Source organism: Sylvia atricapilla, chromosome 21, assembly GCF_009819655.1.
Source record: "Sylvia atricapilla isolate bSylAtr1 chromosome 21, bSylAtr1.pri, whole genome shotgun sequence".
Classification (NCBI taxonomy): Eukaryota; Metazoa; Chordata; class Aves; order Passeriformes; family Sylviidae; genus Sylvia; species Sylvia atricapilla.
Window position 1 is genome coordinate 7478699 of NC_089160.1, and position 144179 is coordinate 7622877.

The window sequence follows — 144179 nt, forward strand, 5'->3', positions numbered from 1 at the left end:
TATTTAGAAACACTCATGCTGAGAAAACAATAACCTTATTGCCTGCCAGGTTCAGCAAAGTTCACTTTTAACAACAGAGAGCTTGAAAGGCCAAAAGCACAATTTACTTATGAAAAAGCATGGAGTTCCTGGCTGCAGCAACAAAGAAAAGTGGTTTTAAAAAGTCAGGCAGTGCAAGCACAAAGCAGGCTCAGACCTGAAAGCTTCTCACCAGTGTTTGCTCAACTACACCAGCTGAAGGCAGCCCAAAACTGACATTACCTCAATGTTGTTGCTCTCCTGAGCAGATAGAGTCTATTTCCAGTAACACAGAATATTCAAGGAAATGCTGTTGTGTAAAACAAAACACACGTGACTGCATGCAGTCATCCTTGGGCTAGCCTTGGGCTAGCCAAGCTGGTTGATTCTGGGAATGCAAGTGAGATATTGCTTCATATCTCATACGTGGGGCTGGCTCATGGCTGGAAACACTCAGCCTTTTGCTATGCCTTGACTTCATGCTGTCCTGCGTGCAGGAGATGCACTGACTTGGCATGGCCTCTCCTGCCTTCCTCCAAAATTGTAGCATTTTTCACTGCTTTGCTAGGACTTGGAAGGACCATAGCCCAAAAATAGTGCTCTCTCTTCGGGATGTTTGTTCCTCCCACACTTTGGGATGTGTCTCTGGGACACTGCTGCTGTGCAGATGGCTGGCTTGGTGCCTGAGCTCTGCCAAACCAGAGGCTGAGGACAAATGGGCTGACCTGGGCCCTCCTGCTTTGCTGCTGGGGTAGATTCCTGTGTGAATGCAGGAGCAGAGCTCCTCAATAAGCATTTCAGTTGCTATCACTGCTGCCTCACCAGGAAGTGCAGTTCAAGGGGCAGGGTGTCCCCAGCAGGACAGGGGCAGGATGTCCCAGCAGGACAGGGGCAGGGTGTCCCAGCAGGGCAGGGTGTCCCAGCAGGGCAGGGGCAGGGTGTCCCAGCAGGGCAGGGTGTCCCAGCAGGGCAGGGGCAGGGTGTCCCCAGCAGGAGCAGGGGCAGGGTGTCCCCAGCAGGAGCAGGGTGTCCCAGCAGGGCAGGGCAGGGTGTCCCAGCAGGGCAGAGGGGTGCAGGGTCACTCTGTAGCAGAGGAGCAGTGCTGATGGAACCACGATGGCAGGGCAGGGCTGGCCCAGCTCTCACAGGGTGGCAGAGGAGCTCAGAATTCCAGGGTGAGCAGATGATGGCAGATTTCCCAGGACTGAACTCCTCCAGAGACAGGGAACTCTTCTAGCAGGAGCACCAACCCAGTTCTCTCTCCCCAAATGTCAAAAAACCAGAGTGCCAAACTGCCCCAAGCTCTGTCCTTTACCTGCCCCAAAACTCGAGTCATCTCTCCCTCTGAGCTTTGACCATCCCTTTGTTTTTTGTTAAATAGTGTTAAGTATCAACACTTAGTTTCCTTGGTAACTTATGGGGAAAAAAATCTTTAGATGAAAAAGGAACAGACCTAACGCCCAACACCAAGGTTTCTGCTTTCTTCTCATAAAAGGCCCTGCCTGGCTTTGTGTACCATGCTACCATCATGGCTATTCTATTCTCTCAAAGTGTCAGCTACCCACAGACCAGCAGGTTCATTTACCCTGAAGGGGAAAGGTCTAGCAAAAGAAATCCACAAGTCCTGGTCTGCTTGCATCACTGTGATGCAGAGTCAGTAATTCCTCCCTGCACTTTGTTAAATGCCATCACAGAGCAGCCTGGTGCAGGCCCCAGGCAGTTTACTCCTCAGTACACCTAGAGAAGGTACAAGAGAGAACAAATGCTCACTTCAGGGTTGTCCCACCCATGCAACAGCAATGTGAGGAGGAGAAGGGGGGAGAGGAATGATTTTGATAAGAGGATCATGAAGAAGAAGGACCCTGGGGAGAGAGAATTCCTGTTGTGAGGTCAGTCTGGGTCTGCAGTTAGAACTGACCCTGTTGTTGGAACCTGCAGTCACAGTCTGCACACCAATCCCTGCAGTCAGAGGCTGCACACCAATCCCCGCAGTCACAGTCTAGCCAGGTAAGAGCCTGCAGTCAGTGTCTGCACACCAATCCCTGCAGTCAGAGGCTGCACACCAATCCCCGCAGTCACAGTCTAGCCAGGTAAGAGCCTGCAGTCACAGTCTGTACACCAATCCCTGCAGTCACAGTCTGCACACCAATCCCCGCAGTCACAGTCTGCACACCAGTCCCTGCAGTCAGAGTTCAGCAGGCAATAACCAGCAGTCAGAGGCTGCAAGGGAAACCTACAGTAGGAGCTTGCTGCAGCCAGAGTCAGTGAATAGCTGGAGTCAGGATGGCTGAGCTGTAAAGAGGAATAAACCAGGACCCTTTTCATGCTGTGATAAAAAAAGAAATCTGTGTCTTAGCTCATTTCTACCCTCTGACAAGAGGGCCACTGAAACAGGGGAGGACTTAGCAGAAGGGGCCAGACCTTGCCATGGCTTTCACAGGCCATTGAGACTTGTGGATCTTCTCTGGAGACACTGTGGGACATGAACTGCTGATGCCTGTAGGGAAGGAGCCCCCAACACAGCTGAGGTCTCTGCTGGGCAATTGCACTTACCTGTTGCTTTGAGCAGTGTCGTTGTCTTTGGGAAGTGCAGGCTCCCAAAGGAAAGGCACTGAAATCTTCCTCTCCAAATGCCACAGAAGAGCTGTTCTAACTGTCAGTCAGGGAAAAGGGCCCAGATTAAAATCTTCAGTGTCTTTGATGAGCATCCATCACTGGCACCCATCTGTCCTTCTGCAGGAAGAGACACCAACATCAGCAGCACATACAGATGTAAAGCTGGTCTAAATTTAACAAGTGTAACCAGGCAGTGGTCTAACAGGCACTAGTTTACAGATTTTTCTTTTTTTTGTGTGTGTATCAGAAATTTAAATCACTGAAAATGCCCCAATTAAATCCTATTAAGGATATACATTGGATAATCTGGTTGTATTTTAGTTAAACATTAATTTATCCAATTTATACAATTTGACCACAGGAAAATTCAGAACAATGGATTTAACCTGCCCTGTGTGGTGCTGCATGATTCATTTTTCAAGTCACCTAAGTGCTGGTACCCACTGGAGTCACAAAGCAGCTACCATTGTCTCAGGAAGCTGCTGGGGAAATTGCATTTATCTGCTAGGAGATCCTTTGGGTTTTGGGGAAGCAGAACATAAGACAACATTAACGAGAGATGCAGCATGGGAGAAGGATTGCTCCAGAGTCTCGAATTTCCACAATAATTTGTCACCCATTGCCTGCTGTGAGCAGTCTGTGTAATTCTCTTGTTGTCACCACCCCAGAGCCACCAGAGTTATTTGGGCTTTGTCACCACTAGCCACTTCCCCACTCACCAGGCCCCTCCACAGCCCCTTGGAGCTGTGGCCCAGGAGGATTGTCTCCATTTCTGTGGTTGGGAAATGTGGAGTGAATCCCACCGGGCAGTGTGTTGGGACACGCTGTGCTGAGACACACTGTGCTGGGTCCTGAGACAAAGCATCCTCTTGGAGGGACCATGTGGGAGATCTGCCCAGAGCAGAAACCCTGCTGCTACCACACTCTCTCCACATGTACCCACACAGCCTCCTGCTGTCAGCAAAACCTGGGATTTAGGACAGTCCTAAGCAAAATTTTTCAGTGTGTAGCTCATGCACTTGACTGTTCATTAAAGGTGTTCTGGTGTGGCTCTTTAATCAGCAGATGTGCCTTGTTGCATTGATTGTCTGTCTTGTATAGATCTGAAATCCCCCACCTGAAGCCTCTCCATCTCCCTGTTGTTATGGGATTGCAGGATCCCTGCACAGCTGAGAGGGAATGGCACATCACATGGATGTTTTCTGACTGCCTCAGAGCACAGGTTTCAGTGTATGTAAAAGCAAACAAGAAGAAGACCTGAGAGTTACAGAAAAACGAGGGAGAGATAAAACAGATAATAACAACTTCAGAGGTAAAAATGAAAAAACAAAAAAAACCAAAAAAAACCCAGCTTTTTTTTATACATACACCCCCACAAACTACAATATCATTGGAACAGCGCCCATCTGGCAATCACAGCAGCAGGTATATTTGATCCCCAATCACAGGTTTCCTCCCCAGCTTTTCAGATTCTCCCTATTTTTGAGGGAAGAATGAAGTGTGGTGACATCTGTGGCTCTCTGGGATGTGTGTGTTCATGTGCACAGATGTGTGCACACGTCTGTCCATCTCTGTCTTTCTGTTTCACCTGCACAAGGCTTGGTGCTCTGGTGTGTGCCTTTTCCTAGGAAAAAGCCTCTGATGCCTTTCCCTGAAATGGAGACAAAGCCAAGTGCAGTTCTTGGCATGGAGCTATCCTAATGATACTGTGACACATGGAGGAAAGCCATCCAAGAGACATCTGCTCCTTTATCACATGACAGACTTTGCTTTTGGAATGCACAATTTGTCTGCCACAGTATCAGACACCCTTCAGTAGCTCAAAGTTAAGTGGTATTTCTGAAGGGCTGATTGCTGTTTGCTTTTCTTCCTTTCAAGAGATTTCTTCCTTGCCATTTATGTCTCTCCAGGGCCCTCGTGGCTCCAACACCTTGGATGCTGACTGGGAAGAGCTCCAGGCACCCTCCACACCAGTGATGCAACTCTCCACAGGGCTCTCCAGGAGAAAGGCTCTAGGGATTGACATGAGTGTCTCTGCAGAGAAAACAGCAAGAGCCACACTGTTCACAGTGCTTGCTCACACATCACCTAACATTTACATCTTTAAATTATCACTCAGATGAAATTATTGCAGACTCACAGTTGTTCAGACAATAAAGAGCCGTGCTGAGGTGGGATGCCTTGAGACTCCTCAGCGTTGGCTCTGAACCATGTCACCTCCCAAATGCCACAGCCTCTGGGTGGCTGCTTCTCTTCAGCATGCACAGGATGGGAGGAGCTGACCTTCTCCTCAAAGCACAGCCTGTGAGGCACACATGGGTCCCCAAAGGCACCAGGGCTGAGCCCACAGATGCCTCACCCCAGACCTGGCTGTGCAGGACAGCACGGAACAGATGAGCCAGCTCAGGTCTGTAAGCCAGGCTGCCCAGCCACAGGGGTTTGTGCCTCAACTCCACGGCCAGCCTTGCTTCTGACCTCAAGCAGGGAAGATTGCAAACCCCCACAGCTCAGGAATATGCCAGCTGTGACCTGGGCTGTCCCCAGGAGCAGATTCCCCAGTTCCAGTCAAAGAGGGATCTGTTTGCTGGGGCAGAGTGTGTGCTGTCCCATGGGCAGTCTGCACAGCTCCATTTGGTTTGGGAAGCAAAGCAGCCAGCACATCTCAGCCTCCAAGCATTTCCAAGGAATTATCTTCACTTCTTCAGACCAAATCAAAGCAAAACAGTACCACAGACACTATTTGTAAGACAAAACCATACCTGAGCTGGGATTGGAGGACTCACACAAAGCTTCCAGCCCCAGGCAGGGCTTCTGGAGGCACCACCAGTTAATGGTTACATCTCAGGAGGAGAAAGGAGCTGTGGGGACAATCTAGCTTTGGTTAAGTTTCAGACAACTAAATCAGTTCTTCAAATTCACATAGTTAAAAAGAAGTAAATTTTAACAGTTGTTCCTGGAGGGAACAATTTGAAGAGGGAGAACAGTCTATCACTGCTTTCACATGTAACAAGTTTTGGGGTTGGATGTGTTGGGACATGTGCTGACACTAATTCCTGTGATTAAGCAATTATTAGGCCATTCTTCTAGTATAAGTCCTCATCCTCATTTTTTGTTGGTTTGGTTTTTTGGTCAGGACATATTTTCACTGGGGACAGATGAAAGAAAGAGAGGGCGTGTTCACTTATTTATTTTCCAATAGACCATGGAGGAAAAAAAAAAAAAAAAAAGAAGAATGAGTAAACCAACAAACTTTCTTTAATAAATTAATAGCAGCATCACAAAACCCTGATGTGAATGACCCAAAGTTGGGTACGTGACGGTATTTAACCATTCAGAGAAATGTTCTCCCCTGCTGGCTGGGAGGAATGCAGGCTCTGTAAGGCAGTCAGTCCCCTTGGCTCTTCATCCAAACGAGATGGACATCAGAATGGGTCCAGCTGAGGTTGGCATATGTACAGTTCTGGCGCTGATTTTTTTTTCTTTTTTTTTTAAAAACACTTATAAAAATTCTGAAAATTCTCTGTTCAATTCTCATTATTTACATCCAAATATAGCAGGTTCCCTTTTTGCCCATACAACAGAACCGGCGAGGGTGAGACATGAAGACTCCTATGCAAAGACAATTCCTGTGTGAACACTTACACTGAGCTCGAGGAAAATGCTGTGGAAAATGAGCTATTCACATGACTTACACATGTGCTGGAAACTACTGTCATTCAATTTATTGCTAAATGCTTTCAAAGTCTGTGGTTGGTTCTTAAATACATACATATATATGTGTGTATATATATAAACACAAACTCACACGTGTTTATATACACACATATATACATGTTTGGAAGAGATGTGCTATAAATTCACCCAAAGGTGGGGGGAAAATAAATTAAAATGCACTGTGATTTTTCTGATTTTTCTGTACTGTTTGAGATAATAAAATTGGACTCAGGGTAAAGGGCAGTTGCTGAAGGGGCAAGTTTGTGTCCCTGGCCAGTGTTTTTCCTGCTGATTACCTGACCTTTTTGGAGAGGCAAGTGGATTCCCAAGCATGCAAACCCAGGCAGGGACATGGAGCAGCTCTGCTGCCTTCTGCAAGCAGTAAGCTGCACTCTGCACTGGGATGCCTCATCTGCCTGCAGGGAAGTGCTATGGATTTATCCCAGGAGGGCATGAGGGAGAAAAGATCACCAACCTCAGTGCATCAATCTGGGATCAACCCAGCAGCAGATACAACCCAAATGTTGTGTTTTGGTAGTGGCCTCAGCAAGGTTGTAGCTGCACACAGCAGTGCAACAGCACAACACCTCCTCAAGCACTGGCAGAATTTTCCAGTTCTTCTACAAGTTAATTTTAATGGAATGAAGACAGCAAGCTGAGAGTACAAGCAACTCATGTAAATAAATTGCGATTTATCCATGCCTAGTGTAAGCTTCTCTGTTCTGACAATTATCTTAGCCAGAGGCTGTCAGTGATGCTAAATGCATCCATATTAGATGGGCACTGCAGCATCTGTGTAGTAGTTAATGAAGATATAAAAACCTTATGGGTAATATCTGGCATTAGACAATACTCCACATAAGGAGATCTGCATGAGAGGCATCACCCCAGAGGCACAGCGCCAGGAAGACACAGTGCCTTGGAGGGTTTGTGTGCACAGGAATGCAGAGGAAAATTAATTCAAATTATACATGGTGTGTATTAAAAGCAGATTACTTAAAATGCATTCAATCCCAATGTGAATGCTTTCATTAAAGATGTAAGTGGTGTTAATATGATATACTCTAATTTACTTTGGGAGTAAAATGGAATAAATCAGATTTACAAGTTACTCCAGATTAATACTCCATGCAGACTCGCTCCAGGTCTGCTTCCCTGCTGTCTCTGGTCATCATTTGCTTTAGAACCATGTCACCAGAAAATTATTCCAATCACACCCCCTCCTGGGACAGGAGCAGGACCCTCGCTTATCCTGTCTCCAACACTCCCCAGGCAGGCACATCCTGCTCCCCACAGCTTCACCCTGGCCAGCACCACACACAGAGAACCTTCTGCTCTGCTCCCAAAGCAGAACTCCATCACCAGCACTGTGCTGGAAAATAAAAGCAAGTGCTAAACCAGCTAAAGAACAATTAGATGTGAGAAGAGGAGAGATGCAGGCTGTGCCATGTGCCAGAGTGCCCTTCCTCAGGTGGGCCAAAGCCCCTGATCCTCCAGCAATCTGTGAAGGCAGTGCTGGCCACACTGAGCGCAGCCTGCTCCATCTTGGCTGATGGTTGTCTGCAAAGGAGGGTTTTTAATTAATACTAGGCCTTCCATTTATTGAATGTTCAAAATAGATAACTGAGGATCGCTCTGTTTCTCCAAGTCTGAACGTGGCCCCAGCCAGGACTGCAAAACCACATTCCCTACTTTTCCCAGGGGAGCCAGAGCCTCCTGAGTAATGGGAAGAAAACAGCAGGATTGGAGAGGGAACAAAGGTCTAACAAAGGTCCTTTGAAGTGCAAGAATGACCCAGAAAGGCAGAAGCCGCTACACATAACAGGACATGTCTGGCCAGGTGCCTGCGTGGTCACTACGCTGCTGTGATGTCTCGCTGCCAGGTTTCTGTAAAGCCTTTACGCGGCACAAAGAGGGGTGAGGATTTAAAGTATATATTTACTGTCAACTTGAAAAAGAAAGTTATACTGACCAAGTGTAATAGCATGTATTTGATATATAAACTATTAACGTGCCATTCTGGACTCCAGCAAATTCCACCTGAGATAAATATTCAGCATTTTTGCTCATGCACTGGAAGAAGGATTCAAACATTCGTCCATGACATATGCAAAGTAACTAATAGTTCTGATCTAGTATTAACAGTAAATATAGAACCTTAAACTTCACTGCAGTATATTAATATATATTATTTTAAGTACTGGACTGGAAAGACAACTCTTTTTTTCTCTTAAAAAAAAAAAAAAAAGAAAGCTTTGTTCAGAATGCAATATTTACATTGTCCTTTGACCCACACTTACATTTTTACACCATGTATTTTGGCTACAGATACACCGTAGCAAATGTCCATGAGAGTCACTTTTACACACAGCTCACCCGTTCACTTACAACATTACAGCTGTTTATGGAGAGCTCTGAAGTCCCTGGCTGCATCTCCAGGCCCTCCTCAGCTTCGTCCAGTTCCATGCTGTTGAATTCATTGCCATTTCGGTAGCTGGTTAAAGTCAGGTCTTTCCCATACAAAGCTGTTGAGGCCACGTTCAGACACTGGTTCTGCCTCAGTGCTGATTTTTTGCCAGGCCTGTACTGGCAGCGGATGTAGTTGGAGAAAGCCCTGCGGTAGGTTTTGTTGAAGAGGGTGTACACCAGGGGATTCACCCCCGAGCACACATACCCCACCCAAACAAACACATCAAGGAGCTCACTCAGCAGGTCCTTGTCGCAGGCCTCCTTGCAAAGGACAGACATGACGTTGGTGATGAAGAAGGGGCACCACATGATGAGGAACAAAAAGAAGACGATGCCCAGGACCTTGGAGGCCCTTCTCTCGTTGTTGATGGACTGCATGGTCCCCTTACGGAACAGCACTGCCTCCTTGTTTACCGGGGAGTTCAAGTGGGATGCCCCCTCGTGATTGTGGAGCATGGAAATGTTCTCGGTGTTGTTTTCCTTCTTGAGGCAGTTCACGCTGCTCCTCCTCTGCTTGGGCACCTCCCCGCACATGAACACCGTGGCCTGTCTCTGCAGCACCTGGACAGTCAGGCAGTATGTGATCACCATGATGATGAGGGGGATGAAGAAAGCCATGAAGGAGCCAATGAGGACGAAGTTCTCGTCGTTGAGGACGCAGGTCCCATTGACAAACACCCGGGAGTCATCCTGCAAACCAATGACCGGAATAGGCATGGATATCCCTGGAAAAATGAAACCAAACAAGGAGAATGTTATCTGGACAATGGGGCTCCAGAGAGGCAGCAGAGAGGATTAAGGTTCTGCATGCATTCAGCCCACTGCCTAAAGCTGTTTGGAAGAGAAGTTACTGATTCCAGGTGAAAGGGAAATCATTCCACAACTCTTCTGGGACCACAGCTCCAGGGCATGACACTCTTCTGCAGCAACAGGGCAGCTTTGCTGTGGTCCACAGCTGACTCAGTGAATGCAGATTAAGTCCTAGTTTTCTAACATTAATTGGAATTTTTGGGTGTTGGAAGGGCAGTCACCACTCTGCTGTGTTTCAGATGACCACCCCATACTTGCCAGTTTGGGGTGAGGTTTGGAATCACTACCAATAAAGGTAGAAAGGAGAAAATTTCAAAGAGGAAAATTTTTGAAATATGAAAGCACTGAAACACGAAAGCTGTGAAGATTCAAAAGAAAGATTCTTACAATAATTAAAGTAATCCTGACAGAAAAATAGCCACTTTTGCCATGGCATCACAGACACGTGGAAGCAAAGTTCTGGATCTCAGGGCTGTTGTAGACAGTCTTAGTGCAAACAGAAAGTGGTCTCTGCAAGATGTCGCTCAAATATTTTTCACACAATACTGAGATCCACACTTCAACCCTTGATCTGTGAAGCTCAGTCCCACATCAGCACTGACCCAAAACATTCCAGAAGCAATGACATATTTTGGAATACCACAACCTGTACAGGAAAACACATGGTAGGCTGGATGTAGTAAGAGAATCATGGGTTCACCTGGTCCTGCCTTGTGTCTTCAGCAAGTTCCACAAGTTTAGGGCCATGGTACAAAATGGGACAGCTGTAAGCGTTATACCCTAGAAAATCCCAAACCAAGAATTTGCATCCAGATCTTGTAGTCAAAATAACCTTTGAGAGATTTATCTTCATGACAAATCTTACAAACCCTTGATCTCATGTCTAACTCCACACTACTCAGGGGCAGTCAGTTCCTCAGCCTGTTTTTCATCTGAACAAAGTGTTTCTTGCTCATTTAAATTTGCTCCCTAATAATTTCCTTTGACTTCCGTCAGTTCATCTACTGTAAAAAACAGTGAATAATCACTATCTGATCACCTTTTCCACCTTCTTAGTGATTTTATAGACCTGTTGTCATTTCTCCTGTCTGGCATCTCTTTTGGAGCTGAAGAATGTCATTCTATTCACTCTCTCTCCTCCTCTCGTACCAAACTCATTCTATGCATTTGATTATTTTTCTTTATTTCTTTTCAAGTTCTTTTCTGCCGTTTTGAAGAAAAAAAACCCAAACCCAGCCCTGCACATCCCAGCAGTTAGAGAGCAACAGAAGGAATTCTGTGCTCACCTCTGGGCACCTGCCTGTCATGGAGCACCACTCCTCAGATACATATGTGGTTGGCCATACCCTCCTTGAGCTCCTCCACCCAAAAAATAACCAACACTGAGGCCACTGTTGTGCCTGAACTGCTTTTTTGGAGTTGCTGTGAATACCACAGGTCATAAAACTAATTCTGTGAAACTCTAAATTTTTAAACAGGAAGAATTACATGCTAAAGAGATTAACCAGGACATTCTTCCCACTCCAGCTAAGAGTTTTTCAGGACTCTGGGGAATTCCTCTGCAGTTTGTCATTAACAGAAAATTGCCATTTGGCAGAAATCAAGTGACAGAATTTCTTCTGAAAGTTAACAACTATAAACGCCTTCCGTGACTGCAGAATGTGGGTTTTTAGCTCAAGTACTAATTCCAGGATTTGCTCATTTTTCCCTCTACAGGCCAATGCTCATCAGTTCACCTCTGGCAAGGCAGCTGCCTCCTGTCTGATATGTTATCTGTTACCTTGATTGTGCCAATTCCCTGTCAGTGCAATAACCTTCACCCCATAAATCCATCATTAAAGACATCATCCTAATGCTCCATCAAACCACAGGCATTTGGGAAATGGTGGAAATTAGACTGAGCACTCTTTACACGAAGAAGAAATCTGAATTAGGTCAATGGCATTACACTGGGGTTATATTTGCATGTATAATTTTATGCTTTAATGCCTTCTATAACACTTACCCTTTGAAATAAAAACTCCAGAATGAATGGAAGTTCATTCATGAAGTAGTCATCATTTAAGTTGGTGTTATTGCTTTAGCCAAGGGAAATGAGATGAGGTTTCAGGATATCTTCACACATAAACTGACATTTATGTGACACACATGAAGTACATTTGGGAAGAATAACCTGTTTCTGGGATATGATGGATATACAAATCAAGAGCACTGATGGCAGCCTTAAACTCTGCAGGAGCATGAGACAGCTTAGCATTAATGACAGGGAATGAGGGGGTAGCTGCTGTAATGGAAACCTGTCCCTCACCTCTCACACAGCAAAGTGAGATTTCAAACTGAGAACGCACAGAAGAAAGAGAGAACTACGTTTTTATTTGCACTTTCTTCCAGTCTGGGAAAATCCCATCATTAACAGCAGTAGGAAGAAAGATGCCCTCAGCTAATCTGGGAACATCCTTTGATTCAGCTGTCAACTGGATTCAGCCCTGCTCACTCCCCTCATCTCAAATGCCTTCCTTCACCTCACACCTCTCCTCTGAAACTCGTTCTTCAATATACAATTTATCACCAATCCACTGCACAATTGAGTCTGAAAGGAAACCAATTATGTACATACCTTGGGCCACAGGGACTGACTCAGAGTGAGGAGTGTGAAAGATCTCAGACACCTCAGAGGGGCTTCCTTCATGGGGATTACTGCAAATCACTGCTGCCACAATCTCAAAGGCACTGATACCTGCCTGCAGACACAGCTCACAGCCTGGCCCTTGCTTCAGCAGGACTGCCTTGATCACCCCTGAGCATTCCCAAGGCTCCTGGACGTGGATGAACACGGATGAATGTGGATTTCTGCCTGACTTGGGGTTCTGCTGTTTGAACAAGCACAGGGAAGGCAGCCAGCTCCACTTGACTCAAGCAGTGCACGACACTGACAATGCAGTTTTACCTGTCCATAATTTAAGAACTGAAGTCAGCTGGGCAGAGGATGCCAAAGTGCCCACAGCAGTGCAAGGAGGGCAAGTGTCAGATGAGGCAGGAGGCTCTGAAGCTGCCTGCTGTCCACAGCCTTTTGTCAGGGCAGCTCTCTGAGCACAGCATGTCCTGAGCTTCTCCTTGACACACTTTTCATCAACAAACACCAGGCTGACCTGCTGAGGGGAAATCTCCATCCTCAGAGGCATGTCCCAGCCATGTCAAATCACCTTTTCTAAGATGGCAGCAAGTTTCTCAGAAGAGGCAGTGCAGCTCCAAAAACCTGCAAGGCTGGAGTGTTGCATACCACAGTGCTCTTCAGAGCAAGCTTGGTCCTCTTGTTTGAAGTCTGAACAGTGCCTGGCACAGCTGGTTTTGCCCCAAAAAGAGACAACCAGCCACTACCAATCAGTGAGCCATGAACCAGGTTCCTGCTAGACTCAGCACTGGGAGCTCTGAACACCCTTCTGCCAGGAAGCAGCTTGAGCAGGACATCCCTTTACACCACAGCAGAGAATGGGATTTTTTTCCCCTCCTCTACTTTCCTTTAGCTTCTGTTTGACAGAGCAGCAGGAAGCCACAGAGAGAGGGATTCTCTGGATTAGAAATCCAGTGTTGTCCCAGCTGCTGACTGTCAGCTTTAAAGATGTGCTTAAGCCCGTAGAAATGTTCAGCAAATGAGGCTGAGATGGTGCTGTGGACACAGGGTAACAGATGCTCTTCACAGGTTCTAAATTAATAAAACAAAACCCAAATGACTACAAACACAGATTTATAAAATATTTACTCGAGAAAAAAGTTGGATAAAAAGTCCAAATTGACATTCACAGATACTTAGACTTAAATGAAAAACAATATATTTTTTGTGTTTAATACCTTGTTTTCTTCAGTGAAAGCCCAGGAGACTGACAGAGATTATGGAGATTACTGAATATCGGTGTCTTTGATGGTTATTTCCACTAAAAAAGGGAGCAATTTCCACTCTTCTACAAGAACACATTTTCTCCAAGGACAACTACCAGACTAAACAAAACAGAGACATATGGGTTCACTCTGGTTTTCCACTTGTGGGATTCTCAGGGCTGAATACAAAAGGGATGACATTTTGCTGCAGCTACATGAGCCTGGGAAGGCCAGGGACCACCTCTCCTGGTGTCAGCACTGAATTCAAAGTCTGCTGTGTCCATGGGAAGAGCTCTGCTGCTGCAGGTGGCTTTGGGCCTCACTGCCACTCTCCTGACATTTACAGACAAATGAAAAGAAGAAGGCAAAGAGAAAGCTGTGTGCCAAACAAGTCTGTGGTGCCACAAGTACACCACTGTAAAAACGGGAATGCTGCTCGAACACTACATGTTCAAATCCACAGCTTTAACCTCATATTTAAACAAACATCAGCAAAAAATAAACCTCATATTTAAACCAAAACAAATCTGTTTGGTTTCTCTACTGAAATGTCTCACAAAGTTCCTGCACATTTCTCTAATTCAGACAGTGAGGAGCATACTCAACAGCCAGCAGCCTCCTGCCTTGCAGTGTGCAAGAAAAGGCACTGGGTTCAGAAACAACAGCTCTTCAGAGGAAAATTGAAGAATGTTGGTCTCTGAAGTGCTCAAAATCACTAAAATTCCATCTTGTCCCCATATTTTAGCCGACTAACTGCAGAGCCTTTCATGTACTAATATTGCAACCATTCCCCTTCGGGGCTGGATTAAGTCTGGTTTTATCTGACCATTCCAATAAAACAACTGTGCCAGCCTTGTGTTGGTTTAAAGCCAAAGATAAAAGGGGGATGAACTTTGAAGGATCTCCCTGCCTGCAGCAAGCACAACTGCAAACAGATGAAAGCCATTAGTGACTGTGCCTTGACGAGCTGCTGACCTTTACCCAAACCTTGGGAGAGCGCTGAGCAACCGGAGCCTGGATGGAAAACCAGCAAAGAGCAGGAGAAGACAGAAGGAAGAAATTATTTCCCCACCTGCCCTTCTATTTTGGTAAATTGCTTCTGTTGCTTTGTCCAGTGTTTCCAAATGTGCGTTTGACCATCGCTGCTGACAGGGCTGGGCTTCCCCAGGCAACTCAACAGGGATGGATGGGCTGATGCTCAGGGGCACAGCCTCAAACACAAACATCTCCCTTGCCCATGGGGACAGATCTGGTGGGATGGTCTGAATGTCTAATTTCTGTCAGAATTCTTCACACACTGTCACCATCTGCTGCTGTCCCAGCAGAACCTTTCACTGACATCTAATGACAAGATCAAACCAATCCAAGCACCCTGAAATCACCTGAAATCCCAGGGTGGTTTCCTTGCTACAAATTCAGCTTGTTATCAGCCAATATGTCCTTCCTCACCTTGGTAACTCTTGGTACAGTGATAGGGAGGTCAACAGCCTTCCTGGGATCCATGGAACAAACACTCAATCAAAAAAATGTCTTTAGATAAAATAACTTTGTAGACAACTCAAACGGGTGGGGAACAGGCAGATGACACCTCTGTGTTTTGCTCTAGGTCATAAAGGAAGTATTTCTGTCTCACCCACGACCAGAAGGCAGGTCTGAAAAAGTTTTATGAGCAGAAGCCAGCTCCACTGATCCAGCAGAGACAACTTGCAGCCCAGCCTGCAATGCTGGTGCCACCTCTGCACTCTGGTGAGGCAAAGAGAAGTGATCAGATCACCACCACTGCTACAGGTCCATCAACTACAACCCCCATGTTCACAAGAGAAGAATTTTAGTCAAACATAACACTGCCAGACATTTAGGGTCAAATATAAAAAAGGAAAAAAAAATTAATACAGTGTATTTAAAATCTCCCAGATCTGGAGAGATATTAAGCTCCCTTAGGCTTTATTAGTATGCAACCATTTCTCTCAGCCATATATATTATTACTGTCCTTCTGCCAAGGCAGTGCTTGTAGTCAGGAGTCTGTTTGCTTTTCCAGCAGATGGAAGGTGCCTGTCTAACCTTTGCTTCACCAGTAACAGCTGCTTAACACTGCTTCCTTGTGTGCAAAGGATGAGCCACAGAGCCAGCCTGCTTCCAGTGGGAAAGGTTTGAGCAAAATCCCAGGAGCACATTTTGACCTTCCATGTGCTGCCTTCTTCATTAGCTGTGTTTCTGCCTGGTTTTTTTTTTTTTTTTTTTTTTTTTTTTTTTCCCCATGAAACATGTCCAAAGACTTGTGTGCTAACCTGAAGCCTGTAAAGAAATTCCCAGGGTTTTAGTCTTATAATGTCAGAGGAGCAGCTACAGCCAGCACAGAGCTGAGGGTGCCAGGAGCAAACCCATCTCAGCACACATGGAAATGCCTCCCTGAGCAAACTCCTGATCCCAGAGACACTGATGGGCAGAAATGCAAACCACAGCCCCAAAAGTGCTCTGAAGCTGTGACCTGAGGGAAGCTGTGAGAGCTACTCCAGGCACAACCCACCCTCAGCATATCCCCCTGCCCTAGGAGACCACAACTCCTTTTGTATCAGTGCTGCCACTCCAGGCACTTTCCTCAGACTGAGCATTAGCTCCAGTGAGAGAGGGGAAGGCTCAGCTGGTGCCTGGGGGCTCTTGAAGGACATCATTAGAACATCTTGCAAGCTTGAGGCTGCTCAGCCCCTGAGAGAGACAAACACTCAGGGCAGAAAAAAAAAGCTGTTGGATGGAAGTTCACTTAGTCTGACATGAGTGTTTACTGATCCACATTTATGCCTTTAATACTCTTGCGTATTTCTATAAATACCTCTCCTCAATGAAACAATGAAGCACTGTGAAAGTTAAAGGGGGATTTAAATTTCATTTTTAAACCTGAGTGGTTTACTGCATACACAAACCTCAGGTATCTACCTGAAATCGAAATGATAATATCATTGGTGAGTCAGAGAAAGAATGAAAATGGTTTCAAACATGCACACACACAGATTGTGGCATCTGCCTATGGCACTGACACACAGCAAAATTTAAAGCATGGCTTTATCTCGGTCACTTATGACTTAAATTGAATTTACACTGCTTCTGAGGATGTAAAACTGTGAGCTGGAAAATTGGTAGCATGTGTAATTTCAGCACTCTACAGCAAATGACAGAACCTTGAACACCCCAGGAAGCAGAGGAAAAGCCCTTCCAGGCATGTATTTGGGTCACTAGGAGCTTCAGAATAAAAATGTCTCAGTTATTTTCATATCAGAAGCAATGTGTGTGTGTGCCTCCACATCAATGAAGTGCTTTCATTCGGGTTTCCAAAGGGCTATTTTGTTTATTTTAATATTAGCCAGGTCACACTTTCTCCTGTGTGACCCAGGGGTTGACTATTCCTTATCCTGGTGCTGAGCCTGGGGCTGAAGCTGCTGAGAGGATCAAGGCCCCAAGTTACTGGGGAAAACTTTGAAACCACACCAAGTCTGAAATCCTGAAACAATGCCAAGATTCTGCCAGCAGACTCAAATTGATTTTCATTTCCAATTGTGAGGATATTTCTGTAGCTTCTGTTTTTATTTCCAGCCTCAGCACAGTCCTATATATCACAAAACTAATTTTTAGAAGGCCAGCCCTTCACAGCAGCCACTTGTTCTCTAACTGAAGACAAAATTCTTGCTCACGTTACGTTTGCTAAAGCACAGGATGACTCTCTGTGACGTACTTTAATCTGGAACAAGGAGAACTTTGGAAAAGACCTGTGCACAAAGAAATTGTCAAGAGACAGGAGGACTCTTAATGTTCCCCTACTTTAAAACCTAATCATAAGTTTAGTCTTGTGCAACTTGACAAATCTGTGGCTCAGTGAGCAAAGAACCTCTTTTATATTTTGCTGTCAGTGTTAACATTTCAGAAGAATGGAATGCAAAAGCTACTGAATTAAGATGAATTACATGGTTTTTACTTCTTATTTTGAATCCTGATTCAGGAACGGAATTCAGGATTCTTTGCATGGAATGCATTTAAAAGTCTCTTCATCTGAAGCAGGACTCAGGAAATGCAAACTGACCAGCCTGCACTCAAGTGTTGCTTTAAATTTGATACTTAATCACAAACAGAAATACCCAAATTCTTTCGTGATACTTAACACCAAAGTGAGGATGAATTCATTTAACCTATTTTATCCTCTTGAAATTAGCACAGGATTTCACCAGGCCTTCCCAAGTGACAGGTAAGGTAGTAAAGAGCCAGAAAAAAGTAACAATACACTCTAAGGAAGTTCTCTTTCATTCCATTCTCAGTTTATTGCCATGTCTGCCACGTTGCTAAATTCATTATTGAGGTACAAATAGTTATGCTAAAATGGGCTAGATACATATCAAAAGTACTTTTCTTTCTCCATTTAAATTTTCTCCATTTCTTTCTCCACCTGCTGCAGAAAGCCCAATTAGAAGGGTGAGCCCTATCATATGCACTGGGGAGGGTGGAAATCCAACAGAATTTCAGTGCCCTGTCTGGTGAGTGTTGATTCTGTCTGCATCTTCAAAAAAAGCGATGCAGGCAATGCCTCTCCTGGGCCAGCAGCAGCTGCACCAAAGAGAAGGAGCAGAACATAAGCAAAGCCCAGATGTGCTGCACAGCCTCCCAGCTGTGATCCCAACAGGAGGGCACACAGGTACAGCTGCACCCTGTGTCCCTTCCAGCCCAGGGCAGCCCCCAAAGCACTGTGCACTGCAGACATCCCACAGAGCAACTGCTCACAGCTTCTTCCTAAAGGCTTTGGGGTGCTGGGAGCAGCTGCTGCATCCACTGGGGGCTGACAAACCGTGTGCATTGTGGAAAAGTGCCCTTCCATCTCCTTTCCTGCCTGTGTCTTTTAAAGCTTCATTACTTCACCTGTTTCATATCCCATCGTAAATGCAGAGTGGTTAAACACCTCCTGGGGAAGCTGGGGTGAGGTGTTTGCCCTGTACAGCAGCAGAGTCACCTCAGCTCTTTAGGCTGGGGCACCTTTCTCCTGGGGCTACAGCAGAGGTCACAATGTGCCTATTTTCCATCATTGTGAGCGCAATCCTCACCAAACAGCTCCATGAGGAGACAGGCCTGTGTCTTCACACCTGTTTGGTCAGGCACCAGATTTTCTTACCAGTCTCCTGAATCAGAGAACCATGCATGAAGTGCTTTCTTTATCCTTTGGACCCAGAGTCCAAACCACAACTCAGTCCTCAGGGCACTAGTGCAGGCAGCCGCCCTCAGCACTGGCCAAAATTTCTAAGGATATATTTGCAACATCTAAAGCAGCAATCCGCAAGTCAGCTCCAAAAATGGCAGCAGAATAGTTTTATTGCCCAGGTTTTGCAATGTGGTTTACACATCTCAGCTGGGGGGTGCCTATTTGAATCAGCACAGAATTTGTGTTCCACATTGCACTGGAATGCAGAGGGAGAACTGAGCTGCCTGTGCAAATTGAGTCCACTTGAGCTTGTCCTCATGTGACTCTGATAAGCTGAATTCAGCAGCTTGCTTTCCCATGTCAAATAGAGAGCACAGAGAGTTTAAAATAATAGTAATAATATTTTTTTTTTTAAATCTTGAACGAATTGATTAAACCAAATCCAATTTCACTGTGGATTGTATTACCTAGGGGAAATGTAGCAGGCCTGTGGCACATGAAAACCTGTTTCTAATAGATATTCTTACTATATTCATGAGGAGAGAAAGTATATTTCTCCTAATTTATTCTTTTTTGTTTTTTTTCTCATAGACTTTTTTCAGGGCAAACATCTCCCAAATCAGTCCCTGTAGCACCCAGACATCCAGAATCATATTGCACTTCTAAAGCAGGCAAAAACTCAAGAGAAATTCCAGTACCTGGAACATGCTTTTCCTTGCAGTACAGCACTGAAAGCAAAAACCACTTTATGAAACAGAAATTAAATGTTAAATCTCTGTAAGACTGCATTTTAATCAAGCACAAAAAGCAATAAAGCAGATGGAAGTGGTCATACAATTCTGCCCCTGCCTCAAATGTCTCATTTTTAAAGCACATTTAAAGACTTCTACCAAAAAAAAAAAATTCTTCCCACAATTCTCAGTATTACAGAGTCATCTTGCTATCGTTTTATTTTCTCTTCTCTATTTTACTGCTGCTTTATTTATTGTGCTTTATCAAAGCAATACAAACGTGTCTTGTGTTACGCCTACCCCTCATTTACTAACACTTCAAACCTACTAGCTCAGTCCCAGCAGCAATCCAGCTGTGGCAGGGAGAGGTACAGGCTATAAAACCTGAGCAGGAGCAGTGAACACCTGGCTGAAATCCTGCCTTCACCTCTGTGCTGCTCCACTGAAATCGTTACCAGGACCTGAGAAGGTTTAACTGCAGCAGTGCAGTTTGTCCTGGCTGGGCTCTGCTAATGCTCTTTCCTGCTTTGCTTGCAGCAGTTTTACAGCACCACCTGTCCCTGTTATTGCTGTGAGCAGCACATTAAGAGGGACACAGCAGCAGTGCTCTGGTGTGGAGTGGGGTGGTGCTCTGCCAGCTGCAAGGAAATTCCATTTCCAGTTATTCCGCTCAGGCATGCAGGCCAGGTAAATTAATTTGAGTATCCTCTTAAAAAAAAAAATCCTAAATGAAAATTGGAACAAGGCTATCATTCATTCAGACACAGTCAAGACTGTAAGGCACGTTGCTTACCTATGGATATGGTCCAAACTGCAGCAATTTTCATAATGGCCTTGGTGCGGGAATTGAAGCGGCTGTGCTCAATGGGATTGCGAATTGCTACGTACCGATCAAGAGAGATGGCACAGAGATGCATAATAGATGCAGTTGAAAAGAGCACATCTAGGGAAATCCATATAGGGCACAACTGTTTAGGCAAAGGCCAAGCATAATCTGAAACACAGAGAGAAAAGAAATGAAAGGAAAAAAAGGAAAGGAAATGGTTCGGGAAGCTAGGCCGTCATTTCTGAGAAACCGCTGGGGTATTGTAGCTCTGTGACACCAGTAAGGGGCACATGCCTGAGGAGTGGACAAGAAACCTCTCGTGGGACTTCTCTGTGGGCAGTTCCTAGCTCTAGACACTCCATAAAGCCATAGCCAGTTCTCACACATCAGGTTTCTGTGAGCAGGAACTAATGGGTAGTGCCTGCAAGTGACCATTTTAGCACTATTCCCCACTCTTAACCTTTCTTCCATATCTGCACAAAATCAAATATTACATTCCTTTATAACTTGCTCATCACATTGTTTGCATGGATTGCAATGCACCTTGTGGCGTTAACTTTACTCAGATCCTTTCTAAAACTCCCTTGACTGTCTCAGTTTGTCTGCTGAGGAGAAAGGTAGCAGAGAGGTTTTGTGCACAGTCTAACACATATGACACCACTTCACCTCTTCTCCCCAGGCAGTGTGCCTTGATATCAAAGGAATATTTGCCTCTTTACAGAGCTACTGGGACCAAGTGGCTGAAATTCAAAAACTGTTTTGAAGGTAGACAGAGTGGGCTGTTATTCTTTACAGAAACTGTGTTAGCAAACAGAACAGACTCGATAGCCACATCTGACAGCAGCTGGCACACAGCTCATTTGATTGCCTCCACTTATTAAACTCTTTACTCAGTGCTGAAGTACAGCTTGAGAACAAAAGTGACTCAGAAAGATCCTCAAGGGCCGCTGATATTTAAATCAAAGCTCAGGGAAAATTGATTTGTGAATGATACCCCCACATCAGTGTCTAGAATGGATTGTGTGAGATCAATAACACATCCTGCCAAGCTCTGGGCTTCTTATCAAAACAAATCAAGAGTATCTATAGCAGCTGAAAACATGAGAGACTTCCTAATAGTTGAATAATGAGATATTCTTGTGCCTTCATTCAGAACATGGATATCTAAAGCTATTCTGAAGTTTACCCCAAGGATCAGAATCATCACTCTGCAGAATCAATGTTATATTAAGAATAGTGCAGCTCCATCCTCCTGATCTCAAATGGAAAGGATGAAACATCAGTCTCAGAAATCACAGTTTGGAACAAATTACCCAGCCAAGAGAGACCCGATATGTTGTGCAGAAACCTGAGATTAACAGAACCAGAGTAAATTAGTATGAAATGTCCCAGAGAAGCCCAGGAACCTCTCACAAAGAGCACAGTGGAACAAGATAGATACATTAGTTCATTTTACCAGTGAGAAGTAAGCAGATGTATTCACCAAACCCACAGAGCCAGACCTCAGCTCTGGGGAGCTAAGCCACTCATTTTAGAGGGTTTGCACCACATCTATTAAATGGGCTGTGAGTGGACTGAAATCCAGAGCAGCAAGCATTTAAGAGGTCTCTGTCAAAGGGAACTGAGTAAAGCACTTCATGGCTGGTGCATCTTTACTTTAAAAGGCACCTCTGCTGTACAAATGAATAGAGCTTGATTAAATATGACTCAGCCCCTTTACAACACTACGATCAAATCCTCTGCCTCCTGCTCACCTTCACACTGCAATAGCTGAGGACATCACTGCCATCAGCCTGCAACTGCGCTCAGAGCTGCAGCTCAGCACACCTTGGATTTGCTGGGTGTTAAACCAGGCCTCAGTGAATGCTCTGGGGGAGAACAAGTCAAAAATCCCACAAGTGGTAGCTGTGCTCCTTCGACAGCCTTTCACTGCCAACCCACACCAAAACACATCCATCACATTTTAATCCCCCACTACTCCTCCTCTGATTTGCCAGAGCCAGCTTTGAGCTGCAGCCTGAGCTCAGCCATGAGCACAAAGACCCTGAGTGGGAGCTGGGGGAGGAAGAGGTCCCTGGGAGGGGACCAAGAATGAAACAGTGCCCAATATCTGCATAAGCAAAAAAACCCCCCACCTAATTCTTTGTAAAAAAAACACTGATTTTTGCACCTTGAATTAATCTGAGCCCTGAAAATCATACATTTAGTGCACTGGCAGGTAGAGCAGATAGGAGAGTGCTGAAAGGAATTAGATGAATGAAGCAGATCAGAACAAAAGTTGGTATTTCTTTACCCAGCATGTATCCAAACCCCAGATTTCTATTTTGTCTCCAGATATTTTGTGGATGATAGAAGTTTACACTGGCCAAATTCCCAGAGAAGAGCATATAGCGGACTATTGCAGTGATATCACTTTGAGATCAGTGTTAGCTTCTGGCTCTGGTCAGAATAAAACCAGCATGTAAAAAAACTCCTTGAAGGAAGGAAATTTCTGTAGAAAATTGCTTCATGCTCTAGGACTGAATGGCATCTCATTTGTGCAGCGTGATCCTGACTGTGCAGCAGCCTCTGCAGAGGGGAACAGAGACATCCATGGCTACCCTCCATGTGGTGATTTTTAGGGAATTACTTCGTGTTTTATAGAAATATACGGTATAAAATCATTTTGAATCCAAGAAATAAAAGTTGATTGGAAACTGATTCGGCCTCTGCCGGGAACAGGGGAAGCAGCACATTTGCAATAGAAAGAAGGGTGTCTCCACCAGGAGATGGGTCTCCTCTGAAGATGGGATTGCCAAGGCCCAGTGACCAACACCTGATGGGAATGTTATCTCCATTGGCCTGGGTGTGCATCCCAGTGCAGAGTTCTGTAAATGCAATCAGACGTCCAGCTCCACCCGGAAAGTTATTCATCAGACCAGGAGACGGGAAGAAAAGAAATATGAATATGGAACAAGGACTGAATGGACAAAAGGATAAGGCAGCCCTCTTTCTGGCCAAAAAGCTGTGTCTAAGCCGCCCTGCAGAAGGGGCTTTGTGACTGGGGAGGACATAGAACCATAGAGGAGGATCTGAGGGTCACCCAGCACCGACCCCGGGCTCCGTGCTGACCTTTGCTGGGGGCTTTTTCAAATCTCTATTTCCCAATATTTCTTAATAAATTGGCTTATTGATAAAATTGGGTGATCATTTATTACACCCCACACCAGGCAGATGCCCAGGAATCCAGAATAAGCTAGGCAGCCTCCAGGCTCCCTGAGTGTGGGAGCCTGTCCAGCCTGAGCCGTGGTGCTGCAGTGGGCACACGCTGGTGCCTGACATTTGCTGGACCAGAGAGATGTTTCTACAGCAACCACCTTTCCAGCATTATTGAATGATGAACAAACAGCCTCTCTTCCTCCTTCCTCCAAGGCATCCAAGCACTTCCAGTGGCTGATTCCCCCTGGAAAAACTTCTGCTATTGCAGTGAACCAGGAGAGGAGGAGAGGAGAGGAGAGGAGAGGAGAGGAGAGGAGAGGAGAGGAGAGGAGAGGAGAGGAGAGGAGAGGAGAGGAGAGGAGAGGAGAGGAGAGGAGAGGAGAGGAGAGGAGAGGAGAGGAGAGGAGAGGAGAGGAGAGGAGAGGAGAGGAGAGGAGAGGAGAGGAGAGGAGAGGAGAGGAGAGGAGAGGAGAGAGGAGAGGAGAGGAGAGGAGAGGAGAGGAGAGGAGAGGAGAGGAGAGGAGAGGAGAGGAGAGGAGAGGAGAGGAGAGGAGAGGAGAGGAGAGGAGAGGAGAGGAGAGGAGAGGAATCCCCTGCCAGCCCCAGGAACCACAGACACCAACAGATCTGTGCCGTGCTGCCCATAAATACTGCCCAGCATGTTTTTGAAGATAAAGATGAGATGAATGTTAGCCTTATGCCAAACTTTGTTAGTCTTTCCTGCCCCAGGGCACTCCATCACAATTCTAGCTGCACAGCCAGTTGTATGAGTAGACATTTTACTTTCTCAGGAAGTTTCCTAAAAATGATCTGCAATAACAAAATGTCACTCTGGAAACTTGTAGAATGGCAGCTTGTAACACATCACTGTAGCTCAATAAGAAGGGCATAATATATATTCTATCTCAAAATGTAATTATTTTTAAGTAAGCATGGTGCGTGCCTTTGAAAAACACCTACACAGCCTACAAAGGCAGTAATTTGCAAAAAAAAGAAAAACAGCTTTATTCTAATTCTGTTTTGAATAAATGTACAAAACCTAGGAAATGTGCCCTGTGACTGTGCCAAGATGCAAACAAGGATTAAAAAAAAAAATCTGTTAACCATGTTATACCTTTAAAACAATGTTATCCTCAGAAACACCCTAATTACAGAGGGTAACATTTCTCTAATTTGTTCTTTTTTCTCTTATTTAATTTACAAAGAATAGCAATTACCCTGTATTTAGAAAAACAGATGACTGAGTGAAATTAATTCTTGGACCCCAGCACCTCTAAGATGTAGTAATTGCATTTCCAATGGAAAAAAAATCATCACAGTCCAAATTTGGCTCCCAGAATGAAACAGTGCCCAATATCAGCATAAGCAAAAAAACCCACCCCTAATTCTTTATAAAAAAACCACTGATTTTTGTACCTTGAATTAATCTGAGCCCTGAAAATCATACATTTAGTGCACTGGCAGGTAGACCAGATAGGAGAGTGCTGAAAGGAATTAGATGAATGAAGCAGATCAGAACAAAAGTTGGTATTTCTTTACCCAGCATGTATCCAAACCCCAGATTTCTATTTTGTCTCCAGATATTTTGTGGATGATAGAAGTTTACACTGGCCAAATTCCCAGAGAAGAGCATATAGCAGACTATTGCAGTGATATCACTTTGAGATCAGTGTTAGCTTCTGGCTCTGGTCAGAATAAAACCAGCATGTAAAAAAACTCCTTGCAGGAAGGAAATTTCTGTAGAAAATTGCTTCATGCTCTAGGACTGAATGGCATCTTGTGGCATCTGTGGTTGAAATGGCCCCTCACAGGATACATGGGACAAACACTCAGATTAAAGCAGGAGTCATGGTCTCCAGGTGGGATTTGGTCTCCTGCCCCAGGATGGAAAAGCAAACCACAATTCCTGTGTGTCACTGAGCAGCTGAGATGAGCACAAACTGTTGGCAGAAAAAGAAAGAAACTCAAAGGCATTTTGGCAAAGTCACAGACCATCTCTGTGTGTAGTTAATTTGCTGTCAGATAAGAGTTCCTTACTTTTTGTGTGTGTGTTTTCCATCAAGAGGGGTGGCAGCTATGAAACTGAGTCACTTTTGTCAGAGGGTTTATGCACATGAGTAAAAAAGTGTTGTTTAGCACTGTTATGGGCACTGCACTGTTCAGTGCATGAGGGTCAGAATTATCAGCTACTGTAGAAGGAGGTGACTGAATAATCCAAAACACAGCAAATAGAAGCAAAATTAGTTATGTCAAATGGTAAAACTCCTACTTCACGTTGTAGGAGAGTGGTTGTACAAAAAAAAATTAAATTGTTTCTTTCTTGTACATATTCAGTACTCTATAATGCAATCTGCTCAAAATATCTCCTGGGAAAATGTGGTGTAACACCTAGGAAAATCTGGAATAACAGCAACAAAATTCCTGCTTACACCACAGTAAAGTGAAGATCTATGTAAAGTTCATGTCTGTATCTTCAAGAGGTTTTCATGAGAAACTCACAGCAATCTGCATCAATCATTTCTTTTCCAGCCATGAACAGGAATTTGGAAAAGGTTTCAGCACACATTTGTTGTGTTTAGCCAGTGCCTTGTATCTATTGGGATGAATAAAGGATAAAAACCATCCTTCAAAATGACAGAGGAAGAAAACCAGTATATGTTGTCTTATTATGACATTTTACATATATATAGATATATGCACACTATATATATATTTTTTATATAAAAGAAACAGAGCTAACAGGTGCAAAATAAGAACTAAATATGTTTATGTGGGCTCAAAAGCTGCTTCTAACATTGTTCATTGGGTTGGCTAAAAACTAAAATGCATGTAAAATTTCTCATTTTAGTCTTCTGACATTTACTGTATTTACAATTCACTTTTAACTACTTCAATGAATTGAATGGAAAAAGGTAGGAGTTTGAATAAATTTCCAATTTCTATATCCCAGTACAAAGCACAATTTCCCAGCAGTTCAAATGGCAGCACCATGTGTGCCTGAAGCCCCTTTTGACCCCCCTGTAGCTGCCCCAGACCTGTTTCAGGCCATGCACTGACCAGTGCTCTGGCTCTTGGAAAGGTCAGTGGCCAGGATCCAGGAGATGTCCCAGATAATTCCCTGGGAATCCCAAAATCAGCAGGGTGCTCATGCAGTAACAGTGCTCACTTGGGTTTCCTTGTGGTGACCAAGAGCAGCAGCAGACAGTGCAAACAGCAGCCCAGAGCACACCCCAGAACTGTCCTTTCCTCACGGGTTTTGCAGTTTTTTTGAACATTCTTCCACACGTTCCAGGGAAAACCCACTGTTGTGGTTTGTAGAATAAAGCCTTACACTTTTCCCACTGCTTTTTACCCCCACTGCACCATTGATGCAACTGAAGAATTTTGTACAATCCACACTTCCCAGTGTTCACTCTGAACTTCCATAGCTGCCACAGACTTGACAAAAATAGAAAGCAATTACATACAGTTTTAACATTATAGCACTGCACTATTCCCAAGGGAACGAAAGAATTTAAATGATTCTCTTCTCTCTCTCTTATCTAGGAAGTAAAGCATTTCCAAGTCTGAAACACCACATTGGGAAGTGTAAAGCTACCTTATCTCTTTTCTGCTAGTTTGTTTTCCTTCAGATTTACGCAGACAAATGACTCAGAAGCATCCATATCACTCTGAGAGCCACACACCTGAGGGTGCTGAAAATCTCCATCGTGCCCAAGAAGACCAGAAGGTCTTGTTTGGTCCCCCACAGTCATCAGTGTTTACCAGCAGGTCCACAGAGGGGCTCAGGGACATGCAGGGACAAACAGCTCCTCTCAAGGGCAGCACTGCCAACCAACCCTTTTGGTTTTATCATTAGTAGACTTGGAATTTAACTTTTTTTTTTTTCGCAATGTATTGAACTCCTGGGCACCAAGTTACATGAGAAATTATATTTACCTCTGAGTTTCTAGTCTGCATTTTTCTAGAGGGAAAAAAGGCTGTCCTAAGGCTATCTGGATCCCTTAAATAGCACAGCCAAGTGCAGGGACAGGATCTACACACAAAGAATGATGGTGACTTTTAGGAGAAGGACTGTGTTCTTCAGTGCTGCAAGTTCCAAAATCTTGAGTGTCCCAGCAGGTGCTGAGTAGAGGATGGGCTCTCAGATGATGTGGTGGCCAAGGGAAAGGAATGTCACTATTTTATTAGGGACAGCTGCATGACAACACAGACTCCAAGGTCTTCTCAGAAGGCATAGAGCACAGTTTATTAGAAATCACATCTTTTATAGACTGCTCCAGGAGAGCTGGGCATGATTGGTCCTCCAACCAACCCCTCTCACAGTTATTGGCTAATTAGAAACAACACCCCTTCTCAAACATCTTGCAAATAAACAAGTGCAAAAGACCAGGTGCAAGGATTAGTTTTTAATTCCTTCATGAGTTTTCTCACAGCTTCCCAGACCAGCGTATGACCAAGTTATTTGTCTTTCTTTCTCATAGGTCTGTTATAAATGCCTATTATAAAGTTGGCTTTTCACAAGATGTGTGCTATATGATTAACTTTGTGGTAAGGATATAAGTTTTTATTTCTGCTATTAGTAAAGAAAATTAGGCATAGTGGTAGTAGTGATATAGTAATTGCTTAAACTGTCTGTTTGGCCGGGATAACATCCAGTGAACATGTAAAGAAGACTCTGCTATTGATACACCAGCTATCAGCATCTCCCATCTGAAGGAAGCACGGAGCAAGGCCCGAGCTGGAGGTGATGGTGAAGACACAGCCCAGAAACACGCAGCTCTAAAAAGGCAAACCCAAGGAGGGGCCGTGCAAAACAGTCCCTGGAATATGGAAACTAGTTTATGGGAAAATATGAATATTCAACAGACTGATACAACAGAAAGGGTATTTAAAGAAAGCCTGTGAAATAGCAATTTGTGGACTTGGCTAAATGCCAAGTCACCCGGCCGGCCGTACTTTGCTTTTTCCTTATCTCTTAATTGCCTTATTTTTTTTATTAAAACCTATTTTCTCAAAATCTACCAAAAAGTGGATCTCGTTTTTCACAGGTCTTATAGCTGTCTGATGCTTGAAATTCCCTCTGTGACCAGGCTGTCAGCACCCACCATGGAGGAGACCACCAAGCAAGAGAAGCAGGTGACCTTGTGTACAGGCAGAGCTTTGGAGAGGTCACTGCTGGCACCCTACACCTGACTATCCATGATGCTGCTTTGCCATAGTGCAACACCACACAAAGGATTTATCTGGATCTGTGCCCCTGATCACATCCAACTGGGCTGTGACACTGATCCTGGGCTTTGGTTTTCCTCTGAGCCATTTGTCCTTCAGCTCCTGGAGCTGTCAGCAGGAAATGGGCACAGAGCAGCATGGTCTCCTTTGGAAAGGAGACCTTTTTCTCCTTTTGCCCTCCTTTTCACTGAGGGAAACTTCGGAATGTGCCTCCAAAGATATTTTGGGGCTTCTCTCACAAGTTACAGTGATTAATGGATGTGACTGTATTTTATTGCAAATCAAACAATTGCACTCACTATGCTGTTATAAGAGTTTTAACTAATTGTTAGATCTTCCTTTTTATACAATATTGCAATGACTTGCAGTCTTGACAGGATGTGTAAGAAAGAAGGAAAATTAAAGCTAGGACAGATATAATTATCTGAGCTAGGGAAAGGTTCCTTGAACACCATTTAAGCAATATTTTAAATGCGAGGAGCCAGCTTTCCTTATACTGTACTCGAAACAGCACTGTTAATAAAATGGGATGTTTGCTAAGAAGGAAACTTAGGGAATGTTGTTTTCATCCCAATGTCAGCATCTCTTCTCTTATGGCAGTATAAAATTATGCTGGTGTGATTTGTCATTCCATAAAGCCATGTGTTATGTTGATTTTTTTCACTTATTGGCGGAGACTAAAATTATGTTTGAAGCCAGGGGATAAATTTCTAGGCTCAGTGCTGTTCTCTGCTCGATTTGAGCATCTGTAGTTGCATCTGGAATTTTTGCATTGAGTGATATGGACAGTTAACGGAGCAATGGTACAATTAATTGAATTGTTTCAGCAAGTTCATATAAAGGGTTCCTTCCAGCATTTTAACTCCACGAGAGCTATGATCTCTTCACACACTTCTGAGCTGCGTGTTCTTCCTAATAATTTATCTAAATGAAAGCGCTGTCTAATAAAATATTCATAGCAGTAAACATTTTCTATTTACTCATGTTCTGTGTGTCAGCACAGCATCAGGACAGCATCCTCTCCTTCAGTTTCCTTCGTGCAGGTCACAGATCAGTCTTCACACGTTATTTAAACAACTAATAAAGCAACAGTTGAATGAACTCCACACTGGAAAGTAAGCCCACAAGCAAGCACAGACCTCACATGAATACCTTTTAAACACGAGAATATAAATATTTTCAAATAATCTGTCTCCTAATGAAGCGCACAAACGTGTCAGTAACAGGTGGTTTTTCCCCAGTTCTGATGAGTTTGAGAAAGATCCATTATCACAAGAAATAGCTGCCAAAGCCTACAGATTATTTGAGGAAACTGGAATTCAGAACTGAAAATGATGCGGCATTATTCAATTACTGCTGACTGCTGAGGAGTTACCTTTACTGCAACAAAGAAGCCATCTGCTTGATCTCAGAGTTCCTAATACCAAATCAAGTTTAGACTCTGCCTCAGTCCTAGGACTGGCTCTAGGGCGAGTGAGAGGACACAAAACCATAAAGAGGAAATTCTTTTTTAGTATTTGGTTTTATTACAGCATAACTCAGTGGCAATTCAGATGTCTGTGCTACACTGAGAGCTGCCTGTGAATCTACAGGGGATTAATCCTCTTTCCAAGCTCAGGCTCCCTCCTGACAATGCAGCTGGACAAATTGGCCTCCAAACCGTGATAAAATACCTGATATCAGTAAGAGATATAATATTCTTTGGATATAAAGGGTTCCTTATTCAGAGAACATACATCTGTCATCTTTAACCAGCCAACATTTTCACTAAAACTTCCAGGAAGATGACAAAATTGATAAGAATCTGCATACTCACTGTAAAAACCATGTTCTGCAGACCAGCAGGGCTGGCTTTGAGCACACAGATGCAGATATTTGGTCTGCTATACCTGGCACGTCCACTCAGTATTTTTCCCCTGTGTCTTGGGATACAGAGCATGATGTGGGATTGGAAATGATTGTGGAAACAGCATGATTGCTGTCTGGAAAGTGTCAGTGAGTTTGCCTCCCTCTTGCTGCAGGCTGCTTGATGTGCCCAGGATGTGATCCTTGTTTTGGCCCCAATTCAGTGCAGCCCTGCACCACTCCTGTGCCAAAGCAGTGTGACCCACACTCAAGAGCTTCAGGGAATTTAGGGATATTGAATGAGTTCTGTGAATCAGCTTTCCCATTAGGGACAGTGGGTTAATGCTCTGGCTGCTCTTCATGCCAGGGTGAGGCACAGTTTGTTGTCTGATGAGGTCAAAAGCCAGAACAAGCAGTTGGTGAGCCTGATACTGGCAAAAAATCACTTCAACCAAAGGAAAGAAGCCATATTTTGGTCATGCTTGCAGATAATAATTTTCCTTCTTGCTATTTCTCAGGATTTGCAAAGCACATTCCGTGTTTAGCTTCCTCCAGGGCGGTGGGCACCTCTGACTCTAAAGGAAGGAATGCCAATGTGAGAGTGCTCCACAGCAACCACTGCCAAAAGCAATTCTTTGGGACTTGCTAAGAAGCCTTGAAATTCTGGTGCTCATCCTTAGTGCCATCTGCTGTCCTGCTGTCACTGCACACCTTAGGTGCACATCTTCTACCTGCAAAGCATTTCCTCCCTGTGCCCAGAGCTCTCCTGACCGAGAGCAAACACACTTTTCATCACAGCAGGAACATCAGGCTGGAGTTCAGCACAGTGGAAACAGCACCTCCAGTGGCTCTCCCAAGGGAATAATTTGCTAACGAGCACTGTTCCCTGGGCAGTAATCCCAAGGAAGTGTGCGAGCCTGTGTGCAATGTCACTTCTCCAGGAGTTTGCTGACCACCCTGTGCCGACTCAGCAAATCTGTGCATGGGCAATCTGCCCCAATGGAAAGGCAGCACAGTGTGGGGTTATGGCCATTCCCTGAAAGAGGAGTGGAGGACAATTCGTCCTGTATGTGAACAAGAGACAGATACTAAAGAACTCTAACAGCAATCTAGAAGATGGATGCGTTGCTAATCAGTTTTATACTCTATATGATTAACCTGCTGAACCTTGCAAGTGTGCAAAATATGCCCAGTTTGCACCCAGAAATGCACAGTTATCCATTAGGATTCTTGATGTGTGCCGTGACCAAGACAGAAACTTAGGGAGTTTTGCTGATAAATAAGACGTAGAAATGAGAGGAAGCCCACAAGTACCACTAAAATAGACCAAGGTTTTAACCACTTGATCTCTTCTCAAATCTTGAACAACACTTGAAAAATATTGTTTCAGCAGCCTTTATCTTCCAGCACAAAGTTTCAAAGTCTGAAGTTAACATCAATTACCTAGCAGTCCTTCTCCACTCCTCCACCGTTTTCCCATAATTCTTTGATGTTTCCTCATTTTGCCCCACCATGAAAACCCTGGAGGTTTCTTTCACAGGCCTGGAAAATAATTTTCCACAAGAAGACTAGGCTTGAAAGCTTTATTGGCAGCTAAGCCTTTCATTTCTCTCAGCAGCACAGGAGGCTTTCCTATTCAGCCCAGACATCCCAGGACATGGGTGTGTGAGCAGAGAGCCCCTGCTGCAACCAGCCCCACTTATGTGGGGGCAAAAATGTACCAACATCAAACGCTGGTGTTTAATCCAGCACCTTGGTGGGGAGCGTGGACAGAATCACAGTGTGGGGATGTCTCTGCACCAAGCCTTGGAGGGAAGAGGTCCTGCAGGCTCCAGCTTGGGCTGTTGAACCTGGCAAGGGCTGCAGGATAACTCTGAGTTCAGCCCAGGGGCAGCCAGTGTCACACAGGAGAGGGCTCAGCTGCTGGCCCTCCTGTGGGGTTCTCCATCCAGACTAGCTGGGAATCAACCCCCCACCTGGATGAGATGCTGAGAGAGGGATGGATGTCCCAAGCCCCCTTGCTGTGAACAGGACAGGTCAGCCCGTCACAAGCATCCAAAGCAAGCCGGGGAAAGCAGGGGCAGGGAAGGCTGGCTGTGAATGAAGCTGCTGTGTCTCTCTTGACTAGAACAGGGCTCCTGCAACCCTGCTCACCCATTGCCCTCCCAGAGGAGCTGTTTCACCCCAACCAGCCTAATGAAATGTGATTTTTAATCATCCCTTTACTCCATGCAACAGATTTGTCAGTGAATGTCCCAATCCAACTTGGAAAGCCATATACTATGTTAAGGATTTCCTTTATTTGTAAGCACTTTGTGCACAAGTTGTTACTAATTAAAACTGCTCACTTCTCTGAGTCCACTATGAAAGACCTGAAGCTGGGATGTGATTGAACCTGAGGTTATGCTCTTTTCCTACTGCAGTGTTTACAGCCTATGAAATGCCCAATTGTCAGCCCATTGGATGAGGACACAAGAGGCAGCTCAGCATGGCTTTTCTGACAGACCCAAAGGTTTAGAAACACTTCAGACTAAGTTAACTCCATCCTCACATCCTGCAATTCAGGTGACATGCCTCAGCCAAAAAGAAAACAAACAGGCAGCAACATCAATCCTGCCTGACTTTCTGTCTCCCCCTGACAAATGATGCAAATACCCAGTTTTGAATCCTGAGAAGGTCTGTGTTGAAAACTGCAATTCAGGGCAAGTGATCCAATTTCCCATAAGAATGTTTTGGCACATGGACCCTGCTCCTGGTGGGTAACATCAGAGAAAGTGAAACTTAGCCTGTGCCCACCCTCTGGGTACAGTTGTACTCCTTTGAGTTTTGCAGAAATTGTAGGCCTATTGTAAGTTCCATTAACATGAAGTAGAAGTTTAATTTAACATGAATAAATGAAGTGTGGGTGTACTGATATATTAAAAAGAATACTATTACCCAGAAAATTATAGTGGTCTCATGAGGTGGTAAAGGAAACTAAAGAAATTATATTTAGTTAAGTTATACCATTGGGGGTTTTGATAGGCTTGTTTTTGCTTTGTAATCAAGTGCAACATTATTTTATTATCATGGTTATACTATTATTACAGTGTAATCTCGCACTTGATTACAAATCAAACCCAGGGATAGCTACGATAATAAAATAATGTGCTAACATAATAATCTAGCAAAACATAATAAAATAGGTGCTGTTGATCAGGCACAGCATCAGCCAGACAAGAGGGGGGATTGTCCCACTCTGCTCTCGCTGAGGTGGCCTCACCCTGAGTGTTGGGGACAGTTTTGGGTGCCACAAGAAGAGGAGACTGAGGACAGAGCTCACTGAGGTCTGCACTGATCTCTTTGGTGAACAGTGACAGGACCCAAGGAAATGGCCTGCAGCCAGGTAGAGCAGGGTTAGGCTGGATATTAGGAAAAATCCAGAGAGTGATTTGGCACTGGAAGGGGCTGCCCAGGGAGCCAAACACAGCCCCAAGCCTCCAGGAGCTTTTGGACAACTCTCTCAGGGATGTGGTGGGATTTTTGGGGTTTCCCATGCAAGGCCAGGAGTTGGACCCAATCATCCTTGAGGGTCCTTCCCAACTCATACAATATTCTACAATTTTAAAATTCTAATTGTTGTCTAAAATTTCACAAACATGAACAATATGAGTTCTGTAGTACAATTAGCTCCTCCCAAGGTACAAGAGGCACCTATCCCAATATGGAGCAGGAAATCTCAGAAAAATCATTATGGAAAGTAGATGAAGTAAGGTGTAAAATGTGTATTTAAAGGACTTAATCTTGAAAGTTGTATTCATGCTTGTCAACATCAGCTTGCTGTGTTCTATCAACCAATTAACCCTTTTCTGCTGCTGTGCATTTTGGATGGACACAACAGCTAGGTTTGAACAAGAAAGTAGACTCACTGCTCTTGGCTTCTCCTGTGCAAAAATGCAATCTCCCTTTCTGTTTGTTTCAAACTGACTGATCAGAAGAAATCAACAAAAGCCCAACTGGCAAATTCAAAATTTTACCCAGCAAATCCAAAATTGAAATAAATTGTGGAGCGAGAAGTCATTCCCATTCAGAGCAAATGCACAGAGAGGAGGGCAGAGCTCTGCTGCCTCCCAGAACCAGCCATCAATATTCATGGGTGTCAGACACACATTTCCAGTCTCCTGCATCCCAGTGGGTGCCAAATAGGTACAGCAAAAGCCTGTCAGAAAATTTCCATATCTCAGCAGCACCAAGACCTTTCCATACAGCTGCTGCCTCTGATTGAGGATGGAAATAGACATTTATAAAAAAACAAGCAAAACACCCAAATCTTACCAAAAATAAACACGCTGCAAAACAAATTATACATCAGAAGATGGAGAGGTATTGGTCAGAATAACAACCTGTCTGTCCTGATAACTCCAGCGCTGCTGGAGAACTGAGGCTGCCACAAATATGTCAACAGGAATGGAAATCAAACCACCCAAAAAAACCAACTATGAATCAACAGGGCCTTATCAGCCATCCTGCCTTGCCCATCAAATCTCACACCTAAGAGCTGATAGAGGAACACTTTATGTTTGTATATTACTCATTGAAGTTTCTAGTCCTGAATCTTTCTCATCTAGGAAGCAAAACAGCCTCTTGAATGAGGGATTCACTCCCTGAACCGACTGCTGTCACTGTGCTTATCAGACTGCCTGCAGGAATAGTAAACTTTTCCAACAAGAAAACTTGTTACGACCAGAAAACACGGAGACTGGAAAAATGGAATATATCTTTGAAACTAATGCAAACTAATGCATAAAACTCAAATTTTGATGTAGCACGTGTTTTTAATCACAGCCTAGGCTCCATGACAGGTTCATGCACAAACCCCCCTCATTCCATTAGCATCTTTAATGACATTTTTGGCAAAATAGCCACTAAGGATCCATTTGGTTCCTCTTGTAAATTGTCCATTCAGGAAAAGACTGGATTTTGCCAATGAGGCAGTGTGCAAAATAGTGCAAGGCAGAGCAATTGGCCTGTGGCCCCTCTTCCATCTATGTAATTTTAATTTAATTTCCATGCAAGCAGATGAATCACATAGAGCCTATTTCCCAGCATGTGCTGATAAAACAAAGTAGGAACTTACTGCTACTCTTACTGTTATCTCTCAGGGAAGTGAACTAACTTATGAGGGTGTTTTAATGAATAATAGACAGCTCTAGAACCAGAATTTCAAGGAATATGTCATGTGAATTGGATAGAGACCGTAAAACCATAATTTGCTGAGTAGAATTTCACAATATCAATTCAACTGATGGATGGGAAAGGAAGAGGAATAAAAAAGTTGAGTTAATTCTGAGTTAATTGACCCAATCCTGGAAACATGAATCATTTAAACTAATGTATTATACTGGGATATTTGTCTTGCAACATATTCAAGGGATTTTTAGAGATTTCACCTCACTTCTCTTTATTTCTTTGTATGTTGTGTAAAGCAGCTGTCTATAGATGTATTGGCCTGCATAATGGCAGTGATTTTCCCCATATTTCTGAGCTCAGAGGCTGAGCTGGCCCACCACATCCACCTCTTCTAAAAATGCAACAGTCTATTGATCAGCTCTTGGCATTTCACCAGCATTCAGGTTGAGCCCTTAATGCAAGAAATTATGATGTTATTGTATTGATCACATAAAGTTACCATACACTAAAAAGAAATCTTACCTCTTTTCACGCAGTGCTTCCCGTAATATAACACAGTAAAAGCACCAAATACATTAGGATGTGCACAAATACATTAAACAAGCAAAGTGCAGATGAGGCTTTGTTGGGGGTTAGGTTTGTTCCTTTTTTACTCTAAGAATTATTTCCCCATAAATTACCAAGGAAATTAAGTGTGAGATACTTAAGAGTACTCAACCAAACCAAAGGGGTGGTCAAAGCTCAGAGGGAGAGATAACTCGAGTTTTGGGGCAGGTAAAGGACAGAGCTTGGGGCAGTTTGGCACTCTGGTTTTTTGACATTTGGAGAGAGAGAATGGCTGTGTTGGTGCTTCTGCTAGAAGAGTTCACTGTCTCTGGAGGAGTTCAGTCCTGGGAAATCTGCCATCATCTGCTCACCCTGGAATTCTGAGCTCCTCTGCCACCCTGTGAGAGCTGGGCCAGCCCTGCCCTGCCATCGTGGTTCCATCAGCACTGCTCCTCTGCTACAGAGTGACCCTGCACCCCTCTGCCCTGCTGGGACACCCTGCCCTGCCCTGCTGGGACACCCTGCCCTGCTGGGACACCCTGCCCCTGCTGGGACACCCTGCCCTGCCCTGCTGGGACACCCTGCCCTGCTGGGACACCCTGCCCTGCCCCGCTGGGACACCCTGCCCCTGCTGGGACACCCTGCCCTGCTGGGACACCCTGCCCTTTCCTGCTGGGACACCCTGCCCTGCTGGGACACCCTGCCCTGCCCTGCTGGGACACCCTGCCCTGCTGGGACACCCTGCCCCTGCTGGGACACCCTGCCCTGCTGGGACATCCTGCCATCCCAGCTACCAGCCCAGGACTTTTCCACTGTTCCCAGCTTGGTGCTCTGAGGATCCTACAAAGGCACCGAGACCAAACTGCCCTGGGTTTTTGTGAAGTAAAGTCCTCAAGGTTCTTGGTGCTGGTTTTGTTATTAATGCTGTAGTTGTTGTTTTTGTTTGCTTTGTTATATATACCAGTAAAGAACTGCTATTTTTATTCCCATATCTTTTGCCTAAAAGCTTTTAACTGCAAATTTATAATTGGAAAGGGGTGGTGGTGGTGGTTTACATTCTCCATTCCAAGGGAAACTCCAGCTTTTCCTGGCAGATACCTGTCTTCCCAAACCAAGATAGGCATCCATCTACATACAACAACAAATTTCTTGAGTGATGAAACAGCCTTAAGCTGTGCCATGGGAAGTTTAGACTGGATATTACAAAAAATTTCTTTACTGAAAGGGTGGTCAAGCACTGTAAAAGGCTGCCCAGGGAAGTGATGGGGTCACTGTCCCTGTCAGAGTTGAGGAGATAAGAGGATGTGGTTTTCAGGGACATGGTTCAGTGGTGCCCCTGGCAGGGTCAGGTTTAGGGTTTAATTTGATGATCTTAAAGATCTTTCCTCTAAGAAAAACCTCTTTCCTCCTCTTTCTGTTCTAAGCCAGAATGATTCTGTGAACACAGACTGAACAAGGATGAAAGAGCTTTTCAATGTTAAGTCCAGACAGAACAGAAATACAGCTGACCAGCCTTGGAGTTCTGGGATTTCCCTGGAAAGATCTGCTGTCTGCAGCCAGGAAAATGAAGCCTTGTGTTAATCTCTACAGCAGTCTGCAATAGGACCATTCCTGGAAATTGTAACTGTTCCTTGACAAGTGTGGAGAAACACATTCTACTGACCATTTCCTCAGCCCAATTTCACACTGCTGAGTTTAGCAAGAGAATGCAAGTTCTCAGCATGAGATAATATGTCCCAGACATTCGGTGCATGGAAGTGTTGCTAGATTTCACTGCAGTCACCTTCTAGACACGGAAACAAGGTGTTTGTGGGAAAGAGAAAACAGAAATAAAAGCAGTAACTGGGGTGTTCAGGATGGACAGAGTGGCTGAAAGCACTGAGGTGCACTCCTCTGTCACTGCTCACCCATGATCACAAGTGTGTCCTAAATTCTGGGTCACAAATGTAATGCTTCTAAGTGAGAGGATTTTATTTGTCACTCAGCTAATGTTAGGGTAAAGTTTAAGAGGAGCTGCTGCTCTTTCAGTCAGGTGCAGGCTCTCTTGCTCACTGGGACACCAGGCTCTGGGGTGTGCTGGGGAGGCAGTGAACATTTTAACTTGGTCTTTCTCCAGATGAGGAACAGTCAGGTAAATCTGTATGTACAACCACACAGACTAAAATTAACTTAGTCTTGGTAAAATTTTTGCAATTCTAGTTAAATCTTCTCTCTTGATTTTAAAATTTTAAGAATGGGGATGAAGCACACCCAAGAAGGACTCTGAGTGTGTCTCACATGGCTCCAGTGGCTGGAGCTGGTTCTGTTCTTCCTCTCAGATGAGGCTAAATCTGCCTGTGGGAAACATATAACCTGTCTTCATTTTATTTGGTATCTCCATGATCTGCCTGGTGCCTTTATAAAGCACCAAATTTACTGCTGGAAGAGTTTATCATGATAGGGTCTTTCTTTTCATACATAACAATTCTGGTTTTCTCATTATCTTTTATCAATTTCTGGTTTGCTACAAAGCCTGTGAGTTTGTATTTCTTTTCAATCAAACACATAAAAGTTAATTACAGTGAGGCAATGCACTTACAAAACTACTACTGGATCTAACAGGCTATTGTCATAAAAAGTAAATAGATTCATGCATTTTAATGCACATTTAGCTTCACTGATCTAGAATCAAATTGGCCATGAGAAGATTACGTTGACAGCATTAAAACTGCTGTTGTATTTAAGTTGACATCAGTTAAACAGAGATGTATAAAACAGAAATGTAACTATGCACACTCCAGATTTTGGGGGCTTTACACTCCTGCGACTTTCAAAACCTGTTGCATCTTCCAAAATTCTGAGCAAAAGGATGAAAAAAAAATTGCAATTGGATCTCAAACTTTATTTGCATTAAATAACACTTAAATGAGTGCCATTCAAAATTATTCTAATGAGTCATTCTTGCACATAAAAGATTTATTTTGGCTGGGCAATTCTCAATCTCACCAAGCAAGCAAGACAGACCCATCCAATTTAATGCCTAAAATATGAAAAATAGCTTCCTGATTGGATGCAACATACGAGCTGTGGGCAAATTAGTAAAATATAAGATGACAAGAAGAGCACAGACTTCTTGTTTATGACACTCCAACAAGGTTTCACTGGATAAATGTGAAAAGGGAAAGCAGCCCAGTTGATCAGCTTTTGAAGGAAACTTTCAAAGCACATTTTCCTCTTAGAAAGTAAAAAGGTGAATGGAGGCTCTGGTTTTTCACACTGCAGTGTTGGAATTTTCTATTTGAACACTGCTTCTGGCAAGGAAGTTAGGGGTTTGGTTTCATAATAAGTTACTCAGAGATTTGTCCTGGCTTTCTTTTGCTACACACTAAAACACACATATTTGGTCCTCAACACCCCAAAATAAGGCGGCTGGAAGGAAAGAGGCTGTGGGAAATGGAAGATATAACTGCAGCAGCTCAGTGTCTGAATGGTACTTGGTAGCAAAGAGGACACAAGAGGTCAGAAAGTTCTTTTCAATCCTACATTCTTTTGAAATCAGGAATCTCCCTGTGATCTTTGTGATTTTACTTTCTTATTCAAATTATCTAGCTCAGCGCAATATTTTTCTAAGGTGAGTTTGCTTCCTTTATCTTCTAAATATATTTGGTTTTTAATCAAAACCAATGAAATGAACAAAAAAATTCCCTCAACAGTTTCAGCCAGAGCAGAAGAGAGGAGTTCACTCCTTTCACAGCAGGAAAAGCAAAACGCAAGTTCCTTAGGGAGAACCAGACTCACCAAGCCAAGGCAAAGGCAATCAGAAGGTTTTCATGCCAAACCACATTAAGCCCACAGAAGCACAGTTTAAAATGAGGCCCTGCACATCTCAGCAGAGCTGAATGTCCCACATTGTGCAGCTCTGGGTCACCTTAGCTGGACAAAAGCCAGCTGATTTCTCTTACCTGTGTGTTCCATAAAGCTCTAACAGGGCTCATGCTTTGGATGTTGGTGATGAAACCTAATGAGCAGCAATGGCATGAAAGGAGCTGCATTGCAGTGGCACAAGAGATTTCCTCAGACTCAGAGGAGAGCAGCAAAACATCTCAGATCCTTCTAGCTGAAGGATGCTGCCGCAGTCATGCCAAAAGCTGCAGTCATGACCAGGCAGGAAGAGAGTCAAGAGGTTGGAGGAGACAGAAAATTGCTCTGGCAGAAGTCCTACCCTCTCTGCATGTCCTGTCAATGTTCCCACTGACTTTAGCATAGTCAGAGTCTCCTCTGATGGATTTTGTAGAATGTTCCCCAGGTATCCTATCCTTACAGTTATTTACCCACAGTCTGCCGCCAGTGAGCAAAACACAGGAGCAATCCATCTAGAAAATAAAATCTAAGCTGTTCTGTACCATTCCTGGTTTTCATTTTTCCACATCTAGGGGCAAAAAAAAGAAAGTACTGGACATGCCACTTTAAATCTCAGAAATAAGGTCTCATGCTTCCATGCACGTTGGAATTGCTGGTTTTGTTCAGGCCTTTTTGCAAGAACCTCAGTCTGCCAAAAAACCTGTCGGACCCCTGGGGCAAACAATGACTCTCTGCAGCATCCTTTGAAAATCTGGGCTAGAAGCACATTTTCCTGGAAAAGGGCAGGGTTAGCTCCCAGTGTGGCAGTGCTGCCATGTGCCAAGGCTGTGGCTCACACACACCTGAGCTGCCCAGTGCCAGGCTGGGCACAGAGCCCTCATTCCCTGCTGGGCACCCTGCTTTGAAGGGCACACCCAGGAGATCCTTTGGGATCCTTTGCACCACTCTGGAGGGGTCTTATTTGCCTAAATCTAACACAATCTGACTCAAAGGCTGTGCAATCTGAAAGTTTCATTGCAGCCAACAGAGAGCAGCCATAGAGCCTTCTCCATCACCATCCCTCAATGGGAGCTACCACAAACAGAAGTGTTGGTGCTCTGCTCATCTCTGCTGAGAGCTCCAAGGGCAGCAGCCTCATCCATGGCAGATCACAGGCTGAAAAGCCTCAAAAAGCCAAAAAGCCTCACCTACAGCAGGCAAAGGAGCTATTTGCTTAACAACAAGGGGGTTGGAAGAGCCAAACCAAACAAAACAAAACAAAACAAGCCCACGTGTTTACAAATGTGGAATGTTTATTGTTCTCTCCTGTTTGCTCTTAATGCTGGCGGATTGACAAGATCCTCTTGTCAACGGGAACACACACAGAGAGGACAGTAAGGAATATCTCTGCCTGTTCCAAGAAGCCAGCCAAAGTCAGAGCTGGATGGTATACAGGTGGCACAGGGTGAAGAAATAACAAGAAAGAGGCAGGTGGTAAAAAAATTAAATAACAACTGCTCTGCCTTTTTATCTGACAGCAGAATTTGCTCTTCAGAGTCCTATAAACTAATGCTCCAAAATGTGGATAATAGCTGAGCTCAAATGAGTCACAAGGACCTGGCACAAAGCTGCCAGGCCCTACCCACAGCAGTAAGCAAGGTGCCATTGAAACTCTCTCTGAAGCTGGCATTGATTTATTCTGGTGAAAATTATCTTTGCACCACAAACCCTCTGCTGCATCATGCAGAGCTCAGCAGCAAAGGAAGCAAGATCAGAGACCTAAGGCAAGGGGTCCTCTGCTCTCCTCCTGGAAATTAGAAAAGGCTTAACACATGGAAATGACCCTGAGCAATGGGCAAGAAGTTGTAGGGAGCAGCTCCTGTGTGAGGTGGGAGCTCAGGCAGAGCTGCTGGCATCACAGGGACACACTGAGCCCTTTCCTTGGAGGAAGGCGCTTGCTGACCACAGAAAGCAGTTAGCACACAGCAGGATTCCAAAACATCCCAGAGGCCAGGGGATGATTGCAGCTGGCTGCAGCCAGGAATCGTAGCCCCAAACACTTTGGGGCTTTGGCCCTGCACTCTGGACACAGCAAAGAGCCTGGCCCGGGTCAGAGTTTGGGGTGGCTGCACTCTCACGTGGGTGGAAGAAAGACTCAAACCATGCTGCCAGACAAACGTGGGGAACTGCTGACACCAGCAGCTGTCCCTTCTGGTGGGGCACAGGGCTCTGAGGATGCAATTCAGGTGAAACTGGGGGTGAGCTAGCAGCAGGCACTGCCTGTTCCTCTCAGATATGTATTCTGGCTCTCACATCCTGCTTGCCTTCATAATACAGCAAATTTACCAGCAGCACAGAGGCCTCCTAAGGGAAGGACAGACTTGTTCTGAGGAAGAGAAAAAAGCATCCATACCATCCATGCAGAAGACTTACATCAGGTCTCCATGGAATTTTTTTAGGAGGAATTTACAATGCAAACCAAGGTTTAACTAAAACCTGAATTTTTATGGGGTTGGTTCTTATTACATTAAAAGTGACAAGCTTTCTAAATCTGTCTGTACAGGTGCAGCATAAGAAGAAAAAACAGCTCAGTTACCAATAAGTACATGACCATCTGCCCAAAGAAGTGATGGCAGGTCAAGTGCTGAACACTGTTATAATTTAATCTACCAGAAGACAGACAGATCTAACACCTGCAAGTGTTAGAAATGAGGAAAAACTGCTTTCCAGAAGATCCAAGTACACTCTGTAGCTCTTTTTGCTCTACCCAAATTTAGATTGAGATAGAGTTCAAAAGACAAATAAAAATCCATTACTTACTTTAACATAATTAAAATAAAACTCCAAATTGACAACTGTCTGTTTGCAGACAGGAGAGACCTCCATGACTTGCTTTCCTGAATTAATACGATTTATTTATGGACTGCTCCATTGCTTGCAAGTTTTGTAACCAAAATCCACTCCCCAAAGGAGGAATACAGCAGAAAGGAAGCCAAGGTATAAGCTTGACCAGGAAAATTTTCCCTGTCCTCTTCCCAGAGCAGAACCTCACCGTCAGTGCTGTGTCTTGTTTTGCTGAGCACAGCTCACCATGGAGGAGGTGGAGATGACCCTTCTCCAGTTTTAGGGGCTGCTCAGTTTTGGATCTTTCTCTTACTCAACCTGCTGAGGACTAAAACTTTGACAGGGATTGGAAAGGTGTGTATGAGGAAGCCACTCCAGTGAAATGAACATTCCCACACCAGAGGAACAATCAGTACAAGTGTTACTGGTGACATTTTTACTTCATTGAAAATAAAAACTGCTTTAAGCACTGTGTCCATTATCATGGGCTGCCTGGGCCCACATAAACAGCTTAACTGCATGGATGGTTTTACATCTACAATTTTACACCAGTTCTGCTTCCTCTTCATTCCTAGTCAACTCTCAGCACCAGGGTTGACCAAGAACAAAGGTTAGGAATGAATGCATCAGGGCTAACAAGCTGTTTTTTGGGGTTTTAGCATAACTATTGTAAAACTGCAACATATTTTAGAAGAGTATTTAGCAGATTTTTCTGTGAAATTAATTGTGATAAAAGGAAAGACATGGAAAGGAATGGCAAACATTCATGTCAATTTGCTAATTTCATTTGGAGTCTTTATCTCAATGGAGAATACTGCACTAGAGCCATGCACAGACTACCTCTGAGAAAGTCCTGGGGATGGGGCTGCTGAATGGATGAACAAGTGAAATTTCATCAGTTAGGAAAAAAAAATCGATATAAAGTCCAAATGACTGTATCCATCTGTGGTGGTTTAGCATGAATGTGAAAGGTTATTTTTCCTAAGGAAGTTCTAGCATGGATTGATTGACAGCTTGGCTGATGAATGGGAGTGTTTCTACACCTCTGGAAACACAGCCTTGAATCTCAAGTCCCAGGTGCCTCAGCCCTTTCCTTTCCAGCTGACAAGGAGCTGACATCACCCCGTGGGTCGGGGTTTGGGCTGGTTCCCCCAGGCCAGGCCTGGCCAGACCTCGGGGTGGGGCCGTGCCTGTGGGACAGTGGCCGGGGCTGGCCGTGTCCCCTCTGTCCCCTCCCGGCCCCTCCGATGGGCACAGGAGGAGGAGGAGGGCTGCAGATCTCAGATGGGTGCTGTTGGCCCTGCGCCAGGAGCCTCTGGTCTGAAGGAGGAGAGACTTTTGAGAACTTTTCTCCGGAGCTCCAGGGAGCTGATCCAAGTTTGAGTCACTTTAGATCTGACCAGGGCTGGAGGAGGTTTCATCCATCAGTGTTCCTGAGCAGCTCCTTCTCCCCCTTCCTCCCCATCACCTGTGGCCTTGGAGTTCTGAGAGTCAGCTGGAGAGGAGGAAAAAACTCTGGGCAAAGACTTTAACCCTTTTCCCTCCTCCATGGAAGACAGAGTGATTTGAAATGCAGAGAGACAAAGTCAGTGAAAGAACTGAGAAAGACCATTGGAAGATGGGATGGAGGAAATGGACATTTTTTACTGAACTTCTCTGGGTGTGAATTATGGGGAAATGGACTGTTTCTGTAATATCCTAATGCTGCTTGGGGGAATGCAAGTTCTAGCCAAAGGGTTGTGTGTATTGATATATATGTGCTTTAATTGAGAATTTTGTATAGAATATGTCCCTGGCTCCTGGGAAAGAATAAGGAGGTCTCTATTTCTTTTGAGATAGAGGCGATTTTAGAGATCCTCTAAAGAAGAGAATCCCTGTTTTGTACTAGAGAAGCATTCTTAAAACAATACCCCAAACATGCAGAAACCCATAAACAGCTTGGGAAACTGTTATATGGGTGAGACTGCACAGAATCTGCAGAAATTCCGGGTGGTTGCAGATCTGTGAAAGCCACCAGACCTTTTCTTGTGGTGTGTTCTCCATAGCCCCAGAGAGGCTCCTCTCCCCCAAGGTGATGTAGCATCGTGTTTAAATGGTGGCAACTGACTGGAAATCATAGTTCTCTCTCTGTGGTGAGTGGGAAAGTGAACAGAAGGAGATGGGGGGGGGGGGAGGTGTTTGAATGTCTCATTTTTTTTCTTTTTCTCTTTTTCTTTAGTGTATGTTAATAAAATTGATTAGTTTTTACTTTTAAATTGTGCCTGTTTTGCCTTTTTCTCCCAAAGTCCTATCTCCCAGCTGGTAAATTAAATTTGGTGAATGTGAAACCATGAAACCATCTCATACTGGAGCCATTCTGCAAATACCAAATTTTACTTGTCATCTTTTTCAACAGAAACATATCAAAATCTTGAGGAGATTTTCAGGCAAGACATCACTAAAAACACACATCAAAATAATGAGAAAGAATAACAAAAGGCTACAATAAGTTAAATTGCTCTGACAGTTTTTAAAAGCAATTCTGCCTTAATAAGACTAGTGAGAAGATGACTTTGAAGGAAAGACCATAGTGCCCCATGGTACTTTAAAGTTCTTTGTACTCCTCAGATAAGGACACTTTCCTTACTCATCTGTCTTCTAGTCATTATTGCCCAAAATTAAAAGGATAACCAAAAAAAAAAAAATTAGATTAAAAGCCAGACAAAAGATATGGATAATCTGAGACAAAATTAATTTCATTTTTAAGAGGAAATCTATGCGGGGCAAATTCAGCTTTCAATTTGACAATTAAAAGCTCTGACTCAAATGTTTTTGAAGAGGGTGATGCAAATACATATTTAATAGATTTAATCACTGCTGAGAAAGGGTGTGGAGCATCACTCACTCCTCTTGGCAGGTATTATCACCCTCTCCAGTCCCGAGCTCTTGTGCCAATTTCAGCTTTTCAGCCTTTGACTCTCACTTGACCAGAAGCCCTCAGCTTTTCACCAATGCCAGCCAAAGCTGTGTAGGTTCCTAGAGCTGTTTCCAAACATGATCCAGCAGGGAATCATCATAGGGTGCCACATTTTCAGTGGCAGGAAAAATCCTGCAAGTCAACATTTAGCTGCCTCAAGGTATTTTAGAACCAGGGACCATAATCAACGAGACACAGAGAGTATCTATTTAGTATTCCTCACCTCCTCTCACTCTAAGCACAATTTAAACCTTGGGCAGCAGAAAAAGAAGCTGTTCTATGGATTCAGGGCACATCATACAGAGTTTTCTTTCTCCACAGCAGCACAGATACGGCCAAACTTAATCCCATTTGTCACACCAGGTAAACAGGCAGTTGTTCATGTGGAGAAAATTCAGTTAGCAGGACACTCACTATCTCAGCTGAAGTTTCCCATGTATCTGATAATCTGCAAAGAGGGTGAATAATGATGTAGTAGGTTTTCAGATTTCACAGAATTATTTAGGTTAGCTGAGGTTACAAGAAAGCTTAGGGGTTTGGAAAGAGAATAAATGCTGCTGGGTGAGCACACAGTGTAGCAGCAGCCTATGGAGCCTACTGATGGCAAAAGACAAACTAACACGTCCTGTTGGATAGAAATTCCACTGCACACACCCCAGGTACAAGGTGTCATGGGAGAGAATAAAAAGAATCCCATCTCTGAATTTATGACACAGACAGTGCAAAGTGTAGGAGTTTCCATTCACTCACACTCTAGCAGGAGAATAAATGTAGTGGTTACTTAGCACAAATATTATGCATTTAAAGCTAACAGGAATGAATAATAATTTCTGAAAGTAATGCAACTGTCAGCTGGAACTGGTTGTAGTCAAGATGCATTTAAGCCCATGACTTGATATGGTTTTTAAAATGCCTGATCATTTCTGGATACCTGAATGTCATATCAAAGTGCTGAACTGCACTGCTTCCCCCCTCTGCAGGGAAACCAGCATCCAAGTCTGCCCAAGTGCTCAGCACATCTCTGTCACCACACAGTAATGATGGTAATTATCAATAATAACAATAATGTGGGTGTGAATCTGCTCTGGCAGCTGGGGTTGATGAATGCTGCATCCAACAGCAGCCCCTGGGATCTGCCTCAGTCCCCGGCACCGCAAAGGGAACAGAGAGCCTCAACTGGGAGCCACAGAGGGGTCTGCTGGCTGCTTGTGGGCAGCTGAGAACCTTCTGCAAGAGCCAAGAAAGCTTAACATCCTCTGCAACATCGCCTCAGATCAACTGATGAGGTTGAGAATGCAAGATTTCTTTGCATTCCTACACCAGCCCTCTTCTTCTTGCTCGTGAACACATGATGTGAGCCCACTGCTGCTTGTCCCTGAAGTGCTCAGAGGTGAGGACACAACCTCCACCTCTTGGCTGAGGCTCCATCAGGTGTAAGATACCTGCTGCCCTATCAGTATTTTGATAAAGAGGCCAGTATTCTTAATTAATCAGGCATTTCTCCATTGAAATGAAACACTGTGTACATTTCTCATGTTCTCTCCCCAATACATGCTTATTAATTAGCATACCAATTTGCTTAGTTCTTTAGGAACTGCATGCCAGGGAAAATGTTCTCAGCTGTCAAATCCAACTCATCGATTACTGTAAGACACTTAAGACTAATTGATAAATATATCTGAGCCCTGATTAATTGGTGAAAAATCCATCGTGTTGTATCCTGCTGTCACTTCCTTTATAATAAGACTCTTGAATTAACTTACAACTTGATTTTTCCTTCTTTTAATTAAGAAAATCACTGAAAACCAGGAGTATATGTGGAGGGTGTCTATTCAATTTTTTGGTTATTCTTGAAGTGAAATCTACTTCGTTTGCCTTATTAGCTCAAAAGTAAGGAAATGAGCCTACTCTGAAATGCATTACTCTGTCAACTAGAATTTATCTCTGGGGCTGAGAGAGCTGATGTGGAAACTTGAAAGTAATTTCTTCACTCCTCTATTTGTTATATGTATTTTTTAAGGTTCCTTTCTGATTACATAAATTAAAAGTGACTTCTACAAATCTGGAAGAGATGTGCTGCATACACTCCTCAGTACAGCACATGGCAGCCTTTGAAACAATGTAAGATTATGTAGAATGAACAAGAATAGAATGAACAGGCTAAAATATACAGAGTAAAAATGACTGAACATTCACAATGATGTTTCCGAGCAGTAACACTCTCTGCTCAGTCCATGGCCATAGACCCCAGTTATTCTCACAAGAATTCTGCTGATGTAAGAACATTTTCCTCCTCCTTACTTCCACAATTTGTTGCTTAAATGATATATATATAAAAAAATTGTTTCCCTGGGGTCCTACTCAAATCAATCCACAAGTTTCTCTGGGGCTCATTTTTCCTTCCCCAAATGGAACTTTTCCTCTTCCTTCCCTCACAAAGCCTGAAGGTAACGTGGCTGCTTTGGTCCAGCCAGCATCCAGCATTACTCCAGCAGCTTCCTCATTTCTCCAAGTATTTCCACAAATCTTCCATGCCTGTCCTGAAATTACGATTTTTGCCAAAAAACTCTACATAGTATTGTTTGTCTGTGGAGAAATGTTTGGGCTATCAACAGCCAATACTGGTTCTCTGGCAAGAAAGGGGGATAATTACAATGCCTCTTCAAATCAGTGATATTTCCTTGCTGCTAAAAGGGTGGCATGCTTTACACCTTTCAACTACCTTAAGTAATCATTTTCTAGGCAGAACAGAAAATCCATTTCTATTAGTTTCCAAAGACCTTGAAAGTATGTATGGAGGAAGACCACTTCCATAAATTCACCTTTTTAGAGTCACTGGCTAACACAGAATTTATGCAAGTGCAGGTCTGTCACATAATTCAGTATTTATATGCTCCCTTTCGAGCTCCAGGGAGCTGGAGGAAAATGCTAAAAATAAAATACACATGTTGCAATACACGAAAGATTTAGAGATGGAACTATTCTGACAGTTCAAAATAAAAGATCTTTTGCATAAGATCTCCATAGCTAGGCCTGCACCTAAATCAAATATTGATTTAATTCACTGTAGACAAGTTATATAAGCTTTGGAATGATGTATGCTTGATCAATGTGTTTTAGAAATTAATCTCTGCCAGACTTACTCATTTAGGCAAGTGAAGAAGTCAGATAAATATCTGTATATTTTACTTTATAGGACAGTAAACCAATTGCTAATCAAATTTGTAAGTAAATAGCATTATTTGTTTCCAAGGAATATCAATATCAAAATACCTTTCTAAGAAAATCTGTAAACAGATTTCCGAAATTAGTGAGTTTTATCTATGAAATACACAGATTATAAAATTGATACCTGAGTATACAAACATGATGATCAGAGACACAGAGAAGAACAAAACACCCCTTTGAAATGTCCAGGGATGGGGACTCCAAGCCCCACACTGAACAAAGGGATTTGAAGTCCCGGCCAGATGAAAGTTAGATGTGTTTGATATTTTACTCCTTTGAAGTACCAACAGCGATTCCACACTCGAGTGCAGAAATGATGCCTCCCTCCATTGCAAACACACTGACTCTAACATGGGCAGAAATAAATGTGTACACCTATACAGGCAGGCCTCTGGAGGCTTTAAAAGAGAGCATATTCTCAGGTTAGAGATAGGGAAACTGAGGCACAGAAAGGCAAAACGAGCCCCTGAAAGGCACAAGGCAAGCTGCCATACAAATGCCAGGAGGGAAGGCTTTTATTTGCATGGCAAATCTATCAGTGGAAACCTCCTTTCTGATCCATGTTTTTGTTCCAATCCCAGAGTGGGAGCTCAGGGACAGATCCTGACCCAGCGTAGAGCTGGGTAGGTCATGAACAATGGCCACTCTCCTCAGCTTTTCTGTGAGATTTGGTGCCCTAGCTCAGTTCTGGGGCAACCCAGCCAAAGGGTAAGGAGCTGACTCAGTGTCTCAGGCTCTCCTGGTGGCCTCAGCAACAATAACCCTCCAGTGTGACATTATTCCCTGGTCATTACAACAAGCTCTGCTCCCAGCAGAGAATGCACCTCAGCACAGACCCCTGGCCAAGAGCACACTGACACTCCCTAAGCCATCAGCACAGGGAAAGTCGGGCACAAGAGGTTGCTGCAGCCTCGGGGGGCTCCCTGCAAAAGCAAATATTCAAACTAGGAGGGAAGGCACTTACCATACAGGACTGCAATGAGCGACACGGGCATGACCAGGATACCCACCAGCATGTCTGCCACTGCCAGCGACATCAGGAAGAAGTTTGTGGCATTCTGCAACTTCTTCTCCAAGGACACAGCCATAATTACCAATATGTTCCCCCCAATGGTCAGCAGGATGACAACCAAGATCAAGAGGGCTGGCCAATTCTTCTCCCTCACAGACATCCGAGAGACTTCGCCCTTCTCAGAGGTGTTGAGAGGATCAGACGTAGGCAAACTCTGGTTCAGAGTCAAATTGCTGCTCAAGGACCAAGCCATCAGACCACCATGCAAACTAAAATCCAGTGTAACAGACACTGTTGTTAAGCTGAGTAATATTCCAGTGTTACTTAAAGTGCTCATTGTCTGGAGCTGGTTTCTTTGTCTCTCAGCCGTGCCTCAGAGACGATCCCTTTTCCAAATTCCAGGTCCAAGGCAGGTGCCGAACATCACAAAACCTGAGCCAGAAAATCATTTGATCTTCCATAGTGAAGCAGACCTTACAGAAGTTAGCATGGAGCTCTTCTAGTTCCCTTGGGTGTGATAGATGATGACCATTGACCACCAACTTCAAGGGACAGGAGACTTTGCAATCTCCAGCTGGTTTCCAAATTCACCATTCTGAAAGGCAAAGGAAAAGGATATTCTTCACTGAAACCACACATATATACACAACACCTTCTTTATTCCCCATGCAACTGACATCCTTATTCCTTCCCTTCCTGCTGGCTAGGAAAGGGAAAAATAGAAAGCTATTCTTTATTCTTCCCCTTCCTGCTGACTAGGACATTCTCCAGATTGCAAGCAATTTATCTGAAGGCTACAGACTATTCCTACAGTCATGGGGGAGAGAGGCAGAGACTCACATCAGTGTGCTCTGGCTGGTTAAAAGCTGATTATCACTAATTAAATGATTTGTGAAACCTGCAAAAGCAAGTCTGAAGAACAAAATATGTTTCAATTGATATCCACTTCACAGATACTCTGCTGCTGTGTAAAGTAGTAATTGCACAAAATTCCAACCAATCCAGATAGCGCAGCCAAGCACAGGGTGGTCCATCACCTTAAATGGAAGGGTTTGGATATATTTTACATATTCTGAGGTAAAATGAAGGTGTTGTAAAAACCCTCAGATCTTAATGATTACCTCTCCTACAATGGCAAACATTGTAGCTTGGTTTCTATGGGAAATGAATGGTGGATAAGATGCAATATCTATCAGGCAACATTGCATGATCCTTCTGGAACAGACAGACAACAAAGAGTTAAAAGAAAAGACAAACTTTCATAAAAGCTGAGCACTTTATTTCTGCTTTTTATCTGTTTTTGTGCCACTGCTTCCTGCTGACCACAAGCACACAACAAGGCCAGTCAGCTTAATCCCAGCAGTCTGCTGCTCAGGGCCACTGTCCATCAGCCTCACCTCACACACAGCAAGGGGATATTTCCTCACAGCATCCCACATGATTTGTGCTTGCCTCACAGAGCAGCTGACACTGAGTGCAGCTCTGATTCCTGACTGCCCATGAAACACAGAGAACATCATGCTGCTGCTTCTGAAGTCCTTCAGCCTCATGCATTGAGCTAATTTGGTAAATTAGATGAACTCTTGACTTTGGGCCTGCACCCACTGAAGCTGAGGGTATGTATTCCCAGTCCTGGTTAAAGCACATCCTTGGCTTTAAGCCAATAATTTTGACTGCCAGTCCTGTACAATTGATGAATACCAGCAGCTTTGCTTTGCACTTCCACTGAGCTGGAGCTGAGCTCCTAACAACCACGAGCAGCATGGGGCTGAAAGCACAGAAGGAAAGCCCTTAGTGGAGCAGTCATATGGAAGTGGACCAGGAAGCAGAATAAAATCGATAGCAGGCAACTGCTTTTGAGCATAGCCTCAACTTTTTGCACAGGCCACAGGAAAGGAGCTGTTCTATCACTGTTAAATAAGTAACAGAATAAAGGCCAGATTTTAGCCATTGAAGGCACTGTGGCACACATCTGACACAGCAATTTGCTATCCAGGTATCTCGATTTTGTTACATCAAAATCTAGATGTAATTCATGAGATGACATTAGATTTCATTTAAATAGGAAGTGCTCAGAATCCTGTAATAAAATGTTTAGCATTCATGAAAGTTTTGTAACCTTGCTGATGGGCTTTGTGCACAAAGACATTTCTTAAATGAGCAGTTCATACAATGAACCCAGATTTGCTTCTGCATTGTAGTTAATTACTCCCAGAGGGTCTCTAAACCTCATATTTTGGAAGATGTTTTGCACGATGGGCACAGAAAATAATTTTGCAGCTGCACATGCAGATGAATGAACAAGTGGTCACTGGACCATTGATTTTTTGCAACTTAGCTAGTCTCAAAAACAAAAACAAGGTCTCTAGAAAGTTTCTAAATACTTCAGAATATTTTTTTTACAAACACGGCTTTTAATTCAAAGCTGTGATGACAATCTTTCCAAATCAACTTTCCACAGTGAAGGAGACACTAGGCAGCCACAGGATCAGAGACAGGACATGACTTAACTCCACAGCATAAAAAAAACAACCCTCCAAAACAAAACCACAACACAAAAAACCAACTCCAAGATAAGGCTTCTGCATTAAAAGTGTCTATTTTTAAAACTGCTCAGGTCTGTATACTGAAGTGGTGAGTAGAGTCATTCTCTCTTGCATTTTGCATATTCAGTTTGAAAATCAAGTGGGAATTTGAACACAGGAACATTCAAGACTGAGCTCCACCTTCAGAATTAACTGTTCTATTGCTTTGCTAATACTCTTCTTATTATTTTACACAGATCCTGGCTTGAAGTCATCAGTTTTCCTTTTCACTGAACTCCTCAGTCTCCTCAAGGTAAAACTTTATGACTAATTCCTTCAGCTACAGTCTTGTAAGCACACCACTGTGGCAGAAAAATAATTCACAATTTATTCATGGATCCTGCATTTATTTAAGAACCATCTCCATAATTTTAAATTGAAACATGGGCCCATCACATATTTTTTTCCAACAGTTAACATCAAAGTACACATACTGAATCTTGTGGTCAATCATCAATTCCAGTTCAATCCAATACTGACAGTTCTTAAAATTATAATTTAAACCTTCAGCAAAACCAGGTTCTTTTCTATGCCCCTTCTGCTTTTTGATAAAAATAAAATAATGATTTATTTTGGCACATTCTTTCCCTTCAGTCTTTAAGTCCAGTTTAAAATAAACTGAAGGTAGAAAAAACTTTTTTGTCTACCAAGAAATACATGAATTATTCAAAGCAGAAGTTGATATGCTGGAATTTTTGGATATTCCAGAAGACTAATTTGGAGGGAAACAGAAGCTACAATGGTTTAACAAGGTTAATAATAATGGTTAATCCTCTGCTGGGGCAGGGGGAAGGGCACTCACATGCCTTTGTGAGTATTTACCAACATCACGCTTGGTAAAAGGAAGAAAAACCCCAAAATCTTTCTCAGAATACATATAATTTTTTTTCCTTTGAATTAAACACATTCATCTTTAGCTGTTTTACCCTTCAAAGCTCAGAGTGCCTGTTTCCTGGAGAGAGACAGCTGCCTGCTGAGAACTAGAGATGGCAGGATCCTGCCTCTCCTGGACAGGCTGCAGAGCTCCTGAGCTCTCGTGAATCCCTGAGTGAACCTCTGGGATCACACCCTGCATTTTAACAACGTGCTTTTCAAACTGGGTAACACATCAAAGAGTGTCAGTTTAGCCCAAAAAAAGAGAAGCTGAGTTTCAGGCAGACTGAAGATCATACATTAATTCATGGTGAGTCTTGCTGTAAAAACAAAAAAAAAAACCAACCCAGAAGTACTTAATGATCAAAAGTGATGACTTCCAGCAATTCCCTCCCCACAAAGAAAGTAAGAAACATTCAATGGCATCACAGGGCCATATGCAGGAGAGATTTTCTGCTCCCAGACCATTGGCGGTATCAGTTCTCCAAGTCACATTCACATCTCCCAGGTAACCAGGTCAAAGCCAACGAGCTGCTAAACAACAAATATTTCTAAATAAAAAGGGTTTTTTTCCTTCAGCCTTGACTTTGATGGTAGACCTACATCAGGGGGAAAAAATATATCTGAAGCCAACTGAACTGAACTGCAAGTACTGCAATTTTTGACAGGAAAACAGTTGCAGATAGTTCATAACTATCTGAGCCAGATGACATAAATTTTTATGGCTCCATGGAGCCCTTTTCAAAATGGCAAAAAATTTAAAATTATATAATAGAATATGCAATTTATGCTCAAGAAGGCAGATTTGAGGCTCCATTCTTCACTCTAAATCCTGCATTTCTTGCTATTTGCGTTTTTTAAAAAATCTATTTCCAATTTAATATCCACTTTTTTTGGAACAGAAGGTTGCGTTAAAATACAGGTTTTCATGGCAAAACTTGCAAAGGCCACTTTCATTTTAGTGATTCAATAAAGTCCTATTTTTATATTAAGAGAATTCTATATTTTGGGCAGTAGGAACTAATCTTCCTCCTTTTTGTAGCAGCACTAGGAAACATTCCTATTTCTGTGCAGTCCTATTTTTAAACAGTGTGTGAGAATGCTGCAAGTCCAATGGAGATGACCAGGGTGATGTGGGAGGAAGCAAATTAAATACTGGGTTTGGTTCAGCCCAGACAAAAAGCTTTGAACAGGGATGTAATTGCTGCCTGCATCTACCTGCTGGTACTTAGAGAGGAAAAGGGGACTCTTCCAAAAGCTGGGCAGCAAAACAAGAAGCAACTGTGACAGAGGTAGACATAGGGAAATCATGTATGAAGAAGGAAAGTGGGAAGGTTCTGGCTTCCTTTTTTCCTTGCCAAGGTCAGGATAAATCCATAGGAAATGTAGATTTTGTGTTTGGACTTGAATGTTTATTATTTCTTATCTATTTACAGACTCATGAGCTGTGAGCTCCAATTAGCAAGTCAGAGAAATGAGGTAAAATGGAGCACTTCTCTACCTCTACCAGGTCTTTTCAAGTACTATCCATCCAATTATGAAATGTCACCTAATTTATTTTTTTTTTAAACCCAATAACTAACTACTTGAAGTCTGCAATGCAGACTCTGTCAACCAATTGCAGAAAACCACCCAAACCTGTGGAGAAGAAGGAAGATGGTGAAGAAGAAAGACTCAGACAATGCCCCAAATCCTCCATCTTAACTCACATGTATTACTAGGGACTAAAAACATAAATTCTCGGTTTCCAGAATTCCAATAGGAAAGAAATGAGATAAATCTCAGTGCAGGTGGTCAGACAAGAGAGACACAGAGACTGTGGAATCTCCATCCTTGCAGAAGCTCAGAGCACAGCTGGGATCTACCCTCAAACACCCCATCTAACCTAGAAGTTAATTCTTCCTTGAGCACCTTGAGGTTGGACTGAAGACCTTCAAAAAGTCCCTTTCAGATTAAATTTTTCTAGAACTGGATCAGAATTGTGCTCCTGAGCAAATCTGTCCAGCATGGGGGTGCCTTTGAGCTCCTACCCTTGGGTCCACACACTCTGCTTGTCCCTGCTGCCCAAGCTCAGGATTAGAGCAGAACATCTTCTCCCCTTCAGTTTCTCCAAAGACAGAAATAAAAGTGCATGGCCAGGTGGGAAAACTGAGCTGTGGGGACTCCAGAGTGCCTGGTGTTGGATCCAGCTGCACCAGCTCGTGCCCCATCTCACCAGAGAGAGGCACACACCCTGCCAGCCCCTCACCTTCGGATACCTGCTGAGATCACCAGCGTCCAAGGATCCCACAGCTCAAGCATCCTCTGAAAAATGGCAATTTTGGAAAACCCCAACTCGTTTTAGTCACTTGGCAGCCTCAAAAAATCTCCTTGCCTTTTGAAAGCAATATCTCCACTGCCAACAGAGTTTTGTGTTTTCACAGTCACTGCACCAGGGAAGGCAAAGTCAAACACCAGTGATTATTCTGTAGATCCCCACTGCAAATTTAACTGAAGGTGAAATCCAGAGAAGTGGTTGTGCCTAATTTGACTATTTTCCTGAGCTACTCTTGAACTAATATATAATTCGCACTTTGTTTAGAGATTTTCTTTCCAAGGAAGAATTTGATACTTCCTCTTCTGTTCTCAAGAAATTCTTGATTTTTTCCCAACAGGTATTGGAGATAAATCAGTGTAAAAAACACTTAATGAAACCTTAGGAAAACCTTCCCAAACACAGCTTTTCACCAGTCTTTTTAAATTCTGATCCAGAAAATAACTATTTAATTACTTGCAAGCTAAAAAAAGAGTACTTCATTTTTTCACAATAAGAGGAAAATGGATTTTCTCAGATACAGACTCAAGGAGTGATATTTTGTAGGGTCATTATAATGAATCACCACCATCCTGTCCAAAAGCAAATAGCATCAATTTCCCTCTCTGTATCTTCCCTCATACTGAGTCAGAAAGGCATTAATTCCTTTTCCAGAACTTCAAGGCAATACAAACACACAGAAGATCTTAATCTACCTTCTAGCAATAAGACCAGCATCCTTTTTATTTTCCCTCTGAGGAAGAGCACCTGGGAACCTCACAAGAAGATGTAGATACTCTGCCCCTCCCTGCAATCATAAACTTCTTGGCTCAGACATACAGAAATACTCCAAGAGAATAAATCTGAATCTCATCACACACCGTCCTAACTTCTTGGAATGATTATACCCTAGTTGTTCATATTTTCTATGGGTTGATATAATTCCAACCTGTCTCTCTGTTTTTTTTGTTTCTTTTTTTAAATACACATGTCCCCAGTGGCTGAAATTCGAAGCACATATTAACTCTCTGCAGTTAGTGCATTTATCATGGCAGTCCTGACCCTGCTTTCCTGTTGCTTCAATAAATCACATTATTCATTAACCTGGATCATGCAAAGTCCTGTTGAACGCAATCAGCCCCACATTCTTGGACTGGTAACTGCACTATTTGTACTCTGTGCTCCTGAAAGTCCTTACTGAGCTGCACCAGCCCCACAGTCTGAATTGGCTATAACCTGAATTTGAGCCCTGCCTCGTTCCCTGAGCTGGAACACAAGGGACCATTTATCTTCTGCCAAACTTTTATACCCCTAATGCAGCAGTACAGTGGGTATTTGCTCCCTGGCACAGGGAGGTTTGAGAGTCCACAGGATTCCCAAGGCAGCTCTTGTGATTGTATGGACCTGGCTTCTGCCCCTACTGCAGTGACATTCCCTCTGTCCCTTTGTAATTCAGCTGCACAATGTGGTGAACATCAAGTTTAAACATTGGTGGAAAAATCTTGTGTGGTAGCTTTTTCAAATTCAGCTTTTCAGAGTTCTTGTAATAAACTACTGTTAAACTTTTTCTTACTCTTTCTAAACTTTCTTTCTCTCTAGAAAACCAATTTTTCTTCTTGTCTCAAATGTTTTGCATGGCAGCTCTTTTGTTTATATCATTAAAGTCTAGAAGTGGGCATTTACCCAAAATCAAACATAACAAACCAAAGCAACAAAAACATTTGCTTAGTTTTCCTTAGCTAGCTTTTTTGTAAGTTTTAAGGCCAGGCTTATTTAAAAACCAGAAGACTCCACAATTTCTCAGCAGTTTTTGATGCAGAGTGCTCTATCCCATGTGTGGCTGAATAACTTCATAGCTGTAAGCGCAACCACAGCAAAGCACACCTAAAGATGTACATGCCTCTAAATAAAAAATAATCATCAAGTGGTTTATCTCCAATCCATGTTTTAGGGGAAATATCACAGTATCAATGAGCCTGGCATTCTTCAATGGCTGCAGGGGTTGCAGTAGTAACAGAGAGCAGCAGTCTGTGGACAGAAGGTGAGCACTGAGCAGCTGAGCACAAGGTGAGCCTGAGCACACACAGAGCACACCCAAGCTTGGGGCACTGCCGGTGACTCACTCATTACTTAATAGGTCAAATTTCTTAATCAAGCAAGAAATCCCTTGATGTTTGTCTCCAAGCTTTCTGTTCACTCCAGCTCTCTGTGCCTTCTGAGATCACACCACGGGATCCGTCCTTTTCAAGTGAAGACAGATTTCTGGTGCACTGGCGTGGTGCTCACCCTGCACCTCATCCCAGACAAGATCCAGGGGAAAATCTCCTTTTTCTGTGTGATGCCTTAAGTTTCAGCTTTCATATTTTTCAGGTTCTGTGGTGCCCAGGGGTGCAGCTCTGAGCTCACAGTCAGTGTCACTCAGCTCTGCACACAGCAGGGACACAAAACAAATCCTTGTCCTGCTGCACACCAAGGACAACTTTCAGCCCCAAAGCACAAACAAGGGTGGGCTGGAGGGAGGGACAAGAAGAACCTGAAGCTGTAATTGAACAATTCAACCCCAATGTGCAAATGAACCAAAACTTATCAAAGTGTGAGACCTCATGACCCTTTGTCCATTTTGTGACCATTTTGGGTCCACCCTGGGTATAGCCCTGGCCAGGCTCTTGTCCTGCCCAAGGTGGATCCTTAAAGGGGTGTCGCCAGGCTCTTGTCCTATGTCCTTAAAGGGCTTTTAGCAAATATTTGCTTTATTCTCTAGCTCTGTCCAGTCTCTGTTCCAGCTCAGCCTTCCCAAGGCATCGTGTGCTCTCAGCTGAGGCAGTCTGAGCCCTGGGGCATCACCAGCACGTGGCTCCTCACCATGGGGCTCACATGCTGAAACAGCTTCTCCCCTAAATCTGTTTTCCCAGTGAGCACCTCAACCTGCAGAATTCTCTGATTCAAAGCTCAGGGAGTTATTTTTTAATAGAGGTCTCCTCCCTGCTGTGGCAGTGCACTCTCAATATAAGCTGTGGAGTGCCTTTCCCGATGTCATTGCTGTCCCAATGTCTTTTAAAAGAATAAATTGCAGCATCAAATAAGCCAAGGAAAAGGAAAACAAAGCTCAAAGCGTAATAAAAAGTGTGTCTAATGAACTGACAAATGGCTCAGGGCTTTTACTGTAATAGCTTAATTAAATATGTGTTTTCACATACCTGTGCAGTGTCAGAGAAAGGATTATTGAAACATTCATAAGTTAATTGACTTATCTTTATCTCATGCATAGCAACAGTTGATACAATAATTACATAGAAAATGTAGCTACTCATGGGGGGGGGGGGTGGTTTCCTATTAATTTCCTTTTCTTTTCTTTTTTCCTTTGGAAAACTGACCCATACAGACCCAAAAGGGGATGGCTGACAGTATAAATTCAAAAAGCCAACACTTTCCTGGTGTAATTATATTATAACTGGATATTTTGATAAATTTGTTTTAAGGGAAACTCTAATGATAAAAGTAGGTAGAAAATAAAACTCTTAAAAACTGGTATTATAAAAAAAAAAAAAAAAAAAAAAAAAAAAAAAAAAAAACAGGAAAAGGACAAAGAAGACTGAAATAATTAAAGCAACTGGTCTGTGTGATGCCATTATTTAAAGATAGAAAATTATCCACACGATTATAAAACTCTCAATTTGACCTTAACCAGGCAATAATTTAGAACAGATTTAAAAGGAAAACTTGAGACACAAAGTGGGAAGTGCAGTGAAAGACAACATGAGTTGCCCAGATGTACATTGTAAGTCTTGGCTTGGTGTCTTGGGATTTTGTTCATCTGTTCCGTAACAACTAATTTTTTTAGGAAAATAATATAATAATACTAAAAAAAAAAAAAAAAAAAAGGCATTGTCTCTAACTCACACTTCATTAAACCATTTGATTTGGTGTCACCAGGGAAGTTATTATGTAAACTCCAGAGAACAAGATGAACAGAGCAACTGTGAAGCTGCCACAGTTTTGGCTGCAAAGGAGATGAAAATGGATTAAACTGCAAAAACAAACCCTAGTCTGGAAGTAAGGTGTCTATGGCTGGTAAGGTTTGATCTTGGTAGTAAATTGGGGGGGTTGTTTGTTTTTTAATGTTGCTGAACTGAAACATTTCCTTTGGAAATTAAATATATTGATAATTCAAAACCAAGATCCAACACCCACATCAGTAAAGACTGGAATGTAACACAGAAAAATCAGAATGACTGAGGACTGAACGAAGCAAAGGATAATGAATAAGATTAATTCAAGCCATGAATAAGAAAAAGAATTTGGCTGTGAACTATGAATTTATCAGTCAGAAACAAAGATAATTACTTCACCATCTGAGCCATATGTAGGCAAAAGTGGGACATGAAAGAGACAAATATAATCCAAGCTACATATATAGCAAGCAAGGGATTTCTATACGCTCCATCACTTCAAAAGCAAACAAATACCTGTCTCCACCCCATCACACATTGACTGCTTCATGCCATAAGAGGCCACTTTAATCTGGATGCCTTATTCCGGATAAATTCTGCATTGTGATGCTGCTCCCAGACCAAGCTAGGGGACATAGCCCTTACATTAGAGTAAATCACAAGTATTTGCAATTAAATGACAATGCCCAGGGGGAGGCAGAGCTCAGTACAGTCACTCCTGATTTGCACTAGAAAACAGGCCAATTGCGTTGAAACATCTCTTCAACGTGATTAGAAGCAAGCTCTTTATTTAGGGAAATAATTTAATTTTCAAAGCATTTGACAATTTTAATAAACATCATCTACAAATAAGTCAGGGGTGTGTAATGCGCTCGGAGCAGGAAGAGAAAGGCTCATTAACTTTGAGAAGAATAGACAGATGGGCAGTGTTGGGGAAGTGCTCTGACAGCTCCCAAATTCTGTAAGCAGAGGAGTTGAGGAGCTGTGTGTGTGTGCAGGAGTCATTTCCATGGGAGCAAATTGCACTGACACCACCTGTCATCTGTGACATCAATACATGAGTCAGGGAAAACGAAATGAAGGAGACAAAACACAACGAAAAATACTTTGTTCTCCAGCACAACGCGAAAGGCAAAGGAGGTGTGTGAGAGCTGACGTGATTTGGATTAACCTGCTCCTCCTTAGGAGCCTACACTTGGAGTAAAGATTTTGTGCAATTCTGATTCTATCCCAGCTGAGGTGTGCTGAACCTGCAGCAGAGGGAGCAGTGCTGAGGTGTTGAAAAGAGCAGCAGGTGCTTGGCTGAGTTTTACAGAATGGTTAGGACCACTGAGAAGAACATGGAAAGAGGAGAGAAGCTGTAGGCAAAATCAACAACATAAAAATGGAGAAAATATGAAGGCTAAAGGGTAAAAAAGAAATGTAAATTACAACTTCTAGTTTCAGTCTAGTGACAGTCTAAAAAGAAAAGCTTGCATTCAGGAAATCAAAGAGGATCCAAAGCAGCCAGTTCCTTTTTAAAAGGAGTCTTATTCCTACTTTTACCTAAAATGTGGCTGAAATCTCTCAGGTGCATTTCCCAGACAGGCTGTGGGTGCTGCTGGGTGTGGTCAGAGACCCAAAGGGAGCTGTCCCCACAAAAGCAGTGGTGTCAGGGGCCCAGGCTCTCCTTCCAGGGGTCACACCAGCATGGGTGTATCAAAGGGAAGGCACCAAAACCACTTTTGTTCAACTCTGCTGAGGAAAAATAATGCAACTATCATAGCAATTTATATATGAATCAGGTAGTGTCTGCATTTTAATGGCTGAAACAAAGGCAGATGAACTCTAATGGTGTCAATTTTCTCTTGCAAGTGATTACTAAATTGCTTCCACTTTGTCAGCAACATAATATCTCTGTGAACAGCTCAGAGTTAAAGGAAGTGACAAACCACCAATTGTCAAGGGGAGAAAAACAACACACATCCACATACACTGAAAGTATGTTTGACAAAGAAACACTTCTGTTCCACTTCTGTAAGAGCAAGCCCTTCACACAAGGGAAATATTCCATCAGAAACAGCAGGGCAAGTCCCTCATCCCTGCCTTCTGATCTCCAGCAGCTTCACTGTCACCACAAACCAAAATGCTGGCACTATTGATCATAAGTGATTGAGAGTTTTGCTGTGTCCAGCGAGTCCAGCAAAAGCATGATTGGCTCAGCTGAAGTCTTTGAGCAAGGAGTGTGTCCCTTTCTTGCCAAAGTTCAAACACTGGAGCACTTTCAGACAGAAATTGCTTCTGTTCATAAGCACAACTACAGCACATAGCAAGTGCTTCACAGAGACATCAAATGAGCTTGGGGAGCCAGGGAATGAGAGGCAGAGAAATCTCTGTGGACACTGAGCCCATTAATTACCTCTCTAGTCAGGGTAGGGATGAGGATAACACCACCACAGCCAGGCTGGAGTGTGTCAGTGCTGAGTTTGGGAGTTTGGGATTCCCGATGCACACAACGCCTTGTGACAAATAGTTACAACTTCTCTGCAGGCTGGATTAATTAATTATGCTCCCCTGTTGACCTAGTAGCAAACAGGAAAGCCAAGAAGCAAAAGCCCAAAGCCCTGATTCCTGTATTGCTCCCATTTTTTTCCCCATTTCCTGCACATTACAGATGAAGGGAGGTCTTGTCCCCTGTATCAGCCAGCTTGGAGCAGTTGCAGAATTAGGGTCTGGGTATATTTGTGCAATAACACAAACACATCTCAAGTTCTGTGACAGTAAATTGCATCTTACATTTCCATTTTCCAAAACCACTACCAAGACAAACAAATGGTCATGGGAATATCTAAAGATAAGTAACAATATTTTGAGCAGCTTTACACCAGGCAGTGTAAGCATTATGAGCATGCTTTGATAAATAGTGGTAGTCTAAAACTGAAACAATTATGTTACTTCTGTTAATTGACAGACAATAAAATACTTCCCTGTGCAGGTCACCTAACAAATATCATGTAATTTAAAAATTACACTGGCAATGTTTTTCTCTCACTCACATCTGACCCTCAGAGATTTGGGTACAAAGGACAGAAAAGTAGCCAACATATTTTTCAGATCCCAGTTTTATCAAGCTAAAGCAGCCCAAATAGAAATCAGAAGTAATAACTACCCAGTGAGGCTGAAATCAGCTTCATCCACATGGGCCAACAGGAGCATGTCCCAGCCTGTTGATGGTGGGACTCAGTTTGTGGGGCTGAAATTGTGCCCTTCAGCCAAGGGGACATGGACAATGCCCTGCTGCCACCACTCCTTGCTGTCACCTCAACACCTTAGAGGAAAAATCACTGGACCAGCATGTGGCTGATGTGTGGGGTGCCTGGTTTTGAGCTTGTGCCTGCAGCTTACAGGGCCTTTAGGGGACTGTCTCAGGCACTCCCAGAAGTAAAACAAAAATCACTCCTTTGATGGGTGCCCCTTACTTAAGGCTGGAGAAGGTGGGGTGTAGAATAACATCTGAACATCTGAACCTTACTGCAGGAAAACTCCCGAGTGGACTGTGACACAAGGCAGGTTTCCAGTTACAGAGTTCAAGTTTCCATGAGATTTATTTTATTTATTGCCCTAGGAGGAGCGCTCTGCTCCAAATTATAACAGACTTCTCAGTGTCCTTGAAAACAGTATTTTACTCAAGCCCTTTAGTCTGCGGGTCTGATCTGTCAGAAAACCAAGGAGCTCAGTACAGACACTGACAGAAAACAGGGTGATGCTCTGTGATGGAAAACCCCTTTGAGCAAGAACATCATCGAGTGGTGAATGGCAGAAGCTGCTAGTGATGATGTGCCACTGCACAACACTTCACGAGAGCTTCAAAGAAAGCAAGAAGATCTGGAAAAACAGACACCTGAATTTTGTTCCAAAACCTGTGAACACCCACCACTGTGCAAAAAAAGAGGACTGGATGGCACACGTGGTCACCAAAGTGGGGAGCATCATAAAAGCTGTTAAAAACCTCAGGGATGGATCAGGCAGCCAGCAGTCATTAAACAGAGTGGGCAGAAATATCAGTTTACAGCTCCTCAGCAAAACTGAGCATTTTGAACCCGGCTGCAGTGTCAGTGTTTATCTGTGGCTGTGAGAGCTGTGGAGATGAAAGATGTTAGAAACCAAACATTTCTGAAATGCTGGACAAAGTCACCTATGCACAGCTGAAGCAAGCCAAGAAATCCTCTTGCAGCGTTTGTATCAATCAAAAATAAGCATGGGACACGAGAGGATCCTGTTTGAGCTGATGGCAAGCACAAATTAGGACACATTATCTTAAATTTCTTTCATTACTGCCAAGGTGTGAGATTACATTTGCTGAAGACCAAGGGATGGTGCAAGTATTATTACTATTGCATACACTGACCTAAGGCACAGAAACTTCACCAAATGCAGAGACCTGAGCCTCACAAAATCTGCAGACAACCCTGTCCTGGGCAGAGAAGAGCTCTAAAAGCAAAGAAATATTAACTTAATCCTGCTTTCACTTCCCCAGCAAAGCTGTGTGGGAGGACAGACATTGTTCAAGCACAGAAGCAAGGATGAAAGCCAGAAAAAACCAACTCCCAAAACCTAGAGATTGTAACTTCATTGAGGATTCATAAGGCATAACAATACCAAACAAAACTTTTTCTCTTTGATGCTTCTATAGCATTAAACTCATTTAGAAAACTGAAGCAGATTATACTTTGTGCTTTCCAGATAAAAGCACTATTGTAGTCATTTGGATGCAGAAGGGCTTTATTCTGCCAAAAAATGCCATCCTCGTGTGGCAGAGCAGCAGCCCTGGAACACGAGACCCAGCTCTGAATGAGAGCACAGGGTTCTTTCACAGCTCTGGGGGCCGCACTTCCCACCCAGACAGAGATCTGCTGCTGCTCTGGAGGATGACACAGGACCACCCTGTTGGAATTCTCACTGAGCCAGGTGTTTTTAGCTCCAACACACTCTGAGCGTGCCCAGCACCTCACAGAAAATGGCTTAAAATAACTTGTGAGACTGCCTGATCGAGTGTGTCTTGAAAAAGCAAAAATGGTTTTAATTAAAGAAGAAAATTATAGAAAACAAAATAGCAAAAGCTGTGCACAGCGTAGGGACAGGTCCCACACACCTGGTATAACACCCTGAAAAATCACTCAGAAGCTTCATGATCTTCCTTAAATACTGAACTGATGCCTTCAGTCTGAACTTTCCTGTGTTCCAGGTTCTGTGGTGCCCAGGGGTGCAGCTCTGAGCTCACAGTCAGTGTCACTCAGCTCTGCACACAGCAGGGACACAAAACAAATCCTTGTCCTGCTGCACACCAAGGACAACTTTCAGCCCCAAAGCACAAACAAGGGTGGGCTGGAGGGAGGGACAAGGATGGGACCTCACAGCCTGGAGCTGGAATGGGACAATTCAACCCCAATGTGCAAATGGACCAAAACTTATCAAAGTGTGAGACCTCGTGACCATTTGTCCATCTTGTGACCATTTTGGGTCCACATTGAGTGTAGCCCTGGCCAGGCTCTTGTCCTGCCCAAGGTGTATCTTTAAAGGCCTTCTAATAAATATCTCCTTTTTTCTCTGCCTCTGTCCAGTCTTCGTTCCAGGCCAGCCTTCCCAAGGCATCAGAATGATTTAGGTGGGTTTTTTGGCAAACAGCCCAATAGAAAACAGCTGCATTTCTGAGGAACAGCTAAAGAGACCCATCCGTGGTTTTGTCTTGGCACTGAACCAGGAGAGCAAAGAAGTTTCTGGTGTCCTTCCCTTCAAAGGTCCTGGGGTGAAATGGAGACCCTTTCCCTTGTACAGAAAACATCTGTATCTGTACAACATCCCCCTGGGGCAGTGCACACCACCCTGCCCCAGAGCTCATTGCCAGGGTCACGTCTCACCCAGCTCCAGAAGGGCTGAGAGGCTTCACAGCAGCAGCCACCAGTGCAGCTGGGTGGGCAGGCTGGAGAAACTGGGAAAACAAGGTTTAGTTCCTGAGAACTGGAGCTGTTCTGGTGGCCTGCCTGGTAAAATAATGCACTTCCCTAAAAACACATGAATAAAGACTGAGGAAAAAGCAAGAGCTTACATCAAAGCCAAATGTTTCCATTCTGCTTGCTCCCAGGAGAGAAACAGAGAGAGCCCCTCACAAATCTGAGTCTTAACAAATAACAGGAAAAACACGGAATAAGCTTTTTTTTTTTTTTTTTTTTAATGGGAATGACTGAAATACAGGACAAGGCTGAATTTCAATCATCAATTTATATTTTAAAGATTATACGGAATTCTTGTCAACAACTTAAAATACTTCTTGCTCCCACTTGATACTGTTTAATACCAAATGAATTCTTTTTACTTCCTTTTTTCTAAGCTGCAAGAGCACAGACCAGCTAGGAGAAGTAGCAGCAGTGTGAGTTATACCATCCCTGCTCTCATATTACTTTGGGAAAAATGAAACATGTCTAGTACTGCAAACTGCCATAGGATTCCCTTGCAGATCTTTTAGTGTCTTGTGAGTTGGGTTTTTAAATTCCAGTCCTGTGAGACAGGAGGTCTCAGGGCTGCAGACACAACAAGAAAATTACACCTCTTAAAGGCTTCAGAAGCAGAAAGCAAAAATATATATAAAAGCAAGGTTATCTTCTGAATTTTCTGATCTTGGGCACTTGACTCATGTTTCTAAAAGTTATCTTAAGGCCAGTGACTTTGTACTCAACATCAATGAGAGATTTTTTAAAAGCTCCACATCCAGAACACTTTTGTTGTTGTTGTTGTTAATATTTATGGAGCATAACAGAAACCTTATATGAGCCAAAGTCCATGAAGCCTCAGTACAACCACAGGTTATACCTCCTAAAAGAGAAGTGTTTGACTTTCACCAGCCTTTTGCCTACAGATGTTGTGTCAGATGTTTCCTGACTGGTGAGATCACATCAGAATAAAACCATTTTGGAGAACAAATTAATCTCTGCTGTCAGCATTGTGACAGAAATGAAAGAAGCCAAAATAAAAATACGAGACACACAGAAAAAAAAGGCAACCCCCAGTCCTAACCTGTACTTTAGGGCTACCAATGCTGCTCTGACAAATAACAGCATTGCACTCTTTAACCCAACAGGCACCTCCCTGATCACACTTTATCAGAGGGGAACTCCTGATTCTATCATTATTTTTCTGACATTCTTTGTGAAGTCACAAAACAGGAGGCCCTCAATGATACAAAATGTACACAAAGAACACATGAGCAGAGCTATCATCCTAAACAATTCCGGGCAGGACAAGGACTTGAAAGAATTTAATAAATATTTTCTTCGATAAATATTATTTCGAAAATCTCTTTATCAATGCAGGTAAAAAGAAGCACGTTTGCTGTGGTATACCTCACACAGAGCCATCAAAAGCAAAGCCATGCATCCCCCTGTGCCTGGTGGGCTGATTTTTATGAGCTTTAGCTCTGATTTTTGAGTAACAACAGCCAGGCACTTCTCCCTCTTGCTCTCCTCCTGCCATGCTTCAAGGTGCCTCCCTTGCAGAGCTGATACAGTGATAGCAACAAACCATCAGAAAATTCCTGAATTCTTCCATTCCTCCTGCCAGGATATCCACTATTTTATGAATTGTTTTGTTTGGTTTTGTTTCCCCTTGGTGCTTTTGAGGTTTTTCACAGAATACCAAGCTCTGCGGTGTTTTTTGTGTTCTAAGAACAGAGCCTGCCCTACCAGAACACTTTGCCATGTCAAACTAAGATTTCTGCCCAATTTATCACCATCTAGCTCAGGCTGGAAGGTAGTAAGTTTTCTGTACATGTATGCAAATATATTTGAAGCAACATATATCTATATAATCCATGCTAATTTTTGATCTAAATCCACTTGTCATTAATAAATAACTCAGTTATAATTTCTTTTTCTTAAAAAAAAAATAAATCTAAGGAGTATAAGGAAAGAAAAAGAAAGAAGGAATGAGAATAACAACAGACTTCTGGGTTTGGGACTTTTTTCTTATCTCAATCTTAGCCTCAAATCCCTGTTATCTGTGCAAGGACCTTTCCACCTGGAAGAGGGTTTGGAAAGAATTGAATGCTGAGCACCATTTTCCTATGTGGCTTCAAAAAAAGTGTCTTCCACCCTTCCTTTTTTCCAAGTGACAGCTGTATCCTGGGGTAACACCAGCTTCTTTCCAAAACAAATGTGGCACAGTTGCTATGATTTATCTTCACAGCTCATAGCTTAGAGTCACAGACAGAAAATACCCTTGACAAGGGAATATTTTCCCTGTGTGTTCCTGCATGCTGGAAGAGTCTCCTCAGCTGGAGACAAGGAGGATGCTGCAAATTGCCTGAAAAGGCTGCAGCAGCACTACCAAGTGACTAAACCCACATCATGTTTCTCTACAAAATTTGGAGGGCTTTACCTAATTCTGGTGAGTTCTCCAGCTTCTGCAGCAGGAAGAGTTTCTTTTTGCCCCAGGCAGAGGAAAAGGCTTCTGCAAGTGTGAATAAACCAACAGAGAGTTGCAGGGAGCTTTGGCTGGGCTTTTCTGAGAAATTGCCTCATGAAATCTGTGCAGTATATGTCCCAGGTTCAGAGGATTTCACAAAACAAGAGTCAGAAAAGGAGCAGCTCTTGCTCATAACTTTGCTCTGGGCCCTGGCACAGGCTGTTTCAGGGGTGCCAGCACCACCCCAGCATCTCACTCACAGATTTGCTCACCACATTTGCTTGTAAGATGTAAAGAAGGAAGTAATTATTACTGTAGCTGGTGGGAATAATTGCACAAACTTATTTCTAGTTAAGATATCTGGTTTGCATAAGCCTTCAAACATTTTTACACATTCTGAGATTTAACTGAGGGGAAAAAAGGAAAAAAAACCAACCAAATGGACTCCTGAAAAACAGCTGTGGGCTAGAAGAGCTCTTTCCATGTTACTCTCAGGATCCAACAGCTTCTTCTATCACACTCAGATAAAAATGTGTGAACATCAACCACATGGAACACAAGTTCTTTGTTTTTCCTTCCCTAATGAACTCTGCAAAGAATGCAACATAATTATGCCTCCGAAAGAAACTACTATGCTACTACTAAAAAAGCTCTGTTCTTTGGCTAGCACCCATCTCTGCAAATGCTGTCACAACAGACTCCAAACTGTCACTTCAGCAACTGCCCCTCACGGGAAAAACATATTTCTTCTAATTAGGCAAAATTCTAACTCCGCATCTGAAGAGCATAATTTGATCTTTTCTCTAGAAACTCATTAACCACTTGAGTTCAATTATTAACATTTGCATTAATAACTCACTGAATTAACTACCCATTGTGTGAGTGCAGCTCCTGCTTTGGCAGGGTGATGCTCTGAGGACATTCCAGGGAAGGTGGCCTGGGCCATTTCCACCTCAGAAACATCTCTGAAGGTTGCAGAGGTGTAATTCCTGCCTCTGGGTTTGCATGGCTTCCTCTCCTCTCCTCTCCTCTCCTCTCCTCTCCTCTCCTCTCCTCTCCTCTCCTCTCCTCTCCTCTCCTCTCCTCTCCTCTCCTCTCCTCTCCTCTCCTCTCCTCTCCTCTCCTCTCCTCTCCTCTCCTCTCCTCTCCTCTCCTCTCCTCTCCTCTCCTCTCCTCTCCTCTCCTCTCCTCTCCTCTCCTCTCCTCTCCTCTCCTCTCCTCTCCTCTCCTCTCCTCTCCTCTCCTCTCCTCTCCTCTCCTCTCCTCTCCTCTCCTCTCCTCTCCTCCAGTATTAATAAAGTGCCCAATTCAAGGTAATAATTGCAACAAGAACTCCTGGCAAGGGTGGAAATTATCAGGACTCAGCTCCTGATGCTGGCTCTGGTAACATGAAGCTCCCAATATGAGAAATAATAAATAAAATCTTCACTCCTAAGTAGTGTTTAATGCCACAGTTATTCATGCTGGGGCTCCTGCAGAGCAGCAAGAAACCTGCTGGAAGCCTTAGGGGTTCTGACATTCACCCAAACTCCACTGATTCCTTGATGGAAGCTTTTCATAGTAATAGGAACCCAAGATTTATTCAGCAAGAAATGGGTTTTCAAGCAGTGTTGTAAACACTAAACACGAAGACAAGTTTGCACCTGGCCTCAGTTATAAAATGACTTCCAAATCCAGGGCACAGTGGGGTGCAGACTTTCAAATGCAGAAATGCATCTTCAGAAAGCTATTTCATCCCAAAAAGGTCCACAATTTGAATTTAAAAGGGGAAGGGAAGGGAAGGGGAAGGGGAAGGGGAAGGGGAAGGGGAAGGGGAAGGGAAGGGAAGGGAAGGGAAGGGAAGGGAAGGGAAGGGAAGGGAAGGGAAGGGAAGGGAAGGGAAGGGAAGGGAAGGGAAGGGAAGGGAAGGGAAGGGAAGGGAAGGGAAGGGAAGGGAAGGGAAGGGAAGGGAAGGGAAGGGAAGGGAAGGGAAGGGAAGGGAAGGACAATATGCAAACACACAGACAAACAACTAGTTTCTACTTTTGGTTTAACTGCGGTGACTATGTACATCAACACTTTTCTCAACAGTAAAGCTTCCACAGGTCTTTGTCAGGTTATTTCCCAGAACATTTACAGGTGAGTACCTCCATGTTAAGGATTTCCTGAATCCTTTTAAATTCTCTGGCTGGTATTTGCTACAGTGTTTTGGATATGCAGCAGTGTGTGAACCTCAAGAAGCTGAAGGCTCCGGCACAGCTCTCTGCTATTTGGATACTAACTTAGACATTTTTTGCTTCACAGCAAAGGAATGTAACAGAAGTTACTCTTTGTTATGAGATTTGACACACTTAAGCAGCCTTAAAAAAAACTCAACAAAACAACACACACCACCCTAACAATCAGCAATCAGGGATATAAAGGAACTAGCTGAAAAAATACACCTTTCCAAATTCCCAGTGCCATAAGATATTTTCAGATGAACTTTCAGATGAATAAAGGCATAAACTTACACAAGAGCTTCTATGTGAACTGTAATATGGGTCTGCATGAGACTCTGGATTTTGTTATTTCTGCAGTTGGTAAATTCAGGCATAACAATTTCTGAAGTCCTTCAGCTTTTACAAACAGGTATGATTGACAGCCTCTGAATGCTCTGCTTTTCATAACAACCGTGATTGACAGCCCTTTGGTGCATAGCCCAATCAGCCTAACAACCTTATTGTTCTCTAATAATTACTTGATAATTTCTTTTTTTCCCAACGTGTTGCTGTTAGTTATGGATCAACAAAGAATGTTCTGAACTTCCCAAAAGTTTATTTAACTCGCAGAGGTTTGGGGCTACCTTTCTGGGAGCCTCATTCTGTGGTTCCCAAGGTGCACAGGCTGTCACTCTAACATAAGCAATGCTTTCCCTGGCAAACAGAATGGATCAGAGCCCCCAGAAATGTGACAATCCATGTGTTGTTTTGGCATGTATCACTCCCAGGATTTCTGTACAAAGAGAAATGTTTCTTAACTTAATAGACCCTGGAGCATGAAGAACAGAGCTCACAGTTTGCACCCAGGGCCAGAGCCTCGCGTGGGATGAGTGCCTGGAGCTGAGCTCTGCTCAGAGCAGTTTACTGCCTCCAAGCTGCTCAAGATGGCAACTTGTTTAACCTCTGCTGAAAGCAATAATTGGGATTTTCCTGCTACAGAGAGATCATCCTCAAGAACACTCAGCCGGGGGATACTGACTTGTGTGAATCACATGAAGGAAATCACGACCTGGCAGGATCCCTTTACTGGTATCTGCAAAATAAATATCTGAAATTGGAAAGTGTGGGGTTTTTTCATCTCTCTCTTGATTTTCAGATAGAATGGGAGCAGGAAGCAGCAAAATGAAAACCCACATTTCCCCAGATTTCTGAAACTTTGTGAATATATTTCTCTTGAGTATGTTGAAAACACGACAAAGGCCACCTACATTGCAAGAGAGCAAAAGAAAGATTTCTGTCAGAGGGCTATTGAAAGTATATTATGATGTATTTAGTTACTCGTAAAAGGACCAATAAAAAAAGAAAAGCCTTACAAAAGGAAGGATGCCCAGTCTGAGTTTTTCCAAACATTTCCAGTTCTTCAACAAGAGGACTGAAAAATTAAGTAGGCATCAGAAGGAGAGAGCTGGGACTTTGCTTTTCCAAACCACAACTGTGGAACCTGAGCACAGCTTTGCAGTTCACTTGTTGGGTCACCTTTTCTGGAATTAGCCTGAAGTTTGGCCCCTGCACCAAGCTACACTGAGCATCACCAACCAGCCTGTAGACCCAGGGCACGGATTTGTGAGTTAATGCTGTAATGCGGAGGGTTTGTGCATATTTACTGCAAATGGAAGCACGTACACAATGCACAGACTGTATGGGCTCATTCTGCTCATAAACATTTGCTCAGAGATTCAGGGGCTCCTCTGGGGCCAGTTGAATGGTTAGTCCATTCCTGTTTGTTCATTCACTTTTCTGCACTTTTGAATTTTACCCACATATTTTCAGAACTGGCCATTTACATAATGTATTACTCACTACCACAATCTCTAATTATCTACAGAGCTCTTTTCTTTATTGAGTACTTTTTCCCATCCTGTAAACACACTGGGCATTTTCTTAAAGTTGGGTTTGAGTTGATAAATCATGTAGGGAACAATAGTGAGGTGATGAATCATGGCAATGACAGCACTGTCTCACTACAGGATGAGGAAACTACTCATTGCATACCAGATCCAAGCAGAGGACAAAAAAACAGCCATCTGCAGCCTATGCCAACATCATGAGCAAGAGCTAAAAAGAGCTTCCCACAGATCTTAAGTCAATGGGATCTCTGACACGTTTTCTCAAGGACTTTCAGGATGAATTCTTGAGTTCTCACCTCAGCAGCCTGCAATCCCTCACCTCCAGCTTGGGCTCAGAGACTCCAGTGCACTCATCTCAGCTTGCCCAAGGTTTGTTTTTGGCACCTAAAGCTCAGTTCTTGCACAGGCACACAACCACTGCCAGCTCACCAAAACCCAGGGCAGAGAACAGAACAATCCCTGTGCAGATCAAACCTTTCAGAGGGTGCAGAGAGGGTGGGGAGCACCCAGGTGAAACACCTGGGGACCCACCCCACTGCCAGGAATGAGAACGATGTTTCCAATCAGATGAGAGCAACATCCTTCTCTGCCCTCTAAGGCACAGCAAGGTGTGGGAGAGGCACTGTAAAAACAGCAGAGGTGCTGGTTTGCAGCAGATCTCTTGCAGATCCAACACTCTAAAAAATTATTGTAGCAGTGGGATTTCTTCCGGTGTTTCATGTAAGATTCCCAGACATTTCTGTAGCACAAACTGACCCCTGTGAGGCACACAATTTATGGATCCTGCCTCTCCTGCACCTCACAGATGAAGCTGTAGTGGCCCTGCCTGGATGCCAGACACCTCCAGAGCCTCTCAATCCCTCCCCTCTACAGCTCGACAGGGGAGAGAAAAATATAACAAAAGGTTCCTGAGTTAAAGACAGAGAGAGCTCTTAGTCTTGAGGTAATTCTGCCGTGCAGGAGAGGGGGATGAAGGGAGTACTTTGTACATTTTCAGGGTTAAAAAGGAGGATCAGAGGCCACATCAGCAGCCAGTCCCTCACAGACAACCAGCTGCCCACAAAACAGCTGAAGAAAACCCTGCAGATGGAAGAAATGTGGCAGCATCAAACAACAGCTCACACCCAGCAGCTACAAAACCAGTGTGTGTGCTGTCCTTGAGATACCAAACTAAGAGAAATTCCTGCTGATAGGAAGTTTCTTCCCTGCAGTGAGTGGGACAAATTTTTTCCTTCAGTTTTTGCCGTGTTTCAATTCATTTGCCTCATTTTGCTCTCACCAGTTCTACAATCCTCAAAATCCCGGATGAAAACCCAGAAAATAATCAATACATTTATTTTTTTATTATTTAATACAATATCTTGCTCATCTAAGTTTATTCAATATGTTCATGGTCCTCAGAGCCTTTTCATTTTATAACAATGGAAATCTTTCCTTAGCACTGTTTCACTGGGGGGAAAATTAAATACTGTCACCTAAGGTCATCTTAAATCTTCAACAAATTACTTTTATCCTCTCCAATTATTACTTACCAGCAGATACACTTCCAGCATCCTCTTCCCATTCATATTTTCTTACATTCACAATCCAAAACCAGATGCTAATGAATCAGCATTTATCTGATTTCCAATTTCACTAATTATTTATGAGATCAGCTAAATCGGTTTAATTTAGAATTATAGACTTAGTTACTCAAGGCAGAATTTTCTCACAATTAAGGATTTTAAGCTGCCTAAAAGTAAATAATACAGTAAAATTTAATCTCTGTTCAAGGTCCAAATATATTATTGATAAGTGTTTTTAACTGGCAAGAACATGCTTAATTCTAGAGGTATCCTTTTAATCCAAAATGAATTAAACAAGAATTGAAAAATAAAAACCCATTATTGAGTATAAAAGACCCTGAAAAATCACCCAAATGCATTTTTATGTTCTGGAGATAACACTGAAACCAGCCTAGTTTTGCATCTTTAAAAATGCTATGAAATATGAACATATTAATCCTGTCAATAAATTAGACAAAAATTAAGATGCTGAAAGATGCACAGAGCTTCAGCTGGCAGAGGTTAACTCTGGAGATGGGAATGTCACAGCTTTGGCACTAGAGCCCAGCAGGTGACACTGCACCCTGTGTCACACCAGCTCCAGAGCAGACTCTGCCCCACTGCTGACTGCACAAGCTTTCTTAATTAGATCTGAGAACTTGTTAAGTTTTAAAAAGTGTGTTTGTGTCATTAAAGATAAATTATCCTTCCCTCTGGCAAGCAATAACCCCTGCTGTCTCCAGGTGCAGCCCCAGCCTTAAACCACTGGGGAGGGTTTCCCCAAACAGCTCCTGCTGCGTTCCACACCTGCCCTCACCTTTTCCTCTCTTCCACACACGCAGAATAAAGGCAGAGTAAAAACCCTGAAAGCGCATCTTTGAAGCAACACCTTCCTTGGAGGACAGGTTTCCCAAGTGAGGAAGTTCTGGGGGGAGTGATGGGGAGTGAAGCCCCTTGGTGTGAGCAGGAGCTGCTGGTTCCAGAGTCCCCAGCCCAGCACCACTCCCACCCCACCAGCATTTCACCCCCAGGCAAAAATCACACCTACTGCTCTTCACAGATTAGCACTTGACTGTTCAATCCATATTTCTCTGCTTCGGTTCACCAAGGAAAGCCAAGTGCCTAGGGTTTTTCAGTCACCCTAAATCCTGTCATTATTGGCAACAAAACCAGATTGCTGAGGGTTTTTTTGGGTTTTGTGGACTGTTTTTCCAGCCTGAAGTTTTTGGCTAGAAAAATTTTCAGCAAAGTGAAAGAGAATGGAGCAATGATATTACTTTTGTCCCATTTCCAGGGAGAGTGGCAGAGAGCCAGTTCCCAGAATTTTTTTTTTCTCAAAAGCCAGTTGATTCATGTTTGTCTCAAGTCCCAGTATCCTTGTGAGAAGCTGTCAGAGGGCAGCCAAAATTGTTTCACCTACAGATGAAAGGCCACTCGCTTTCAATCATATGCAAAACCAGGGAAGTGCCACAGAGCAAAGAGCCTTGCCCAAAATTCTGATGACACTCAGAAGCTCACCAACCATTAGTCACCGCTGTAAATCAGCATGACTAATCAGCTCAGCTCCACATCTTAATGACACTGATGGATTTTCACCAGCCCCAGCACCCATCCAAGAGGACCAGGGCAACTCTGGTGAACTCTGGGTGCAGGGTCATGGTGAAGAAGCCTCCCCACAAAACACTCAGGAATTCTTGTTCTAAGCCAGCCTTGAAGGTGTCCTGTGGCAGAACTTTCTACTTTCATAGTAGAATGGCCAGTGGCAGGAGCCAGGCAAGCTGCCAAAATGGATGGGAAAGAAAGAGCAAAATGGAGAACACCACAACCTGGGTTTCTTGTGGCTTTGCATCTTAGAAATCAGCTTGTGTTAGACACAGAGAGAAATGGGACTACATTTTAGACATGCTCTTTCTTTAGGTAGACTAATTCACCTGACTATATTTCAAAGTATCTTTATAACACCAATATATGGGTTATATTCACAGGAAAACCTTTACAGAAAGCCTAACAGCTAATTTAGCAGGATTCTTTCATTACAAGCTCTTTCACAGCTTCTCCATTATCTCATGCTCTCAAAGAGCTTTTCAGACACACACTGCACAACATGCAAACACACTTATGCTCAATTTACAAGCAGATAAATGAAGACCTGATATCTTGGAAATAAAATCTGGGAGAAACAATAGAGCTGACACATACCCCCAGGTGAGTTCAGTCCTGGATTCTCACTCCAGGAACCTGGACTGCTCACACTCAAGGTTTTCAAGCTTTTAGCTCAGCCATGAGAGCAAAGCGCACCCCTCTATCAAACTGCAACTCTTTGATTGCCACTCTGCTTATCAGACTAGAAGCAGTAACAGAAAGACAGAGGAAGATGGTAAAATTAAGACAGTCGTGACTATTTCACAGAACTTTCATGTCTTGGTGCTGTTCCATCAGACACTGGAGGGAAAACACGATTTTGGGCATGAGTTCGACTGGCTCTTCATCATGGCTGAAATTCAGTACTTTGGAATGAGCTCACTAGCTCAGGGTGGTTTTTTTGTTTGGTTGGTTTTGTTTTTTGTTTTTTGTTTGGGGTTTTTTGGTTTTTTTGTTGTTTTTTTTTTTGTTTTTTGGGGGTTTTTTTTGGGTTTTTTTTTAATGTTTTTTCTCAGCTGGGAAACATTCCAGCTAATAATGAGTTAAAATAATCACTAATGGATTCAGTGAAGGCAAAAACTAATGCAAGAGAAGTGCTGGGAGCATGGAGCCATGAGTGAAGGCAGGGTGGGGAAACCTGAACAAGACCCTTCCTTTTGAGGGCAGCTAAATGCTCAGCAGTTAATTGAGAAGAGGAGCTTCAGCCTATTTTATTCAACTACAAAGTGACTTGAATATCTCTGCTGTCCTGTGCAATACTCTACAGACGCCTGGCACAGTCTAAGGTAGATGTCTGAATTTCAGCATTCAGTGTGAACGTCTGAAAACAGTCTGATGGCTCATGGACCATTTCTGTTGTGAATTTAAAGCAATTGTAATGTCTGAGACAGTTTCTTCAATGTCCATAACTGAATTCAAATTAAAAGCATCAACCAAGAGACATCAGCCTAAGTATCTCTGCCTGAGGCAGAAGAATTGATATATTAACTGAAGGATAACGTGGAACACATTGTACCTCAGGAAATGCATTTGCTCCAAAACACATTAAGACTGTCAACAATTTGGCTTGGATGTTCACAGCATGGTACAACGACTACAACAACAAAAAAAGTCATTACTGTGCCATGATATGCAATAAAACCAGGCTTCAACACAGACAGTAAAGCTCTAGAGAGAAAAATACATGGCTAGCAAATCAAAGAAGAAGGTTCCCAGGCTGGCATAACAAGGGGTTAAATTTTGTAGTTTATTTGATGTGAAAAGATCCAATTAGATCACAAGATTTCTTCTGGCATGTGAAAGCACTGCTTAATCCTGCTGCCCACAATCATTGCCACTGCTCATCACTTCTGCATCACCTCTGCACACACACAGCACGTGTGGGTCAGTGCTGGCCTCCTGCACACTCTGTCCATCACAGGGAACCCTTCCCTGTGAGCTCCACAGGAACTGGGTAAGGAACAGCTCTTGGGGGTGGACAGCAGCTCTGCTTTGGAAATCAAAATAAACCTTGTACTACAAACTGGGACTTTGCTACGTCTCTTCATTAACCGAAACATCTACAGTAAATAATTATTTAGTGTTCCTGGACTTGCTTGTTCTACTTATACCAACACTAAAGAAAGAAAAAAAATCAAGGCCTAGACAAAAATGCATTTTCTATGCAGGAGAATAAAATTTGCTGCTTGGTCAAGGAATGACAGACTAGCTGGTGTTGGAAGGGACCTCTGGAGACCATCTAATCCAATCCCCCTGCTCAGGCTGGTTCACAGAGAGCAGCTTGCACAGGAGTGCATCCAGGCAGGTCTGAATCTCTCAGGAGACTCCAGCATCTCTCTGGGCAGCATCTTCCAGTGCTCTGTCACTCTCACAGTACAGAACTTTTCCCTCTTATTCGAATGGATTTTCCTGTATTTCAGTCCCTGCTCAGTGCCCTGTGCTGTCACTGGGCACCTCTGAAAGGAGCTGATTTGGTTCTTTTATGCAGAGTCTAATGAAGCCAAGGGAAAAGGGATGGCTGCTGCTGAGGGTATAGTTCATCACAGATGAGAACAGAAACAACTTCGGATATTTAAATGACACCTTTTTGCTACTGTATCCAACCTATTAAGTTAAAACAATTCAGCAAGAGTGGTTGATAGTTTTTTCTTTTTACTTCCAGCAGATGATAGTTTTGGGGGATAAGTCAACTGTTTTCTGTAGAGGTTATAAGGAAATTTAAAAAATTCATTGAAGCCAAACCAAATCAGAGCCAACTATAAAAATAGTTTCCCCCCCTCCTTCAAGCCATAGTGTGTTAAGAAGAAAATGTCCAAATTAGCAGTCTAAAATAGTGCTTGCGACCACAAGCTGAAGTTCATGCTGCACTGGAGATTTGCTGTGATCTGTGCCCTGTGAAACCACTGAGTCTGTTCTCCACATGGTTTGACTCCCTCACTGGGAGCTGGAAGCAGAATTATCTGGTGGGTATGATGTTTTTCACTTCTCTACAGTTTCACTCCTTGGAAGTGTATCTTTCCTTATCTCCCCTTCTACTTACTCCTTCAGTGACCTTGGAAAATAGAGATCGAGATCACAGAAGCAGAATCCTGAAAGGATTAGTGCTTTTATTATCTTACTATTGGGAAGCTGATTAAAAGCACATATCCTTTCACAGACTACCCTGTCCATTACCACTTTCAGCTCTCTTAAAAAGGTCACAGAGCAGGATATTAAACACAGCCTTATGTACTGAGCACTCTTAACTTCCAGCATAGGTGTTATCATGGCAAATGTTGTAGCAAGTTGTTTGTCTCTAGCTCAGCTCTCTGTCAGAGTCTGTCCAAGGATGTGATGTGCCTCAGGACCGTCTCCAATGACTGAGGACGGAGACCCCAGACTCTGAAAGGAGCCCTGGCCTGGCTGAGGTGGAATGTTTGCCAAGTCTCAGAGGGCTGGTCTGCATCTCCATGAGAACGGAGTGCAAGAACAATGGAACTGGTCACAGTGGACTGAGGCAAGGCTGCTTGCCCAAACTGGTCTGTCCATACCAGAGTACGGCACGTACGGTGTGCAGCTTGTCCCTGAGCACACAACCTCAGCACGGGAAGTTCCTGCTCTGGCTCTGGGCCCCTCGCTTGGCCTCAACACAGGTGGGTCCTGCTTTGGCTCTGTGCCCCTCTTTGGTTTCCACCTTGACCAACCCATAAAACCCTGGAGACCCCTGCTCAGTTTGTGATCACCCCACTGGAGAAGATCATGTCTACAGGCATCTCGGCCTCGAGGACTCGTCCCTCCACGTTGGTAGTTATAATCCCCTTACCCTCTTTTCTATCTTTTCTTACTATTCTCTATTTCTCTCCCCACTATCGCATTTGTTGGCACTAAATAAAGGTGCATTTTTTATTGAGTAAACTGAGTTGTCCTCCACTGTGTCTTTTGCACTCTGAGATCCCTAAAATGAACCATCAGGTTTCCCACATATGTTTGTGGACCCTGACACAGTCCTATCTTAACTCCTGCTGCAACACAACAATGGCAACAAGGATTTTGATAAGAAAGCCTCACTGGCCTGATAACAAGGCAAAGAATTGTGGTGGGTGATGGATAGTTACATAAATACTGCCATTTTATCTGCACAATTCCAGCCAAATCCCTCGTCTGTGATGGTCTCTGAGCCTCTGACCAGCCCACAGTGACAATGCCCTTGACCTGGTGTGAGGCCATCAGCACTTCTCTGCTGACTGGCAATACAAAGCCAAAATCACTGTGTGAAAGTCACTGCAGATATCCCGTCACACTTCCACAGCACCAACCCAAGGACATTTTACAAGGTCTGAAGAGAGGGCCTTTCCTGTTTTCCCATTATAATAGCAAGCTCCTTTCTAATGTCATTTCTCTTGAAGGTATCAGATGCTTTGGATCTCTCTACCACGTAGAATGGCAAGGCATGAACCCTGAAAACACTCACTCAGAGAGTCTCTTAACCCAGGAAGAGGTCAGACAGGGAGAAGGTCAGACAGCCTCTCCAGGCTCCTCAGAGCACCAGTTATAAAATCAGTGTATTCAAGAACAGATTGCAGCAATCATCTCCATAGGTACCCAAGTCCTTTTGTGTGGTCACATCTTCTTTAATGCAGCAGTTTTCATTCCATACCTGGTTTGAGCAACAACGAATCTGGGCAATGTGGTGTTTAATTGAGGAAGAGAGCAGATTGCCAAATGGACAAAAATAACTCATAGGAGAGCAGCGGAAGTTTTTTTTTTGTCTTTTGGTTGACATTGACATCAACACACTGCTGCTTTTATGGAAGGATCCCCCATAAGTCTGCAGACCACTGTGAGTCAGCCCCAGCCCTCGGAATAAATCCTGGGGAGGGTCGAGGGTTCTGCTGCTGGGGTGGCCCCAAGGAAGAGAAGGAGCCCTGCTTGCTGACAGCCGTGATGTAATGCAGACAGCCCTTCCTGCAATCATTCGTGGGTGTCAGGAGAAGCTAAGAATAAACCAGGAAAAGCCTCTGCAAAGGTCTGCTAAGCAATGAGCTGAAAGAAACATCTCTCAAGGTACAGCGAGCACACCCTGGCTTCAGCTTAAAACACAGCCTTAGGTGACCTCTGCTGCATGGTCACAGGTGATCATCACACATTGCACTTAATTTTATTTTTTTTTTTTAATTGCTGATTTACCTGCCCAGGAAGTGTTAAAACCAGCACAGAAAAGTGGAAGTTAGAAAAAAAGACTTACATCGCTGTCCGTATGGGATACATTAGAGTTGCTAAGCTTAAGGAAATAGGTAGGTGACCCCTCCTGGTCATTGAAGGGAGTTGCCAAGCAAATTGCACCATTTAAGATTCTGCTTATCCACAAGCCAGAAAAACTCGATTTTTTTTTTTAACAGCTTGTTTCAAACGAGCTACAAAAATATGTATCTCCAGCAGAGAAAGCAGGACAGCACTGGCTGCCATTCAGAAGGAGAGATGGTCAATTAAAAGAAAGAAGCCAATTAAGAGGCACTGCTAGTCAGGAAGATACCAGGGAGAAAAGAAAGGAGATAAGGAACATGACTGTCTGAGAACACCGAGTCTCCCCAGCACAGGCTGGGGCAAATCTGGTGTTGTGCATAAGATACATTTCATTGCCTGCAAACTGAGGAAGCGTGCTATGATCAGACCCTGGAAATAAAAAATAGAATCAAAATCTAAACAACAACACAGCGTTTTTGTCAGCTTTAAGCTTCTTGTTTTCCTTTTTAACACAAGATCAAGGAATTTCTTTGCCAGAGAGAGCCCTATAACTCTGTAAACTTACAAAAGTTTGTGAAAGACAGGATTACTGCTTAACTCCTGATTTATTTGGAAGCTTTAGGGCAGTCTAGCAGCTAAATTAATACTTAAACTGTACATGCAGGATTCAAAGCCAACTGTTAACTCTCATGATAGCCAAAGAAAGCTTACTCCCAGGGTCTTCAGAATAAGCACAATAGTCGTGGGTATGGTGCCATGCACTCCAAGCACAATGAAATTGCACCTATGTAAAACCACAGAGAACAAGGTTAGAAGGAAGCCCAAGTAATAAAAGGTCATGTCACATGAAATGCTAACCATCACTTTGTTGCAACTGAATTTTTGCAAAAGGAAAAAAATTGCAATCTCTTTCGAAAGAAAATGTAAGATGAAACCTACACCACATCCACTCCCAAATCAAAATTCAATAATGTTAAATGTACCTTTTTTTATGGCCCCAAACCCCTGAATATACTGGATCTGTTGAAGTGTCTACTACCAGCTAGAATCAAGAACAGCAGAAGATAAATTTGAATGAAAATCTCTTCTGAAACCAGATAAGACTTCTTGCAATATCATAAAAATATCCGGAGAAGATGCTTTTAATTTAATCAGCATTAAGGACTTTCAATTAATTCCAAAGGGGAAACAAAAAAAACAAGCACGTCTCTGCTCAGCATTAAAAGCAACAGCCTTTGTAATGGAGCAGAAGGACTCACAATTTTCTCTCTTTTTCAGAAATAAAGCTCTGTAAACGCTGGGCATACTATCAACCTGAACCTTCTTGATGCTCTGGATGACTTGGTCAAATAATAAACAGCAGAGTCACTGCCCTGCCCTGCTCAGACAAGGCACACAACCCACTTAGACTTGGTATCAGAGAAATCAGGAACAGGACAGGGGCTGTTTCATCATGGGCATCTTCGGAATTTGAGGAAATTACCTTTCTGTTTTAAATTACAGAAACTATCATCCTACATCTGTATTCGAATCCACAAATGGTTCCTAATGGAATAATGTGTTGATTAAGTCCTCAAACAAAACATTCTGGTGTTGGTAGCAGCAAGGCACCAGCTGTTTCAGAGAGCAGCTGTGTGTCAAGTGCAAAAGCTGACAAGTTTTGAGTTAGCATTGAGCTACCTGACCACGTTGTTCTTTTCAGCAGCAAGAGGACAGAGGCTCAGCTCACTCAGTCAGAGCCTGGTGCTAAAACCACCGAGGTCAGGGTTTGATCCTTGCATGGCCATTCACTGAAGGGCTGGAGTTGATGATCTTTGTGAATCCCTTCCCACCTGGAATATTCTGTGATTCAAATGTGGGCTTAGCAGGAATGTTCCTACCCAAAATGCACAGAAGGAAAGGAACCTCTGCCTTTCAATTAATTATTTAAATTACTTGATGCAACCCTTATGTTCACAATCTGCAGCTACACTGAGAAACAGAAGCAATCCAAAACCTCCAAGGACGTTAATCATTACAGAATATGCAGGGGGAACTTGTTGACAACCACAGCAGTAATTTAAATCTGCTGGCACTTTCGGAAACAGACAGCTCTGTACAAAATCCAGCTGGAGCTGCCTTCCCCTCCTCTTGTTCTCTGAACACTGACAGCAGGACATCTCCACCTCCACTCACCAGGTGATCGGCAGGGCGGGCAGTGAATCCTGCAGATGATCATGGGTGTTTTCCCTGCTGAGAAAAGCACAAAACAATCCTTCTGCAGCTGTCACTGAGAAATGCTGCCCCCAGGAACAGCTTGTGTGGTTCTTCACAGCACTTCTAGTGCTGGACAGCTCCCGTGGATTTTTCATGGAAATAGTTACCCTCTCCAAAAGTACAATTCTTCGCTGTTTAAATCGACAAGCAATATTGAGTTGGTGATGTTAAAGCTATTCTGTCTCCCCACCAGGAAGTTATTTTAGCATTAATTTTTGGTCAAATCCCAACAAATCATTCCCACCCATCAGAGGAGGATGTGCTGCAACAGTCTGAGGCTTCACAAGTGTCCAGTCATCAGTGAGATATCCCTGGAGTCTTGACCTGTGTGCAGACCTTGTCCTCCTGCTGAAGTGCTGCTCAAAACATCCTTCAAGGTTTGCAACTACTGATTTCATAGCACGTAACCTTCAAAACACTTCTCTGAATTTTAAGGGACAAGGATATTACAACAAAAATCAAGAGGCTGAAAGACACGACCATGCAAATGAGATAAACAAATTTGCTGTATTTTTCTAGATTAGGTGTACAGAGCTTTTATGCAGCTAGTAAAAATCTTCCAGATGAGCCTTTAGGGCACATCAATTTAGAATTATTTTCTTTCTCATTGCTCAAAACCAATGCTGAAAATAGTTGCCAGCAATGCAATTGAGCCTGTGAAAGGCACCATAAAGGCTTCTGTGCCTCGAGGCACATCACTTCTGCTCCTCCTTTTATTTTCCCATGTATTTAATTGAACTCAGCAGTAACCTTTACAGGAAACCAAGATGGCAAAGCAGCAGATTTGTTCTGTGTGCTGAGTCTGGGCTGCCTTGCTGTGAGCTGCTGGGGGAAGTGGTGCCTGGAGATTCCCTGGGTTTGGAATGGGACAGCCCATGTCACCTGTTCCTCTGCTCCCTGTGGCCCTAAGTTTTCTTGCCTTCTGAGCGTTTGAGTTTTTGTAGTGGAGATTCTCACCCAGCTTCATGTAAACTCTGTATATATTTAGAATTATCTACTTTGTTTACCTATTTCTCCTCTGGGAGGAGAATTGTGATATTGATGGTGATGCTCACCTACGAGGTCGAAGAGGTGGCAACCTGTGTAGCCAATCTTCTGCCTTCTGATCAAAGTGTATATAAGATGGAGTCAGAAATATTAAAATAGAGTTTTCCTGCCTGACTTTCTGCTGCCTGCCTTGTCCTCTGTGTGTCCAATGCTGCAGCAGCTCCCTCCTGGAGGGAAGTTTTGCCCCACATCTTTTCCATGTAAGTCAGGATACGAACCTCTGCAGAAATTTTCCCTAAGTCACATGTAACTGTTGATAGGGAGCAGGGAGTATCTCACTAGCATAGGTACAGGAACCCAATCCTTTACCCTAACCCTTATACTTTCAAAATATTATAAACCATGGGCAAGCAGAACAAAAGCAAAACTCAAAACCATACAGCCAAAGCATTGCATTAATGTTATAGCTACAGAGCAGTCTCCCTTTCAATTTATTTTATGCTGTGTTTCACCCCAAGCTTGGTGTTTGCCAGAAAGATTTTTCAAAATGGAAAATATCTTTTGTGTTTGGCTGATCTCTGGCACTGCAGGACATCCTTCCTGGTTGGAAAGTACAGAAACAACACTGCTAAATGTGTTCAGGACCACAGGTATCTTCTCATTTGCAAAGAGAACAAGGAAAAACTGCAAGATAAAGGCCTGAAGGCTGAGATTAGATAAAAGTTCTGGCTTACCACACGTATCTAATTAGCAGAACATAGTGTAGGAGAGTGATAACCTTCTGTGTTTGGATGAGAATGCTCTGAACTGGCACACCTGGAGGACAGGGTAGGGCACCAGTGCCATCCCCCTGGGATCCCAGGGACACCTGAAGCCTGGGCTGTGGTGGGGACTGTGTGGGCTGGCAGGCAGAGGGTGCAGGAAAACACTCCCTTAACTGGCCCCTTCTTCCCCTCTGCACAGCAGAGCAGAGACCAGGGTCCTTCCCTGCTCCTGAGGGAGGATGGACAGGGCTGGGAAGGCAGCAGTGTCATCCTCACTTCCCCATGGCTTCACCTGTATTGGCCTGCAGCTCAATGTCCAGCTCAATCTCAAATTACAAAGCATTTCTAACGCACAAGATCATTAAAGTTAGTGCAAAACCAACTCGAAAGTTGCAGAGAAGAATAAATTCTGGCAATAATGGAACGACATAATCAGTGTTATTGTCATAAATGTCTGTAGTTACTACATTGGCAATTTTTCCAAATGGGTTGGCTTAGAGTCTGGCCTCCTGTGCTGATTACTAAATTATTTTCTTTACAAAGGTCTAAGAGGCTCTGCTTTCCAGATGAATAGCCTGAAGCCACTTGGTTCAGAGCCTCAGTCTCCTGAGATTCTTCTTGGACAGTAAAGAAACGAGACAGAAGAACACCAAACTGCTCTGTGTACAAACACAGCAGTGGCTTGGCTGATGAGAACACTTTGTGTAAGGTACCACTGAATTTAGAGTAAAGACAGAGGTGAATGGAGACTAGTTAAAAGTCAGAAGAAGTCAGAGGCAATATTGGATAACAAAGCATTTTAAACCAAATAAAGCTTCCTGAAGAGAATTTTGGCTTCACCACATCTCACTGCATCTAGGAGAACCTCCTTGCCAGGCAAATGCCAGCAGTGTGCTGGAACTGGCACTTCCCCAACACAACCACTGCCAGAATTTTGCAGTGCCCTGTCCCCCCCTTATCTGCCCCCAAGGAGCAGCAGCTTCTTTATTTGAACACAAAATATATTTGCTGAGCAACACTTACTTTTTTCTTGACAGAGAGCACCTGTGCTCAGGGAGGGGAGCTCTTTGCAGCCACTTGCACATCTGGTGGGTGGTGATGCAGCTGCTGGCAGGGGCTGGAGCAGGGACTGGAGCAGGGAATGGGACAGGGGCTGGAGCAGGGACTGGAGCAGGAATTGGAGCAGAGGCTGGAGCAGGGAGCAGCCACGGGCAAGGATCTCACACAGATGCACGGAGCCCTGGGTTTCCACCAGCCATGGAGCAGGATCTGGGGAGCACAGCAGGAAACAGGGAAGATCAGCCCTTCCAGCAGCTGCTCCAAAGGAGGTTTGAGGCCTGTGTGTGATGATGAGCTGGGCAGGTTTGCTGTGCCTGTAGCTCAGGGCTCTCCGAGCAGGAATTCCATGGGATCTTCTGGACCTGGGGATGGCACTGGGCTGAGCTGCTCAACGGGGAGGAGACTCAAATGTGCCAGGGAGATCTCTGGGGAAGAGAGATAGAGAGAGAGATGAATGAAAAACAATGTTTATCCTTGAAATTTAAATGGTTTTTCTAGAGTATGTTTGAAATGTCACAATTAAATAAGTCCATTAGACAAAATCTTATTAATTGGACAGCTTGGTCAGCTGTAGCTTACTCAGAATTTGTTCTGGTTTTAGTGTTCTATCATTAAAAATAGTTCTGAGTAATTCAAACCTCACAACACCAAGGAAAATTGCCCATAATTAACATCTCCAAGTGCAAGCAGCTTTCATCACACCAACACCAGCCAGAGCTCATATCACTCTCCTCCACTCCACTTGTTCATTTAGTCTGGTTTATCACTAAATTTCTTCTCTGGGTTCCACTAATGCAAACTTGCACTGGTTTGAAAGGTTCCTCTGCAGACACAACAAACAGCTCCACACAGGAAGGTTTAATCTGTCACCAGAACTTTTCAGCAATCAGATCCCTCAGCATTAGCTTTGTTAATTAAAGTAGCACATCTGAAAAATTAGCAGAAGGGAATACATTGGCATATTTCTGTTCAACAGGGAGAATTTATATCTTCAGCAGTCACTAGTGGACTGAAAAAAGCCAGTATAGGATGACACATGATGTTGTAGCACCCCTGGGCTAGGAAGGCAAGTAATACGAGTAATTTAAAAACCAGAAACATTCAAAAGATCATTAAAAAGCTACTAAACGTCACAAAATCAAATAAATACATTAATCAATTAAAACCTCTATGAAGCATCCTAATTGAATTTTGCTGTATTAGTGTCACATGGCTCTGGAAACTGCCCTTCAATGATCCAACCAAAATTGGCATGTTCCCATCCCCACTTATTCTTCCTGATCAGTGAAATATCACAAGAGAATGAAAAAACAAGATGAAGGGATTCAGGAAAAATAAATACCAGTATTTAAATTTTATTGTCTTCTTCTCACTCATGAATCTTAAACTCATTTATCCAAGACAGTGGATGGCATCCCTCTGCAAGAGTGAACTGCAGCCACGAACTAGTACACATGTCACGGAATAGAGAATCACAGGAAAGGGGATCACAAGAGCCCAGGTCAGGGAAAAAACATGAAACTCTGAGGAACTGAACAGCTCTTCCTCCAAAACCTCTCTACTGCACAGTCCAAGAAAGCAAAATGGCAAAAACTCCCCAGAGCACACAGAGCCCAGAGCCTGGAGCAGCACCAGGGAAGCCTCCATGCAGAGGAGGATTCTGTGCAGGAATGCAATAAGGTAAAAATCTCTTCTCAGGAGTCTCCTGTGATATCCAGCACGGCACAGAAGTGCTAAATGAGAGGTGGAAGGAGCCGGAGAAGCAGCAGCAGCACAAAGAAGGCCGTGAGCAGATGTATGTTGGCTGCAGCACGGTGTCTGCCCCACCAAACCAGCCCCAAAGCAGGGTCAGCAGAGGAACAAGAGTTATGGGCAGGCACTGACATCTGTGAGTATGGAAAACAGGAAAATTCCTGATGTAACTGATAACTCAGCTAACTCACAGACCTACTGTCAGGGAAATACACCAAATATCAGCTTATCAGTGCTCTTCAAAGGGGAGAGAAAGCCAAGCAGGAGGCACAGAAGACTTGCACAATGTGTTCATGTATAAGAGGATCCTGTGATGGAGTGTCCAATGCAGGCTCTTGGCTCTGCATCACTGCCTGTTTCCAAGTACCATAAAATTTCTGTCTTTAAAAGTCCTTTTTGCAACAGCACTGACTCTGAACTGGAAACTCTCCTTTACCAGGCCACCCAAAATAATGTAATGATGCAATTTATACTGCACATGGATGACAAACCCCAGTGAAGATTTTGCTATGCTGCAGCCTGAGACCCAAGGCACCCATCTTGGTGACCCTCAGCCTGTGAGCAGGGGACAGACTGCAGCAGCTGCTCTGAGGCTGGAAAGAGTGAGAAACCCCCAACCTTACACACTGCACAATGCCTCCTCTCCTTTATCTTTTGTGAAATGACCTCTCAGGAAAGCAATTTCCAAAGTGACTAGTGTTGCTGGTGACACACAGCTAGGGGAAAGAGAGAATTTACAGTGATTAGAATAGATCAGATTTATGGATTAACAGGACGGGCGATGTGTGAAGCAGGGAATGAAATGTAATGAGGCCAAGAAAAAAAAACCAAAAAAAAACCCAAACACATGCTCTATTCCAACCTGAACAGCAGTGTACAATTAGACAGGAAACACAATCTAAAACAATTCACATCGTGTTTCATAGTAGTATAAAGGAAAAGCAGAAAAGATCTTGCAGCTCTTACAGACCTGACAACACAGAGAACAAACCATAGGAAGACTACAAGGCCAGTAGAAACATCCATATGAAATACACCAAGAGCCTGTCAATCTCAGGAGCACTTTTTGCCACACTGAAAATTCTGAGACACTGCCGAATAGGCTTCCAGAAGGTTCAAACTCAGCCCTGAAAGATTTCATAGATACTGTGTTATTTAGGCAACATGAGCATTTTTGCAAAATTAAACCTAGAAGTTACATTAAATCACCCCAAAGCTTGCAGGATCTGACAGCCTTTAGGCATGTGACAGATAAATCCAATTGAGAAGCTGTTTCTCAAAATAAGGGAATAAAGGGAATAAAGGGAATGAAGGGAATAAAGCTGGCCTAGAGGAGAACAGGAATGAGAAGCCAAGGGTTTCAACTGGCCCTTGAAAAAGCCTTGGGGGTCTGCTAGTGGGACTGAGCCATGTCAAAGAAAAAGCTGTGCCAAAGGATGCTCTGGGTTACCAAATACTGCTGGGTGGAATATTTTAGTGCAAAGAGCTTAAAGCTGTGAACATTTGCTTTGTGCAAGGTTTATATTTCTCCTCTGAAAACATTTCCATGCATGCATAACTTTATATGTGTTGACCAGTTAAATCAACTGGGATAATCATGGGTTCCAATTTAACATGTTTCACATTATAAAAAGCAAGGGGGTTAGCAGGCTGGTGTGTTTTTATCTGCCTTTAGCTCACTGTATATTTTTTTGCAGTTGTGCTTGGGGCAACAGGAAGAACTGCAACTCCCAGAAAGCCAAGAGAAAAGGCAAGATTTTAAAACACTATCTGATGCAACAAATTTTTTCTACAGTGGAGAGCACTCATTTTTAAAGGCCCTCTGTACATACCTTAATAAAGTATTTCTTCAATCACAGCAACTTCTTAGCTGCATCCCTGACTAGCTTCTTGATTGTGCTCAGAAGTAAAATTATCATTCAGATATTAGCAGTTTTGCTGTTCAAAGTCTAATCTATTCTGAAAGCTTAAACAAAGTCAATAAATATTTAAATTAAATAGAATCTGCACTTGCTTAATGATTTTAATTAAGAATTAAGTTGCTGTTCCCTAGAAAAGAGTAAGTGTTTAAAGCCAGTGCAAGAGGAGAACGTTAGGGCATTTAGGACTCTGTCTCATTGTTAACACATTTTTCAGCACATTGCACTCTGAGTCAATGCTGCTACACAACTACTCAGAATTATCTTTCAAAGAAAAAATACAAAAAGTTTGAAACATAACTAAATTTTTTAGCTGTGACTGAGTGTTTTATTCAATCCCCCCCCCCCCCCCCCCCCCCCCCCATTTTTTATTTCTATTTTGAGTTCAGTTTCTTCAGGATTCCCTCCCTGAGCCCACTGGGTGTGACACAGGAGTCTCATGGAGATTTATGGTTTTATGGCCTTAGGAAGAAAAGTCACCCCTACTGGTTCACACAATTTTTTTCAAACAAGAGTGTTAAAATCTTATTTAAGACAAAGGCTTATTCCTTGCATGAGAGTTACAAAATCTGAATCCCATCCATGGGTTCCCCTCATACTGAATAAACCCCAGACCAAAGGGTATCCCACCCACCCCAGAGCACATCCCCAGCTCAGGGAACCTGCACAACTCACAAATCCCACAGTCAGCCGCAAGTTCTTTCTCTTGTGGTCCACAAACAAGTGAAAATATTTCTTCTATTTGTTCCAGTCTCTGAAAGTTTGCCTGAATAGGCTGTAGTTGCATTTTTGTCACAGCAGGGATATTATTGGACAAATTTTTCTTTGGTTTAAGGGACAGAGTCAGAGGTGGGAGGACAGGCTGTGTCTGCCCCTTACCCCAGAACTGAGAACGAACAAATGGAAACCCTGCCCCAAAAAAAAACCCAAAAGAAGAAGAAGAAGCAAAGAAATATTTAAACCCAGTTTTGGTAATTCTGAATGTTACTAACTAAAGCAAAAGAAAATTGGTAGTTTGCAGAGATCAGCTTTCCATTGAACAGCTTTGTGGCATGTAAAAAGATAATAAGATAACTCTGTATTTCTGGAGGCCTGATTTTAAAATCCCTAATTCGGAACCAATACCCACTTTCTGATCCAGAAATAAACAGCCCACCACAAAACCCCAACCCAACACCCCACAGAAGAGCAACACACACAGACACAATCGCAAGAGGGCAGAAGATTAACTCTCATTTTGATCTTTTGATGAGATAGTGCACAGTTTTGACACAAAACTATTCTCTCTAGTGGACACCCAACAACTTAGAGTAGCACGGTCCAAGAGAGGATTTTCAAAACTGATATCCAACTTTATTCCCTTCTACCAATTCAGCTGATGACATCCAAGGCCCCAAGGCATGTGCACATCACTCTTTCCCTGCTTAAGGGTCACATAGACAATATAGGATATTTAAATATTTTAGAACACACTTAGGAAAGGAAATTAAACAGAGCAAAGCACAGCCAGAAAAAAAGCCAGCAATAATATTTTCCACCACAGCAGAATTTTCATTTCATGTACGTTTGGCACTGGGTGCACAGGAGCAGGGTCTCTGCCAGCAGGGTAGGGTACAGCAAACACATTAAACCATAGCATTTCTTCATGGCTGCAGCTTTGCCCTCTGTCATTCTCCTTTTTCCTGCAGTCCCTTGCACAGAGAATGAGACATATGCCAGCATCACCTTTTGCTCTGTCCCTCAGACACCTCTCTTCTGGCTTAATTTCCAATTAGCACTCCTGTTTTATATCCAGTATATCACTCATAATAATTTTAGTGCAGTCAAACAGTTCCATCCCAAATGAGAGGAAGGTTAATGACACTTCCTGTCACTGTCACTATATGCTCTGCATAAGGAAGTGGATTTTTAAGAGCAGGAGCCAACCTGTGCTGTAATGCCTCAGAGCAGATGATGTCCCTTCTTCATCGCTGACCTTCAGCTGGACTGCCCACGTTCTACAACGCCAGGAGGAGCTTTCTGCCCTGGCACCTTTGTACCCTGAGGCCAGCAGAGAAGGGGCACATGTATGCTAAGTCTAGATCCTTGTCTGTAACAGAGCAAAACTTGTGCCTTGGAAATGGAACCAAGTGCACCAGTGACAAAGGTGTTTGCCCTGGTGCACTGCTGGGAGAGTATTTTCCCTCCTGGAGCAGATCCTCAGCTCATGAACCACAGCCCTGGGGTTGGCACAGTCCTGCTGCTCTGCAGCCAGGAGGGGTCACAGCAGTGTCACCTCCCTGCTTCACCTCCAAAACAATGCATGGACAAGCTGGGCCAAGAGGAATATGGGTTGGATATTCAGGGGAAGTTTTTACAGAAAGGGTGACAAAGCACTGGAATGGTCTCCCCGGGGAGGTGGTGGAGTCACCATCCCTGGATGTGTTTAAACAAAGACTGGATGGGGCACTGGGGGCCAGGGTTTAGTTGAGGTTGGACTTGATGATCTTGGAGGTGTCTTCCACCTGCTGGAACCCACCCTGAATTCTGTATATAAAACCCAACTTAAATATTCAAAGAGCAGAAATCATTAGAGAGAGCACAACGCAAACGAGAGGGATGATCCAAATAGGAGTGTGACCTAGGAGCCACTGACTGCAGCCAGAATATTTCCATTTAAGTAACTGTTGTTAATCCTATTGTATAATTCCTATTACCTAATAATCTTTCCCCAAAGAAAAAAAACCCCAAACTAATTCTGATTGCCTGGTAACAGTTACCACTGGTTGTGGCATTATAGTAACTCCAAATATTTTTATACTAATAGTACACTGTGTTAACTTGACACTAGAAGTTAATTATACTTTTTTTCCTTTTTTTTTTTACATTTCTTGTTGTTTAGATAATTAATTTTACCTCCAACCTGTGTCAAACTGCCTTTGAATCAAAGCGGGAATTCAATTCATAATGCAGAAAGAAAGTATTTTTATAGGTGCAGTGGCTATAAAAGAAACCATTGTGTTTACATTTAAAAAGAAACAGCACATGAAAAAAAGTTGTCTACATAATTAGTGACTTGAGGCAATTGTGGCTAATCATATTATGATCAAAGACTGGAAAAGACCTCACCTCATCTTTACCTAAGAAAGGATTGATGATAGCTGCTGTTTTTGTGACCTACAGTGGTTTGCAATTAGGCATAATTCATGTGTTTAGCCAGAGAATCCCCTGGGTTGTAGCTTTCTTTACATGTTAATAGGAAACATTCTGAGGTTTAAATATTAGGTTTGTGTGAACTTGAGATATTATGACGGGTTTAAATCTTAATATAGAAATTATCCAACGTCATTTTAATTCTGAAGGGGTAAATTTCAAACATTTTTATTTCAAGCAGACATACAAGGTGTAAGTTCCAAAGGCAAAACCAACCCAAACAAAACCACCAACCAGCCCCCTCTTCTCCCCCAAGACTTCACATTCCCTGGAGATGGAACTGATTTGAGGATGTCATCAACAAGAAAGGGCAGCTTCAAAACTTAATTCTCATCAGAAGCAAAGCAGATGGGACAGGAAATGTAGTCCAGCACGCCCACGTCACCAGCTCACAGGAGCAAAGGGGTCTGATCCAAAATAGGAGACAGGATGTCAGGTACATCATCTCAGCTCATCACAAGGCTCCAACATCCACTCCTTCAGTCTCTATTTTCCACTGGACCCCATTCACTCCCTTACCAGGGTGGGAAAACTCTCAGTGTGCCGCTTGTGACTGTCACATCACTTTTACTCAGCGTCACAAACAGAAGCCACACCGGGCCCAGGAGGGTCCAGATGCTCAGTAGGATCCATCCCCACACCAGGCTGGCTCCTTTTCCCCCAGGAGAGCGCAGCCCCTGCCCAGGGCTGAGCTGGCCAAACACCCCTCACACCCTCTGGCAGGTTGTCCCTGTGCCAACTCATCCCAGGCCATGACACAAACCTGGTCTGGGAGCTCAGTCCCCCAGTGCACACAGACCAGGGGCAGGCAGCTGTACTTCTGCAAAGCCTGGTTTAAGCTCTGGCTTTAGTTCAAGCAGGAATCAATTCAGGGAAGCCCTCAATGTGACCTCAGACACACAGAAGGCTGAATTCCTTTCCCACCATCGGGGTCACCACTTGTGACAGAGGGTCACAACTTGTGGCTGCTGTCAGGAGCACGAAAGGACAAGGCAGGCAGCAGGAGGTCAAGCAGGAAAGCTCTACTGTAATTTTCTGACTCCAAATATATACAATTTTACAAACCGACCAAGATTGGCTGCACAGGTAGCCACCTCTTCGACCTCATTGGTGACCATCACCAGAAATCATCTTTCTCCTCCCAGAGGAGAAGAATTTAAACAATTCTAAAAACATACATCGTTTACTTGAAGCTGCGTGAGAACAAAATGCAAACAGTGAAAAGCAGGTAAACCTGAGGTAACACCCTCAAAGACCCCTTTTGCCTTTAGGAGCATTTATGGCACAAATCACTGCGTTTTGTCCTGGCGCCAGCCTTTGTACTTACTTTGTTGTCGCCATGAGCAGCTGCCAAAAGGGAAGGGAGAGAAGCTGGGATCCATTAGCCAGACTTTAGTTTTTCATGATCTTCCCAGAAGTGGCTGCCCGTGCAGTTCTGATGCATCTGTGCAGTTCTCATCCAAGTCACTGAAAGCCCACGCTGCAGCCCTGGGCTGTCTACAGCTTTTCATCCTGGGTGAGAGCAGCACAGGCAGCAGAAAGAGAGCTGGTCCTCCAGAAAGTGCCACTGGGCAAAGGAATTCTGTGTCAGCTCAGTGTCTCCATGCACTAGCCAAGCTGCAGACATCCTGCAAGGTGCCGATTCTGAACATATGTAAAATGAAGGAAGTGGCATTCCTATCAGCAGGAAACATTTGGGTCGAAGTTAAGATAACTGGGATGGCCAAGGGTGCTTACCCGAGAGGTCATGGGAAGTAAATTTTCTCACCTAAAATTTAATGTCACTTAAAATTTAATGAGCCCTTCTCACTCCCAAAAGGGGAGTGCTTTTTTCTGGCCCTTCAGGGTGGACTCACCAAAATAATCTTCTTAGTGCTCACAAGGAGGTGGAGAAACACACACCAGGCTCTGTTACAGCCCCTGCCTTCCCAAAATGCCTATTTGATGTTTAATGGCTGTGAGGTTACACTTTGCACTGTCAGCTTTAAGATCTAGCCTACCTAGGATGGGAAAAGTGCAGCTCATTTAAATTAGTTATGTGTCTTTCAAAAAAGACTCAGGGAAGGTTCTGTAAGAGCACTGAGCAATAACAATTATTAATACCTGTGTCACTGGGCTGGCTTCGTTTTAGACACCAAGGGGTTCTCTGTGGATTTTCCCATTTATTAGTATTTTAAATTTTTTAGATTATAACATTATTTTTATAACTGCGGTTGGGAAATAAATATCTTAAGAGGGTTTTTCCCTTTTAATGCAGGGTTACAAAGTGATTTATAGTGAAAATTATGAAGACTTAATATTTGAGTTCCCTCTGGAACATACTGTTCCTGCCAGGTCAGTACCACTGAATAATATTTAAAACTCATGGAAATACATGTCTTGTGGGGCAGCCAAAATGCACTCACTAATGACCCATGCCACAGGACTAAGAACCAAGCAGCTGCAACTGCCAGCAAAGTTTTGATCACCAATTTGGGAATTACAAACTCTCCTAAACTGATTATAGCCAAGATTTGCAGGGGCAGCACAAAGGGTACCTCTTTCCCTGACGTGAGTCATTACCTTCTCTGTGATTTGCTTTCTATGTTTTAAGATTCCCCAAACACTTTTGTGTTGATTGCATTAACGCAAATAAGCTATAAATGCAATAAAAATAAAAAATAAAAATCACAGGACTCATTTACTAATTTTCTAGTATTTTCTAATTTTTCTAGCTTCCTAATCATTTTTCTCATGAATAATTTCACACGCAGACAACGTCCAGTCTGTAGAACAGCAGGGTTTGAACAGCCACAACCCATCACTTTTCAGAAGTGATCACACCAGTGCCCATGCCTTCATTCAGCCAAAAATACCACATTTATTTAAAGGTCTGCCCCATTTCAGAAGGCTGCACAATGTCTCCCAGATAAGCAGTACTGCAGAGGAAACAAAGGCAGGGAAAGGGCAGGCACTGGGGACAAGGACTGACTCCATGAGACATCCATCATGGCATAACAAGCACTGCATTCTTGGCAGATTTATCGCTGAGAAAAGGGAACTAAGAGCAGCCTGAAGAGCCACAGCACATGGGAGCTGCCTAATGCTCGCATTTCACATTGGATTTACTAATGTTGTAAATGTACACATCACGAGCCTCACAAAACTCACATCCTGCCATCAAAGAGCCAAGCAAAAATTTAAATTTTTGTAATATTGGAGGCAGGAGGAGGGGCTGAGAACCTCCATGGCTGAGAACCAATCACTGAAAATTGTGTGATGCTAAATGAATAAAACTTACATTAGTAGTTAAAAGAATCATGAAATTCCTCAGTATAAAGGTGCTGAGTCAAGGTTTTTTAGAGTATGTGCCAACACTGCACTGCTCAGCAAACAGATGAACTCTTTAGAAAAGATCTATCATCACTCTCCTGAATATAATTTTTATTCCAATTCACTTGACAGACTCCTCAGTAGGGACATTTGGGAATCACACGCCCAATGTCACGCTGTGGAGCTGTACACCTAATGCATCATTATAAAAGATGAATTAAACATGAAGGTTGTTTATTTCCATAGCACATCTTAAGTATGTACTTGTATGTGATGAAAATTTTATTGTTTGTGCTTGGGAAATAAAAGGGGCAGGATGCCTAGTGTAAAAACGAATTTTCTAATTGAACTTTAATGAGCCTTGTCAAACCTCTTGATGCAGCTTTCTCACTTCTAAGGATCACTTGGTCCTTATCTAAAGAATGAGCCTGCATTAGCACTTAAAGGCAGCAGGGCTGTGCATGTTGAGCCTTAGCTCTAACCTGAGGCAAAATAATTTTCTTTTAAAAACTAGCCAAGTGGAACGAGCTAATGGGATTATTTTAGAAAATTTATGTAATTTATTTACATTATTTCATTTATGAGGGAAAACACTAAGGAAAAAGAAGAAATAAAAAAACCCCAACCAGTCAAAACTCTGCTAGTTGTTGGCAGATTAAAAGCATCAGCAAATTCCACATTTCAGAAGTTTTCCCTAAAGTTTCCCCTTGAAAACAAGAAAATTGTTTTGTCTTTTCAAAAAGAGATCACATTTTGACCACTTTGCTATGACCAAGGTCGTGGCAAATGCCTCAGAACCAACAGCACATTTATGTTGTTCATACTGCCAGAAAACTGTTACCCAATTGTGCACATCATTTTTTAATGCAAATACTATAGCAAAAGAATATTTTGTGTGACTCAAGTAGAAAACAGTTCCAGAGAAAGGGAAGACAGAGGACAATGTGGCTGTGTTCCTCTGCATCTCTCTGGGCTGTAGCAGGTCCCAGAGCACCACAGAGGGGCTCCCAAAATAGACCCAAATTTTGACAATAAAACACACATAACTTCCTGGTTTCACAGACCTCTTGGAAGCATCTTCTTTCCTTTCATGTCAACCTTTTCCTCTTACACACAGCTCTTCCTTTTTCCTCGAGGAGGCTTTTACAGCATCTGGTGTTGGAGATCTGAAATGCCAGATCCAGCTACAGCAGAACAATTAATTACTTCTGTCAGTCCATGTCACAGACTCAGATTGCTGTCACTGTCAGAAGTGCTAAAATTCATGAATATAGTTTATGGGTAACCCTTAGTTCAATTCAATTACCTTACACCAAATAAACTAGTAAAAAAACATGGCTTCAATCCAGAAACCAGTATTGTCCATCAAACTATAAGAGCACTCCTAATCTGAGGTTGGGCAACCACTTACTCTCATGCTTTTGTGGCGTCAAAGGCTTCTGTCATTGAAAAGACATTTTCAGTTATGATATATTCCTATTCATTTTTTAAAAAGGGCACCCCAAAGGAATATAAAATCCTCATTTAATTACATCCCTACCATTGCAAGCCCATTGCTGCTTTGTAAGACTAAAAATTTCCTAGATGTTAAATGGGAAAAATTATTCCAAAGGAAAAATAATGTCAAGGATAAAACTTGCTTCTGAAGAAAACTGGAACTTCACTTTAGTGTTTTAAAGACTTCATTAACAAAACCCTCTGTGGGTATCTACAAATGTTAAATTAAGATCAAGACCTTAAACAGTTTGTCAAACAGATGAGCACATCAAAGCATTTTTAAAAGGAAGAACCTGAAACTTGAAAAGCTGTCAAGAGAGAGGAAGTGAGAAGAAATAAAAGCTAATGAAGTAACTCCAGTGCCTGAAGAGAAGTCTGGAACAGGTTTTCCTCAACGTTATCATTTTAGAGCACTAAAAATGAGGCAGAATTCATTTTATGAGGTTGAATTCACTTCATCACATTCAATATTTTATTACATGGAGATGCATATTTCTATAAAGACCAATTCCTCTCTTTCTTAATCTCTTTATAACTGAAAGATCTCCATGCTGTTATTTCAAAGTTATTTGTCATGTTGGGAAATAGAGGAGAAAATATTGCATCCATTCCTTTCCAGCTGCTGGAAGGTGCTGTAGTCCTGGTGCAATCCCCAGGCCAGAGATGGGGGGAAATAGTCCATTTACTGTGGGTAATTCAGTGTAATTTATGTAAATAAATCTCTAAAAAGATCCAGAACAAATAAATCAAAATTTTCTTCATCTATAACCTAAGGCAGAAGGAAACCCTCAACATCTTCATGGTGCAGCATCTTCAGGTTTGGGGCTTTAATTTGGGAAAAAAGTACCTCCTCTGGTGTTCAGCATGATACAACTCTGGATGTGCACCTCTCAGCCCCAACAAAGGTAGGGGTATGAAAAAGTCCATTTATTTGCTATCTGCTGTCGAGAGTAAAGACTTTTTTGTTAGAAGGAAGTCAAGTTAACAACTGACCCCAACTCCAAAACTCTAAAGCTGTGTAGTCATCTTTGCATCTCTTCTATGAGCTCATAAACAAATGGGTATAAGCTGTTAAACTACTTAAGTTTTCAAAATAAGATTATTTTTTACACATCATGATTTTTAGAGAAAGTCCATTTTTATCTTGTAGAACACACACTTAGTCTGCAGTCTGCATGGCAATTATTTCAGAGCCACAAGGCTTGCATCCAGCAAGGAAAGAGCTAAATCTTCTTTGAGACTTGGGATTAATCCTTCTGTCTTGGAAAAATCTATTTTCAATTCTGTCTCCTTGTATTCACTGCTGTGTTGTCTCCCAACACAACTTGAATTTTAACTGTACTTGCTGTGAGATTACTGGAAGATGATGTTGCCTATTTAATTGAGTGTAACGCTTCCCAAAACATGATGGCTTTTGACGGATGATTATTTGAAAACCCCACTTTGTAAGATAAAAGCTAAATCAACAAAACAATGCATTTCATTTAGCACGTGCCATGTGGGAACACTGCTGGAGATGCATCTGGAAGAGCTCATTTGTAGAGACACGTGTTGATAACTGGAACAGGGGGCTGGCTGTGCTCAGACCATGGGATTCTTCCAGCAAAGGGGCTGCAAACCCCCAGGGCCAGGCAGGAAACCTCCTGGAGCTCAGGGAGTGTGGGCCACAATTCCTGGGTGTGCAGGCTCAGGGTCACCATCACAAATTTCCTTGCAGGATTTGTCAGCCTGTGTCCCCGGAGAGGAAAGCCCCTGCACTCCAGAAGACAAATTTTCGTGGCCCAAATCCTGTTCTTCAGGTCCTGGAGCCTCACCCTCCTGGGGATCAGAGAATGTGATGCTCACTTTTTAAACTCATTTGATATGGGAAAAGAAATATTGAGCAGGATGAGGAGAATTCCTTTGCTGCTGATGGGAATTCACCATCAGAGTCATGCACAGCACTGCACTTTCACTTCCCTGCTGCCATCTCCCACCACCAGGGTTTCACAGACACCCTGTTTCCAGGGGTATATTGATAGATAAGATACCTCTGCCATCATCTTCCCTCCAGAGGAGCACAGGCTGGCCTCTCAAATACCATAAAGTGCATTTTTTATCTTAATGCTTAGCAAAGCATAAAGCAAACACACACTATCAGAAGCAAAAATACAACTACAGAGCAGTGTTGATGCCTCTTGGAAATTATGTGATAAGCTGCCTGCAAGCTCATTATAACCCAGCTCCCAAAATAAATTAGAAATTTTCAAAGCTAGAAAAGATATTCATCAAGGAAATTTTAAAATGTCATTTACTGAGGAAATGGCACTATAAAACAAGCTTTGCTGTTGCTACAAACTGACTTTAACCACAGAATTTTTTCAACAGTGATAAATGTCAATTACAATTTTCCTCCACAAACAAAGAAAGCTTTTTTTTTGTTCACCTATGCTCCTTAGCTGGCTTACTAATGTTCTCCTTAATGCTAGGGAGAAAAAGAATATTTGGATTCAAAATACAATATTGTTTCTAAACCTTAATAAAAGGAAAGTCACTGAGTGCAAACTTGAGTAATTACTTGTACTCAGAAGAAAATTACTCAGGCACTTCCCCAGTTTAAAGCTCCTGGAGATAAAAAGTTATGCTGGGGCTTGTTTTTACAATCGAGCTGTTTCTGAGTGCATGATTAAATAAATAACTTCTTCAAACAAGAAAACAGGAACCATGCTGTATGCATGCAGCTACCACTTATTGCTTTCAACTGTACTTTACTGTATTTTTGTCAATATTTCAATTTTTCATTTAAAAGCTATATTTTTCACTAGATGAAACTGAAAGCTTTTCAGCTGCTGGTTTGCAGAGTTTCATTGAAATTAATGATATCAAAGAATCTCTCCTGCAGTACCCTGAGGAAAAAAATCTTCTTAGTAAGAAACCCCAGACAGCAATAAGCAAATTATTTGTTTGAAATTACACAATATTGCCATTGGTGTCTCAATATCACTATTGAGAAATAGCAGGTGAGCAAAACTTCTTGAGAAAAGACACAGGAATGTCACCTTTTCACTGAAGCTGGAATTCTGTCAATACACATATTGAATATTGCCTTTGGGGACAAGTCTCCATGACTGGGTAATAGCTGTGATCACCTCCCACAGGAGTGAAATGTGTTCTTGGTCTGATTATAGGAAAGGACAAAGCCAACAGAGCACAGATTTGAAATCAGAGAGGTGTCCTGGCTGTGGCTCACAGTGTCTGTGACATTTCACCAGTTCCCAAGTATCTCCCCATGAGCGACTTCCCAGAGGATTAGCAGGTTGATTTGCACAAAAGCAGCTGCTCATGGGGGCATTCTGGAGCCAGCACCATCTGCAGGGGCTCAGCATTTCTTCACACACACAACTTCTAATAAGGACACAACAATGAATAATAATATCTCCCTGCTGCCTGGCACAGCTGGGAGATGTTTGGTGTCACTTCACAAGCAAGTGCCACCTCCAGCTGCACAGTTCTGGTACCTTGGGAGAAAACTCTCTCATTTTTCCCTTTCACCTTTCTGCTTCTCTCCTTTGGTCGTTTCTGTCTTTTCCCAGCCTCACCCAGCAAGATGAATCAGACACCTTACTAGATGCATCTTACAGTGCCACAAAGGCACCCCAAAATGTCTGAGCTCACTATTTGCCTCTCTCAGGAAAACCTCAGCTATGCCAGAGCCACTAAAACACCTCTGACCCTAAAAACCTCTTGGATGCTACTACAGGGCTCATGCTTAATGTCCTCTGACCTCGGAGGGAATCCCACCTGGCCTCTCTGGTTGGAGGATTTGTTCAAAATGCAGACGTGCAACAATCACCAAGTAGTTTGGGATCAAAGAGCCCCCAAAAAACTGTTTATAGCATAAACAGCCACTGCAGAGAGGCTGAGTGATAGCACCCACATATTTATAGCTGAAGGGAGAAATAGATCTTCCCCTGCAAAGCAGAGCCAGGAGGAATTCTGCAGAACGTGTCAAGCTCCACCCATGGAGATGGGTTGGGCACAGATGAAGTAACTGTTAAAGCAAGGAGCTGCAAAATGGATGTGAGGGTCCCATACACCCACATGTGAAATACCACCCTGCAAATGAAGCTCTTTATTATCTCCCAGAATGCTCAAGGAAGTCAAAATGCATTGAAACGTGATTTATTTTAAACCACACCAACCAAAAGAGCTCTCACAGAAGGGAAAATATTCACGGTTTTAAGCAAACCTACTCTAGTATTTGTGCTATTTTCAGGACCCCATGTGTGCACAGCAAAAAAACGAAATAATTTCCAAAGACATTTTGGATGGCACTCTGTGTAAACCAGGGCAGTTCAGAGGCCTTAACAGATTCTGTTCTTTAGTGCTCTGCATTACCTTTTGTCTCTGCTGTGAATTTGACAGGCGACACATCAATGTCCTCCTTGATCTCAGGTTTTGTTGAATTCTTACCTCCTCTGTATTCTACTGTATCCTAGTGCTGTTTCTCCTCCTACTACAGATTCTTTCACCAGCATTTGCCAGCTACACACCTACACTCAACAACTCCCAGAAAAAAGGACTTTTGAGTTACAGGTGAGGAGGGGAAAGTCCTTTTACAATCAGTGTCTCTCTCTCTGAAGTCTCTGCCAGTTATTCTGTTGATTTCTTTGGTACCAAAGCAAACATCAGATCGTGAGGTCTTCTTCCTATTCTTGGAGAGATGACATTGGTCTATTTCTGTTCTCTGTTTATTCATATTGTTCAAAATTAAGGGCTGTGCTTTAACACAGTGCATTGCCCCTGGCCAGTCTCTGTTATGAATGAGTTATTATTAACATTTTCTCATGCCTACCCTAGAGGTCAGAAGCTGGAAAGTTAAGATGACCACCTATCCCAAGATTATGAATCATCAGAGCCATGAGTGAGAAGTGCCTGGCAGCTGCCATTTCCCACCAACTCCATCACCCGACCAAAAAAAAAAAAAAAAAAAAAAAAAAAAAAAAAAAAAAAAAAAAGAGAAACAATTACATCACTTCAAGTTTTTTCCTCCAAAGTTGTAAGGAGAGGAAATGACAAAATATTACTGACACAGAATAACAACAAAAATTCCTCCTCCAGTGCTAAAGCAACCAGCTCACAGCCCTCTGTCTCTGTGGGTAAGTGAAAACTCCTGCTGCTGAGGTAAAACAGGATTTCTTTGTGAGGGTGCCAATGCTCTCAGCTCAAGCATGGAGCAGGCTGGCTCAGCCCCCGTGGCTGGCACTGCAGCTCCTGCCCTGGGCCAGCACACAACGAGCCTCCTTGCCCTTTGCACACAGATTTCCAGATTGCTGGCTGATTACCACAGCCTCCCCTTCAAATCACCTCTTTGTGCTCCAAAGACAACAGATGAAATTCATGCATCATGCACAGAATATTACGTGTACGATCATCTCATTAGATTCTTCACTGATATTTTGTCAGAAGTGTGACACAAAGCTGGGTGATGGTCTCACAAAGAAGTGAAGACTCTGTGTGGCAGCACCTCCCTTTCCCAGCCTGGGCTCTGCAGAGTCCCCTTGGGAACCCTCCCAACTGCACTGGAGCCACAGAAACCCAGCATCCTGCAGCCCACAGGGCTGAGCACTGGCAGCTCTGGGAGTGCCTGAGCTTGGCCTGCAGGGAAGTGAAAAGATAAAGTTACATTTAAAAACCAGCAACATTACCTGGGGCCAAGGCTCATATACCATTACCACAGCCCAGGTGATCTGCAAAATTTACCATGAACCTGAAGCCTTAACTATTTACCTTGCAGTGATGATACCCCTCTGCCCCAAATCCCCTGGAATCAATGCAAACTCTCTCTGCATTCAGTGCCTTATGTTTCCTGCTACAGCCACATTATTTACTTTGATTAATGATCATTTGTGTACTATTAGCTGAGCAAGCAAAGAGTGATGCTGAGCATCTGAAATAAGACCAGGGAGATATTAAAGCCCTATAGAAAAATCAAATGGCCTTGCAGCTCCCTGGCCTCTCTTTCCCAGATCCTTTTTAACCAGCTGTGAACTACAGGATTTATTTCCTAAGTAGTGTCCAAAAGATCCCATTTTACTATTGAAATAAAAATATTTAGAGCTCTACTAGGCTGTTATGAATAGCCTTCTGCAGCTTTTCAATTTCTCTCAGGCTAAAAAGCTAGCAGCACTGGAGCAGTTAGCCAAAATGAACATTTAGTTTACTGAACAAGAGTACCGGAGATAAATTGTCTTCCACTGCTTGGAGAGTCTCAAAAGAAAATGGGGAACTAAATGTTCCCAAGCTATCAAGAAGAAATAGAAAAAAAAATGCTAGCACTACCTACATGTATTTATTTTAATTCACAGATGTAATGGTTTGGTCTGATGAGTCATGAAACCTCCATGGTCAGTGCCCTGTGGTCCTCACAATAACATGGTGAGAGTCTTAAACTCTCAGTGAAGATTCTTGATGATCTTTTTGTCCCCTCTCAGTTTATTTAAATACCACAGACAGTGATTATTCCCTTCTTCTTCCCCAAAACAAAAACAACAAGGAAAAATCTTTCTGCAGAGGAGTTTTCATCAGAAGTTTGTTAGCAAAAAGAACAAGTATTTAAGAATATGTCTCCCCCAAATCAGCAGATCAGATAAATGCAATGGATATTTACAAAACGTACCAGAGAGATCAGAAATCAGGCTTTTCTTTCTGGAGAAAAAAAATAATCATGCAATGAAAGCTTTATCTTTAGTCAGAAACAGGAGTGGACTTGCAGCTGTCCTTGGGCACAGTCTGGGCCTTTTCCATCACACACACTCTGGGTGACTTTGCCCAGTGAAGCTTTCTCATGACATGGAGCTTCAGGCAAATTCCCCAACTATTTCTTACTAAAGATTTACAGATTTTATTTACAGGTAAAAGAGATTAACTGCCCTTTTGCTAGCAAGGGAAGAGAGGCCTAATAGGGCTCACGCTTTTTTAACCTCTATCAAGAAAAACTGCTGAAACCTTGCTGCACATCACAGCAGCTTCCTGGCTCCTCTATTGGCAGCACATGAAGTGCTGAGAAAAAAAAAAACCCGAAACAAACAAAACAAAACAAAGCAAACAACCCAACCACGTGAAGAAAACTATTTGGAGAAGTTTTAGCAGCTCCCTGAAACCCAGGAACTCGGCTGTGTGTGCTTTGAGATGTGATCTGATCTCTGTCACTCACCACAGGGTTGCACAGAGCAGATTTCCAGCAGCTCTCCCTGTCACCTCTCTGCTCCCTTCTCCCTGCACTTCCAGAGCTCTGCAGACACAATCACAGAACAGAGAGAGCCAAGAGTTGGCCAGAGAGTGATGCAGCACCCACCTGCATTGCACACACCCCTGGCCTGCTGCTACAACCCAGAAAAAAAGGTGTTCATAACCATTTTCCACCCTCAATAATTTGCTGCACTTTCAGAAGCCTGAAAGGTCAGGGTGGGACCTCCCAAAGCCACCTCTGGAGAAGAAAACACAGAGGCTGCAGCTTTGATTTATAGCTACTTTGAATCCGTTCTAAAAGCCTCTCTATAAAAAATCCAACAATTTTGTATTTCAGAGATGGATCTCAGCTTTTAAGGTATCAGGATGATTTGAAGGACTACCAAAATGCAGAGCCTACAGATACGTACTTTGTTCAGAGCTGCTAAACCTGGCTCACAGTTTGGACAAAAATAACCTTATTTTAAAAACTGCCAGAATATATGGATCAGAAATCTTTCAGTTTTTAGAAACATAGCATTTTGTTAAGGTGAAGAACTTTCAATGATCTATTTTAAGTTTCAAGAAAAGCAAGCTCTGGAATTCTTCATAAATATCATCCTTTGAATCACAAGGGAAGTATTCTCCTTTTATCCCCTTGTAATTCAGAAAGAGGAAGGCATTTGGAATATTTTTCCTCTAAAATAGCATTCCCCAGGTTATCTAGATCAGAGGTCTGCCTACAAAAGTGGTAATGAAACTGCAGAACTATTTCAGTAGAAGCTCAGCTCCAATAAATTACATGACTACTTTAAATAGATGTTATGCATCAAACTAAAGTTCTCAATCTTATTTTAGCATAACACCATATTCCTAGAATATTTTCTCTCCTAGTTATATATTGAACTTGCAGTTTAAATCAATATATAAAGGAAAAAACTATTGCAGGACTTAATTATTCTTGTTCAAAGCAAAATGCAGAAGATGAAGTTCTTAGAAAGCAAAACGCTGATAGGAAGGCTAAGGGCAGGGGACATTTTGCTAATTTATTTTGAGTCTGGGTTTGATCTTTTTTGCTTTTACATCCCTGGAGTGCCCTCACATGTAGATTGTTCTGGGTGCCCTTCCCACCCTGAGGCAAAACTCTGGGAAGGAGATGGGGGCAGGTTTCTCTAGTTCTTCACCTTGCAAAATGTGAGCAGTCCTCATGGGGAGGAATTGCTGGTTCTCCTTTCCCAAGAGCATATTGCAAGAAATTCTAGATACAAGGAGCAAATGCACAAGATCAGACCTGAACAATTGCCTTTAAACCACACTTTGAAAACTGCCTGAAAGGTCAGAGTGGCAGAGCAGGTCAAGTTATGGAAGTCTGAGAGCAAACCACGAGTCAGGCACGAACAGGACAGAGCCGAACAATCTCCAAACACCAAAAAACCCCAGAAAATACAACCCCAAAAATATTCAATGGGATGAGTGAGAGTGTTTCTCAGTGAGCTTCACCAACCAGCACGCAGCAGGGAGGTGACATCCATACCCAGAGTGTGTAGGGGTGGCAGGTGGGGTGGCTTTGTTTGGAGAATTGTCACATCTCTTCTGGCAGCGGTCACAGCACACGGGGCTCAGAGCTTTGATGCTTCTGTTTGTCACAGAGGCTGCAGCACTGCTCTGCCTTCCTTCCTCACACCACAGCCCCATGGAACCTGCTGACACCTTTCCTCCACCTCTTTACACCACACATAGCCATGGTCTGTGCACGCCTCCCAAAACTTCATGGAAATGTGCTGAAAATGGTAACTTAAGGCACGCATTGAGGGCTTAAAAATAATAATTTATTCAAAGCTAAACACCAGAGGAAAATCTAAGGTCACAGAGGTTTAAGTAGCAATTAGCAATGAATATTTTGTTACTGAATTAAGCTTTTCTTTTTTATCCCTGCTTGCAAAATATGTAGGAGTGGAATAAAAAGGTGTCATATTCGGCATTACTTATTAATTTTGATACAAAATACTCAATAGGAGGGTATTTTCAAACCTCAGGTGAAAATATGCAGCATACAAAGTTTTCAGCATGCATTCCTGTCATGATTTTATTACCAATGAAATGCAATCAGCACAATACAGGACTCCTTCCCAACTAGAATTAAATATATTTTTTGAATTCCCATTCACAAAATATTTATATTGGAAATTAAGTTGATTTTACGTAAATGTGCCTGCTACAAAAAAATACATATCTCTAGGCAGTGAATTTTCAAACAGTTTTTCCTTTAGTATTCCAAAAGAAATGGCATGTATTGTCAATATACATATCAAAAGCCTGTGGTGGCTGAGTGCTTGAGAGCAATAGTTTTCAAAACAGAGAGATTGTAATTATGAGAATGCTGATTTGCTTCATCTAGCAAAAAGTCAGTGGGAAAAGCCAGAGTTCTGCTTCCCAGGATTTCCCCCTGGAGAACAGAGATCAGATTTGTTCAGCCCCTGGAGGCTCTGGCAGGGCTCCCCACTGCCTTCTGGTGAGGAAACACAGACAGCCCCTTTCCCATGGCTCCTGGACAGGCAGCCGAGGAAATCCTGCTGAGTATGGACTGCAAATTCCAGACTTCACCCAGGTCATGGTGCCTGTGGGTGGGATTCCATCACTGCCCTTCAAACTGACCAGGGAAGAGACAGCAGGACAAGAGCTCCTCAGGGCATCAGACAATTTGTGCTCAACACATCCCATCTTCCCTCTGCTGACTCCCCCTAAACTGACAGTGGACACAACTTATTCAAGGTCTGTGAACTGGGGCTCTTTAAATAAGTTATCTAGCCAATTCCAAATCATGGAAGTTTCTAAAAAACAGGGTTCAATCAGATTCAGACCAAAACCCAAGAAAAAGAAAGAAACCAGACAGGGGAACAAGTGAAACCCCTCAAAACTAAAACCCAAACCAAAAAAACACAACCCACTGTGCTGCTATTTGGCCTACTTCATGCTTATGCTTAAATTTAGTACCTAAGAAATTCATACTCGACCCACATTAAACTACACCAGTATTTTTGAGATCTTTGCATAAGCAGTAACGTTCAGCTGTTTGAAAGGCATATGGAGCTCAAAATGCATTTGCTGGGTTCTGTTCATGCTGAGTTTATTTAGCTTTGTGCACAGCACTGTGCCTCTCCCCAAATGTAAGAGCATGTGAGCAGCCAGGAACACAATTCGTGTTCCCTGTCACCAGCCTGTGAGCTCCCACAGCAGGAGCACTCATTCCCTCCACAAGAGTTGTCATTCTGAGCTGACCTGGAAATGACCCTCATGATGCTTTATGGCTACACGAAAACAAACATTCTGAACACATAAACTCACAATTGTCCTTCTCTCCAAGTGAGCACTCAAAGCAGAAGGATTGCCCAGGTTGTGGCTCAGAGCTCTGCTCCAGGATGATGACTTTGACTTACACTGGCAACACTAAAACCATGGCATCATGATGTGTGTGATGTACATGTGTAAATGTCCACTCTGAAAACTGATCTTCAAGCTTCTAAATAGCCCTATAACTATCACACTTTTGATAAAGTTTCAGAAAAATCATCAGAGCTTTTTTGTCCTCTGACATCACGGAATGCAATTTCTCCTCCTAAAACATCAATTTGCCTTTGCTTTGTGCCTTGACATAGTGCTGGTCATAAAGAAACCCCTGAGCACCAGCACAGAGAAACTCTCTAAAGTGCCTTTATTTTGTCACCAAAGGAGGTAAAACAAAACCACCTCTCACCCTTTTCCCAAGCACTAAGTGAATCAGAACTTCGTACCTTTAAGTATCCTAATTTGCCCAGGGCATCTCTGACTCCCCATGCCCCAGTGCTGCACGCGTGGCGGGCACACGTGGACCTGATCATGGAAAGCATCCTGCTGCAGACTTCCCATACTGAGGAATAAAACACAGCTTTCTCCATCCAGACCTCTAGCAACTTCTTCTCTAGTTCTAGCTAGCTTCACCATCACATCTTGGCTGTTGTAAACACTTTAATTTGATGTGATCTGACATTATTTTGTGCTTTGTTCTGCTCTGACTTGCTACAAAGGATTTAGAAAGGTGTCTGACAAAGCATTACCACATTTATCTGTTTTAATGCAAAGAGAAACAGCAACCTTCCTTTTTCATAGACTGGAATTAAAGTGATCATAAGAATATGTTAACATAGTAAAATCTCTGATGAATAATTCAGGCTCTTAGGAGTGAAACGCTGAAGGAGACAGTTTCAGATGACTGTGTTGACAGGCTCTGATGTCCAGTATGTTCAGTGCAATAGAGAATGAATCGGAAAGCCCATGAATGTAATTTTTCTAGTTCATCTACTTCTCAGTAATAATAAATTCCACACTGGAGAGCCTGAAACACTCATGCTGGAAATGAAAAGTACATCACAATGACGTCAATACCCAGATGCAGGAATGAGTCAGTCCTGTGCTTCTAACCAAGACAGCGCTGAGAGGAGTTAAGAAAAAATATCCCATTATGACCACAATATTTACAATAAGAAGTCACACGTGAGTGAATACCACATGTGAATTTTCTCCTCTGCTGGTAAGTTGAGGTTGGTACGAGATGTTTTCTCTTTAAGGTATGTGCTGGGCTGTGGCCAGGCTGCCCATCCATCTGTAAACTCCAGTAAATAACTCCTGGATTTGTTTACATGCAGCCTTTTGTCCCTCACAGGCTAAGACTTCATAAAGTCACAACAGCTCGCTTGGATCTCAAAGATTTGAAGTGTTGGCCCACTGGATGATGTTGCAAACAGAGACCAAGGTGAATGCATTACAAACATGAACAGCAAGCATTCAAGTTAAGCTTTTTTTGTGCCAAACAAACCATTAAAAGTTTTCTGCCCTCCCACAAGATGCTCGGTAGCCAAGCTCATAGAATCACAAGCATCATTTTAAATAATTTATAATTTATATAATCATGCACAGGTCTATTGAGCACAATTAACCTCCACTGCTAAATCTCTCAGGAAAAAAAAAAAAAAACCACACCAAACCTTTCAGTATCGCACTTCTAATTAGTAAATAGCAGATTTCTCTAATTGCTAGAGAAACAAAGCTCACCCATCACAGCAACAACCCTGCAGGTTGAGGGAAAACAGGCAGCACAACAGCACTGCACAGAGCTGCTTTCACAGAGTGGACACATCACACAGCCCTTTGTCACCTGCCTCAGAGCTGTTCCTTAGGTGGGGACATCTCACCAGCTGCTGAGAGCTCAGATCTGCCAGCCCCCTTTTATTCTCCAAGTTTCCTGGCTTTTCCCTGCAATGCACAAGCAAACAGAGCTATAAACCAAGGGGTGCTGCCCAACTCTCCCCAGTGCCCATCAGTGGCTGCTCAGATGGAATAAACTTGTTCCCTCTGCAGATCCAGGTTTCCACTGGGCTGCCCGGGGTTCGAGGACCATCAGGCACTTCAATGGGATGGTGTTACCCATCACAGCAAATAACCCTTTGTGAACTTCTCCCAGCCAACCCACATCATTCTGGTAACTTCTGACACACGGGAGCCTCTTTGTGGGTACAAACTCTGAGGCTGCACCAGAGCTGGCTGGTAACAGACTTTGCTGGTTTGCAAAGTTCCAGCTCTGCTTTGGCTCCAAGTCCAATGCATCCAGAAAGTGTGTCACAAATCCCAAAGCTGGAGCACAGACCAGTGGTTTATAGATTGGAGCAAGATGGAAGTCCCCTACAGACTGTATTTTTAAAGGCATTTTGCCAGTCAATGCAATAGGTAGATGTTTGCACCTGAAAGCCCTGGAAAGATTTGAAGGTCTGGCTTGGCAACTGTCCACATCAGTGCCCCATGAGGAATATTTTTAACTTAGCCTTTCATACATAGAGCTGTCTTTCCAACACTGCAAAATTAAACTGCATCACAGCTGTAGGATAAAACTAATTAATGTTTTGACCATAAAGCCATAACTCTGACAAAGATATAAGATTTAAAATTACCTTTTGTAGGATTTCAACAGGAGCTTATTATCAAAATGTCAGGAGCAATCAATAACATTACCTTTTGCTATATCCCAGTGTACATGATTTATTTGCACTAATGTTCCATAATTACAACTAATACAAAACGACTCATCAAATCCACATTCTGACACTAGTTCATCACAGATAAAAAAAAAAAAAAAAAAATCTATACACAACTTCCACCCTGCAGGCTATTGAACATATTTTTAAAGGCAGTTCCATGAGCCTTAAACAAGCCAGTGAATCATGGTTCTTCGTGTAGATTCATATTTGGTTTTGTGTGTGGGTCTATATATATATATGTATGTATGTATGTATATACATACAGGGAACAGAACAATGCTTTCTGTCTGCCCATTAAAACGTTTTACAAACTTAAAAACTTCACATCGGGTGAAATGCTTGAATATTTGACAAGTGACCGAAAATAAGCCAGCTTCTGCTTCCTTTCAGCTCGTGTGGTTTATTTGATTGGATTACAGTTATTAGGAGCTGGGGGAGTCAGGTGGGCAGGAGAAGGGGGATTAGGTTTCGTTGTTCAGCCGACAACGTAACTTACTCATTTTGGCACATTTTGCAAAGTCTATTTTTACTCAGCCCATCTCTCCACTCTCCCCAAGATTTGCCTGCACCCACACACCACTTGTGCACGGTACAAGTCACACTCCTTATGTAATGGCTTTGGGTTGGGTGCCCAGGCTGCTGTGGAAAGGGGAGCAGAGAGCAGAAAGGAACCAGCTGGAGCCTGGACACGGGGCAGGAGGAGCAGGGTGGGGGGATCCCACCTGGGGGGCTGCTCATGGATTTGGAAAGGCCTCAACAAAAGCAAAAGTTGCAAAACAAAAGCAAGGATGAGAAGAAAGAGGATGGCCAACACAACCTCGAGAGCACAGATCAAAAACCAGCCTTGGTAGGCAAGGATTTTACAGCATGAGTATCTTTCACATCGTTCAAAATAGCTAGTGGAGTTTTTCAATCTTTTTACTTTATTTTTTTAAATCGATTTTTTTATTATTTTTCCCTTTTTTTTGAATCCCTCAATCAATGCTAATTGCATTAGCAATATGTTGCCATACTCTTGGTGCTGTGGAACCACCGACTTCGGCTCCCCACACGTAAAAATACAGTTTAAAATTAAAGACAATCTCTCCTTTTTTTCCTAACGTTTAAAAGCTGTAATTATAAAGCAGATATTTCAAACTTGAGTCAGTCACACGTCTTGCTCCCTCACATCATTAAAAAAAGGACCAGTTCAGAACAGAAATGAAAACTGAAGTCGAAGCAGCTAAATGAGGGGTTTTGGCAAAACTATGTGCTTCTATTTGCTCATGTGAAAATCCTAATAGGAAGTCAGAACTAGCTTAACAAACCATTTTAAAAGATGAAACTACATTCTTGAGTATATGCATAAATTTCATATAACCACTTCAAATGTATTTTTACTTTCTTGTGCATTGATTAGCAAACACAGTTGCATTTCTTTTTAGAAATTGTCCTCAATTGCATTCTAGAGATCTTAAGCAGTTCATACACAAACTACAAAATTTGAAATTACCTGTACTTGTCCTGATGCATTTCTGATATTAAAAAAGGGGAAAGGGAGGACCTGTATACCAGTACAGAAAAATACAGAAATATGTTAACCACCAAATTTAGGTGTCTTATAAAAGGGCAGAGAGCAGTGGAACTAAAAAAAACTCAGGACCTCAAAGGCTGTAGGATGACTTTTATCCCTGTTGCCTTGCCCTGCTGGCTGCTCAGCAGCTCAGCACCAACTTCTCTGCACAAGTCATTACAAGTCTTCTACAGGATTTATACAGAGCAGATGAGATGCATGATCGTGTTGTCCACAATCACTTTGCAAATTACTGCCAACCAGATGCAGCACTGAATACACTGCAGAGGAAGGTCAGTTAAACATGTAAAAACATTACTATTAAATGATATAATAATTGAGATGACAAGCACAACAGACAAGCTTTCAAGATTCCCCACAAGGAACCCAGCAGGCTTTGCTGTGCTATCTAGGGAGGCAAATACATACAAATAGCTAATAATAGTAAAGCAGAGTCATTGACTAATTCAAAAGATATAGTGGTTTTCCTTCCTACAGAGATTAAAATTGTACAACAACAACAAAAAAAGATACTAACAGGCTAATTCCATCACCATCATTATTATTAGACTGTACAGTTTATAGAAATGTTAACAAGGGTTGTCAAGACAGTTCGATGATAAAGCATATGCAGAGACAGACTGGTTCAGTTTAGCATCTGAATTTACATTTTAGCTAAATAGCACTGTTTAAATATGAATTTATTTGAATTAAAATAGGGAAAATAAAATAGGGAAGACAAAGAGATTTTCATAAACTGCCTTGTTCCCTATGGATCAACACAGTTATTTGAGCAGATTTCTTTCTAAAAAGACACGGGATGGGTGATAGGAAAGTGAAGAGTCTGGCAAAATAAACCTTTCTCTGCATGCTCTGCTTTTCCCAGGGCCATGGACAGACTGTGAGCATGGCAGGACTCTAGAAACAACCCACTGCCCAGTGGGGGTCTGTAGACTACAAAAATATATTATTTTTGTAGTTCTTTACTTAATCTCAATAACTATAAATTGAAACAATATCTGGGGTTTTTCAGCCTTGTGAAGCAGTGCCAATATCCTCTAGGTCTTTTTTTTTCTATTTCTGCAGAAATCACAGTATCTTCTATAAAGTCTAGACACAATTTTCACAATGTACACTCTAATTAGACACCAATGTTGTTGTTTCCAGAACAGACATCTGTTGTCGACAAAGCAACACTCTGCATCTGGAACAATTTAATATATTATCTGAATAGGATTTTAGTTTTAGATAAATACAAACTGAAGTTCAATTTTAAAGATAAAAACTTAAGTCCAGTGCTATGGATATAAAAAAAATCTGTCTGCCTCAGGCAAACAGAAAAACTGAAATGTTTTGTCATTTTATTAGAACTCCCTTGGAATAATATTGGTTTTCCCTCCATACACAAAGCACACTGCAGAGTGAGATTGGAAGGTAGGCTGTGAAAACAGCAAAATATTACCTCAAAACTAAATCAGTTACTTCAGCACTGATGATTATGATGGCATGGAAACACATCATCTAGCCAGCCAGAAGGAAAGATTGATTGGAAGGGAAATAACCAACTCACGGTGGCAATACTCAAAATGGAAACACACCAAAAACCACAACGTGTGTTCATGGCTCCTTAGGAAATCAAGAGATATCTGCTCAAGTTGTGCTTCAGGAGCTGTGATAGCCATTGGCACATTCCCAAAGGGCTCCTCTGCAGCAGCACAATGCCACAGTCACGTGCAATTGCTGCTGCATTGAAGATTCTTTTCCTTCATAAGGTGAGTACAGCTGTTTTCCTATCAATTATTGCAAGACTTTCTAGTGTGAATGACATCACAGTGCTAAATCTTTTTTCTTACTCCAGCTGCATAAAGGAATAAAATTGGGATTATGCATGCTGGCACACACACACACGCTGCATCTACAGGTCATAAAAGCAACAAACCCAGTAAATTGCCGTCACTGGTTTGCCAAGCAAAAATGAAACACATCATCACCTCCATAAAAAACAAACCTTCCAAGTCTTGAAAGTCAGTGCTGTAGTTTTATAAAAAGTGATCCAAGTATTAATCTTCACAGCCAGCATGACATTGAGGAAAAGGATTGCGAATTTCAATTCTTATGCTACTGATACTTCGCAGTAGTTCAAAAGTATTTTTTGTATATTTGCTGAATGTTTTTATACCATTGCAGAAGAAGTGTTGTGTTACAGGTCATGACTGTATCCTGAGCTCAAACTGTACCCTTCACACTGCTGCCCCACTCCAAATATTAATTTGTTTGGCTGGCTTTTTAGCAACAACAGCAGCAAGGAAAAAAAAGTGAAAATAAACAAGGAACATCCTACTGTGCATTTCAGAGGGAAGAAGGGAAAAGTGATCTTAAACAAGATTTGTGACCTGTTGGAAAGCAAATTATTCACACATGGATGTCCCATGGAGAGCTGGGATCATATAGTGGGCATGGAGATCCAGACAAGCAGTGAGAATTGAACTGAACTGAAAATAGCAGCAGAGAAATTAAAATCAATGGGTAGATGGGGGAAAAAAAAGACCAAACAAGAAAACAATCCACAGAGAGCACACAGGATAAGAGGAAAGACTGGGAAAACACAATTTAGGAGGGCACCAGAAGCACAGAGAAACCCTTCTTAAAGTAAGGAAAGCCATGCATAAAACTCCCCTGGCTCTGGAGTTTGGTTATGGCTTCATGGAGACGCCCACGGTGATTTTATAATGTATAATTCAGATGAGAAAGAAGAACACGGTTAAAAATGAATTAAATAATAATCCCCAAACTCAAGGTGTTTATCTGTAAAAAGCATATCCTGGTTGGTCTGCTGTCACCACTCAGCCAGGACAGTTCAGTTTGGGGACTACGATGCACAGACGTAAGACAAGAAGAGAGATTCTGAATTTCAGCTTTGCTTCCCTCCGGCATGCAGTTTTCCTATGATGGCAGATGCTTGCTGAGATTATTGTTTTGGTAGCTGCACTAATCTTCTCTGAGATTTGCATTCACATTATTATTTGGGGAAGAAAGAATGATGACATCTTTAAGAACAGAAAAATAAAACAAGTTCAGGGATTTTATTATCGTGGTCTATTAACATAGACAGATATCTCAAGAGCAAAGCAAGAAGAAGGCCTAAGGGAGGCACTTCTCCATTTGAATTTTCAGGCTCAGTTTCCATTTGCAGGAGTTTGTTTGGAAAAGCTTTTTTGGAAAAAAAATTAGAAAGAGACAGAAAGGAAGATTTGCTCATTAGCAATTCCTGCTGAAGCTGCATAAACCATAGATTTATAATGGCAATGTTTTCTGCTTCCACAGATATGACAAATATATAGCTTGTAATTACAAAAATGAGATATAACTAATGACACAGTTGAGTTTTAGATAATGAGATGGTATCTTGGAAAGCATAATTACGGGATCAAGGGTGAATCTGAGGCCATTTCAGTGCCACGGCTTTTCTAACAGCTCCCAGATTTCCATTCATTGATATAATAAAAACGTTTGAGTTAAGACCCAGTAAAATTCAAGCTGAGCTTTCTTCACATTTCTGAAATCCCTCTCTTTGGGCCTGACTGAAGAACAAGGGTGCAGTGCCAGTAAAAGTGGGGTGTAGCAGAAAGTGCAGCGCCTGCCAAGGTGGGGAATGACAGAGCAAAACTAAGGGAAAATGAGGGGTGAGACCTGCAACACAGCACTACCAAAACCCACCTCATTTTCCAGCCCCACTGAGGGGCACTGGCACAGGAGCCCAAAGATGTTCAGCCAGGCTGAAATCGTGCCATATTCAACAACTAAAATCACCTTAGTGGGGCAAATCCAAAACGCCCGTTAATTAGTTGTTAAAAACAAGGGCAGGGAAGGCCAACCCTTTCTGAAAACTTGTGGCAAGCCTGAATTACGACTGCGTTGTACAGTAAAGAGAAACAACTGCAAAACAACAGAAACTGAGCTTCCAAAGCCTCTTCCTGGCTGCCTTTATAAACTCAAAACTCTCTGTGATGTTTTGGTCTGGGGGAAGCCCACCAGCACCACTGTGCACTCTGCATTGCACCATTCCTACAAAGGCAGGTCGATTATTTTTCATAAGTAAAATGTATTTTTCCTCTTGGCTGATGGGATGACTGCGTGTGGCAATTTATCTTCATCTGTGGAAACACCTCATGACACTGCTGCATGACGTGTTCTTTAAATGATGGTGCTTTCCACTCCTCCATTATCTCTTTCAGTGCACATCAGTGCTGCTCCTCAGGGCTCTCCTCCTGCTGTTCTTACCCAGGCAGGACTCCAGCAATGCCTCCAGGATTCCCATATGAGCACACTCACTGCGCACAGGAGACATTTTACTCCTTTATTATTGAAAAACTAAGAGGGGAAACAGCCCTCCCTTTCCCACTTTAGTGCACTGCATTCAAAAGCCACAAAAGCAATTAAGTGTTGGCTTCAAAGGCCTCCCTTAGTTCCAATCTCTCTCCCAGCATTCCTCTTGTATGGTGGAGGATTATTTTATTAATTTTCTATATCAGGGACGTATTTTACCACGAGGAACTGGACTAAATCATCACCTAAATGAACCAGAGAGCCGGTTTAGAAACCCAAACTGTCCAGGGCAGGGGCTCTCTGTGCCTGATGGCAAAGCACTGAAGCAAGGATGGGAGAGTTGGGTGGGAAATGGGTCTGAGAGCAAACCTGGGCTTCAGGCAGAAGGAGCCACTTGCCCAGGACAGGAGGCAGAACCAGCCAGGACTGCTGGAAAGGGCTGCCAGTGTTTTTCAGGTGTGTGAACACCAGTATATGAAGCTGCTAATGACACCAAATTAGCTGTTCCCTCTTGGAACTCGATCTCTGCCAGTTTATTCCTTTCTGTCATTCTGCATTCTCTCTCTCTTTCTTACACACACTTGAACTCACAAGCTGGCCAAAGACAAGTGGGACAAGTTTCAGGAACTGCAGCTTTAATGCTTGTGCCAAGCTCTCCTCCCCAAGTCCCTCTTTACAGTTTGAACAAATAGTTTCCAACTCGTCAAATGGTTTTGGTTTTATAAACATTTAATAAAAGTTTAATTAGCTGATGAAAAGGGACAGGAATGAGAGAATTATGAAATGGAAATATTTTCTGTGGAGCGCAGTTTCTGTTTGAAGAGGCTGATAAAACAGTCACTTCCTAGGATCAAGATTTCTGCAGAACAGCTCCTTTGTGACCCATTGAGAAAGCACAAGTCTAGAAAATGCATTACAGTTGTCTTGCATGACGTTCATTTCCCTGAATTTTCAAGCATAAATGAATCCATAAGAGGTAAAAGTAATCAGCTCCACTAAAAAAAATTCTAGAACTACTTTGGTCAGGTTATATTCTATATTACTGACATTTGCATAATTTTTTGGAACAGCACAGAATGTATGCTGGAGGGAAATGAAGGAATCAGCTGTCTGCATTTTCTCTGCAGTTTGTAAATTTTATCACTTTGACCACACCATATTCTAAACCAGTATCAGCATCATCAGCAACATTTGCAGTACATCTGAATTTTTGCAGGAGGCCTTTTGAACTCATGGAAAAGTATCCACTGGTGAGTGCATAGCCCCAACTGTGACTCACTACCACTTCTAGAGACGTATTTTTTGACATCAACAACAGTGATGTCATACCTATAAAATAGATTAATGGCTGGATATACTGATATAATCCCAACGGGAGTCCTTACAGAAAAATAAGCAGTTCAGAGGAGCTGGAACATCTACAAAACCAGAGCCAACACTGTTTGGCTTATTCACATTTAACACATTCAACCCATTCTAGGTTTCTCTTTACACCATGTATTTATTTATTAGTCTAACAAACCATCTTTTACTGCACAGTATTTTTTGCCCACATTTAGCCAATACAGCAGAGAACCCCTTAAAACATGGGAAGTTGGACAGAGCAACGCAGATCCAACCAATATGGTTAACTTACATTCTCTGTTTATTCTGTCTAAAATGGCAGGTTATAGACACTTCAATATAGTTTACAATTACAAGTGTTTTCTCATTGGTATACAGCACAAGGAAAAATGCAAACAGACATTGTTTATCTCATTCTTAAGGTGGCTAAAGTGTTCACACTACAAACTATACCTATTAATATTTAGAAAAACCCCTGTCCCATGCCCATACCTTAACGAAATCTGGGGCCGAGGCTGGGGTAGCTCAAACCTCAATCCAAATATAAATCATCTGAGAAATTCTACTACAAGACACTGCTACTATCACTTTGTGATCTTCCATCCCTGATGCTAAACACGTCCTTTAACTCTTGTTTTCCATTGTGTTTGTTGAGAGAACCATCTTACAGTCCAGAGTCACTTAATTCCAGTGTTCAGGCTTTCCTCTGGCCTCACCATCCACTCAGCTGATGTGTGATTTAATTTCTTGTCTCAGTCTTTATTTCCTAAAAATCTCAAGCACCTTCCAACCAGTTCCCTATTCTCTAAAGATTATTATTTTGACTATTCCAGGAGCAGATCCCACCACAGATTCCATATGCTGACCCTGAATATTCATGATATGCATATGTATCTAATAAACATATCTATATATAAAAATATATTGCATGTATATATTTACTAACATACACATATAACACTTATATTTATATAATAACCTGCCTATTTCCACAAATGTGCCTACAGTTCTCCAACAATTACCCCCAGAAATTCTGAAGTACCAACCCTGGAACAGGTGTCTGGGACATCAGTCTCAGAAGCACATGAAAACACAGAGCTTGATGGATCACTTAGGGAGCAAATGATTCATTTTGTCTGAAATTAGGGATCTTGCCTCTTCATCAAGAAGAAAAGCCACTGCAGAACAATGTGTAGTTCCATCAATCAGGAAAGTCACTTTCCCTGCAAAGACCTGCATGTTTAAACAACAGAAACTTTTCAATATCAGACATGTGCAAACAAGAACTGAAAGAACACTGAGAGCTGTTGAAGAATCCTCCATGGTTGAATGACACCAGCCACAGGAGAGAAAGATGAATAAGAAGAGGCACTTCTGTGTTTTAAAGTGAAGTCAGCTGGCACAGAGCACATCACCAGATCAGTGTGTTTGGAAATCTGCAAGGCCAGCCCTGGAAAGCACATCAGGGCAGACATGGCTGTGAGTCAGGGGAAAGGTGAACAGCTGCCTGTGTGCATTTGGGGAGCTCCAGAGTGAGGGATACCTGTTCCAGGGGCCAGGAAAATTGGTGTCTCCTTGAGAAACGTCACAGCACATTCCCTCACATGAGAGAAAGGCAGATACCAGAGCACAGGGAGTTCTCTGAGACTTGCAACCCACAGTAGCTGAGCTCCCAAAGTTCATTTCTGAAGGGCTTCCCAAAGGTCTGCATCAAGCCTCACCTTTGTTTGGATTTGAGGAAAAACAGTTCCCATGTTTGGGAAGTGCTCAGGATAGCAGCACAGATCCAGGGAAAGCTGCTTGATGTGGACACAGGGAAGGGGCACAACTGGGCTACATCTTCTGTCCTGAGTTATCCCCCAATCCTGCCACAAAGGAAAAGGATAACAAAGATTCTTGAGCTATTTTGCCATTTAGAGATGGGGAGGACATCACACAAAACCAGCTTTCTTCCACACCCTGAGAACCAGCTCCTCACTTCAGAGGATGAAGCCCACAGCAAATAGGAAAAACACCTTTAAAAACTGCAGCGGAAGCCTCCAGCCCAACAAACAGGGAATCATTTCTTTAAATGCATTGAGTTTGTTACAGCCTAAATATGCCAGAGGCACAACAAACCTCTCCCCAGCTGGAGTCAGAGGAGCCCCAGGGATGTGTCTGGCAGGAGCAGAAACCCAGCAGTGCTGGGCAAATTCCAGCAGAACACAGGTACCAGAGAGGCAGAGGACAGAGAAAAGGCAAGAGCAGATAAATAAGGTAGATGAGTTAATCAAGTGCTTAGACCCAAAAAATCAAGCCTGAATTTCCTACAGTTTGATGAAAGATTATTTAAAATGGATTCCAGGATTTCCCTTCCAGCCAATACATTTTATTAACAACAATATTCTGAAAGCCACCCTCAACACAGAGAGCTGAGCTGTGGGGAATGGGCACCTGGAGAAGGCTTTATCACCTGTAATTCCCTGCTCCCAGGCCTTGGTTTTCTCCTCAAACACAGCTAGAGCAAAATCAGTTCTGTTACTGCCAACAGGAATTAAGGGCAACTGAAAAACATAAAGGATAGAGACAGGAGGGGGAAAAAAAGTGCATTTGTAAGAAGAATATAGTTCTGGTGTCTACTACAGCAAACAGAGCAAAAATACACAGAATCATCAGCAAACATGCTGCTCCCTGTCTCTGTATCTTTCCTCATTGCACTCACACTGTAAAATTTTCTTCCCGGGTAGGAATGTGATGATGTGGAAGAGAGCTCAGCCCAAAAAGGACCCAGCCCATTCACAAACACTGAGAACAGCAGCTGGGACCCCAGTGCATGGCTCATGTGGGAACCTTTAATGGGAGTAACACGAGTAAACCTTTCCAGGGTCACATCAGCCACTGAACTGCCCCAGCTGCAGCAGGGGGCTGCCCTCACTTTGGGGGTTGGATTTGAAAACACCCTGCCAGAGATTCTCCAGAGATCTGGCTTCAATGGCTTGAACCAAAACAACAAAACAGCCCCAGCACCCAGGAAACCCAAACACTGGGACCAGCCCTACAGGGCCCAGAGGGCTCCTCACCCATTTCTCTCCTCTCAGCACAGTTTATCCCTGACCAGAAAACTGGGAATGAGCATACCTGTGCAGGGAAAACTGGGAATAAACACACCACTGTGCAGGAAGGAGAGGAGCTGAGGAAAAATGTGCATGTTCCAATGCAGCTTCAAGTGCAGGCACTGCAGATGGCTGTCGTGGAAAACGGGATAAATCCTCTCCCTTCTTTCTTCCATGCTCTGGTCTCCTGTCCCAGCCCTGAGCTCAGCCCAGATGTGCCAACACAGGTCTCTCAGGAGCCACCCTGCAAATCAGATATGGTCCACCCTGCAAATCACTTCCAATGAACCCCAGCAAAACTTAAACTGTGACCCCTCAGCACACCAAGGGGATAAACACACTCCTCACTCAAGGAACCAACACACCATAGCTCTTGGGGGGAGCTTATCCAAGGATTTATGGGAGCTCTGAACTGACTGGAAGATCACTGGTTATTTTTTATTCAAGTACTTTTAAATTTTTTTTCCAATTTTAATACAAATATTATTTTATTTGTTTTTTAATGTTGCACATAAAACAAAATACAGGTTTGGAAACCCAATGAGCCCATGCTACAAAATCCATTTTCAGCTGTGCTAGAATTGCCAAGGTCCCTTCTTCTGTCACATACTGAGACTATTCATTCCCCACACAATCATTCAATTTCCACTTAGATTTTATTATACTCAGATATGATGCAACCCGTATTTAACAATGCATTACCATTTTCAAGGGCAAATATTTTTCTGTAATCCCAGCTATGTCATTATTCTCTTTCTATTACACATACTTCAAATGTCAAAATCCGTCTCCTAGAACTAATCAAATATAAAACAAACCTAGCAGGAGAAAGTGAGATTGAAAGGGGTATTCCAGATGAAATAAAACCTCACATGGCCCTTTTAAAAAGAGACCTTGCCTATTATTGAACTCTTTTTTTCAGGTTTTAAGAAGGTGTCCCAGGAACAGCATTTGGAAGACCAGGTTCACGCCTGTCACAGCTCTGTTGAAAGTACCCCCGGTTTGGGGCACTACATGCCTAAATACTGAAGAAGAATTAATGTGTGTTATAAAAGAGATGGGGAAGAAACACAATGTCCCCATCTCTGACGTCAGCTCTTCACTCCAAACAGGCCATCAGGAAAAGGACAAAGAAAATGGTAATGCAATGAATTAACACTATCTTATGGATAACACATATTTTATTATTAATAATTATTTTATGAAAATGGAAGTGTCAACATCAGATGTTTAAGCTGGAGAGTTACATTTCCATAAATTCCTTTTCCTATGCAGTTTGCCAGGACTTTACCCTCCCAGCAGTGTTTTACTGGTGGTGTAGGGTTGTATTACTCTTACATAATGCACAAATAGTTGGGTATCAGTAAATGCAGCTGCTACATTTTATCTGCTGCTGCAATACACAAATAATTTTACATTTGTAGAACAAAAATCTTTTGGGAGGGTTGGTTTTGGTTTGTTTACCTAAAGCAGTCCTAAAGTAAAGCCTCTCTTCATGTTGATATAATTATCTTTAAAGTGCTCAGCGATTTAAATTGCTTTTTTTTGCTTGAAAGTTTTAAAAGGGTAAACAAGTTCAAAACATAACTTTTATTTTTCAGGACTTTTAATCAGTTCAGAAAACATTTCCCATTGGGGCACAGCTCAGTTTCTGACAAAGGTGGACCAGCACCACAGCTCTTTTCCTGGCTTAGCACAGACAGTGTCTGGACTGGATAAAATGAGCAATCTCCTCTGAGATTCCAAAATTTCCATGCAATTCAACACAGTGAAATGTTCATCTCATTTTAGGATCTAGCTCCTTCAGCAGGTCTGGAAACACATCAAGTGTTATGATATTTGGAATCTGCTTCTAGGCTACAGCTGGAATGTTTCTTCCACTCCCAACTTGACCTGCTCATTTACATTTCCAGTGAGACCCTGTGCATTGGTCTCCAAATGCTGAATAACACCAGCTGGCAGGTTTCTGCCCGATTTACCTCTTCCTTGATTTCAATAAGAAATTTGATAAATACTTTGAACATTCACTTTCAAAAAGTAGACTTATTTCTGTAGGACATCACTGATTGTTTGCAGAGTGGCATTTTGTCCTGTGTTTGCCACACTGAGTTCCTTTTCTGGAGCAGCAGTGGTGTCATCTTTAGGCGGTCTCACACGATGGGCAAGAAAACGATACCCTCTGTAATGTTAATGAAACATAGAGCAGCTCTGTAAATATCTGTTCCTCATCTTAGTGTGCAGATGGAGATGAGTTGAAAGAGCTGACAGTGACTTCAAGTGGCTGTTTCCCTTTCCCCTGTTCTGAGGCAGGATAAAAGGCATATATTATCTGCCTTTACTCTAAGTCATCCAACTGGGCTTTAACCCGCAGTGAATTAATCAGTGAAGCATATTCCATGACTTCCACAAGCAACCAACTCTAATGTTTCACAGTCTCTGTAGTTTGAGAGTATTTCCTAAGTCAAAATTCATTATTCACTTCTCTTATTTTCTGCAACAGCCAGATAATAATTCATGAAAAGTTCCTTCACAACAAACCTTTACATATTGCAAACTCACAGGAGCCTTTTTTAGTCTAAAAACCCCACAGTTGGCTCAGCCTGTCCTCACCAGTTACATATTCTGTCTCTCTCTTTCTTTCCACCCTTTGAACACTCCCATTTGTCTGCAGATTCCCAAAAGATGAAGCCTGTAATGTGCCTTTTTAGGATAACACCCAAACCTTTGCCATCACCACTCCAAGCTTTTTAGCAGCAACACAAGTTCATTTATATCTGCATACCACTTACAATGTCAATGGACCTAAAAACGAAGGGATTTTCACTCTAATCAGTAAAGCCCCTGCTTAGGGGAGCCCCATGCTGGGCAGTCGATGTTTTGCCAGTGGCAGATTCCCCACTGTGAGGTCCTGCTGCCTTTACAGCCTCTTTTTAATGCACACAGAATTTTCATGGCACTGCAAGCCTTGAGTGCTACAATAGAGCCCTTTATGGATGTTCCCCTAAGGTGCAGTGAATCCAATTACATCACTGCACCTTCTTCCTCAATAAATTTTAAGATACAGGTTTGCAAGGCCATCTACAGCACCACAAAATAATTTTATATATATATATATGTATATTTATTCCAGAGCTCTGTTAAAAGTAGTCTTCGTCTTCAACCTGCACACACGAGCCCCAAGTGCCCATTTGCCACAGCTGTTTCCAAAGCCAGACACACATTCCTCAACTGAATGAAGTCAAGGAATTTTAAGGGTGGGGGAGGGAAGTTCCAAATTTTACATTTCTTAAACACAACTTCAGGAGATGAAGGAGACAAACAGCTTTATTTGCTTCTCAAGAAAATATGTTTTCACGGTAAAAAAATCCTAGCATCAAAGAGATCCAGGTGAAATAATTGTTCCCTTTTTACATAATATAAAGCTTCATAATATTTCACATAATATAAAGCCTCATTTGCTGTTTTACACACAAAATTTACACCCACAGTTGCCATAGTATCCAAAGGAATGGGAAGCGCTGGTAAAAAGCAGACGTTCCTAGGATGGAGAAAGATGATCCTGTGTCACTTTAAAACCAGCTGGAGTTGTTATTCTACAGAATCAGGCAACTTCAGGGGAAAAAAAAAATTAAAATTGACTTGCTAAACAAATTAATGGCAGCAGTTTGCACACTTGGGGAGATCCCTTTTTATCTGAGGTTCCAACAAGTGAGTGTCGTGAAGCTCTTATTTATGGAAAGATAATGTTTTTTAAACAAGAAAATTAGGCAGGGTCACCTGTCTTTTCACACCAGGAATTCCACAATCTGGAATTAAACAACACACTTGAGCATTTCTCAGATCATATTTGGCAGTTAAAAAATACCCACACATCACACCACCCATACATGTACAGCAAAATCACACCTGAAAACACGCCAGGGACAAAGCAGAAGCAAAGGACAAGGCAAAGGAAGAAGGCAGCCAACAAGAACTAGAAAAATAAGCAAGCTGAACATATTGGTGTTCAGGGCTACCTATCCTCAGTCGACACTAAGCTAAACTTCTATTTCTAATCACTTCCTCCTTCTTAAACCTGTGCTTAAACATGGTACATGTTGTGACACTGTCAGGAAAAAACACTGACATTTCAGTGGAAATTGGACTGTCCTCCAAGTCAGCTCAGTTTGCAGCCAGCTCTCCTCCAAGCACACCTCCTGGGTTGGAAAAGACAAATTTGTGCAGAGCAGAAATCTCAGGGATCCAGCACTGCTCATGCTGCAGAGATTTAGGTCCCCTCATTGCTCAGCAAGTGTGCAATGCATGCTCAGAGTTATCAGTGCAAGAGAGAAAATTATGGAGAAACTGATGAGAGACTTGTTGATGAACATAAATTAAAGAATAGGCCCTTAATCTGCCAACTCTGTCTCTTAGAACAAGGCAAAGTAAAAGGTGGCATGTCAAAAAATATAATTACTTACCTTCCAGCTGAAATAAATTATAAGCTCTTAAGCTTAGCTGACAGTTCTGAGGCCTGTGGAGCAGGAAGTAAATGAAAGGTGGCTGCTTTGCTGGCTAGATAGCTCTTAAATCCCACTAAAGTTACTAAACTTTAAGGGACTAGAGGGTCTTCTTGAAAATTATAACATAAAGTACAGGGAGCCCAGCGAGAAAAGTGTTCTGAGATAAGTTCTGCATCTCTTCTGGACCTATATTTCCTTCAAATGAAGCATGTGATGAATAATTTTGGGAGATGTCTGGATGGAAATGCTCTTCCCTCACTGCAGCAGAGTCAGCACCCAGACATCCCAGTGAACTCACACTGACCAAGGGCAGCTCATCACCCCCAGCCTTACCCAGGGGCAGTGGGCAGAGAAAAGCCACCTTTCATTCAGAGCTGTCAAGAAAACTGCCTCAGGGAGCCTATGATGCCTTGAGTTTTATTTTTCCTGTGTTTCAGGTTCTGTGGTGCCCAGGGGCAGCTCTGAGCTCACAGTCAGTATCACTCAGCTCTGCACACAGCAGGGACACAAAACAAATCCTTGTCCCGCTGCACACCAAGGACAACTTTCAGCCCCAAAGCACAAACAAGGGTGGGCTGGAGGGAGGGACAAGGATGGGACCTCACAGCCTGGAGCTGGAATGGGACAATTCAACCCCAATGTGCAAATGGACCAAAACTTATCAAAGTGTGAGACCTCGTGACCCTTTGTCCATTTTGTGACCATTTTGGGTCCACATTGAGTGTAGCCCTGGCCAGGCTCTTGTCCTGCCCAAGGTGTATCTTTAAAGGCCTTCTAATAAATATCTCCTTTTTTCTCTGGCTCTGTCCAGTCTCTGTTCCAGCTCAGCCTTCCCAAGGCATTACCTAAACGGGGCTTTACCCTCCGAATTGAGCAAATAAGCAAAGAGTAGTTATTGCACCTGAGCCTCAGCAAAACACAAGAGAAAACAGCCCAGTGGGGATCATGGGTTTATGGTGGCTGAGGAACTGTGGTGATCATGAAAATACAGATTTCAATGAAAATGAAAATACAGATTTCTCATTTCACTGAGCAGTGCTTTGAATTACTATTTGCACCTTAATTTCTGCAAATTCCTTGATGTGTCAGCTATTTCCCAGTAGGACTGAGAAGCAGAAAAGAAGAAATCAAATGGTGTTGAGATGCAAAAATGAAATGGTTGAAGAACTGACATAAACCTAGGGAAATTAATTACAGAAGTGTCATCAAAAGTGTCATGGAGAATAGAGTCATATTCTATTACTAAAGAAGGGCTAATACTGAGTCATGAGAAGAAGGAGAAAGCAACTTTCAACATTTCACATGAGGTGGAAGCTAATTGAAATGCAGCCATAAAAATGATATTTCTTTCAAATGAGTTTCCCTTCAGCTTGTCAAAATGGTGATAATTTTAAGCGGATTGTATTTTGCAGTTTGAGTACTGCTGGGTTTTGTTTTGTTCTTTGGTGCTCTTTATTTAAGTGTAGGTATTAGATTAGGCATCACAACCATCCTTCTCCTTTTGAGACAGTTTTACAAGACATTAGAAATATTAAGAAAAACTTTCAAAAACCTAAAATTCGTGCACACAGCAAAACTTCTAAACAAAGAGTATGAGTGACTATTCCAACATTTATTATATATAAACATAAATTAGATTAATCATTCCAATACATGCCTGGGCTTGGAACCACAATGTCACAGATCCCTTTCTTTACTACATGCTCTGAGTTAAAGGCATCAGTGTTCATTAACTGCTGAGTAAAACTTCAAAGAGCTGTTTAGAAAAAGGAGCAAACCAGGCTTGCCTTTCCAAAGGAAAAATTTGGGGTCTGAGCTCCAGCTCACACCAGACCACCAAAGACAGAAGCCCACCATCTATCTGAACTCCTGAAAGGGAGCCCCAGGGGACTGAGAAAAAAACAGAACATAATGGAAAAGTTGGGGAATACACACTGTTTGTGTAACCTGTAGAAGGTGGAGTATAAAACTCATGTTCTGAGAAACAATGAATTTTCTTAGAGTAAATATTTTTTTTTTAAATTTTCTTCATTGGAACAGAGTTAGTGTATTATATCAGATCATAACTTCTCCAGGAACCAGGTAAGTGGAATAAAGGACAGGTGAGATTTTGCACCTTAGCCAGCTCAGCCTGAAGCTCCAGGTTATGCTCATAAGCAGCACCCACATCCTGCTGCTAGAAGAGGACCCCAGGGAATGGCTGAAGCTGTGTCAGGGGAGGTTTGGCTGCATGTTAGGGACAGGTTCTTCCCCCAGAGGGTGGTGGGGCACTGAACAGGCTCCCCAGGGCAGTGCTCACAGCAGCAGCCAGAATTCGGACAATGCTCTGAGACACATGGTGGAATTCCTGGGGCTGTCCCAGGCAGGGCCAGCAGCTGGACTTTGATGATTCCTTCCAACTCAGAATATTCTATTCTGTACTGTTCTGTTCTATTCTATTCTATTCTACTCCACTCTAGAGTTTTTAAAGTGTGTATCTTGAAAAGGAGGATAAAAATATGGGGCTACCACTCATTAGCAGCCTTCTCTGAGGACATAAAAGGAATAAAAAAACAATGACTCAGGGAGAGGAGAGAGAGATGTCAGAGATGCCACCAAATGATCTGACAGACAGGAAGGTGACTGCCAGTGCAGGTTCAGGTCCATCTTTAGGACCACAAGAGGTTACAGCTGAGTCTGAACACCCATAAAAATGACTCGTTGCTATGGCTATGAAAAAGGAGAGCTCACTTTCCTCAAAAGCGTACTTGAACAAGAGGACAAGCTGCCATGATTACAAGCAATACAGAAATACAAAGGTTTAGATTTTAAAAATGGTTTTCAGCGTCTAAATCAGACACCTTTCTCCAGGCTCACCCTGCACCAGTAAAATCAGAAATTTGGGGCTCATCTGAAGAAGAGTAACAGGAGAGATAAAACATGCTTTTTTTTTTGGACAGAACTCATAATCTCTTGTCCAACATTCTTCATTAGCTAATTTCAAAGCGATTAACAAAAAAAGGTCCACATCAACAAGATACTGATGGCCAAGAGAAAGAAGGGGCTTGTCTGTCATGAGGATGTGAAATATGGGGAATTTCAAGAATACAGGGCTGCATACTTTAGTAATTTTCTGCTTGCCTGTGCCTGGCAATCTGGTTTTTAGTTTTAGTGCACAAATGCCCTCTGTCTCTTCTGGGATTCTGCTTTCAGCTGCTATCCTTAGTTTCATGAGATGATTGTAGAGGTATACATGGATAAGAAGTTATCACAGTAGTTTCCAGATATTCTAAGCTGTTTGCATGAGGAGAAAACCCAGTCACAGCAGCTTTTCTCACAGAGCAAAGTCACAGCAGTTCAGTGCTTATGTACAGTCACAGGTATCTATGGTAACAGCAAATTCTGTCACATTGCCACAGCACTCACATTTGTTCCTTCCTTGCCTTTCATGTGATGCACTGCCTGAGACTGAAGAGTCCCACGAGAGCCTCCAGTGAATGCCTCTCCCAAATGATAATCCAAATGGAGTATCCTGTCATGCAGCGTGTTTTCCAGAGCTCAGTATTGAGGCAGAGAACACCTGCCCTTACACATTCTGAAAGGGTTTCCAAATTTTAGAATGTCTCCTGGTAAGTAACTAATTTTTTATTGAGTTTTTTCCAATAGAGTTTTTTACCTCCTCTAACCTGACTTTTCCTCTCTGTTGAAGGCACTTCCCTTGGCTCTGCCTTTATTTTATCTGTGGACACCCACACCTGCCAACTTCAGCAATTCCTCTGTCCCAGAGTAATCACAACTCCTTTTAACCCCCATATCTCCCCTGGTACTTTTCTGATGTTGAATGAAATTGCTATTCCAGATCCTTGCTATCACAGACAGCAGTGGTTTCTGCTTCTTTCTTCCAGGACTCAGCACTGACACATTATTATAGTTGTCATTTCTGCTGCTTCATCATGTCACAGTCATGCCTATTTGTCAGTCCTTTATTACCCTTACATCTCCCAGAGCTTTACTAACCTTCCCCCTCTCAGCTCTGATTTATTTATCTTGGATTACAAGCCCTAAATTCATTAGCTTATCCTTTCATGGATTGAATCTCAAAGGAGTTTTTTTGGCTGTACTTGGAATGTCTCTAGATACCTTTGATTTTTTTTTTCCTTTGGCATTTAGAGAGTAATCTAATTTAGTATAACCTGTCACTTTTGATACAGCACTGTTTGTTCAGTCTTTTAGATCAAGGGACATATCAGCATCAGGGAAAAAAAAAAGGGAAAAAAGAGATGATGTTATTGGAACTCCCTTCAAATCACCTCACAAGTGAACAGAACATCCTCTTTTCCACACAGCTCAGGTTGCTGAAGCATTTTGTGGATATTAATCCAGAGGAGGCCACAGACAGTTCTACCTGCAGGTATGCTCACAGATTCCACAGCAGTTGGCCAGAAGTCCTCCCAGAGAATTCAGACATATGATTTTGCATTTAATTACCCTGATCCAGAAGATGAGTAACAGAAAAAACAGGGAAAAAAAAAAAAAAAAAAAAAAAAAAAAAAAAAAAAAAAAAAAAAAGGTCGAGATTGAAAACAACTCTGTATTGAATACATTTCAATTTCAGTTATCAAAGCAAGGTCCTGTAAGCCACAAGAGGGTATTTTCTGAAATATTCTGGAGCAGAAATAAGTCATTAACTCTGTACTTATCAATGATGCTTAGAACCCCTTAGGAATAATTGAGGAATTCTCCAGGGCTTGCCATTTAACCAGTTATGAGTGGCTGCAGTGGGAAACACACCCTACAACATGGTGTCCAAGGTGTGTGCAGCAGCTTTTCCCTGCTGTGCACTTTGAAATTACACTCCAGGAGATGGGGAAAAAACACATTTTTCAGAGATAACTGAAAAAATTCCAAGACAAAAATATCTTGCAACTCTAAACAATATATAAATTCAAACCAAAGCCAAGAAACCATCCAAGATAACGGACAGAATAGAACACTTCTTTCTGAATATTAAGATGACAAGATAATAAATTATTTTCAGTGATAGACTGAGGCAGGAGCAAACACAAAAATCTTAAAATAATCTAGGATAATTGACGGCAACTCAAAAATACTTTAAAAATGTTCATTGTTCACCTGGTCAGAATGGTGATTAACAGATTATGAAACTGCATCCAAACCTTGCCAAGCTGCAAGTTCAGATCCCCCAAACTACTCCAGAAAACGCCAGACTTGTGCAAACTAAATGTGAAAGAATTTTTCTGTTCTCTCCTCAAAACTGAAAAGGAGACTAAAAACAAAATCTCACAACTTGTGACAAGCCAGGCAAGAGCAAAACTCCTCTGTCAGCAGACAAGATATCAGGAATAACAGAGTGCATGGTTCACCTTCCATCTTTTACAAGAACAATAGCCAAAAAGCCATTTTCTCCAGGTTTTCTACAAAATATTTCTGATTTCAGTTCTATTGAATAGCAAACTATTATTTTTAATCATAATCCCAAATGACAGGCACTATATTGCTGATGTTTACTTCATTTCTCCTCATTAGTGGCCATCTTAAAATCATTACCTTTTCCTCAGTATTATTTATGCAGCCCATTATTTTCCCACCAATCAGAGCAGAGCCACAATTCCTCAGAAGCTTGCTTAACTAATAGGTGAAAATGTTATTTACTGACTCCTTGCAGCAAGCCTGGCAGTCTGTAAGCCAGAGCAGACACAGTTCTCAGCCCGTTTTGCCTAAGCGTGCTTGACACTGACAATAAGGAGCAAAACAGCATTTCAGTAAAAATAGACATGAAAATGCAACTGCCATGGCTTTCATGTCTTTGGAGAGTCCAAGCTGTCAAGTGCCAGTAGGGTGTAAGGCAATAAACATCTAGAAAAATCAAGCCTCTGCATACCCAGTTGCTGCTCAAGTGCTTCCCCTGCACTGTGTAAGTGGTACATTAAGTCAGGAAAAAAAAAGAAGAGGCATGACAAAGAGCAGGCAGAAGAACAGCAAAGAGAATAAGTTGTTGCTTCACTACAGATTTTTTTTTTTTTTTTATTCAGCTTTTCTTCCAAGGAAGTCTAAAAGTAACACTTATCTCTGTGAAGTCACACTGCTGTTCTGTGAAGATATTCCTAAACCCCAGTGGGGTCCCATAATTTGGCAAAAACAACACAAAAATAAACCAAACCCAAACAAAAATCCTTACCAACAGCTTGGAAACACGGCTTTGCTTTCATTGTTAGTTCAACAGTGTTCTCGTACCCACTCATTCAACCTGACCCATATGATCTAAATCTTCAAAATTTTCATAAAATTCAGAATTAGAATTTCGACAATAAATTGTGGGTAGCAGCCATTTCCAGAAACCACAGCCTGATCAATCTTTTCTGGAATGGCATATACCATCTCCATGAACAGCTCTTTGATATAGTTATTTATTTATCAATATATATAGCACCTAGAATAAGACTTCTTTACATGCTGAAGGAAAAACAATGAGCGTGTTTCTTCACTCTGTTTCGGCCAAGAGTTTGAAACCCTTAATTGGGACCTGAACTAAATGTAGCCTTTCTGAATTGAAAGGTGAAGTGCAGAGGGGTAAAAGTGCTCAGGAACGCCCAGGCACAGCCTTTGGCAGGTGAGGTATAGAGTACCTGCCCAATGCTGCCAAACTGTGGAAGAAGCTTGCAAAGCTGCAAGGGTTTCAGTCCTGGAGTTGAAAATCAGACAAGGTGTGTGTTAAGCCACAAGACTGCATATTCTGCATTTCAGATCAGCCAGAAAATGAATAGAAGCTTCTTATGAGCTCTCAATACCTCATTTACTCAACAACATGAACTCTGCATGCAACCCTAAACATTGCACACAGCGCACAGGCATTAAACCCCAAAGAGAACACAAAGCACGCTCTGGAAAATCTGTGGTCTTCTAAATTAACATATAACACAGAAAGCCGTTTATTGAACCGTTTGAAAACTTGGTTCAAGGCATACAGACATGATGGAAAATTCCTACACAGCTTGGGATCCAAAAGCATGCTCCCTTCTCTGGTTTCTGATAACCTAATGTGCCTGGCAACAGATCGTTCCCAGGCAGAACACTCACACACCGTATTTCTTGTGCCCAGAAACACCAGAAGTCACTCTCAGTCATGGGGAACATTTAATTCCAGGGTCATTCCAGGGCCATGAAGGAATTTCTGGAGAATGACCAACCAGGCTAAGGAGATGGGATTGAAAAAAACCAGAATTTTCTCTCTATCTAAGGAAGACACAAATGAAGACAGAAATTTTCCAGTGTTGCCAGATGATCTAGTTCTTAGATATCAAAACTAATTAGTCAAATTAAAAGCCTTTTAGTCCTGCTAATGGCTAACCTGTAAGTGGAAAAATTTGGCTAAAGTATCTCAAAGTGAGTGGAGTCTTGAATATCCAGGAGATCAGATCTGTCCTTGAGGATTTCTCCAGACAGATATAAAAGGAACACCAGATACACACTGGTGTAATAAATACATACTTACATATGGGTGGTAAAATATATCTCATATATTTAAATAAAAACATATACATATATTGATTGATGGAGGTATATTTTAAAAGTCCACAAAAGTTTTTGCTTGGATATTTCAGTTCAATATCAATTTCAATATCATCCCTTACCTACAGTGGAGCCAAAACACAAAACATTTAAACCAAGTGGTGTTTAACTATTCAGCTCTTATATTTCCCCAGTGGCAGCAGTATAAAACAGATTTTTGCAATTACAGACTTAATAAATCATATTTTATATCAGTGCTACATTGCAAACCCTCATGGATTTATTGATTTGTTCTTTTTTACCTTAGGCCAAGTTAAAACTTTCTTGTGCAGATAAATATAGATTCGGAGCAAAAAACGACCTGAAGCACATTCAATTTGAGGTTCCTTTCTCCATACTGTGTTGTAGGTTATGCTACCTCATGGCAAAAATTGAGAGGCCAAAATCCATCTTAGATAATTAAAAAAATTCAACTGTGAAATGAAACTACCAGCATGCCACCTTTTAACTAACAAAATTAGAGCTACAAAAGCTGTGAGCTTATGCAGGTCTCACCAGCCTAAGTCCCCGTGGAACTGGAAGCTTTATAAAGGATTTCAATACAAACCCACAATATTTGAGCATGCCTGAAATACACAGAAGCAAGTTATTTTATTTTATTGAGGCATCATAGCAGGAGACCAGAGAGCCCAACATGAGGAAAAACAAAGACTTGTGGGAACAAGGACTTTAAAGGCTGTCATTGCATCTGCAGCATGCTCCTGTAACCTCATTTTGTGCCTTTACTCTTGTTCAGTGGGTTCAGTGAAATAAATTGCACAAAACAGGTTTTTTTTCCATACCCCACTTGGACCAAACAGAACCTACTCAGCTCTGGTACACAAAAAGCATTATGGAAATAAATGCTAAAGCAGTGCTGAATCACTTTATCAATTACCACTGGCGCCTTAGCCAGCCTTCTCATCTTACTCATTAGAATCCAAGCACTTTCCTCCTGCACAAGGGCTCACTGAATCCATCTCAAAATTCTGCAAATTGAATTTTCATCTTTGATTTTAAGAAGTAAAATCTAATCCTTCAACCCTTTGGATACGTTAGAAGGAAGATTTCCATTTCTAACCACCTTTAGTTTGCAAAGCACCTTTTTAATGGTAGAGATTCTGGAGCTCCTGGAGAGTCTGAGCTAAGTTGTGAAAGGTGTTACTGTGAGTGTTACAAGAGGCTGTGGGCCCTTGGTTTGCTTGGTCCAGGAGGAAAAATGAATCCTGATGGAGTATGAACTTACTGCACTTGCCACACTGCCAGCTAGAGAGGATCCACTGCCAAAAAGTTGTAATTTGGGTGTAGTTCAACAACTGCAGCCCTCACTCCTGTGGTGGACTGGGATAAACAGCCCCAGTGTCGTCCTAATGGGCCAGAATCACTGCTCTGGGGTCCCACTGCACTGCTGCAGTCCTGGAAATCACCTCTGGTGCTCTGAGGTTCAGTGCACAGACGCGAGAAGCTCACTAATACAAACTCTTGAGGCAGAGAGTAGTGCAGCTAAACAAAGATCAGCAGCTAGAAATGACTGTTGAAGGAAAAACAAAACTGGGATCACACGGAAAATCTTCACCGCCACGTAGAAAATCCCTCTTACAAAGGGTTTGTAGCTCTCCAGATGCTCCTTCCAGCCCTTGCTGGGGATGAGAGGTGCTGACTTCCAGTCAAGGGGCTCCTTTCAGCTGGGCAGCACTGCTGGGGAGGGGTGGACAGTGCTCACAGAGCTCTGCCAGCAGTGGACCCATCCAGCCCTGCACATCTGAGTGCTGCAGGAGCTCACTGACCCCTCAGGCTTGGCTCATTCTGCTCCCCATTTCTGTCTTCTCGTTTGGGGCTGGGCACCCACAGAACAGCTCTGAAAGACTGAGGTCAAGAGAACATTAGGCACCTCAGCCTTTTCCTCATCCTTTGCTGCTTTTCCTCTTGCATCCAGTAAAGGCAGAGATTCTCCATAGCCCTCCTTTTGTCACTGGCGTAATTACAAAAACATTTTTTATTGTGCTGCTTTTGTTTGGGTTTTGTTGTTGTTGTTGTTGTTTTGGTTTTTTTTTTTGTTTTTTTTTTTTTTTTGTTTTTTGTTGTTTTTTTTTTTGTTTTGTTTTTTTTTTAACAGCAATAGCACCAGATTAGGTTCTAGTTAGGGTTTGGACCTTCTAATTTCCTCCCTGAGTGAACTCATTACATCCTTTCAGTCCCCTGATTTGCACCCCGCTTCCTCCAAAAGTCACAAACTCTCTTTATACCCTGAGTTCCAGAGTTCTGCTGCTCCACACTGGCTCTCACACCCATTCATTGCCCAGGCTGTGCGCACTGGTGCCCTTCAGTTGGGCTACAGACCCTGCCACCTTCTGGGGACAACAGGACAGAATTCCTTTGGGACCATCCTCGGGTGGATCTGTGGGTTTTCAAACAACAACCACCTCTGCACTTTTGCTGCCACATGGATCTGCACCCCAAACCTCCAGAGAGAACAGACCAGATAACCTTGCTGGCACATTATTCCTCAGCACTGCTGTGCCCAGCACCATCTCCACCCACTCTCTGGCAAGCCTGGAACATTATGGCAGGAAGAAAAAAAAAAACCCACTGAATCCAGGGGAAAGCAGGGCCTCCCCCATGCAGTCACATCATTACAAATCCCCATAAAAAAATATGATTCTCCAAGCAAGCAATATCTCCAGAAGGATTTGAAACACAATGGCTGTCACCACTCAGAGAAACAATTACCGCGGTTAATTAAATACTCCATAATAAAAAAACTACGTGTTCTGACGTGCCCAAGGAAAGTGTGAGTGCTCAATACCATGTCTGGTGATAAAGAATAAACAGTTTGCAAATTTTGTAATTTTAATCTTGGAATTCTGAGTGGTTGGTGAACACACTTCGGGGCAAAAGCCACTGGTTGCCTTCACAGGGAAAGCAAACTGCTGAAAAGTCTGCTTGCCCAGGCAAGCGCCAGCCAGCAAAAATAACACACACAAGTGGGAGCAACAGGCTGCCCTGAAAATTAGAAGTTTGTTTTGCTGAAGAAAAATAAAAAGGTAGCCTCAATAATTTAGATACCATTTGATACACATGGACTTTAATTCTAGGTTGCTAAGTCAGAGCTATTAAAAAACAGGATTTCTTGAAGCTATTTAGTGACTTACATGGTTCTAATTTCAGCCCAAGTTTGCAAGGTGAACTGGGGGAAAAAAGGCAAAAAAAATATATATCCATGTGATCTTATTTTTGCTAAATAAAATTAGTTCCCACATATCAAGTCAGATTCTGAACTGCTGCACTCATTTTTTGCTCCTAGCAACTGTTACATAGATCTGGTCCAGACACTGAGCAGTATTCTTGTAAGCATTTCTACAAAAATACTCTTTTGTCTCTTTCAGTTCAGAATTGAATTAATATCAAGAAAAATAAGATTTCTCAGAGACATCCACCTATGAAAACGTGAAATTTCATTGAAAACATGCCTGTTATGGCAAATTTTGTACAGCTTCACTCAGCTTCAGTAATTGGGTACTAAAAAGAATATTTGCTTTGCTTTCTTAAGGTACTGAGAAGATTTCATGTCTTCAAAAGCAACTGAAGACCCAAGACCTTGAGCACAGCTCTTTACAGGCTCTCTCCCATACAAGCAGCTCAGCAGGACATACTTTTGCACCCTTTACATTTGTATCCCCCAGCCTTTACTTTCATCATGTATAATATTCTGCAATCACACTCCTAATCAGACATTTCCCAATTCCCCTCGTGCTCCAGCCTACCCCCTCAAACAATCCAAAATAGAAAGGATGGGAGAGGAAGAAATGAAGCCAAAAGCAAACCTTCTCAGGCACAAATTTTAGCTTTAGTTCTTACCATCCTCAAAGGCCACAGCCACCCAGGGGTGACACAGCAGGTCTGGGGCTTTTCCCTGTGCACACCCATCAACCAACCCTCAGCAGCATCAGGGATCTTTGGCCAGCAGGTCAAAGAAGAGGCCAGGAAAAAAAGAGTAAATCATGTGTCTAAAGCAGAAGCATGACCTCATTCTCAGACACGAGATGATGATATGAAGTGCCCAGATTCACCTTAATGGTATGAATCACACCATTATGAGGGCCAAATGGCTCTCAGACAAAGCTCTTGTCTTCCTTTGCTGTTCAATGGGAAAGCACTTCCACTGAGAAATCTCCAGCACAGCAAGGTCGTGCTTCTCTGAAATCTCTCACATGTTCCAAGTAAACACTCAGACACTCTGCTGAGCTAACACACACACCACCTCTGGGAGGGAAACAGTGCAGCACAGCTGAGACACTCAGAAATACCTGATGTTTCTCCCCAGATGAAACAGCAAGAAGAAGATTTCTCAGACTAACTCAATATCACAACAGAGTCACGTGAACCAGGGCAATACCAGCTCTGGAGCTTTACATAAACACTGAACTGCCCTAAAAGCAGATGGTATTCAAAAAGAAAGCTAAAAATGTCATGGCCTATGAACTTACATAATAAGTGGGTTAAAAGAACACACAGCCAAGTCTTTCCACAATCAGTGATGGTGGGAGAATAAATTAGCAATGACATTTCAAAGGTCATGCTTAAATGACTCGAGAGTCCTCATTCCATTTACAAAAATGACAGTAGCAAAGAGATGCGGGAATCAGAACCACCTGCAGTAAGAGAACCACAAGTGTGACACATTTTGGCAGCCCCAGATGAGCTTAGAGAGGGCAAATGTCAGGTAACAGCAGCACTGCAGTGACAGAAGGCAAAGGAGCTGCTTGATCCCTTGGGTTGGTGTTATTGCCTGAGCACAGGGGTTTGGTTCTCTTCACATGGTGAAATGTGACTCTGCTGCCCTGTTCAACACATGAACAAGTCAAATATAGGTTTTATTTGCCACAGACACACTTCTGTCTCTATCCTGTGAAAATATTCTCTCACGCTGTCAATGCGAGGACCTGGCAACACAATCTCTTCCCATGAGCAAGTCATGTTCTGGTGAGCTAAATAAATTCCAACCAAAATACAGGACACATGTCCCTGTGAAAGCCTTTTCTCAAAAGTTCCTAAGAATGGGTATCTGGGATGGAAAGCAAGCCAGGAACACAGGGAGGGAGAGAAAAGAAGAGAGAAATAGGGAACGACAGCATTTTGCTGTAGGAAATGCAATAGAGGTGGGACTGAATGAACCTACAGCACACACTGAACGTGCTACAGCTCTGCAGCAAATACAGGATATGTGACAGACACCAAGGATACAGCACGTTCCCCTCACTGCATGGTATTTTGGTGGCAACCAAAAAAAGAATAAAAAATGAAAAACTCGCTTCTCCCATAGACTAGACTTGTAATAAAAGCCAGTTTTGTCAGAGTTAAAAGGCACCAGGGAGCACATTACATCCCGCCGTCACCCTGCTGACTCCTCCAAGGCTGCCTTTGCCCAGCACAGCTCTGGGGAGAGCTTGTTGTGGATGGTGAGCAGGGATGCTTGGTCAGGAGCTGCTTGCAGCCACACAGCTGGACAAACTGCCCTCAGGACAGGTCCTCTGCACAGCCAACAAACCAGCCCTGCAACAGAGCCTCCAGGGCAGCAGCAGCCCCTGAGAAGACTCCCATATTCCCACAAAAGCAGCTCTTCCCTCTAAAATACATTTACAGGTGACAAACTCACCACCATGGGCTGGCATTCCCTTCGATCCAGGTTTATTGGTGGTTTCTAATTCCTGGCCACCCTGACGGTTTCATTTGGAGAATCAAATTGATTTCCAGATTAGCAAAAGGAGAGAGAAGTGGGGCTGGAACTTCTGGCAGTCCCCATCCCCAAGGAGGTCTCTAGGGGCTTTTCCTACACTATCCCTGGGGAAATCCACATGGACAGGGCTGCTGGATGGACTGGCCTCACCCTGAACTGCTGTCACTTTGTTCCTCTCTCTCAAAATACCTGCTACAGCCTAAGCATGGTTCTCTTGGCTCTTTGTAATCCTAGCTTGCAACTACAGATGTCAATATATTCCCTCCTACCCTCTTCTCCAGAGAATGATGCATATGCACAAGCCCTTACTTTTTTTCCTCCCTCAAATTTCCACCTCTTTCCTTCTATCAAAGTACTTCTGGTCCTCTCACCTCCTCCAGCACAGAACAGCACTACATTTTTAGCCTGCAGTCTTTAACCTCACTATTTATGCCTTTCTTTTTTTGTTTGGTCTACTACATGTAGGGAGAAAACATTTCCATTAATGGACATGGTGTCAATTCATAGTCAGAAAATGTCAGATTTTGCAGCTGCCTCCTCAGCTTGGAGCCTTCTGACCACAGCTCCACAGACAGCTTGGCTCAAGAGCAGTCTGAGAGCTGCTTTGGCTCAGGACAGGCTGTGACTGTGTCAGGCCAGACCTGACTCTGCCACTCTGTTCGAGACATGAACAAGTCTAAACCAGGTTTAATGCCAAGACATGAACAAGTTAACCTGGGTTTAATGCCAAGACATGAACAAGTCTAATGTAGGTTTAACATCAAGACATAGACAAGTATAATGGGTTAAATACCAAGACATGAACAATTCAAATGTAGGTTTAATACCAAGACCTAAACAAGAACAATGGGTTAAATACCAAGACATGAACAAGCCCAAAGCCCAGAACAGGGCAGCTGCTGCAGAAATCCCAGGAGCTCCCAGAGCTCTGCCAGGGGAGGAGGGAGCAGTAACAGAGAGGTAAAACCAGCCGTGGCTGCCAGGATTTCTGCTGGCACAGACAGAGAAATGTGCTTCTCCTTTAACACCTCCAAAGGTTTGTGATGGGCACAGGGCACTGCCCCTGGGTGTGGGCAGCCCTGCTAAGAGTGTTCCTGTACCCTGTGGGCATTCTTCCCTCACAGAGCTGGCAGCTCCTGGCAGCAGGAGACAGGACAGCATTCCCAGGAGCACAGGATGGAGGGAAAGGTGAGGAGTGCTGGGCTTGACCTGTCCCCTCCTCACTCTGCCCATGCACACACCCATGGACAGGCAGGGGGCAAACACAGGAGTGGCCTGAGAGGGATAATGGCAGAGCACATCCCCACTCCAGTCGCTGTGGTGATGCCCAACAGCAAAGAAAAACAAGAATAATCCATATTCAAGACACATGTTTCTTCATATGCATAAATTCTATGTTAAATCTGACCTAGAAGACCAAACCAATTGAGCAGTTCTGCAAATCCTGTGCAGATTTCTCAACCCCCCTCAACAATTTATACTACAGTGAATACTCTTTACTCTGGTGTTTTCTGCACACTTTTTCACATAGACCTCAAGTGCTGTGCTTCCAGCAATATACATTGTTTTTAGTATCTTCTGCACATGGAAAGTACCAAGATAATGGGCACTTTTGAAATATGTCAAAGGAATGAAGCAAGATGCTGACTGGTTAGTGCAGTCCTTGAAAATTCAAATATTTCTTTAAAGTCATAGATGGAATTACTACATAATTCCATAATTGCATTGAGATAAAACATTTAAAATTATGTTTATTTAGACCAGAAGCTTCAAGAACACCAAAATCATTGAACAAAGCATCAACTACAAGTAGTTACAATCCTTGCAGGGCATTTCCTCTCCTCCCCTTTTTCAGCTGGGGCCTATAAATTGTTAAAACTTTCCATCAGAACATATTTTCTGACCATTCCCATCACCCTGGCAGTGTCCAGACAAACAGATGAGCTGCCAGGGGATGCACAGGCAGGCCAGATCCTGCTCTTGCTGCTCATTCCTTGTGTTAACAGCAATGTTCTCACTCTTCCTAATGAAGGCAGGACTGAAAACTACTGTGTCATCTTCAAAATTTGAAATGTGCCTGACTAAAAATCAATTATGATGAACCCTGTTTTAATCCTGTTAAAGTTTTGATATGGACTTTAAAGGAGAAGGAGGTAAATTTTTACTCACTGCATCACTGAATATCTGGTTATCTCATTCAGTTATTTTAATTTTTATTTCGCAAATAAAAAACATTCTCCATGCATATTCCAATCACACTAGCTCTGAATTCCCTGGACAGGGTGTGGACAGCAGCAGCACAGGAAATTTAAACAAGAAAATAATTTTCACAGGGGCTGTGAGAAGTCAGAATAGCTGTACCATAATGAAAACATGTTGGAATGAATTCATTGCCATCTGTCTTTATTTTGCTAACCAGCTCCATCACACACCACAAATATACTCAAACATGAGAAAAATATTTAAATTATTTGTGTTCTGTCCTTTTTCAACACATAACTCTCAGTGTCAGTGTTTTTGTCAGTAAGAATGCTCATCAATAGCAGTGAATTCATTTGTGCACAGCCTTTGGGGATATACCTATGCAACTTCAAGCCCACGCTATCAGCATAATACAAAAAAGCCCACAGTGAAAGTTAGAATATTACAATTTAAAAATTGTTCAAGGAAGCATGACAAAAAATACAAAAGAAACTTTGTTCCTTGTTGTCAGAGTAATTAAAAAGCCCTACAGCTTTTCTAATTGATGGATAGGGAAAAGCTCAAAACAAAAAATATCTTGGAGTTCTACCACAACATTTCTCATGCTAAGCATAATCCTATGGAGTGAGGAGGAGATGATTGAAAAAGGGGAAGAGAGAGGAAAGAAAATGGACTGTAAGAAAAATACAGAAAACAATGACAAATTATCTGAAAACTATTAGCAAGACTGAAACAAATGCAGAGCTCTGCCCTCCACAGAGCTGCAGGAATTTGTTCTGGAAGCCACCTGGACCCTGCCCCTCAGCAGCCCCCAGTCTCTGCTAATCCACACAGGCAGGAAAGGGGCCAGCAAGGACTGCTTTGAGGAGAGACCACAATGCCCAAAGACACTCCTGGCAGATGAGGATTTCTAGACAAGGTCAGCCTCAGCGGTTGCCCAGGGACAGCTCATTTCTTCCCACCGAAAGGCAGCTCCAACCCTTCCAGCCTGCAACCCAAGGAGGCAGAACTAGAGCCAGGGCCCTTCCCTGGGCACAGCCTGGAGCTGCAGATGTTTCAGCCTGGAGCTGCAGATGTTTCATGTGCTGCAGGCAGGACTCACAGCAGAACTGCCTTTGCAGTACCTGAGGGGAGAGTCACTGCACAGGAAGGGGTGCAGAATGAAGGGTTACAGCACACGGGTGGGCTCGATGATCTTAAGGCAGTTTTCCACCCTAAATGCTTCTATGATTCTCTTCTGTGGTTCAGTATCTACTCCAGAGCCTGGCTTTGTCAAAAAGGAGGTCCAGCATCACAAAGGTGAAAGGCATCCCCTCTCAGCACAGCACCACTCCTCCCAGCAGGGCAGGGACCAGCACCACACAAGCATCAAACTCCTCTTACACACCACCCACCTTCCTCTGCTCATTGCTCCCGATGCAGCTCATCTCCAGCAAGAGAAAACAATCAAAAGGGCGCAGAAAGGATTCCCAACATCAGCGCACACTACAAACCACCGGGCCTGGCAAACCTGGACAGCTTTTCCCCCTCTCTGCAGAGGGAGTGCTGGCAGCAGAAAGCAGCCAGGGCACAGGCAGAAAGTGAGACCCTGCAGCTGAGCTGTGCCTGCCCCAGCAGCTGCCTGGGAGCCAGGACACTGGGCAGCACCCCTCACTCCCTGGCAGAAGTGATTTATGAAGATAAAGGTGCTTGGGAGTTCAGATTCCTGCTCCACATCCAGTTTTAGGGAAGGGGACCAGAACGTGTGGAAGGTAGAGATTTGCAGTGCTGATCTTTACTGGTTATTTAGGGCAACAGGCAAAGTTTCAAGTTCTCTCTGTATTACAGGCTTCAGTCTTCATCACTCATTCCCCTCCACCAGCCCTGCATGTGTGAAAGGCTCCTGCTCCCAAAAACAAGAGTCAAGCAAGGCTGTTGACAGCAAGAAACAGATTTCATACTGTACCCAGCAGACCTGCAAGTGTGTTAGCAGTGAAAAAATCAGCACTTCACTGAGGTTCAAGACTTCTACAGTGGAAACACATGAAGGAACACTCTGCTGAATCTTTGCATTTCTCTTTTTATAGCCTTTTCCCCCCAGTTTGTATTTTTCCACCACATGCAGAAAATACTAAATTTGGAATTCCTCAGCTGTGCACAGCAGTAAAAACATGTAGTTCTTTAATGCTGCCTCTTATGAAATCTCTTTTTCTGGGCACAGCCTCTTTCTTGCAAGAACAGACTAAAGATACAGAGAATTCCTCAGCGCAACCTAGAGACTAAATTTATTTTACGTAAATAAACATTTTCAAATAACTTGGACTAGCAGCTGGTGCTGCCATCAGGCACCCCAGAATATAACCACCAGTGCCAGGCTGAACATGAGCAGCCAAACCCCAGCACAGAGTAAAAGAAAGAGGAGCCAAGGGAGTCAGTACCTCAGCCCCTGCCTGGGACAGCAGCAGCTCTGGACAGAGAACAGAAAGCTTCCCTAATCAGATGGAGGAGAAAATCAGCATTGCTTCTGTCGCCCTGAAAAAGTGAAGCATGAGCCATATGGAGGAGAACAAAGATCACAAATATGTCATTACTTAAAGGAAAGATCAAAATATCTTCATGAAAAGGAACTGGGAAAGCAAATCAAGGCAGGAGAAAAAAAAAAAGGAAAACCATCAAAAAAAGCATACTTAAACCAGAAAGGAACATCAGAAAGAGCTTTCTTCATTGAAAACTGGCTGTAAGCTCAGAGGCTGATAAATGGACATTTGGGAGGTAATTTGTTTCCATCCCTTTTGCAGTTTAGCACTGATGCTCTAAATGATTCCATTCACTGCTTCAGATGCAAAGCTCATTTACCATCAGAGGACCCAACACCACAGACTGGCAGGTGAAGGATGTTTAAGCCTGCAAAGCTGAGCACAGTCTAGGTAGAGGAGATTCTGAATAATGCAGTTTGAGAGTCACTTGGGTCCATAATTTTTCATCTAAATCCTCCATCACGGAATAAGTCTTTCAGCATCCTCCTCTTTACAGAAAGCTCATTTAATTGCAAACAGCAGTGACAAAATGAAACACCTCCCATTTGAAGAAGCTAAAGGTCAAAGAAAGTTTCAATCTTTGGATTAAAAATAATCGTAGGTAACTCTAGCCCCTCAATTGATTTA

The 144179-nt window shown here is 42.8% G+C and overlaps 1 protein-coding gene across 1 annotated transcript; it reads right to left on the reverse strand.

Annotated features, from left to right (window-relative positions):
- Positions 1–6101: 6101 nt before the first annotated feature.
- Positions 6102–86200, reverse strand: LOC136370593 (5-hydroxytryptamine receptor 2C-like). Its single transcript, XM_066334097.1, has 3 exons — positions 85749–86200; positions 50039–50681; positions 6102–9542 (listed from the first exon to the last, which is right to left on the reverse strand). Exons 2-3 carry the CDS (start codon positions 50421–50423, stop codon positions 8710–8712), a joined length of 1218 nt encoding a protein of 405 aa, XP_066190194.1. The 5' UTR covers positions 50424–50681; positions 85749–86200; the 3' UTR covers positions 6102–8709.
- Between the last annotated feature and the right edge of the window lie 57979 nt (positions 86201–144179).

Bases quoted from the DNA above. Each gene is read 5' to 3' on its own strand.
- LOC136370593 (XM_066334097.1), bottom strand. From the start codon at position 50,423: ATGAGCACTTTAAGTAACACTGGAATATTACTCAGCTTAACAACAGTG. The intron at 9,543-50,038 runs GTAAGTGCCTTC...TCATTTTTCCAG, and splicing joins GCTCATTGCAGTCCTGTATG to GGATATCCATGCCTATTCCG.